The sequence below is a fragment of the Callospermophilus lateralis genome, unplaced genomic scaffold (assembly GCF_048772815.1).
Source record: "Callospermophilus lateralis isolate mCalLat2 unplaced genomic scaffold, mCalLat2.hap1 Scaffold_190, whole genome shotgun sequence".
Lineage (NCBI taxonomy): Eukaryota > Metazoa > Chordata > Mammalia > Rodentia > Sciuridae > Callospermophilus > Callospermophilus lateralis.
In genome coordinates, this window is record NW_027512918.1 from 1,230,699 (window position 1) to 1,374,877 (window position 144,179).

The following is a 144,179-nucleotide window of genomic DNA, read 5'->3' on the forward strand; positions in this document are numbered from 1 at the left end:
GTTCCCCCATCGAGGGTCACCTGGGCTTTCAGATGAGGGTTGCTCCCCTGCCATTGTCCACTCCATATTGAGGACCCAGCCCCTCCCCAGGTCTCTCTGCTGAATGCAGTAGATCAGAGAACACAGGGGTGGCCTCTACTGTCTGAAAGAGGGCTGTGGCAGACATTGCTGGCCTGTCACTCAGTCATCATTCCCCTTTCTTTCTTGCTGAAGGCATCCATCATGGTGATCTTTCCAAGTGCATCTTTCCGAGGTTCCCTTGCAGTTCCAGGTAGCCATGTGGCAGAGAGGTGGCCAATAAGATAGAAGAGGGCAGACTTCCTGGGAGACTTCCTGGGAAAGAAAAAGTTTTAATTCCCCTTCCTGATAAAAGGAAAGAGACCCGAGGAAGAGCCCCTCTTCCTTCTCTTAGGGACCAGACATGCTCTTTGGAGACATCTTTTGACCCAGAGATCAGGGGCTGAATGAGCACCCTGATACAGCCGAGCTCAAACCACCCTGCACCTGCCTCTTGCTCTGAGACACAGGAGCTCTCCTATGCCAGGGCCTCATTGCTTCTGGTGCGATCCAAGCTGCAGGTCCCGGGGAGCCTGGGAGAAGTGCAGGCTGCAGCCCCTCGCCCACACCTGTTCAACCACATGCTGCCCTAGGAGTGAAAAAGATCACCAAGTGACCATGTCCACTCGGAAGTGTGAGCAAAGACAAGACGACCACACAGACAGAAAGCGAGAGTGGGCAAAGAAGTGTGGCCTCCTTGAAAGAACTGACTTTCTGGAAATTTGTTTTTTTGAAGGCATGTTTGTGCTCTTGCGTCTTTGAGCCAGGAGCAAGGGGACCCTCTCACTCTTCAAAGGGAAGAGGGAGCTGGCCCCTCCCTCGAGCCCCCACAGCACCTAGCTGCCCAAGCAGATGTTGGGGTTCCTTGCAGAACCACAGTCCATGGGACACAGGGGACAAGGGCTTTTGCATTGATCTTCCTCCTCTTAGAAGTCTGGTCTCTAAGTTTAGGAAGATCAAAAACTTTCCCTGAAAAACAAAGCTCTGCCTGAAGCTTTCTCATTCAAAAAGCTTGTTTCCCTCCTCAGATAAGAGATAGGGGCTCCCGAGAGGAGACTGCTGTGGGTTTCAGCTTCCAGGCATTGTGAGGAGGCTGCTGAGAAGGGAGCTCCATCTTGAGCAAGGATATTTGATTCTGGAAGTGAAAGAAGAATGCAGATTCCAAGGAAACAGAATTTTCATGTTTTTGTTGGTTTGTTTGTTCCTGACAAAGCTGAAAGCTGGTGTGCCTGTCGGCTGCTAGGGGTCTGGGGAGGGGCATCTCAGAGTTGCAGGACATTGGAGAGGTTTCTCAGTGTTGTTGCAGCAAGGCACCCTGGATGCAGTCGCAGGTTTTCCTCCTCCATGCGCCTCATACAGAGGGAAGCGTGAGGCTCCGAGTGAGATTGAGGCTTCCCTGAGGCCCCACAGCTGGTAAGAGGTGGGGTCAGGGCTAGAACCCAGGTCCAGGCTTCTTTCTCCACTGTTAGCACTGGCCCCATGCCCGAGTTACAGGCATGAATACTTTGGGGTCACCTCCTACTCATCCTAATTTTAGCAGGAAGCCTGGGAACTAGAGAGGGGGAAATGGCAGTGTGCTCAAAATTTGCAAAGGTCCCAAGTTGGCCTCTGTTCCCAGTTTGTTGACCTCTCTGAGCCTCAGCTTCTCATCTGATTAAGATGTGGATAAGGAAAGGCAGGTGGTGTCTCCAAGGAGCAGCCTTGAGCGCTGATGCTCCTGCAGAGTGAAGGGAGGGTAGAGAGACATACAGGAGAATGCCAGGGGAAGGGAACTGGGGGCTCCCCATGGAGGAGGAGACTTGGGACGGTGGGAGGTGGCAGTGGACCCAGACCACAGGGGCAGGGAGGGGACGTGGAAAAGGAAATGCTGTGTGGAGTGAGACTTGAGAAAGAGCAGACCATTTTAAAGAAACCTTAATGTTGTGTGACACCTGTCCTCATAAGAAAGACAGTGTCTTCGTTCCTTTCCAAAGCTCATTGGAGCTGCCGTTCCCATTTGTTCGGGTGCATCATGGTGTGAGGCAGAGTTCAAGGTGTCCTCTTTTTCTTGGGAGATGTGCAAAAGAGGGACAATATCTTTTCCATGGGGCTGTGGCCCAGAGACAGAACTCCTGCTCCAGCCTGACCCACCCACACTACAGGAAACTGGTCTGCAGCCCAAAAGAGCCGCAGACACTTCTGGAATCTTCTGACTAATCACTGATTTCCTGACTCATCAGCCACTTTGTTACTGAATGATCTTGAGGAGACAGGAAGGCATAATGCTTTACCATATGGTCCCTTTTGCCCTTACTGCCTGGTGACTTTGGAAGGCTCAGTCCTTGAGCCTTAGTTTCATCATCTATAAAATGGGGATAATAACGCTGACCTCAGAGCCTTCTTTTAATATAAAGTGCAGTGCCTAACCCTGGTAAAATTTCAAAGCTGACGATTGTGATGGTGATGATAATAATGGTGGCAATGATAATGTTGATGATGGTGGTGAAGATAATAATGGTGATGCTAACAGTGGAGAGGATGGGGGTGGTGATGGTGGTGATGGTGATGACAATGATGAAAATAATGGTGGTGATGTTAACGGTGGTGATGGTGATGACAATGGTGATTGTGATGATGATGATGGTGATGGTGATGATAGTAGTGGTGATTATGATGGGTGTGATGATGATGGTAGTAGTGATAATGGTAATGGTGATGACGTTGATGGTATGATAATGGGCACGATGATGACAGTGATGGTGATAATGATTGGCATGATGATGATAATAGTGATGATGGTGATGGTGATTATGGTAATGGTGATGATGATGGTGATGATGATGGTGACAGTGATGATGGTGATGGTGATGATGATGGTGATGGTGATGGTGATGATGGTGTTGATGGTGATGATGATGGTATGATGCTCCTCTGATTGGATCTTTGCTCAGAGTCTCTCACTGACATCATTCCTTATCTTAGCTCTTTTCCCTCCTAACTCTCAGGCCTGAGTTCCTACTCCTACCAGAACTGGGACACTAACCATCTTCTATGGGAGGAGCAGATAGGACACAGGATAGGGGCCAGGATGCCCATTTGGCTCCTGCTGAAGTTGTCAAGCCCCAACCCCCATGCATAATTTCTCCAGAGTATGTATTTGCAGATTCATGCCACCAGAGGCGGGGTTCCAAAAGACAGAAGCTCAGTCCTGTGTCCTGTGTCCTGAGCTGGCAGAGGCAGGCACCATGTAGTCCTTGAGGCTCTTCCTAGCAGGCCCTCCCTGGAGGGTTTTGCCCGGAGCTACCCCCTCAGTTCCTGTTCACATCACAATTACCTCTGCTTGAGCCCCCCCCCCCAACATCTGGAAATGCCACCAACTTGAGTCCTTATTCATTTAAAGTGTAACTCTCCCTGGGATGGCCACACTTTCAATCGGGGCAGCCAGCCTTTCTATGAGTCCTTTGTGTCCCCTCTGTGTACTAGAGCATTAATAGCCAAAGTTTAGCAGGACCGAGGGCTTTGTGCGTGGGGCCTCTTGGCAAGCCAGTTAGCCCTATGGTCTCATACCACAGCCCCCTTCCTAACAGGGAAAGAGACAGCAGATGTCAGTGAAGTAGCTTGTAATAAATGCCAGAGCCAGCAGAGAGGTGGGGCAAGAGAATGCCAGGGGCTTCCTCCTGGCTCGGCTGCCTTATGCTTTTGCCCCAGGACAGCCTCAGCTGCTTCTTCTAATTTTAGGTGGCGAGAATTCCAGCTCGCTGCAGCCCGGCAGAATGTGAAGTCTGAGCATTTGGATCAAGAAGAACCTGAAATGGTCTCAACACACGGCCAACAGGACACACAGTTGCCCCACTTTGCACCAAGCTGGGTCTGAGCGAGAGGTGATACATGGCAGAAAACAGAGACACGGGAAGAAAGGGAGAAGGACAGTGGCCAGGCCTCCCCCTCCATGTGGGTGGGGGAGTGCAGGAAGAAGGGCCTCCTGCAGGACAGCAGAGATGTCCACACCTGCTTCTGTCCCCCCAGTAGTCCAGTTGGAGATCAGCCTCGCTGTTCAGTGTCGGCAGGATGCCACCCTGTGCTTGGGACCCTGAGGAGCTGAAAATGTCTCCCCCAGGCTCATGTCTACAGGAGCCTGTGACTGAGACTTTATGGAGAACTAGGGTCTTTGCAGATGTAATTGAGCTAAGATGAGGTTATGACCAGTGTGCTTAGGAGAAGAGGGGCCCTTGGATGTTCCTGAGTGGTTGACCATGGTCTCCAGCCCTTCAGAGCCCAAAGCCCCACCAGAAACCACCTTGCTTCACTATCTGTTGTGGCTCAAGTCTCCTGGGACATTCTGACCAGATTTAACCTTCCACACATTTAGAGATGACCATCCAGGGGTCAAGGGCAAAGGCCAGCCTGTCTCTGGTTAAGGTTGCTACTTTACCATATAGTAAGTACCTGAGTATATTCGTGTACACAAACCACAGTTCCACACACATACCCCCCACATCTGCACATGAGTTACATACATGTCAGCACACACACATATATGCATGTGAACACAGGGCAGAACATATACCCATCCCTGTCCCTATGAGCAGACATGGCTTCACATGTACATCAGTGTGTTGAATGTTCTGGGTTGTCCAAGGAGCCATAATGGAATGATCCCCTTCCCTTTCAGTCCCATCCCTTTCTCCTCTGCTGATTAGGGAATGGAGGACTGCGTCTCCCACTCCCCAGCCCTCCCTCAATGTCTGTGTCCCATCTTCAGGACACCCATTTGATCGAAAAACCTCATTAATTCATTCTCCTTGCTGAGATTACCAGTGGTCAAGTTGTACCCAAGGACGTGCCTGACCTCAAAGCCTGGTCTGTAACCCAGATATCCCGGCAAATTCAGGTTGGGTGGCTCCTGCCCTCACAGCCCTGTACATTGGAGAGGGCAGTGCTGGCTGCTCATTTTCTGGAACTGTGAAGGGCCTGTGATAATAGAGCATCAACTGCCCAGTTAAGGTCAAGGCCAGAAAGTGCCATCGTGAACCGTTTGGGAGCGTTCTTTCACTGACTGGCTGGAGCTGCTCGCTGGACACCTCCGCCTGCTTTTGTGATAACAGAAAAATTAAAATCATGTGCAGCTTTAGGGCATGTTTTGAATTTTCAAATCTTGACCCTTTAACCTAAGGTTGGAGCATCTGGACTGCTCCTGGGCTGGCTGGTGTTTGCGTGCACTTTGAGGTTCCTGGGGAAGTGGACACCAGAGCTGTTTTGAAGCAGCTCATGGAGTGGGGCTGGAGTGCCCTGGACCCCGTGGGCACCAGCATTCACCTGACCTCTCCTTGGGCCTGGTTGCTGGCAGTAGGAGGGCCACTGCCTTTGGAATGTTTGAGGCCCAGGATAAAATGAGAGGAACAAGAAGCAGGGTCCTCCAGCACTTGTCGGCCAGCCTGGGGACCAGTGAGAGGCTGATGGGCAGGTCTGGGATGCCCCACAGGTCCTCTTTGTGCACTTGGGCACAGTTTTCCCAAGAAAGCTGGCAAAGCCATTGGGTATTAGCTGCAGATCTTCCTTTCCAGTGGGTAGTGTTTCCCAGTGTGGGAAGGAGGCCCCAGGTGGTGGCCAAGTGTAAGTAGGGAACTCAGCTCCTCAGGGAAGAAGGGCCTCTCAGGAACACAGCCAAGGTGGCCCTGGGTGGCCCTGGGCAGAGCCTGGCATGGGCTGGAAGGCCGAGGGGGTTTATTGAGTCTGCTTCAGCAGGGCCTCTGCCAGGAGGAGACTATGACCTAGTGGTCAGGGCTGTGTGTCCCTAGACTTCTCGCTCCTTCCTGGTGATTATGGACGGGGTCTTTGGGGATGACAGGGCACTCAGGGGAAGGCCTGGTGAGGGCAGGGTGCTCACCTGGCCCTGGTGCACGCTGCCCTGCTTGTCCTGTAGGCTGTTACCAAAGCAGCTGATCTTGGACAATGGGTCACATGTGGGTGCCGTTTTACACTGAGTGCCCAAGAATCTGAAAGAAAGTGAGACAGCGGCTCCAGGTGGCAAATGAGGCTTCCTCCAGGGAGCCCTCCCATTCCTCCCCTCCTCGCCCTGCTGTTGGCTGGGACCTTAGTTTCCTGGTGACTAGATTCAGTCACTGTTTAGCAACCTCCCTTTTGTGAGAGGTCCCAGGGACTCTGATCCACAAAGCTGTGAATGGGCCCCACTAGGAAAGCCCCAATTCCCATCAGCCAGCAGTACACCAGCTCTCTCCCAGACCCGCCAGAACCCACCCTCCCTGACCCTGTTGGGGCTCTAGATACCAGCTCGTCAGATCCCCTCCCGCTAGCCCCTTGGACTTGCACTCTGAGTTCTGCCTGTCCTTGCTGTACCTGCTCCCCTGTCACCATGACAGCCCCTTCTCTGGTCTCCTGACAAAGAATCAAGGTGTCTTGTGGCCCTAAGTCTGCTGATCTTTGCAGGGTTCCCAGGCTCGGCCTCTGTCCAGCATAAGGACTACGCAGGAGGACTCAGTTTCAGGCAGGGTTACAGGCAGCTAGCTACCCAGGCTGCTCTGTGTCTGGATTCTGGCTGTGGGTATGTACAAGGCAGTGTTCCTCTGGTGAGCCAACTCCCAGAGGGTAACAGGAGCCCTGTTATCCACACTTGGAATATTCTACACTTTCTCCCTGGAAATAGTAAAATGCCCAAACAATGCTCAATGCCAGCTGCTGTGGTAATGTCCTTCCTGAGGAGGTTCTGTGCTGGAGTCTTATCAGCCTCGACCTTAGACGCTCAGCTTCTGGGAATAAAGGAACTCTCTTAGACATCACCAATGTGTCACTGGGCCTAAACCTGCCCACATAATAGTAACTTTATACTATGGGCAATGTGAACTACTGATGTCAATCACCTAATGTAACCTTTGGATATAAATAAAGCTGGCAGCTCCCATGAGCAGCCCCTTTTACTTTGTCCCTGCACCTTGCTGACTTCTCTGTCTCTTTTTGTTTTTCTTTACAGCTGGTGCCCGAACAAGGACCCTTCTGGGTGAACATGTTAACAGGGGAAGGGAGTAGCTTACCACCTGGAACAGGCTTTTGACGCACCTCTTTCATCGGCTGGTACTGATCCCTAATCAGTAAGCTATGGGAAATGCCCTGTCTGATGCTCAACATCGTCATCATCAGGCTGAACTTTATGATTTACTTCACAGGTGGACATACTGTAAGTAATGCTAACCTTGCTGCTTTGCTGGCAGGAATAGATTCTCTTTGCTCCTGGTACCCAGAAAGTGGTTTTTTATATTCCAAAGATTAGGAAGATACAGGGAAGGGGCTTCATGAGGAGCCATGGGCTCCTGTGCTTCTGCTGCAAACTTGGTTTCTCTGTCATGATGCCATTTCTAAACTTAAGCTTTGTAATTCTCAGCCCACACTCGCTTCCCCTCCCATGCTCAACACGCTGCCTGCTGCCACAATCCCAGAGCCTGGGTGTGGGGTCCCTTTAAATTATCTGCCACACTTAAATGCAACAAACATAGGAGTGAGGAGAATTTCATAATTTAGCAATCTGCCTATTAGGCTGAATCCCACTTGCCAATTAGAGCATGAACAATTAAAAAAGAAAAAGGAAAAAAAGACAATATAAACTACAACACCATGCTTTGAGAAAAAAATGGTTCCAGCAGTTTTCATTACTTCTTAGCCTCTCCCGGATCTCTGGTCTCCTAGCCTTATATTTAAAATGTGAATTACAGGCCTACAAAATATACCAGGCTTATAGAAAACCAGTTGAGACAAAAGAGGAAAAAAGTGTCCTTTTTAAATCCAAACTGCTTAACTGGCCATCTTAACTGTTTTCAGCCAGCTTTCTTAACCAGTTCCTCCCTAATGTTACAACACAGAAAGATAAAAGTTGAAAAATTCCAAATGTACAAGCTTTATTTTTATTTTTAATAATTTTATTAGTCGTTCATGGGCCTTTATTTTATTTACTTATTTATATGTGGTGCTGAGAATCGAACCCAGTGCCTCACACATGCTAGACAAGCGCTCTACCACTGAGCCACAACCCCAGCCCCATGGTTTATTTTCAAAAAACAATTTTTTTTTTGAGAATTTCAGACTTCCAACTGACTATTATCTGAGCTAAAGGTACACTCTAACCTGATGAAGAAGTTAATATTATGGCCATGTACATTGTTTAATATTCTTCATAAGTTAATGTATTTTTTTGATCAGTCTTATTTTATCTAACTATAAAAGTTTTTATATTCTGTCTTTGTCCAGAAGCCAATTTCTCCAGGGTTATCTCTCAAATACATTAAAAAATTTCTTTTACTAAATCCTTAGGAGGATATAGACATGGTGATGTTGGGGCTAAATCTGATAACTATTTTATCTGATAACCATCGAGGACAAATAGCTGGCTATCTGAAACCTCTGATTTCAGTGTCCATTGTGGCTGTTGAACTTTATACCTGACATTTCCACTTGTACAGGCCTGTCCTGTGTCTCTATATTAGGTACTTGGTATCAAAATTGGCATTTAGACAAATGAGTGCTCATAAATGAAAATTTAAACAAAAAACAAATCCAAATAATTTAATTCAAATCAAGTAATCAAATAAAAACAGATGATTTTAAAATTCTAACTCACAAATTTTTTTCTAGATGATCAGACAATTAATAAAGTGTTGATTTCTATAAATCTCTAAAATGTAATGTAGCATTCATTGCTTCTAGGATTTTTCTTTAACAGGAAACAGATGATTAATATTGTTAATAACATTTTTTCTGATATTATTTTTTACAGTTAAAATAAATAAATTAAATTTATCATAAATAGAATTAATCTTCATAAATATATTTTCTGAAATGGATAAATTAAGAAAGAAGTTTTAAATTGCTTTGTCTTGGTCTTCACTAAAGCAAGGTTACTAAGAGATAAAGTTCTAACAAGTGTAATTCTATATTACACTTGTTAGAACTTTATCTATCTGCAAAAGATTCAAAAGTTTCAACTATGTTCAATTAAAATACTGTAAAAAAAAACAAAGTATTTCATCTTAAAGGAGTAATTTATCTAAATTCAAAATTTTATAAAGGCTATTTTCAAATTATAAACTTAAAGGGAGAGAAAGATACATAAGATTGTTTATAATGGGGAATTAAATATAAGATGATTTATGATGGGAAATTAGATATAAGGCTTGTGGAGAAAATTAGACATAAGGTTCACAATGGAAATTGATATAAAGTTTTTATTAGGATATAAAGAAAAAAGAAAATGTTTCTAGATAAGAAAGTCTTTGTGTTGTAAAAGTTGAAACACAATAAGAGGGTCTGAAAAAGTGACAGGAGAGTCTTTGTAAGTGAAGGGTACATTTTAAAAAGTTTGTGTTTCCGATTAAATTGGTTATAATTAGCACAGTCCATTAAATTTATTTGAAATTTAAAATTCTGATATAAAGCAAAGTCTGAAACATTGGTCTACTCTTATCAGTAAAATTAACTTGTGTGATTTTAAAATTCTATAATTTTCTTTTATTTGTTAGGTTTGATTACTTGGGAAAGTTAACTCTTAAGGAAATTAAGATGTGTTTCTGTTCCAAAATCTTAAATGATTACTTTGTAACTGTTAAACAAACAACTGTTATTTAGGTTATAACAATATTGTTGACATCCAAAGCAACCTTTGTCTAGGTATATGTGTGCATCTGAGAACTACATCTAGTGTTGTGTCAAAGTTTAAAGACCTGCCTTATATCTGTTTGCCTTGACTAAGTCAATTTCTACACTATTCCCTAAATGTATAAGATATTTAAGGCTATTCGTTGATTTTTGTTAACCCATACAGATCTGTAATTATCATTACTATACACTCTGAATTCTAAAGTCTACAAGTTAAACTTAGTTAAATGGAAAGCTTAGGCGAACATTTTGCCAAATTGGTGCTCTCCAAACTAAAAATTATGTGTAATGAAAGTTTTATCAAAAAATAGGGCTTAAAGAAGTTATTGTTTGTCCAACTCAAACTATTATTTTAGAGTATTATGTTACATTCCTGATTCTAAATTTTTCTTCAAATTTAAACTTGATTAATATAAAAACATCAGTGTAATTATGAACATCAATATAAGTGTGATGCTGTTAACTTTTTCTTTATATTCTAAAAGTAGTCATAAAATCTTTTGAATATAAAGTTTAGGAGAAAGAATATCTTTTTTAATATTCATTTTTTTAATTGGACATGATATTTTTGTTTATTTATTTTTATATGGTGCTGAGAATCAAACCCAGGGCCTCGCACATGCTGGGTGAGTGCTCTAACACTAAGCCCCAACCCCAGCCCCAGGAGAAAGAATACCTTTACAAAGCCCGTGTTCTCCAAGTTAAACTCCTCTATAACAGTGGTCTATTATAAAAATAAAAAATTTAGTTAAAAATTTATTTGTGTGATTTTAGAATCCTATAATTAGATAAAAATAATCTGTGTTACTCTCTACAATGAGAGGTAAACCCAAATATACTTTAAATAGGCAATAAAGAAAGCCTGTTTTATTTATGGTTTTTATAATATGAGATGTAAAATTACTTTTCCTCTTTCCCACACAAGTGTTAGAAGCTCTCTTGTTTGATTTATATTTCAGATGTAATGTTAAGTTATGTTAACTGATTCACATAGACTCGAAAATGATATACAAAAACTTTATAAAACAATATTTAAGAAAGAGATTAAGATTATTTTAAAAAATAAAACACCTTACCTCTAGAGGCCACCTCACCTGAGTTACGATCATGCCTCTGATCACGTGAGAAAGATATGCAACTGCACTTACACCAGCAGGTCCTGTTTGGATTCTGGCTCCATGCATGAGACCTGTCAGTTATGGGTTGAATCAGGACCTTCACAACCTGATCCCCAAGTTTCACTTGACCTTGGATGAGGAGGATCCCTACCAAACAAAAAGACAATCACTCTCCTTGAAAGAGAAGGACCCCACAGAGGGCCCCAAGATACCTGACCTCCAGTGACTTGGGGAGATAGAAAATCGTTAACAGCCTCAACTCAACATTTGTTGGCTCAAAAGGTGTTAAAATGCACTCCAGAAAATCTGGTTACGGCTTTGTTTGCTAAACTTACACACAAAATTCTGTAAATGTTTTGATCCTGATGATGTTGTTTTGCTTTTGTACCCCAGCTATGGGAATCCAGAAAAAAAAAATCAGGCTCCTTGTTTATAATCGGATGTTTACCAATACTGGGATTTTTATGTTCTGCTTGTTACTGTTAATACCTACCCTATTTTAGGCCTCCACCAATATTAAAGAGAAAATAAGTGTTATTCATCCAAAAGGCCATACAAAACAAGACAGGGGAGCTGTCAGGATTGTAGCAGTGGATAGGTCCAGGGCAGCGTTCCTCTGGTGAGCAAATTCCCAGAGGGTAGCAGGAGCCCTGCTGTCCACATTGAAATATTCTATGGTTTCTCCCTGGAACTGTAAGATGACTCATGCATGCTCAATGCCAGCTGCTGCGGTAATGTCCTTCCTGAGGAGGCTCTGTGCTAGAGTCACGTCAGCCTCGTCCTCAGACACACGAGCAACCCCTTTTACTTTGTCCCTGCACCTGGCCTACTTCTCTGTGTCTTTTTGACTTTCTTTACACTCTGGGGAAGCCCCACATCCTGATCACTACTGTCATACAACAGACCCCCAGTCGAGAGGCGTAAAGCAATTTTTTATTCTCACAGAGTCTGTGGGCCAGGAACCTGAAGAAGCTGGGGATGGCTGGCTCCTCTTTTCTGGTGTTCAGGAAGACTGAGGCTGGCTGGAGTCTGGGACCTCTCAGGGTTCTCAGTGGGCACCTGAGGGCAACCTCTCTGTGGGCTGCCTTGGCTTCACAGCTGCTGGATGGTGTCCTGGCATGATGTCCCAAGAGAGCAGAGCTGCACGTCTTGACCTCACCTCAGCAGTCACTCAGGGCCAACACAGTAGCAGGATCAAGGGGAAGGGACAGAGATGCTACCATCAGGTGGAGCAGTGTCAGGACTAGGCTGTCAGAGGAGCTGTTGAGGCCATATGCACTGCTTTTTTTTTTGCTTTGTAGAAATATAATTTAATTGCAGACATTTAAACCCCATATTAAACATGCAGATTATATCTGGAAAACACAACCCACTGCCCCAGAGGCCACCAGACCATTCGCCCTGGCTATCTTTACAGAGGTACTGGAGAGATCAGGGACCAGCAGTCTGGATGGATTGGCCAGGTGTCTATGACAATCTCTGGGGTGGATCAAAGATCTCTGGTGACCACTTGGTTCATCACCCAGAAACCAGTTCACAACTGTGAATTAGTGGACTACGCAGCTGTTGCGGGAGCGATGGCAGGTGTCCGTCCAGCCCGCAGCCAGGAAGCTTGGCCGCTGCACCTGGAGCAGCACCCACCTGTCCCCAGAGGCCAGCTCAGTGCTGTACACATGGTCCTGGAGCAGGTGAGAGGCTGATCAAGGTTAACCCACCAGTCCTTCTTGGGCCCTGTGGAGCTGGGTGGACAAAGGAATGGAAATGTCTGGTACCTTCCGCCATCCCTGGGGCACTCTGAGGGGATGCTGGGAGCAGGTGGCAGATGTCACCATCAAGTGGGTGGAAACTAAAGCCATAAGATGCTGGATGAGGTTGTGGATGGGACTTGTTTGCATTCACCGGGGGATCACACTCCATGAGAGTCACATCAAGAGTGACAAGAGCCTGTTGGGAGTCAAGGAAGCAGGGGCTATGGGGAACCCCAAGATCATACAGAGCAACAGGCAAGAGCACAGAGGCCACCACCAACGGCTCAGAGAGAATCCCAATCTGCCAGTCACGAGCTGGGCAGGTGCTCGCAGTCCTGTGCCTTGTCCGCTCCTCTGCAGAGTGGGAGTGTCTGCAGGCGGAGGCCACAGGGAAGTAAATGAGTCAGTGGTCTGTGACTTGTCTAGAGTGGTGCCCGGCACGGCGGTGTCTGCTCTCCTCATTGTTCATGAGAGGCTGACTCCAGTCTCACCATGACCCAGGAGCCTGGTGCTTTTATCACGTCAGGTTAAGATCTAGTATCATCGGAAGGTGGAGCACAGGAAACCTCCAGAGGAGGGGCCCAGGGGCCTCAAGGGAGGTAAGGAGAGAGGGGAGATGTCTTTCCTGAGAAGGAAGCCACCTTCTCAGGGCCCAGAGGTGGCTGGAGCTTGGGCACACGGGGAGGCTCCTGTGGAGAAATCCACAGCTGGGTCCTGTTACGTGCCAGGCCCTCGGGGTCTGGGAACTCAACGAGGAGGTCTGCCCCTTCTCTGAGAGGCTCTATCAGTTAGGGCCCATTTGGCTTGGACACCCAGGAAACCAAAACAGCAGTGACTTAAGGAAGTTAGGGGGTTTTCTTGGCAAAACAGTAAATCTGCAGCCAGGCAGTGCAGGGCTGGTGCAGCCGCTCAGAAGCCACTGGGGACTTTATCTGATTTTACCTCCTGTCTTAAATTATGACTTTAGTCCCCATGGGAAACAATTTGGCTGCAGTACCTCCAGACATCACATTCATGTTCCAGGCAAGATGAAAGAGGAAGAGCAAAGGCCAAAACCAAAACAGAGCCAGGGTAGCTGGGTAGCTGCCCTTTAAAAAAGTTTTATCAGGGGGCTGGGGATATAGCTTAGTTGGTAGAGTGCTTTCCTTGCATGCATAAGGCCCTGGGCTCAATTGCCAGTACCACAAAAAAAAAGAAAAAGAAAAAGAAAGTTTTATCAAAGCTAGACTGGTGTGTACGGCTGGTTTAATGGAAAGAAGACCTGGGAAGGTGAGTAGTTACAATGGGACCCACTGCCACTTGAGTTCAGGTCAAGGGGGACAGATGGGGATGTAAGCAGATGATTCCAACAAGCTGTGCCAGGGACCATTGCAGAGGGATGCCCAGGACTCTGAGAAGCCATCAAGGGGCACCCACTGGGGAGGACCAGGGGGAGGAGGCAATGTCTGAGGTGAGGCTTAGGGACAGCGGGAGCTAGAAGAGGAGCAGAGCAGGGTGGAGGGAGTGGCTACCCCAGTGCAAGACTGGGCACTGGAAGATGGGATTGTTTCCCAGTTCTTCTCAGCCCCAGGGTTGGTGTGGGCCAGTGACTTTCTATGGCCAATGGGAAGTGATGGACAAGGCACAGGCACATCCGGTGTGCCCTCTGGCCCTCCTGTGATTCACCAGGGGAAGAGCCTGCCAGGACAGTGTCTCTACAGGGCAGGGCTCAGGGGCTGTATCCCAGGGCCCATCCATCCCTGAGATCCTGCTGTGGTTTTAAGCATTGGTGCATACCCCTGTCACTGGAATTCCACTGAGAAGCAATGCAAACAGGGCACGTTTGCCTAATGCATGATCTTGGAGCCTACCTTTTACTGCGACGTTAATGCCCTATGATAGGATCATGTCCGGAAGCTCCACGGGTTTGTTCAATTCAACACCTTCAGTTTGGGGAGAGTTTTAACATGTAGTAGATGGTCAATAGAGAGTTGTTGAGAGAACGAATGGGTGGGTGGTCTTCATGGTTGAGTGTGAGCTAGACAGGCCCTCAGAAGATCACACAGTATGAGGGGGGCGGGGGGGAGGGTGCAGGAACACCGTTCCTGCCTCTTCATTCCCTCGGTACAGATGAAGATGCCCGTCGCCTTGGATGTGTGGAACTCACCAATATTTTGGCATAGGCTTAGACTTCCAAGAGGATGTTTACAAATTAGAGTGTTTTTAGAATTTATGCATTTCAATCAAACTCACTCCACTATGTGGAATTGTTGTTGGATCTGCTCTCCTTCCCTATACACTAATTAGCAATCAAGCTGCCAATGTGTTCTGTGGATTCAGCGAAGGCTGACAAAGATGATCTTTGATTTACTTGAAAACAAAATTAATAAGTGTGTGCAATTCTTTCTAATAATCTCCATGGCTTAATGAGGCCTGGAAATTTGCCACAGAGCTAGGCTAGTGCTCCAGTCTTTCTGTCTTTCTTTCTTTCTTTTTGCTGTTTTTCAATGTCAGAGATTACACCTAGCTGAAAATATATATATATATTCAGGAGGTCATTCCCTGAGCCTCCCCACTGGCCCTCAGGTGTAAGGGAAAAGCACCAGATCTGGCTCCACCCTCTGTGGGAGGTGGGCTTTTGAGAACAGGACCCCACCCAGCCAGGCTTGAGGTTGCTAGCCCTTAAGCTCAGCACAGGGCTGTAGAGAGCAGGTGCTCAACTGTCTGGTGCTGAATGGAGACATCCGGGAATTGCATGGGAGCTGGAACCCTATCTGGCCTTTAATACAATTGGTCAAACTTACAGAAAATTTGGAATCCTCCAAGGTGGATATTGCCACATTTGATCTATCTCCCTCTGTATGTCTGTGAGCATATAGAGTGAATATATGTGTATAAATATATATTGCGATGTTACATATACATAATATGAATACATTTTTAGATATATAGATATATCCACATAAATCATTTGGACATAAGTTCAGACTATTATGACACTTCACCCCGAATCTAATCCTTCAGCACATATCTTCCAGGAACAAAGACATTTTCTTCATGTGACATAATAAAAATGACATACTTGGTCTCTGTCTCTTGATTTCTGGCACAGAATCCTAATCCCTTGGAATTTTTGGGGGATGGGTGTCTTTTGCTCTAATGAGAAGAGTCTTGGGCTCCTGGACAGCTACAGAATTGGGTCTGGTCTTTAGAAAGAGTGAGCCATGGTCAGAAGCTTAATGCTTCCTGTCTCATCCCCACACTCCTAAAGGGGGAGGGGGCTGGAGATTGAATAAGTCACAGTTGCAATGCCTACCAGCGGGATGCATAAAAATCCCACAATAATGAGATCCAGAGAGCTTCTGGGTTGGTTAAAACACCCCTGAGCTGAGAGGGTGGTGGTCCCCTACTTCAGTGGGACAGAAGCCCTGCATGGGGAACCCTTCCAGGCCTCCTCCAGTGTCCCTCTTCCTCTGGCTGTTCCTCTGTGTCCTTTATCATGTCACTTATAATAAACCAGTCAACACAAGTCTCCCTGGGTTCTGCCAGTCAGTCATTATGGCAAGTTGTTGATCTCAAGGAGGGGTTCCTAGGGGTCCTCCATTGGTGGCCACACCAGGGACCCACTAAGTAGTCGCTGGCCTCTGAAGTGGAGGCAGTCCTGCAGAGCAGACCCCTCACCCATCACCTCCAGTAGCTCCTGCATCACTGACCTGCAGGCAACTGGGAGACTGGAGAAGTCCCACCCGGGTGCTGTCCAAAGTGAGGGTGTGAGAGCCAGCAGGAAAAAGAGGGTTTTATTTGCTTCCTTTTCACTTAAATAGGCACAAGACTACTATTACACTTGAAAAGCGAACCATGTCAACTGTAAAATGTCCACCTCCCTGTCCCAAGACAATGTCATGCCTGTTTCTTAAAAATCAGGATTGGCTCCAGGTGCACTCATCACTGCCCAGGGTCCTGGATCAATCCCTTTGAATCTAGGATGGTCCCTCTGCTTTTCCAAGACTGTGACTCTCTGAAGCCTGCAGGGTGGTGGTCTTTTGGAATACCCCTCAGCTTGGATTCTTGTCTCCAGACCTTGCCTGATAGGCTTGTCACTGGCTTGTCCTTGCATCTCTCTCATGTGTGGTCCCCTATAGCATCTCTGAGCTGGGCTTTAGTCCTAGAGGTTTGATTTCACTTGGTAAAAGTGGTACGTCCCTGGCGAGGATGGGGCGTGGTACCCATGTCATTGATCTGTGCTATAGGTGGTGGTCCAATGGCTTGGGGGAGTCAACCATGAGATGTGTCCATGCTGAGCCCACCATCTCTTTGCAATGGGCCAGGTGTCTTGGGGTGAAACTTTGCCACCTGTGAGCATCTTGTTTCCCAGGAGCTTGTCACCCACTGATGATTCTGGCTTGATTCAATCATTACATCAGAGTTGAAAAATGGAGCTCTCCCTCCCTTCCTTCTGCATGGTCACTGGTGACATTCCAGGAGGAGGACCTCCCTGTCCCACCCCCTCTCTCACCTCTCCTACTCTCCTTTCCTTTGGAGAGTTTAATCCCAGTTCTCAGAAGTGCTGAGAGGTGTACTTCACGATAAAAGTATACATCATGAACTGCGGTATCCCCGTCTGCAAACTGGGAAGACTAACTGTAGATTCAAGTTGCAGCTGCTCTGGGGCGAGGAGCACTGGAACCCAACTCTTTGTGTTCCTTGAATGAAGGAATGAGCAGGTAAGTCCCTAACACAGAGGTCCAAGAGGGACAGCAAGAGCTTTTTAAGAAGAACAAAACTGCATTATATCCACAAAAGAAGTTTTACTCTTTTCAAATATTTAAAAATCCTGAAACTTCTATGTTCTCTCCTTATTCTCTTAGGCTCTGCTGGGCTCAGTGGCCACCCCTGTACTTAGGACACCTGGATCCACCTCCTGCTTCTTTAGAAACTACAACCCGTGCAGTTTCCCAAATGGCTACACCGTGGTCCTGAACCATTTTTGAGGCAGGGTACATTTGGCAGTGTCTGGAGGCATTTGTGTTTGTCACAACCATGGGGCATGGGCGCTACTGGTCTCTATGATCCGAGGGCAGGGATGCTGCTAAACATCCTACAACCCACTGGATTTCCCTACAGTAAGGAAATACCTGCCCCAAAAGGTCAGTAGTGCAACTTGTCAATTTCCTTGGAAAATCCAGAAACAGAATAAGAGATATTCTTAAAGGCAGAGGATTCAAGGGACTGTGCAGGGAAGGATGGAGAGAGGAAGAAAAGAGCAAAGGGGAGGGATCAGACATTACACACCACAGTTTTCAGGCCTCAGCCCCTCCCTCCCGTTCCTGGAAGGCCTCTAAGTCGGGAATGTGCTCTCCCGCCCATAGTTGGAAGCTGTCAGGGAAGTAAACTGCCACGTCTCTTGGGACTGTTTGCCTCCTGGATGTCTGTCTCTTCATTTCCCACACCACCCTGCAGGTCCCCTGAATTATTGGGCATCGGGGACATTTGCATTTGAGTCTCCTTTGTCCTGGCCTCAGTGTGCAGCCTGAACTCAGGAACTCTGAGAGTGCTCTTCACACATGATGGTTTGGGAGGTGGCTGCCACTTGTCCTATTTGCCACACAGAACGTTCCTTCAGCTTTTAGGTCGGCATCTGCCATCTGAGGCTAGTGGATTTTTTTTTCCTTCTTTGCAGTGGATGACTTACTAATGGTGGGGCTGTGGTGACTGTTAGCATCTTGGAGGGTGAGACCTTTTTCTCTATGTAAACAGAGTTGAGAACGGTCAGGCATGAGTAGCATGTAGTGATTTTGAACTTTAGGTTTTATTTTTAAAAATCTCAACTATCTCAGATAATTGAAATTTCAAGAAAATGAATGAAACTGAAATAATGGGCTACTTTCTTCACCTGGGGGGCATTCTCTCACCCCCCCTACAGAAACCTTCAGTCTTAAACATGTTATTTTTTTTTGTACTAAAATTTAGAGATTAACTCTATCCTTTTCCCAACTAACCAATCCATTTAGAAGTACTATTATAAAATAGTGGATTATCCATTGAAATTTTAGAAAATATTAAAAGGAGAATTACTGATAGTTCTATAACTAAAATAAGTCTCAAATGACACTTTATTTCACTTTCATCTTGCTTTTCGTCTCTGAATAGAATGTTTGGACATAACTGCAATCATACTGTCTTTTAAATTCAGAATCATGGTTTTTTAAAACATCAGATCATAGGAATTTTTCAAAGTTATAGCAACCCCTTGGTAAATTTTTTTTTAAATTTTTAATTTTATGTACTACAGGTGTTAATTTTTTTGTCTTCCTTTATCTGAGTACATCTTAATCTCATCTCCACTTTTAAAGATTATTTTTGTTAGATAAAGGATTCTTGACTCTGAGAACTTTAAAAATGATTTTCAACTGTCTCCTGGACTCCATGGTTTCTGGTGAGAAATCTGCCGTCATGCAAATTGTGGCTCCGGATGCCTAAAGCCTCCTCTTTCTCTGACAGTTGCAAGATTTCCCCTTCATCTTTGGCTTTCAGCAGTCTGATTATGATAACTTGGCATGGGCTTTCTCTGACTTTATTTTACTTAAGGTTTGCTGAGTTTCTCGAATTTATAAATTTATGTCTCTTGCTAAATTCAGGAGAAGTTTAAAGATCTTTATCTAATTGTCTTTTGCACCCACTCCTTGTGGGTCCTCAGTGGCATCAGGGTTAGACTCTTGCTGTGATTCCACGGGATTTTGAGTCTAATTTTTTTTGCTCTTTTTTCTATTATTGGATAATTTCGATTGACCTGTCTTAAAACTGACTCCTTCCTTTTTCACCTCCATTTTGTTATTGTCCCACTCTGAGGATTTCTTTGAAAACATTCTGCTATTATAATGTCCAGTTTTAAATTTTCTATGTATCATTTCTATTTCTTGGCTGAGAACTTTTAACTTTCTATTTGTTTCAAGAGTGTTGACCCTTACGTTTCCCCCCTCATACTGGGGATGGACCCCAGAGCCACACACATGCCAGGCAGGTGCTCTACCACAGAGCCTCATCCCCGGCCCCTTACTATGAAGTAGGACTGTCAAACCTACTTTAACAATTTGATAATTCAAACATCAATGTAATCTTGTGTTTGGCATGTATTGACTTATCTTCCCCCTCAAGTATTTTTTTTATGTAGTTTCTGTATGTTGAATAATTTTTGATCTTATCTTGGATGTTTTGAATATTAATGAGATTTTGGGTGCTGTTGAAGTCCTCCGGTGAGTGTTAATTTCTTTACTGTGTTTCATTTTAGCAGGCAATTTCCCCAATTAGTCCCCCATTTATCTTCCCCTGCTGTTGCAATGTTAACCTTGTTTACAAAACCTTCACAGTGGTATTTGGATATGTAGTGTGCAGACACCACCCAGGATCCAAGCTGGGACGGGGTCACCCTGAAGTCAAGTCCTGCAGCCTGGTGTGTGTTGCTTTGTGTTAGTTCCATACACACAGCACAGAGACCAGCCTTCAAGCACAAAAGTACTATGTCTCTTTCTCTAGCTTCCTGCTCTTCTAGATTCTTCTACTATTTCCAGTCCCTGGTTCTCTGGCTGGAAATCTATTGTTGTTGTTGTTATTATTATTATTATTATTATTATTATTATTATTATTATTATTATCATCTTCCTTATATTTTCACAAACTTCCTGTGATGGGGTCTTACCTGGAACAAGGCTTGGAAAAATAGGAGGGACCCAGATAAATAACAGGCATCCTTCCCATCTCACTCATTAGACCACGAGGACCATTTTTCAAAGTTCCCCTTGTAAGAGGAAAGGTCTTTCTCAGAATTTTAAGGCTCACCTTGCTGCCATGGGGCTGGTGATGAAGGACCACAGCTCTGTGGCAGAGGCTTGCCCAGGGCAGAGCTGGGAGAGCCAGAGCAGGAGAAAGAGAGCCTGGGCACCCCACGCTCTGCACTCAGGGGCTGCTTCTCTGCTTCTCTACCAGAAAGAGAGGGTTCTCCTGTAACTTGTTCTGGCCACATCTCTGCATAGCTCTGGGGTTTGGCTGTCCTGTCTCTAAGCCAGGAAATATAGGGGCAGGGGACCAGGGGACCAGGACTCCCACTGTCACATCTGTATCTCTCCATTTTGATTTCCCTCCCACTCCCTTTCTTATTAATTTCTCAGAAAACTCCCATAGCTATTTTATATCTTCTACCCTGAAATTTTAGTTGTAATCAGTGGGAGAGGCAGGAGGGAGTGTACCTCCTAGCCACAATCAGGGCCTGTCAAATTATTTTTCATTGCTGTGTAACATTTCAGCAAGCCAGTATTTTGTGATTCCTTGAAATTTTCTCCTATTGGATTTGAAGTCATTTCACCTTGTTTTCAGTATTATAAATAAGCAGGGAGTATCTGTTTCTGTTTGAAGACTAGTTGCCTTACTACAGGTATCCAGGAGTGGAATACTGAGTCAAACATTCCAGGGAACATCTTTAGACCCCTGTGCTACCTGCTTTCTGGGACATTCTGCACCATATTTTCCCATGAATTGGACTTTCTTGTCATTTAACACCTCAGGAAGCACCTGATTCTTCTACCACCTAGCTCATCTGCTGTGTGTTTCATAGTCTTATAAGGTCATCCCCTCCAGGAAGGGGATCTGTCTCTCTCCTCCTCCACTATATCCCAGTAGCCATATAGTGCTTGGCACACAGTAGAAGCTCATTAAATGTTTGTCAAACAAGAAATACAGCATAGTCTTTCAACCTATGTGTTCTTAGACTCCTGGTTTTAAATCCTGGCTCAGATCTCAAAAGAGTATTGAAGGATAATGCATGACAAGCTTGGGGCCTGGTGCAGTGGACATTCATAGACCCAATGCTTACGTGCTGCTTTCAAATTGCTCCTTCTGCACCAAGGACTAGTAATCCTTCAGGTTGTGAGAGCACATTTGGTTGTGAGGTAGGAAGGTGACATTAAAATTCAAGGCAATATGTCTACTATTATGCATAGAAAATAGCAGGAAAATTTCCTGGGGATTGCAAAGCCCATTATAACCTCTCCCCAGAGCCGCCGTGAAGTGAAGGCTTGGTCTGCAGCGCTTGCCAACACCCCCACGGCTCTGCGATATTTCCTTCTGAAAGAAAGTGCTGAAAAAAGTCCAGGCTGGGTGTAAGAAATGACTCTGTAATTTAATTATTTGTAATGACATTAAAAATGTTAGTCATTGTAACTTTCCTTCCTGTGCCTGAGCCCATGATAGCGGATCCTTAATTAGAGACGGGGATAAAAGATCTTTGCTCCGGGCCTCTGGAGGGGTGTTCTAGGGAAACTGGGACATTCTGAGTGCTTTGGCACCTGGAGATTGTATAGATCTGTCTCCAACCCCACCGCTCTCCCTCTGCCTAAAGGTCTCTCTCAACATCTGTGCCTCCACCAGGCTTGGCACCCCAATCCTTGTCTCTCTCCTGCCCCCCGCCTTTCCATCTGCTTCTCTCCCTGCCTGCCCACTCCACCCAGCAAGCAACTGGAATCGAGAGGAGAATCAAATGGCAGGAGGCAGCTTGAGCCCGAGAGCTGCACGGAACTCTGGAGATCAAACCAACAAGCATTAATTTGATGCCTGCTGTTTGCCAGATTCTGAGCTAGGGGAGGGAGTGATCCAAGGCTCCTGCCCTGGAGGAGCTCCTGAGATGGAGATCAGGTGCTCATGGAGAGCTGTGGCATAAGCAGACTCAGAAGAGAGCACTTGGCAGGGTCTAGAAGAGCGGCCAACACAGCGGGCAGGAGTGCCAGGGGGCCTCTAGACCCGGGTGGAGTCAGCCTGCTGCAGCTCTTTGGTGTGTCTGAATGAGGGCAAAGGGACCAGGACTTTGAACTTGATGGCTCTGGCTTCTCAACAGAGGCCCAGAGCAATCCACAGCCTTATCTCGTGAGTAGCTCATCAGTGCAGAGGGGCTTCTCTAACCTGCAACTCCCAGCCCCTGCTCCATAGCTCCCACTTCTAATCACACAAATAAAGACGTCCCACCCCGACCCTCTGGATACAATTCAAGTTTGACAGTGGCCAACAGAGCATACTCAGAGCTGGAATGACAGATAGCTGAGCTGTCTCCCTGCCTGTAGTTTGTTTTCCTACAAAAGAAAAAAAGCAGTTTTGAACTCCAATCCCAATAAGAGAACAAGTCTTGCACCCAGTGCCCTGGGGCCCACCAGTTTCCAGGGCTGATGGCTGGTCTCCCAGAGGCCACCGAAAAGGCTCTGGTGCAGGTGCTAGGTGTCAGTTCCAAGAGCAGAGAATTGTTCAAGGCCATCAGGGGCTTTTCTGGAGGCCCCCAAGAGTGTTGGTTGGGACCCCAGGGCTGGGGGTGCAGGCTGACTTCCTGAGTGACTTGGTTGGGGAACTGGAAGGTCCCTAGGAAACTTTCTGAATCCCCCATTATTTTCTCTGATTCCTTCCGAGTAATACTTGTAAATGTCACTATGGACAGATCCTAGGGATACAATGTGGGTAAATCAGACACAGTTCTTTCTCCCGGGAGCTGCAGTTGAAGTTACACAAGGCAACAGACTAATGAAAAAACTTACCAGTTGGTCAAGTGCTGGGAACAGCCAGAGCTGAGATGGAGACAATAGTGGAGAGCATGGTTAGGCTTTGAGAAAATGGAGTAAAGACAAAGAATTAATTACAAAGTCTCATGAATCAAGGAAATAAATGCTGAGGCCTGGAAAACATATTAGACCAAGATTAGAAAGATTCATGAACACCACACAAAAGAAGCATAACTATCAAGGTTTTAATAGAAACTTTAGTAAATATCAAATGCAATGTCTCTATCCTACTAGCTGGCTGAAAGCCACCCCTCCTTTCCTTCTCCATGGTCCCTGTGCTCACCCCAAGCCACTACCATCCCTCCCATGGATGGTGAGGTGGCCCGCAGACAGGTCTACCTGCACCCTCGATTCCCACTCGAATCCCAGACACTCTGCTCCTGCCCGCCTCCTCCTGGCCTCTCCTTTCTTCTCTCCCTTTTTTCTTCCTCTCCTTCCCCCCTCCTTCCCTTCTTCTGGTCCCTCTTCTAATCTTCTTTTGCTCTCCAGTATTTATCAAAAGCAGCTTGTTTCGTTGATGATTAGCTAATTTATTTATCCCAGCCTCCCCCACACTGGGATGTGAGCTCTGTGAGGCCAAAGACCACCACGGCATGAGGCCTCCTGTCCATCAGCGTGGTCCCTGGAAGGGTCCAGTACCTCTCTTGGCACCAAGCATGTGCTCACTATTTGACGCTGCACATAGGGACCTGGGGGAGGGTATCTGTGACTCTCTGATGGAAACAGTGGAAGAAACATTTTAAAATAATTGTTCATTGATGTCAGTGCTCACAGAGAGCCAGCCCCTGGGCAGGCCTGGGAGCCTGGTTGTGGGATGAAGCTACAGCCTCCAGGCAAACAGGCCTGCAAATGAGGATCACCTCTCCAGGAGGTCAAGGCTACAGGGGAGGGCTGGGGCAGAGAGGGGTGAGGGGAGAGGCCACCTGGTCCTGTCGGGGTAGGAGAGCTCTGCCTCACCAGGTGATGCCAAGAGGGACAGCGTGGGCCTTGGAGTGGGTGACTCCATCTCCCTCCCCTGCATGAGTGATGAAGCACACTGTGAGGACCCTCCCGGGTGATGCTGCTTGCTCTCACTATGGTCAGCCCCAAGTAAATGCATTTTCATGATCTTACAAAGCACAAAAGTTCGAGAAAAAAAGCACAATCTGACTTGAATAATGGTCTCTCTTCCAATTACTGAAAGCTGTGTGGTTTGAAAAGAAAAGAGTTTTCCATTAGGAGGTCTTTAAAAATAGCCATTGTGATTAGAAGCACCTTCTCCATTTCAGCATGAGTGTTAATTACCTTTGCAAATCACTCTGGCCACAGAAGCAGGTGTCCCCACCTGGGCAGCAGCCTCTGGCAAACATTCCAGGCTGAAGGGAGCCCTTCTGGAGTCAGATTACCTAGAAAATATACTCAAACACCTTGCCCAGGTTCCTACAGGTGCCTCTCAGCATGAACCTGCAGGGCAGAGACTCACGAATCCCAGTGGTGACTCCAGACTGATCATAGGCATTTCCCTGGAGAACGAGAGCTGGGCCTCGCCAGGGAGGCAGCCTTATGGGAGGGAGTCAGGGTGTCCTCTCTGCACCATCCTGGGCTGCCTTCCCTGCTTCTTGGTCTCAGTGGTTTGGGACCCTGCTTCTCTTCTAGAAAATTCATGAGAGTGGCTTGACTCCTAACCATGGGAGATGCTTCCTGTAGAGACTCCTTATCTTTGGAAGCCTCCCCATATTTCTTTGGAGCCAAGTTAGGGTATTCAGGGTTGCGTGGGCAAGATGTGGTACTTATTTATGGTCCCTTTGTTGGTTCTGTGTCCCACAGTGGGGGATGTGCATTTTGAGGTTTATGATGTGGTACAGCTTCTGGATTGAGTTTAAGCTCTGCTCTGTCGTGTCCAGGAGCTCAGGAGGAGCTGCTGGGGCTGACACCACATGTGGTTGGGGTGTTGGGGACGTGCTTTGGCATAGATCCCATAGCTGTCTAAAGGAAGAAAGGCTCCCTACCCGCTGCGTGGGAGGTGCCTGGGTGGATGGGCAGGGGCATGGCTAACTTACCACCAGCCCTGACATAGGTGCAGCGTTTCCAGTTGGGGCAGCCGAGCAGGCCTGAGGGTCCCATTTTACACACCAGGAGACTGAGGCTCCATACACTTAGAGAGGGAGATCAGCACGTGGTCTGCTGGTGTTGGCTGAGGAAGATTTCTGGAGTGAAATGTGCCAGGTTGGGGGTCAGGAAGGGGAGATGGAGGAGAAGTTGTCAAAGGTTGGCTGGAGTTGGTAAGGCCTCTGCTGGCAGTGAGAAGTCAGGGAGCAAGGGTGTGGGGAGCCATGAGGTGGTGTGACCTCACTCCAGTGTTCATGGCTGGTGAGTGACAAGTGGAGAGAGCAGGAAGGCAGGCCTGGCCAGGGCAACCCAGCAGAGACTCGGGGACAGAGCATGAACACTATCCTCAAGGTGGCAGAGAGGCCCTGTAGAGGGAGTCTCCAGATAGAATTTTCTGGAAAGGGCTCCCCAAGGAAATGCACTTTAAATTAAGACATGAAATATGAAAATCATCTTATTCATGTAACTAATAACTGGAGAGCTTGTTGTGTTTGGAAAAGAAAACAGTGTTTACTGATGTTAATGATTAGGCTGTTCTCATCTTGCTTCCTAAGCTCATCTACTGTTTTGTCCAAAGCTGATTCACTGAGGTGGGGTTTCCATCATGCTGAGACCTTGCAAAGGCCGATAGGAGAGGTGATATCCTCAGAGCCTCCCCAGTAAATCCCAACTTCTGTCACTCAATAGCTGTGCCTGGCAGTTAGCTTAATTTGGCTCTCTTGGCTGTTCAAAAAATTAATTGGTCTGGCACCAGCTTTTGCTTCTTGGAGAATGAGACCTAAAGTTTCAAGTGGCTGTGCCACCTGAGGACACTGCACACTATGAAGTCCTCAGGTCCTAGGTCTCAGGGCTCCCCACTGTGGGACAAGGAAGGGCCACAGCCCAGTCTCACGGGAATACCAGGATCTGTCCCAGCCCCAGAGCAGACTCCACTGATGCCAGGAGGGACCTGAGGCTGGGTGGGGAGACCAGGGCAGCAGGGCAGGTGGCCTTGGTCCCTGCTGAGATAAAGGCTGGGGAGGAGGCACTCAGAGGGAGTGCAGTCCAGGCAGACCTGGAAAGTCAACTTCTATGTGAACCTTTGTAGAGTATCCACTGCATGCCAAACCTGGAGGGGGGGCGGGGGGGCGTCCCTGGGCAGGATGCAGAGGAGAATCCAATTTTGGACCTCACTCTCAAAATCGTTTTCCCAGACATTCAACCACACTTACTGAGCACCTTCTGAATGTGGTAGAGATGCCTGCTCCCTTGGATGCAGCCATCCATTAGCAGGAACTACTTCAGAGTCCTCTGCCTCCACATGAGATCCTTGCACAGGGAGGGAGCTGGGGAGCTCAGGCTCAGAGAGACAGGAGCTTGCCAGCTGCCAGCCCTGGCAGCGCTCCACGTGAGAGCAGGAGTCCACTGAGAGAGGAGGGTCCCAGAACACTCCAGGTAGTGACAGGCAGAGAATATAAGGGAATGGTGCAGAGGGTGTCTTCCTCAGGAGGCAGTGACAGCTTGCACCTCATGCTGATGGGACAAACAGGACCGACGGCAGGGGTAAACAGCAGCTGCAAACCCTTGCTGAGTGCTCACCATGCTCTGTGGGCCAAATGCACCCTTGTTGGAATCCTCACCCCCAGGCCAATGGTGTCAGGAAGTGGGGCCTTTGAGGGATGATTAGATCAAGAGGAAGGCGCCCTTGTGAGTGGGATTCATATCTTTATGAACAGGTGGAGGGAGCTCTTTTGCCTTTTCCACCATATGAGCATACAATGAGAAAGCACCATCTATGAAACGGGCCCTCACCACACGCTGAATCTGCTGATGCCTCCATCATGGACTTCCTGGCCCCCAGAACTGTAAGAATTAAACTGCGGCTGTTTATAAGCCACAGAATCTAAGGTATTTTGTTTGGTGGACCAAACAGAATAAGACAGTATATGGCAAGTTTTATGCTACCTGTTATGCACATTATCTCATTAAAATCTCACCATCATTCTCTATGAGGTTGTCATGGGGTCATGTCACCTGGCAGTCATACCTGCTTCAGGTTGTGCAGCTGGCAGGGTGGAGTCAGGATGGGAGGCCTCATGCCCACACTGAGCTGATGGCCTGTCACCTGCCTGTACATGTCCTCAAATAGGCCACTGCTGGTTCAGTTACCTCCATGCAGAATTTGTTTCTTTATTAAATTATAACATTTAAACACACTCCATAACATTTAACACCCTCATGCACCTTTGTGATAGAACACTCAAACAATAAGGACAAAAATGCTTTCTATCTTATCCACTGGGGTTTGAAAAGCTTAGTGTTATGGCTTGGATATGAGGTATCCCCCAAAGCTCACATGGAAATCAGGAATGTTCAGAGGTGACATGATTAGATTATGAGAGTTGTGACCTAATCAGTGGATTGATCCATTTGCTGCATTAATAAGTCTGGATGGATTTCTGGGTGGTAGCCACAGACAGGTGGGGCAGGGCTGGAGGAAGCAGGTCCCTAGGGGAGAACCACGGGGGTTACGTTTAGGACCTGGCTCCACGGGCACTCTCTCTCTGCTTCCTCTGTGACACTCCTCCACCACGATGTCCTGCTTCACGTCAGGCCCAGAGTGATGTAGTCTGCTGACCAGAGATTGATCCCCAAATAGTTTTCCTCCTCTTAGCTGTTCTGGTCAGGTGTTTTGGTCACAGCAATGAGAAGCTGACAAACACACTTAGATTTGAAAAAGTGGTAAGAATTTTACCCAGACTGTGGCAAAGGTTGCCAGTGTAAGTTGCATACCCAGAGCATCAGGTCTTGGACTTGGAACATTAATCTTCTTAGAAATGGAGTCTTAGTGACAGAGTTTATCAACCCATGTGACAACTTACCTTCGTTTGCATCTGGAGGGATTAAAGAGCTTGGGTGGAAGGAAAACAATGTCCGTGCTGCTCCAAGCTCCCACCTTTGATGCCTGGTTCCCTCAAAGCAGGCTAGAGCTCAGCGAGTGATCTACAACATGGGGGCAAGACCTCGGTGAAATCCAGGTTCAAAGAAATGATGTTAAGACTTTTAAAAAAATGTTTTTCCTGACTGTGCCCCTGAGGATAGAAGTAATTGGGTGTAATGAACTATTGTGTCTCTCCTTTTGGTAATAGTAGCTCCGCTATTGGGAAATCTAATTTTCTTACTGAATGGGGCATTTATGTAACATAGTCCTTGGATGGTAGGGGGTCATTTTACACCTGCTTCTAATCCGTACATTTGCTTGCTTATCTGTCATGTATCTCATTCCCTTGAGGCCATCAGAAAGTGTGGAAGAATAAAAGGTTAATCCACTTTTCCCAATAATTAATTTGGGCTGACTCTGGAAGTTATTGCCATAAAAATGATTGGCTTATTCAATTCAGTGGAAAAGAAAAAAAAAAACAGTTATGTTGATTGACCTAAGTTTTATGTTATCGAATGACAACATGTAGAAATTATTTAGTGATGTGTGTCCTGAGTTAATGTAATATTCAAATAAATCCCTATCAGCACAAACATTTAATGGAAAAAATTTTTCTCAGGTATATTTTTTCATTTTCATTGAGCTCATGATCTCTGACATTTTCTTTTATTCAAGGATAGTCATTTTTTGGGGGGGAGGGGCGGGTACAGGGATTGAACTCAACCACTGAGCCACATCCCCACTCCTATTTTGTACTTTATTTAGAGACAGGGTCTCACTGAATTGCTTAACACCTTGACATTGCTGAGGCTGTCTTTGACCTTGCAATCTTCCTGCCTCAGCCTCCAGAGCAGCTGGGATTTCAGGCATGTGCCACCACATCCAGCAAGGATAAGGGGACACAATTTTGCAGTCCCCCTGCAGATACTGTGGAAGTTCACGTCCCTTATATAAAAGGGTATCATATTTGCATAGGACTCATGCACAACCTCCTGAATACTAGGTTATTTATACCTAATACATCATAAATGCTCTGCAAACAGTTGTGATACCATATTGTTTAGAGAATGCTGCAAACAAAAAGCATGTACATGTTCAATATAGATGCAATTGTTTTTCTTTCCAAATATTTTTTGATCTGAGGTTGGTTGAATCTGTGGATATGGAGCCTGCAGATGCAGAAGGGCAGTGGTCAGCATTCAGTGGTGACAAATGTGAATGTTGGGATTCATCAAGGGACACACATGTGCTTTCCAGATGGGACACTTTTTTTTTTTTTAAGTCGTAGATGGACACAGTACTTTACTTTATTTATTTATTTTTATGTGGTGCTGAGGATTGAACCCGGTGCCTCATACATGTGAGGCAAGTGCTCCACCACTGAGCCCCAGCCCAGCCCTGGATGGGACACTCTTGCAGCCTCACCAGCAGTGCTCCTCCTGTCCCACATCATCTCTAGCACTTGATGCCATCCAGTTTGTGATGCTTGCCCAGCTGGTAGCTGTCAGATGACATTTCTTCATTCAAATATGCCTTTCTCTGGCTCCTAAGTGCGTCTCATTTTCAGGGATCAAACTTCAGTTTTCTCTTCTGCCTGGGCCTTTGCCCATTTTTCTACTGGGATTCCCCTTTCTCTTCCTTATGGATCACAGACATTCACTTTTTATAGAGATTTTATTTAAGAAGTTCGTCTCCATCTGTAGGATGCAAAAACATTTTCCTTTTTATCTTATGTTTCCCATTTTCATGTTTAATTCTTCAGACCATCTGGAGTCCCCTTTCTGTGTGGTGTGAGGTAAGGATCCAGTTTCACTTCTCTATGTGGAGTTGGGTTTTCTCCTGGCCACAGAGTAAAGAATCACCTTGACCTGTCATGTTCTCACATAATGAATGTATCATCCCCAAATACGCCACAGAAGTCGGCATGTGGTTCTCTCTTCACATACATTAGACCGTGGCCTATTTTTGAGCAAAAACCTTCCTTTCATCTTCTCTTCCTGCCTTCCTTTCTCTTCTCCTCCTCATTTCCTCTCCCCCTCTTTCTTTCTCCTTCTTTATATTTTTGAATATGGCTTTGTGATGTGGCTTAACTTCTAGGTGGGTAAATCAACACTATTTAAGCTGTTTGAGGACACTTTCCTTCCTTATGCATTTTAGAGTTCCTTAAAAAACTGGAATTTTGACTGCATATACTTTATTTATTCTTATGATTAATTTATTCACAGATCAATTTGTTGGGGAGGAACTGAATCTGTATCTTGCCAAGTTGTCCTACATGAGAGCAAGGGTATCTTGCTTTTTTGTTCAATAAATTTTCTATGACTTTGACTAAAGTTTCAAAATTGCCTTGTTATAGGATTCTTGCTTTCTTCTGTATTCTTGGCTAATAAATTCCAAATAATTCATAGGTTAGCTGATGTTATAAATGATTCTATGTTGTATTACATTTTCTGGTTGGTTATTACTAGTATAGAGTAATGGAATTGATTTTTTAATGTTCATATTTGATCAAACAATCTTGTAAAACTAAGTCTTATTTTGTCTGATATTTCTGTTGGTTTTTCCTGACTGTTTAACCTGTAAAATAAATATATTTTTATTTTCTTCTGAAATTTACATTTTTTTGGTATCTTTTTCTTTCCCTATGAGCTTTGGCCATAATGTACAGGATCAAGAAATGATATCCCAGCCTTAAATCAGGTCTTCCAGAGAGTTTATCTAAACTTGTTCAACTAATTATTATGTTTGCTATAAATTTTTATTTTATAACCTTATCAAGAGTTTCCTTTCATTTATAGTTTGCTAAAAGTTTCTTTTCAAGAGAGATGTTGGAGTTTATAAAAAATGCTTTCTTTTGATCTATTGATATGATGAATTACATGGATGTTCTATGGTTGAACCATCCTTGTATTTCTAAAATAAAGCCTATATGATTATATCTTAATTTTAAAAAAATTAGTTGTTAGTTAATATTTGACTTAGACATTTTTGCATCTATGTGTAAAACAAAATAAACCTATTTGATTATTTTTTGACATTTTCATTCTCTGGTTTTAGTATTAAGGTCACATTAGCCTAATAAAATGATAAGATAATAGGTTTCACTCTTCCATTCTGGGGAAAAAAAACATATCTTTTTTAAGCTTGGCAAATTCACCTGAAAAACTACTTAGAATTTTTTTTTTTTTTTTTTTTTTTTTTTTTTTTTTTTTTTTTTTTTTTGCAGAGTTGACTGACTCCCATTTCAATTCCTTTAATATTATTCTGTTTGGGTTCTCTCTTCTCATGTCAAACCTAGCATTTTTTTCTGGGAATTTATTAGACTTTCAAATTTGTTAGGTTCACAATGCTTTGAATCTTTTTAGTTTCCCTCTGTCTGGCTCAGTGGGTGGTTGGTGTGGAGAGAGCAGAGAGGCCCCACTGCAGAGTCTCCACGAGGACCCCTGTTGGGGTTTTGTTTACCATGGACTATAGGCCTGGCTGTTCTTGGCTCTCCAGATGGGTATACCAGTAGCACTCGCTGATGCGGTTCAGAGCCGTGACCCTGGCACAGGGGATAAAGGGTAAGGTGCTTGAGCTTCAGGCCTTCCTGACCCTTTCTTCTGGTTCTGGGCTGGAACATAGTTGTTCCATGCATGTGGAGATGATGGGCTGGAGAGAGGGTGGTATCTTCCTAAGGCTTGTGTCTTGGCTTCTCACCTGGAGTTCCTCTTCATGAAAATGGAGACTCCAAAAGGGTTATTGCTTCTTTTCTCTTGGGCTTTGTGCATTCAGTGACAACAGAAACAGCCACAGAATTTTTAACTTGGAGGGACTTAAACCTTAAGAAATCTTATTGAAAGGAGGAGCTAGAGAAATGCTGGGGTCTAAAGCCACCCCAACTGGTGACCACTGTGGAGGGCTCATGCTCCACCTGCACTCAGCTGCTCTGCCTGAATGCATCTCGGGCCATGTGTGGGCAGGCACTCCCTTGGCCTGAGGCTGCAGCATACATGGTGGAACAGAGGTTCTGGACCCAAACAGTTGGAGGTTCATTCAACTCTGTGACTTGTTATTTAGGTGTCCTTCAACAAGTGACTTAACTATTCTAGTTTCTTCAGCTGCAAGACAGAGGAGACTTATTTCTCCTCTCTTAGTGCTTTGGGAGGAGTATATCAACCAGCAGAGACCAGCAGGAAAGAGTGGCACACACAGATGACCGAAGCTCAGAGGTGTGGGCAGGGATGAGGGGACACGTGAAGGATACTGAGAAACCAGAACCTAGTTGTTGCAGGCTCAGGCCTGCAGGAAGTCATTACCACCCACAAGCTTCCAAAACTGGGGCTGAGAAAGAGGACTCCAGGATAGTGAATAAATGCAGCCACCAGCAGGTCCCCAGGGGCAGGGATGGGAAAGGGTTGGGGTCAAGGGGAAGAAGTACTCAAACCTCCTCTCCTTTCTCTCATCTTCCTACCTCCTGGTGGCACCTCCCATTGGCCAATGCCAATCAGAAACCAGAGGACACTGGACCTCAGGCCTCAAGGGGGTGCCTCCAGTATACAGGAGCACAAGAGGGTGGCAGACCCAGGGGTGCACACAGGAAAGCCAACACAGAGGTGAAACATCATTGCTGCTGTAAATAACCCTGCACACAGTAGGTGAACAAGAAATTCTGGATTTCCTAGGATGCCCAGCAGGCTCTGGCTCTTCTGAGTTGAGCATCTCCCCACATGTTTGTTGGGGTGGTTTCTTAACTTTCATAACAGTGTCTTCTTGTTTACAAATGGACTAGCTCATGCCCAAGCAAGTCTCCCCAGAGGTCAAAGTGAAAATGAAATCACAGAGTAGAGGCAATGGTGGGGAGAGGAGCTGAGGTGCAAGTGGGACCCATGAACTAAGAATAAGGCTTGTCAAAGATGCCAACTCCACAGGGCATGGGAGTAAGAACAAACACACCCAAGATTAAATATGAAGTGGGTAATTATGTAGCAATGAGATTGAGGTTATTACAAAGGACGCTGCCATTTAAATCACCATATCTCAACATAGTAATGAATGGGAAAACCCTCCAGCTTCATAATTATAATCATAGTTGCCATAACAACTTGATATCTCTCTCTAAGCATCCATCTCCAGACCGTATTTTTAGAAATGGCTGTGCCTGAGTATGTATTTTTCTTTATATAGAAGCTAATTTTTCAAATTACTGATCTTTCAAAAAATTCCATTTTCGTTCTCTCTCTGAAAGTGTAAAGCTTCGGGGATAATTAGGGAAATGAGCAGGTGCAAAAGTCCGTTATGAAAAATGCTAGGAAAGTATTGATGTCTTGGCAATATTTGTTTCAACAGAATGTTCCTTGGACCTGCACAGGCTCTTGTTCCTTGTCAAGCAGCTTAACATAAATCTCCTTTGTGGGGCTCATAAATATTTGAACAATTATTAGCTGTTTAAGGTGTTTGAGGATTGTTTGACAAGCACAGATTTATGTTGTATTACAGAAACTGGCTTAACAGCATCCTGAGTCTGAGGGATTGGATTATAAATGCCTTCTATTTTTTTGCCAGAGTTTGAGGTTCTATTTCTATATCTTTTTTTCTTTGGGAGGAAACTCGAGAAAAGAACACGGAAAAAAAATAAGATATTTCCTCCATCCTCTCGAAGTGGAGAAATTCTATTTGGTTGATCTTAAATAGATAATGTCAGGTTTTCTCTTTGTTATAGTCTTAGTGACTGCCACATTTATCTTTTATAAAACTTACTCTGTTAGGTGCATTAATTCTTTAAGGTAAAGAAATGATGCACATAACTTCATCACCTTGAGAAAATTACATTAATCCTCAGTTAATTTGCTGCTATAGTAGAATGAATCTTACAGTGTTAAATCATACATTTAAGAATCAAACTTTTTATTTCAACAACTCTCAATTAAAATTTCTCTTAAATTTTTCAAGTGTTTCCCTGTATGATTAACCAGAAAGGGACAAATGTGCTCTCTTCCTGGTTCCTCAGAGGCATCTTATAAATATTGCATGTTGCAGTGTGGCACAATTTGGTGACATCTCTGAGCCTGGTACCTCCTCTTTCACTAAATTCTCCCAGGTGCTTGTCCTTTAAGTTCAGAAATTGATTTTAAGGAGGTAGCTGTCACCTTGCAATGAGTCATCTTCAGGCAGGGCTCTCCATTCCCCTGACTCTGAATTGCATTTAATTGACTGGTGTCTTCAGAAAGAACTGAGATTGGCAGCGGAGGCAAAATCTCCTAGCTAGCAAACCAGGAACCTTAAATTTAATTGCGAATCCTGTTCAGTAGATGTTGATTTAATAGCTGAGGATAGCTCTTCCATCCAGGCTTCTGGGATTCCATATAGTAAACATCTCAAGCCACAGGGCAGCTCTGTGCTAGTTGACTTTGCCTTAGGCCAGGATTATACAACCTTGGCCTCCTGGACATTTAGGCCAGGCTGTTTAGCACGGTGGCAGTTTTCCTGTGCACTGTAGGATATGACTGTGGAATGTCCAACAAGCATCCCCGGCTTCTACCCAGTGGAGGCAGGGACACCCCCACTCCCAGTAGGGACAGTCAAAAATGATTCCAGACATTTCCAAACACCCCAGAGGGGCAGAATTGGACTCCTGTGAAGGACTTTAATGTTATGGGTCTCCTTTTTCTTCAAGTTCTGTATAATTCTGTTCTGGGTGTTTGAAGTTGTAGAAAATATGACAGAAGTTAACTGAAATTAGTTGCAGAATTCCCTGGAATTTTGTGAAACTTGAGAAAATTCATAAACCATCCACATTTCCACATTTTGCCAGGGCTAACTGAATTACACTGCTTTAAATATTTTGATAAGTAATGTTTATGGAGTACAAACTCTGAGCTCACCCTATGTGCCAGACCCAGTTGTAAACACAACCAACATCCTCAGGGAAAAATGATCATTGCTTCCATACTGACAGAGGGAGAAACCAAGGCTCAAGTTGGGGCCCACTGCATTTCAGTGGCCAAGTTAGGATTCCTGGCCGGCCAGGTAGGGGGACCTCAGAACCAGAGCTCTGTGTGATGGCTAATTTGAAGATGGCAGTATGAGTAGACTAATTCATCTGCCAACCAGAGGACAGGGCTTCACACATTGTTCATTTTTATGTCCCTGTTCCCTGGACCAATAATTGACATATGGCAGAGGCATAGTAAAGGTTTGCTTTGCTAAATGAATGGGACCATTCTAAACTGCAGTCTCGCCTGTGGTTGATGAGGAAAGGGGAGTCACAACAAACAGTAAGTGCATGTTAGGGCTTCATGAGAGGAGCTGAGTTGTGATATTGTAGGTCATTAATGTGTTGCAAATCTCTGTCATTAGCAGGGTAATTACCTTCCAGTGCAGAAAGGAAGCAGGGGCATAATTACAGCCCTCCGGCTGGATTCTGGGCCTCCTTGCTGGATGGCGGGCTGGGAGCTGAGATGCTGTGCTGAGTAGAGGCCCCACCACTTCCTAAGAATTAGCATGTCATCAGTACACGGGAGCATTTGTGACACACACGTGATAAGAGCAGACTTTCTCTGACGGTTCTCAAAGGCAGAACCTGCAGCCCCTCGGGGTCCTCACAGACGTCTCCAAGGCCATCTGGTTATGGAGAGTGTGGGTTTCTGTTGACAAGCAGCTTCTGACGCTGGCCCTCATGTGAGGCGTCAGTGCTGTGTTTGTACTCCAGCATTTGCCCTCAGAGTTCACGGAGGTGGGTGTCAGGGTGGCCTGGGACTGCGCAGGCCACAGGGTGGTCCTGATACAAAGCCTCTGTTGGTTCGCAGGAACCCTTTGGCCATGATGTCACTGTACGGTGAACTGCACCTTCCTGATGCCCATTAAAAGTCAGGCCCTGTGCAGAATTGGAGTCGAGGCAGGGAGCGTGAGCTGACCTGCCATTCTCTGTCCAGACATCTCATTCATTAGGTCCTTGAGAAACAGCCATGGAGAAGCAGAGTCAATGCAGAATGGTCTGGTAAACCCAGATGCTTCTTTTGGCTTCAATGTCCTTATTTATTTATTTATTTTGGTCAAGGTCTCATGTCTTCAAATGGTAACACTGCTGGCAAATTTTCAGAACAGAAACTTCACCTGCCTTGGAAATTCAGAGCCAAAGATTTTTTGGTAATAATAGTAACAGATACTGAGCACATCGAATAAGTCAGACACTACCAGACAGATTTTTTACTCGGTAAACAACCTCAGCACCCAGCTCAGCACCCAGTTCAAGTACCCCCTCACCTTGGGGCTTTCTGTGTGGTCTCCCGAGATTTGTTGTGCTACCCTTAAGCTTCATGGGAGTTTGTCCATATTCCTGGAATAGCACTTGTCCTGCTGGGTTCTGATTTATGTTTTCATAATGTCTTCCTTCCTGCCTGGATGGTGAAATTTTGAGATGGAATGATTCACCTTTGATTCCCCAGCACCTGGTGTGTGTGGGCTGGGGTGTGGGAGACATTTTTTGTGTGTTGGATGAATGAGTAAAAGGAGAACTCATTAAATTTCATCTTTCACACTGGGCAAGAAGAGGACATACCACATTGAGATAGTTCCAACTTGTTAGTACAGAGCAACTCCCTTTTGTGACTTAGAAAGAGGATTTGAGGGCACAATCGCTGTTTTCCTTTATCCCCTTGATAATTTTCTCCTATCTCACCTTCCTCCTCTCAGCCTCAGGAAAATGTTTGTCTTACTGTTCTTCAGTTAAGGTCTTTCTGAAACACACCCTTCTTTTCTTTCCAGGCAGGCATTAATGAAAATGATTTTTACGACGGTGCATGGTGCGCAGGTAGGAATGACCTTCATCAGTGGATTGAAGTGGACGCCAGGCACCTGACCAGGTTCACGGGGGGTCATCACGCAGGGACGGAACTCACTCTGGCTGTAAGTGGCCTGCATCTGTGCTTTTGGGGCTCTGTGTCCTCAGTCTAGTGTTGGAGGGTTTCGACAGATGGGAGGCTGGAGCAAGATATCTGGCAACGGGTAATGCAAAAATAGAAAATCGAAATGTGGACTGGATCAAAGGTTCATCTCCTAGAAAGACACCTTCCTACGTACAGCAGGGAGCAGGATCCACTTGGAAGGTAGGATAAAGTAGGCAAAAGTACAATCCAAACAAAGCTGTAGGCAAGTGGCTGCCATCTTGGATCCATGGCACAATCCAGACAGGTGCACAAGCACAGGCCTTGGTGGGAACTCTGGACAAGCAGTGAGCTTGTCCTGGGCTGGAGGGTATGAACCATTCACACTCTGAGAAGAAGGGCCAGAAGCCTTGACAGCTTCCTAAGTGAAGGAATACTCGAGAAGTTGTACCAGTGACCTGGTCTGAGGTCTGGTCTGAGATGCAAGGCCATTTCTCAGAATTGAGTGTGGGGTCGAGCTGGGGCAATATGAGTGTGACTTGATGGTACTTCCTAGAGGAACAGCCCCTGAGAGCCCCATCCCATGGCATGTGCCTCCAGGGGAGCTGTGTTCAGCTTAGAGAGGGGGGGAATGCTGACACACACTGCATGTGGATGGACCTGGGGCTCTTGTGCTAGGTCCAATCAGTGAGTCACCAAGAGCAACAGCTATGCGTTCCTCTTCCACAAGGACCCAGCGTAGTGGGATGCGTGGAGTCAGAAGTGGACTATGGCTTCCAGGGGCTGGCAGTGGGGTTGGAAGCTGAGTGTACAGTGTTTCATGTGGGGAGGGTGAAATGGCAACGGTTGCAAATCACTGGGACCATACTTAGTGCCACAGTCTCCACACTTGAAAGGGGTTAAGATGATCCATTTTGTGTCATGTATATTTTATGACAACAAACAACAGACACATATGAAACCATCCACCTTCCCCTCGGCCCAGCCCTGGGCTAATTGTGGAGGTGGAAGTGCAGCTGACACTTCAGGAGACCTCCTGTGTCACCACCCTGTGAACAGGGCATACAGGGACCTGGGCATGCTGGCCTGGGAAGGACTTCCACACTTGCTGAATTTGAATGAGCATGCTTCTGGTTCCTCTAACCTTGGGCCCGTGCTGAACGCCAAGGACACAGATACCCACATGGTGACACTGTGACTGGTCGTGACCCTCTACCAAGGCCCCCCTGGCTGAAGTGTCCTCCCCCTCACACATACCTGCAGCCCTCTCCAGTTCCATTTCTTGGCATCCTTCAATATTTATGAATTACCTGTTGGCAACCAGGTGAGATCAGTGTGTAACTTGCCAGTGAGATTAATTTCTGGAGAGGTCGACGTTAATAATAACCCAGGATAAAAGAGCTGAACCTGGTCTCTGTACTCACATTTAACCACCTGTCATTGTCCCTGCAAAGGGGACATTGTATCACACAGTGACAATTGTCAGGCCATGACTCATCACCTGTTTTCCTCTCAATTTCTTTTTATTATTCAGAGGATGTTGTAGCATCTCGCAGCATTTTGAAACATTATCCTGGATCCCACTGTCATTATGCAGACAGATTTTTTTTACATATGGCCTTCATATTGCGTATCCAGTGGTGTTATTTTTAACTTAATATCTCGGTAACGTGTTTCATGCTGTGACTGTGGCTTCATAATGATCATTGTTAATGGCCTATAATTTACTCAGCCATGCCTTTTCTGCTGTCACATAGCACATTGCACTTTTCTTCATTTAAATTATTTCCTTCAAATGAATTTCCAGAGCGGGAATCATTCGTGCCCTTGGACAGCATTTGGTGACATATCTGTGTTGCCTTGCGGACGCGTCTCCTTTACTCAGCTTTGCAGTGGCTCTTTGAGCGTGTGCCTGGGTGCCGGCTTTTGTTCTGCAGCTTGCCTTCTGCTCTCCTCAGTGGCTTACTGCCATGATAATTGTCTTTACTGTTTAGATTCTGAAAGATGGGAGTCTTCAAAGGGGGAGGGGGCACGGAAGTTGGATTGCTCAGGGAAAATGAAGATTCAGATGCAAAGAGTGGTTTGAGATTCTCCAAAGGGATGAGGCAGAGATTTTTACCTTCATGCATAGATATTAACTGTCTGGCCTCTGTCATTGGAGATCCATGCAGTCCGTTCATTGGATTAGGAAATAAGAGTAAGGTAGGAATGTTGCTCATGTTCCATTTCAATTGGAGGCACCAGAGGGCCTGGGGAGAGCAAGGCAGGCGGTGAGGGAGCATTATCTCTCTTGTTTGGCCAGGACAGAAACATTTAATGGGGAAGGCAAGGCATAGAATTCATAGAATTTCTTTTCAGAGTTAGATTTTTAAAAGTGTCTAAATGTATTTCAAGTTGAATTATTATTCAGGGATGATGGAAAGAAGAAACCTGATGTGTCCCAGTGTGTCTTACCTCATGGAATGGCTGCCTCCACCCAGGACTGCCGCAGTGGACACGGGTACATTGTGGTACTCAGCTCTTTTCTCCTGGAAGCATGAATAATGTCAGAGGCAACAGGACTACCCAGCGGGACCAGAAAGCACGTCAATAAAAGACATTGTTAAATACTGACAGTGAGAAGAGAGCTGTTGTTCCTCTAACCCCCACGTCCTGTCCCCACTCTGCCCTTGGCAGATAGCATCAGTTTTAATGCTCCTGTCCATTGGTTTCTGTTTCTCTCTCCACTGGGCAGTGAGACCCTTGACGATACTGGCAGGACTTGATGTTCTGCATCCTTGGGACCCTGTCTGGTCCCAGGCATCTAGTAGGTGCTCTATAAATAACTCTGATGAACAAATACCAGCATGAAGCAAGTTCACGAAGGTTCACTCACACTGAATAGTAACGAGATGACCCATGACTATACATGACTGGCAGCTGGCGTCAGATGTAAGGGGAAGAAGGAAGGGACTCGGAAAGAGAGGCTGAGAGATGACAGAGACATAGAGATGGCTGCCTTGCAGAACTGACGGATTTGAAATCATGTCATGGCTCTTGCTGGTAATGAGATTTTCCTTCTCTGAGCCTCAGTTTTCAATTCCCTAAAAAGGGATAATTATTCTTTATCTAATCAAGATGTGATGAGGGTTAGGTGGAATTAATAATGTGTGAAAATTACCCAGCACATAGCAGTCAGTAAATGGTAGGTTCTTCCCTCAGCCCCTCTTTGGGTTTATGTACAACAGTGGATTTCTAGCTTTATTTTTAGCCACTGAGCTTTTTCTCAAATAAGATCTTTCTTGAAAATATTTAGAAAATACAGACAGGTGAGGCGACTCTGTGTGGATCTCTGGGTGGTAGGGATGCTGCCTGCCTGGCCCTCATCTCTCCTTGCACGGGACACCCCTGAAAGACAGATCCATGCCAGTGTCTCTGTGTGAAAGCATACTGGACAGCCAAGGTGACTCCATGCAGGTGATAATCCTGGACCACCATCAGATGCCCATTGCCACATCCCTGTTCTGCAGGTCATGGACAGGTGTGGGATTCAAGCCAAGACAAACTGTGCCAGAACTGGGATTAGAGTTTTATTTTTCTAAGTAAGCATGCAGAACAGATCCATTCTCGAAGAGTGCTGCATTTTGATTGGTAACATTCATAGACATGGAAGAGAAAGAGGGTGCTGGTCCTTTGGAGTTTGCTAGATGGATGTTTCTTCCCGACATCCTCTTTATGTGTTTATTAATTTTAATCTATGTGATGTCTACTGAATGCTCCGTTCTAAGCATTGGGACTAATATACATAGCATGAGCAAAAAAGGGGTCTTGTTTGCAGTGAGCTTTCAGTCCAGCCCCTTGTTGGTGCCACTGACTTGAGACAGACAGGAGCTTCCATCAGACAGAGATGCAGTGAGGTCTTGAGTCTTGGCCACCATAGTCCTACTGCCAGTTCATGGCCAAGTTGACAAGCCTACAATTCCAGTTTTAATATTTTTCAGATAATTAATTCTATTTGAAAGCAATGAAATGCAATTGTTTTAATGACATTGAATGCTTTATATTTTTTTACCAATATAAATTGTCCTTCCTACTGCATTGCACTTGAGTGAAATGTTAGTATACTAATAAAACCAATCTTTTATTTCCCAATGACAGAAAGTTTATTAGATGTATGAGAGTTACAATTATAACCAGTGAGATGAGTGAAAAGTTAATTAATCTTCTTGAGGTGAATAGATGCTTCTAAGAACTTAGAATAAATACAGGCAACTTAAAATAGCCAAATGCTTTACATTTTAACTGTTTAATAGGTAGGACAGTCTCGCCTCCCAGCAAGCCAGCATTGGGTTTGTAAGGTGGGGGCTGAGCAAGGCTGGCTAATTGCTGAATTTGTAAAGTAGTTGGGCTGGTTAGGGAGGACGAGCACAGCCCCTGCCAGGAGCCAGGCTTGGTGCCCAAGGAGGCAGGCTTGACAGAGCCCCAGGAAGCTGGTGCCATTGAAAGTGGAGACTCTGAGAAGACCAAGGTACCCAAGTCAGAAGAAGAAGGTCAGGAAAGGCAAGTTGCCCTTTTCTGGTCAGACAGCCATCCACGCCCTGGAGGGGACGATCAGGTTGACGGGAGACATGGGCCTTGACACAAGGGGGGTCTGTGATGGCACGGGTGCAGGAGGGGCACAGGGACACCCACAGTGGAGAGCTTGGCCTGGAAAGGAAGAGAGGCCTGGTCCCCGAGGCAGTCCAGGCAGGGAAGCCGGTGCTGAGGGGCTCAGGGCCTGCTCCTGGAGGGCTGTAGAGTCTTAGAGAAGGCAGCGGCAGGTCCTCTCAGAGAGTAGCAGGTTTAGGGAGTGGAAATGCAGAGAGTGTAAGACCCGTGTTGAGAAAAAGCACAGGGAATTTCTTCAGTTGCAGAGAGGGCTCAGTGTGTGCCTATAGAGGGTACACAATTGTCCTTGTCCCACTGGGTTGTCTGTTATGCCCTCAGGGGTGGTAGAGTCGGGCAGTTGCAGTGGAGGAAGGCAGGGAGGAGGCACTGTGTGCTTCTAGAACATGACTTGTATTAGGGGACGCTGGGGTGCAGGAGCTAAAGCCAGGAGTCAGTTGGTGGAATCTCTGGGAGAGAGAGGGCATAAAATATGATAGAGACTTGGTCTCGGAGGGCAGAGGCCAATCTGAGGACTTCATGAGGCAGTGAAGGTGATGATTGGAGTCAGGGTGCCGGGGGCTTATGGAGCGAGCCAAAGGGCAGAGAGGACAGACATCTGGGACCCCGAGGCTCAGGGTTGCTGCTCTGTGCTTGCCCTGTGGGGGGGTCTGCAGGGCAGGCTGGACAAGGCTCAGCAGAGGGGGCTGCTCAGGACAGTAGGGCTGTAGCAGAAGGAAGAGAGAGGGTGACAAGAGGCTGTGGCAGATGAGCAGCTGGAGGACGTTGGCCCAGAGCTGGGGACAAGCAGGGGTCTCGCCAAACTCCTTCTTTGACTGGGGGTCCCACTTCCCCACCCAGCAGTGCTCAGCTGTATCTGTTTTCTGCTCCCTGAGGACCCCTCCAGCCTTTGCTGCTGGGTCATCCTCCAGGGTGGGTCTGGGTCCCAGCACTGCAGCAGCCAAGGTGCGGAGGGAAGAGGCGCCAGGGCCAGGCGGGAGCTCAGGAAGCAGAGCTCAGCGGAGGCTTCTCACTCACATGGTACCTTCCTGGAGAGTGGGTGTGTTTGTAGAACTGTCACGCTGCGTCTCCTCCCTTCACAGGGAAATGAAAATTTTGGCACCTGTGGGGGGCTGGGAAGAGAGAAATTTCCAAACTCCTTTCTAACCTCTTTGAGAACTGTCACTCTGAACAGCAGAGCTTGTCAGGGAACGGATTTTAGCAAAAACATCTTCAAGTTCAATTATGAGTTAAGGCACTAAGTCATTTCCTCTATCTTATGTGAAATTTCAACGATGCAGAGATAGCTACTTGAAATCAAATAGTGCTCTCAAGATGGCGTCCAAGGCTCCTGGGTGGTTTTCTGGGTGTTGACTGAGGAGTGAGCTCTCGGGGGATTCCACGTGTGAAGTGGAAACAATTGCAGAGCTTGTTCTGGGTGGCAAGCTTCACCCTGCTTTATTCAGGGGCTTTACGCCCCAGCCTGGCTCCCTGGAAATGCCTCTGGATGGTTTCTGGGCACCCCCTGCCTTTTGGTCCCCTGGGAGACCTTCTAGAGGCATCCTGGGTGTCCGCTGCTTTTTCTCTCTCTGTTTCCTGGTGGGGAAGGCCTCCTGCAGCCGCCCCTGGTCAGCTTGCCCCTTGCCCACAGGCCCTGTGTGGCCTCATTCCCTTTGCTCACTGTGTGTGGAGCCAGAACCCTCTTTTCCTTCCCCAGCTGCACCAGGCATGCTCTTGCAGGGGTCTTTGCATGGCCTTGCCCTCTGCCTGAAGACTCGACTCTCTCTGCACCAGGGGCTGTCCTTGGGCCACCTTCTGAAACCCACTCCCTGTTGCTCTGAGTCCTCCCGCTCGGTTTGGCCCTGATTGGCATCTGTGTTGGCTACTCCTGAGGAGCAGGCAGCCAGTTGCCGCTGCATCTCCAGTGCTAGGTCAGCGTCCTTCCAGGGCAGGTCTGCGTAACCAGCCCCTGCTCACCCACCTCCTCCAGAGGTCAGCCACCCAGAGCTGCCCGCAGGGGAAGGAAGCAGCCATTCCCCAGGGCAGCTCTGGTCCTCGGCTGACCAGGGCTCCACTGGAGTTGGAGCCCAGACTGAGACCAGGATTCCAGACCTGCCTAGCTGCATGTCCTGGGACAGGTTTCTGGCCTTTCTGTGCCTCAGTTTCCTCATTGGTAACATGGGGTAGTAATAATGCCGTTGGCTTAGTGTCGTGGGGACTGGGCAAGCACATTCATGTCAAGCAGCTGAGTTCGTCCTTCCTTGGCACACGGCAGGTGCCCTGCTGTTGCTGTGATTGTCTTAAGACTCCCTCCCCCTGGAGGACAGTCCTGTTCACACACTGGTGCCTGCCCTCCTTCTTTCTCCTCCCCAGCCAATCTGAAGTGTGCTCTGCCTCTTGGAGTGCTCAGACCACATTCTCTGTTCTCAGTGTCTTTAACCAGAAGGCTGCTGTCACCAGCCCCAAGTAGGTCATCTCACCCCCCTGAGCCGAGAGAGGTGTTGCCTTGCTCTGCACTCTCAGCTTGGGCTGCAGGTGGGAGGCCCGAGACCACGAGCTGTTGCTGCTCCTTACCCAGCAGCCTCAGCCTGGAGCCCCTCCCCAGCATCCCGAGCGGGTACCACCAGTGTGGCCAACGCCTCTCCTCAGACACACCTAGGAAAGACCAGAACTGTATCATGTGACCGCCAAGAACTTGAGTCTGATTGTGTGAGAATTTCCTGCCACACATCGGCATTTCTTTGAAACACAATGGTGGATAGGAAGTTTCTTTAAATAAAGGTACACTGGCTCTAGATCAGGGCTGCTGGGCACCTCACCTTGCCACCTGCAATGACCCCAGTGACCTGACAGGTAGGGCCCTTTTTTGTCCCCATTTTATGGACTATGAAGAAACTGAGTGGTAGAAAGCCTAAGTAGTGTGTTCTAATCTGGTCTGTCACAGTAAAGATGCTTGTCCTCTGCTCCTCCTCCTGCCCACTCCTGGCTAGTGCTCAGGGTCTGCCCTCCTGCCACAGGCTGGGTGAATGTGGAGGCCGCACCTGGACCGTGTGGACTTCATCTGAGGGCATCCAAGGCTGGGGCCTTGGAGCAGCAGTTGTGATACCTGGGACCATGAGACCTTCAGGAGCCCGTGAAGTTTTTAATTTCTTTTAAAATCAGAAGAAAAAATTAACTCTTAGGTTGAAGCAATCTCTTTACTCTATGACGTTGATCTGTTTGTCTTTGTGCTGGTGCAGTTGTAGACTATGACATTGACAGAGGAAGGGGAGAGCAGTCAGCAGGATGAGACCCTCCTCCACCGTGTCAGTGACCTGATTCCTGGAACCTATGAACACACAAGTTTTCACAGTCAAGGGGCATGAAGTCGGCCTGGGAATGAGGCTGCTGAGTGGCTGACCTGAACATGGGAGATGATCCTGGACCGTACAGATGGGGCCCATGGAATCACCAGGGGCTTAAATGCAGAGGGAGGCAGCAGGGAAAGCCAGAGAGATGGTGGCTTGAGAAGACCTTCCCTCCTGCTGGCTTGGAAGGGACAATGACCAAAGAATGGAGTGACAAGGACAAACAGATTCTCCCTGGGGCTCCCAGAAGGAATACAGCTCTGCCAACGCCTTGATTTTAGGGCTTCTGACCCCAGAATTGTGAGAGAATAAGTTTGTGCTATTTAAACTATGAACAGTGCCTACAAATGCAGAGTGCTTCCTCGGCCCCACGGACGGTGCAAATCCAGCTCCGCTGAGTCCTGGGCAATCTGAACAGGCCACGCCCCTTGGCACTCTCTGGCCGGGGTCAGTGCTTGCCAGGCAGGGAGCAGGATGGGGCCAGCCCTCTGGAGGCTCCATCCTGTGGCATTCAGAGGGGTCTCACTTTTTTGTTCCTTTCCTCCTGGCCCCTCATGTGACTGTTCCAGGTCTAGGTGGGGGTCACATACCTTTTTTTACTATTAGTTCTCTACAGTGGGTTTTAACACTGATTTATTGCAACCTGGCTCTGAAAGTGGCATTTCCCCTCCCGTTTCCCCGGTAGATGTTTTTACTTGAGGTAATGGAAAATAGATAGTATTTCTAACCTTATAACATTCCCTCCTGCTGTCTCGAAGAGCCATGGTAACTAGCCAAAGTGAGAAATCCAATAAATCAGTGGGCTGATGTTTCACACAGTGTCCAACGTCTGGCTGTTCTGAGGATGTGGCAGCACCATTCAGCTGTTGAGAGTGGTTCCAGCAGATAAGGGCTGGGGAGTAAGAGTGGGGGGGAGACAGACAGATGGACAGACAGGCAGAATGAGGACACTGTGTTCTTGCTGCTGTGCATGCCTCTGCTTATTGTAGACAAGAGATAGGACTTCGCTTTTTACACGTTGTCTCCAGAAGCTGCTGAAGGCGGTCTCGGCCTCTTGGGATCAGTATTCCTGCCCAAAGTTATAGCTTGGCCTCCAGCAAGACTCGAGCCTGCCAGGCTGCTGGAACGCTGCCTCATGAGGTGATGGACGGGGAGCTGCCAGCTTCCTCATGGGTCAAGCAGAGAGTTGGCCTACAAAGGCCTGAGCCCTGGGACTCTCCCTCTTCTAACTGAAGAGGAACTTGGCGCTGCTGGCCCTGCTTCTGTATGGAAGTGGGTGACACATGGTACTGGTCACCATCAGGGGCCAAGGGCCAGTGGTGATCCTGCAGCAGGCCTCGTACCCCTTATTCAAAATGCTTGGAACCAGAAGTATTTTGGATTTGGGCTTTTTATTATTATTTTTGAATATTTGACATACATTATGTGCATTGGTAAGGGGACCCAAGTCTAAACACAGAATTCATTTATTCCCTCTGCACCTTCAGCACACAGCCTGAAGGCAGTTTCCTCTGTTTTTAGATGCTTGTGTTGTGACTGTGACCCATCACATCAGGTGAGGTGGGAGGTTTTCCACTGGGTTGTCACATTGGTGCTCAGAGTTTCAGATTTTGGGTTTCCAGATCAGGTCTCCTCCACCTGTGCATGACTGGTTTTGCCCATTTGCTGTGTCAGTGATGAGCCAGTGACGCTGGCTGGAGTTGATGGTGTTTTGGATTTTTGCTGGCATTATTTCTCTCTCTCTCTTTCCTCTATGGAGTATATGCACACTGTGTATCTGGATAGAGCCAAAGTGTGAGAGGCCTACAGGACATCTAACCAGTGGCTTCCCAGTTTCATGAAGTCCATTCCAAGTCGTCAAGACACAGGTCATCAAGGTCTAGAAGAGGAAAACTTTTCCTTCTTAATCCTACACCACAAAACTCTGGTCTTAGATTTCTGGTACATGTTCAGCTGTCACCTTGGAAATTTTTAAATTATTATCTTCTAATTTTGATTGGAGGGAAAAAAGAGACACAACTAGGAGAAGGCCTGCTTCCTCTAGGTGCCTGTTCTGTATTGGCCGGGCTCCTCTCTGGTCCTGGAAAAACGCATCAGTTGAATGCCTTCGTCCTTGCTCCCTGTCATGCAGGACAGAAGATGCTGGAAGATGGCATGTTTCATCACGAAACGGTCTTGGTGTAAACAGCTAGTCTGTCCTGAGCTACCATCATGGCAAGTACTGGTAATCGTTCCTCCCAATGCCTTTGGAAGTTAGGTTTATCAGCTTGGTGCAAAGAGCTGCACCTGCCAGAGTGGCCTGGTCAGTATGGGTCAGAGGGCATCCTGGAGCCCCATGCTGCTGCCTCATAGGAGGCCCTCCACCACACCAGCCTCTGCATCAGGTGTGCCTGCTCCCTCTCCAGCAGGGCTGAAGGGCAGACAGCTCTCATGGTGTGCATTTTGCTCACTTGATTCCCTCTTCCATGCCTGGTAGGAAGCTTCCTATTTCTACAAAGATCTCTTTCAAGTGCAGAATTTTCGTATTATGCTAGCTGTCCATCCAGGTTAAAGGAGCAATCAAGTACAAGGTTTTCCCAGCATTTTTGAAAGTAAACTCTTGGCTAAGTTTCACGGAAGACTTTGTTTTTATTCTTTTAAAATAACCTTCAGTTCTCCAGTTTTTCTTTAAAGTCCATCTAAAAAATAACATTTGTGCCACCAGCTAAGTAGTCCATTGGCAGCACTTCAGAACACAGGGCGCCCAACAGGGGCGAAAGGCCACGTGCTTCCCAATTGTTCTCATAAAATTCCACTGACCTTCTCTCGAGTTCACACCATAGTAAAATGTGAACTCTTAAAAGGAAGAAAGAAATTCTGCTTTTTCGTCTTGCTTTGAATCTGTAACATATAAATTGCCCTCAATTCTAGCATGTGTTGGAAGAAAAAGACCTTGAATGAGTGAAGACTTAAAAAAGTGTCAGAGAAATGAAGAGGAAATGAGAAAAATGTGGGTTTATTCTTTAATTAAAAATTATTTTGCTGTTTAAAAAGTCAAATAGCACTAATGACAATTACAAATAGCAGTCCCATCTCCTAGTCTCTGGGACAGCTAGTTCTTGTGTTTTATTTTTCTTAATCCCCAGGTTTCTAAATAAAATGTTCTCAGTGTTCTTTCTTAATCTTTTAAATTAGTTATCTGCTGACATTCAGCTATGAAAAGCAAGAATGGAACTCTCTTATTGACCTGTGTTCAGCATATTCTACCCCCCCTCTCTCTCATTTCATTCTTCCTAAGGAGCTATATTAAAACTTTTGTGGGGCTGGGGATGTTGTTCAAGTGGTAGTGCGCTTGCCTGGCATGCACAGGGTGCTGGGTTCAATCCTCAGCACCACATAAAAATAAAATAAAGATGTTGTGTCCACTGAAAACTAAAAAATAAATATTAAAAAAATTCTCTCTCTCTCTCTCTCTCTCTCTCTCTCTCTCTCAAAAAAAAAAACTTTTGTGAAATCAGCACTTAATTCTTATATCATGGTCATATTGAGTTATTATTTACAGCCAGGTCATCTGCTGTACTATAATGCATACCATACAGTCACCTATTTAAAGGCATGATTTAGTGTTTTGATATATTCACAAGATGGTGCAATCATCACGTGGTCAATTTTAGAACATTTTCATTATGCCAGAAAGAAACCATGTTACCTCTCAAAGTCTTGAATTTTCTGTTGCTTCTTTACCTTCAATGTTAATGATATATATGTCTGAGGACATCATTCTTACTAAGAATCTTTGAATAATTCTTCCTCTATGAAGTTCTTAGGGTTATTTTTATATCTCTTGTGCTAAAACCCACACAATATTGTACTTTGTTATAGCTGAAACTTGATATGACCTTGAAATACAGGAACTCATACTTTTTAGCTCTAAGGTATTCTATTTATATTATGTTATTGTTCTTACTATTAATCTCTGCTCCATTTTCTTCTGCTTTTTTTAGAATTATTATTTACCTATTAAATCTCAGCTTTTTTTCTTACTGGATTAAAATGAATCTGATCCTTACCTAGTTATTCCTGTTTGCTCTTCATGTCTCAGCTCAAAGACAGCCTCCCCAGGAATGCCCTCCCCAACCAGCCCTGGACAAAGTCAACCCCTGCCCCATTTAAAAGCCTTGTATATTCCTCCTTTGAACAATATCACAATGGCAGTTCAATTATTAATTGCATTATTAATTATGCAATCTCTGCCTTCTTCTCTAGACTGTAAACTACCTGTGCCCAGGGTCACTGAGCAGTGGCTGGCCTACTCCCTGTCCCTGCTGTTGACAAGTATTGGTCATGAGTTGTTTTATTCGGGGTTTTCACCACTGTGACTAAAAGATGCAACCACTACAATTGTAGAGGAGGAAAAGTTTTTTGGAGGGCTCATGGTCTCAGAGGTCTCAGTCCATGGACAGAAGGCTTTATTCCTCAGGGCTCAAGGTGAGGCTGAACATCATGGTGGAAGAGTGTGGCAGAGGGGTTGACCAGAAGGAGAAAAAGAGACTCCATTTGCCAGATACAAAGTCATGCCTCCTGACACCACACCTGCCACACTCCACCTGCCTTCAGCCACCATTCAATTAATCCCATTAGGTGATTAATTCACTGATTGAATTAAGGCTCTCATAACTCAATCATTTCTCCTCCAAAACTTCTTGCATTGTCTCACCCATGTGCTTTTGGGGGACACCGCACATCCAAACCATAACATGAGTCTACATTGTGGCTTATAGGGTAATATGAGCCAGGTCTGGGCTGCACCCCAGGCTGTCTGTAAAGACAAGTTTTGGTAAGAGAGAAATAGGGTTGCCTGGTGCAGGGGTGTCTAAAACATTTGAAAATATTTTGGAAGAACCAGTTTCTGTTCACTGAACAGCTGTTCATTGCACGTTTCTGACAGGTAACTGAGCCACATTCTGAAAAACTGCTCTTGCTACCGCATACCTGCTTCTGAGTCCTTCGTGTTCTTTCAGGCAAATCAACAGGCATGTTGAAGAAGCCTGTATTATTGGATATCCACTCTGGTCTCTAAAGTGTCATAACCCCTGACAATGCTGTGCCTTAGTTTCCACACTGATTAATTGCGGGTGACATCACTCTTCCCTCAGTATAGTTTTGAACAACCTCAGTGGAGAATACCCATCTTGCTATTTGAATGGTTCAGAATGGGGCTTCTCCACCCCAGCACTGTTGCAGTCTGGGGAGGATAAGTCTTTGCTATGGGAATCGTTCCTGTGTATTTTCGGATGTTTAGCAGCACCCTTGGCCTCTACCCAGGAGATGTTCCTCACCCTGCAGTAGCAGCCTACCCCAGCCCCACAGTCATAAAAACCAGAAATGGCCCCAGACACTGCAGATGCCCCTGGGGGCAGAAATACCCTCTTGGAGAGCCCTCACTATACTTGCAGAGCCGTGGGCTACACCTGCTGGGGACCCAGAGGAGTGCAGGGAGCCTGGGCTGGCACGGGAGGGGTTTCCGGAATCTGCAGTGGCTGACACTATGTCTCCTGCTAGTTGGGCTGACTCTGGGTGAGGAGTGGACCGCCTCTTCCAGGAACACAGCTTTGACCCTGTAGAAGGAGCCAGATATATTGAGAAATACCAGGGAGTTTTAATTACAGTAAGTGGGTTGAGAAGTCGATCATGAGTTGTCAGGTGGGATGGAATTTTCTTTGTTTCCTTGGACTCTGGCTCTTCAGGAGAGAGCCTCGTGGTGGTTGGGGAGGGGGGAGTGATGCAGTTTTCTTTGGCTGTGGTTTTTTGGCTAATACTGAAGATTACCATTTATTGACTGTAATTTGGGAAACAGCGTGTTGTCCTGTTGTGACTTGGTTAGCAGCACAGGCCTGGACTCTCAGGCCTGCGCCAAGAGAGAAGGGGTTCTGGAGGGTGTACGGGGGAAGCCAGAATCAGAGTGAGGGTCCCAAGGTGGAAGATGTCCTTCCACAAAACTCACCCATGCCAGTCCCCAGAATCTGTGATATGTGACCTTACATGGCAAGAGGGACTTGGCCAGTGTAATTAAGCAATGGACCCTGAGTAAAGAGAGGGACTGTGTTTACCCCATCTGAACCTATCTGCTGTGGATGGTCCTTCAAGGTGACTGGCTCCTTCTTAGCTGAAGCAGGGTCGTGCTGTGGAAGCACCCGGTAAACTGAAATGCCACTTGAATTATTAGGAAGTAGTTATACTCACTATCTTAAGAAAGAAAAAAAATGTATATAAGATAAGACAAAGACAGAGACTAGGTCTCACCCACAGCCCCAGGGCTGAGGCGAGGGTCCTCGGATCTCACTGAGCTGCACGGCCACCGTGGTTGGGGTGGGGAGCTCACATTTATCTACATGCTGTACCCAGTTTTGCTGAAAGACAGGGGCATGTTGGGAGGGACTTGGGGGTTCTTTTGGCTCTTCTCCGATGTCCCCATTACCGTGATAGCAATCTCTGTTTCCTAATGTCCACAAGGGGGAAAGTGACCGCTGCTGTCCAGCTGGGCATTTGGTCATCTGTTCCTCAGTGGGCTTTGATTCTTGGTGGGGGACAAGGAGCTGCCCAGCCACACAGCGCCCTTGCTTCACTATTGCTTACCTGCTTCCAGTTGTACCTCCTGGACCAGAGCCTCTCCCTATGGTGAGTTCCTTACTGAGGCCACAGGAAGTAGCCGGCCTGCTCTGTATCCCAGCTTTTGGTGTGTTGTCATAAAATGCAGCTGGTAATGGCTTGGCTGCTTTGCCTCTGTACAGCCAGAACTTCCAGTCTCCTGACCTGGGCTCCTAAGCCGTCTCACTCAGGCTTAGCAGAGTCACATATGAGGACCCCTGAACCTTTGGTTACAGTTTAGGAGCAGGAGGCCCTCCTTGTCTGAAAGTCACAGGGCCCATCTTGAAACACTCTGGGGTATCAGCAGGCCTCAGGCAGCTCCTTGGGTGTAACTGGGTTCCAGCATCCAGAGTTGGCTGAATATCTCCTTCTGTAGAGTGTCCTCTGCCTCTCTGACCACAGAATGAGCAATAGAACTGCCCTTAGCACCCGAGGGCTGTGGCTTCTGACTCTAGCCACCTCTTGCATTCAGATCCAGAATCCCATGGAAGAATGTCTTGGCTCTGTTTGGGTCAGGTGTTCCATTAGGCCAGTCGAATGTGACTGTCCTGGTTTCTGTCAGGTGACCACCTTCAGGCTATTCAGCCTGGCAAGGTGCAGGGTCATGCTCCATGAAACAGCTGCTTCAAATGTGACCATGCATAAGGGTCAAAGTGGAAATGTAACTCAAAACAACAGGGCTGAACGTCCCCACAGTGTCCCATACAGATACAATCAAAGCAGTTCTATAGGTTACTACCATTTTTCGGCACACCTTCAGACATCTGAGGTTCTCTGGTTACTGAAGACAGTGATGTTACTGAACCATCCTTAGGAAAATTCATCAAGATCTAGACTCCATGTTTGTCTGGTGCTTTCTGTGTTCCACATTTGGGAACTGTTTTGTGATGGTGCATCAGCCCTAGACTGTGTTTGTAGAAAGGGAGGTTATTTGCAAATGACTGAGAAGTACTGGTGATAGGTACTTTTGAGAAGAACAGCTACTGTTCATCACATGTGGCTTACAATAGCTTGCTCACACACCCCTGAAGCACTGGATAGGTCTGGGTACTGAAACCTTGTACCCAGAACCAAGGAACGAGAGAAGTTTGATGAAGACCAGAGGAGAGACTGGAGCATTTATGTATAGGAATAAAAGCCACATGGCACTTTCCTCCTACCAAGCCGGTTAGCAACCATGTGCCTAATGAGGAACTTTGCTTGTTTCTCTAGGATGAAATCAGACCAAGTAGGCAGAGGGATTTTGAAGACTAACGTGCCATTTGAATTATTACTAGGAAATCTTAATAGAATTGTTCTTTCAAGGACAGAAAAATTGCATATAAGAAGTTATATAAGATTTATCTTTTTTTTCTTCAAGTCTGCCTTTAAGAGATGAGTCGCATCTTCACATACATCCTTTTTGCAAGAGAACTGTGGTACTGTCCTGTATGTCAGCCTATTATACAACATTCAAATAAATATTTTCTCTTTCTCCTTCTGTAACATTTGATGGGTACAAAAGATGAGTGTAATCTATTTGTAAGGCTTTAAGCATCACAATAAAACCAACACCATGAGCCCACCATGCCACTGAGCCTGACCCCGCCAGGGCTGCGAAGGCAGTGCAAGGGCAGGGGATGTCTCTCTTCCTGGGCTGGTAGGAAGCTCTCTCCTGATGCTGGCCAGTGGCAGTGAGCTATGGCCCTGCCCATGTGGCCTCTTGTGGGCCGAGTCACCAAGCCGTGATGCACAGTAGGTCAGAACCTGTGTTTGTGGGAATGTGACTGCATCCTGAGTGGAGGAGCATCTGTTTGCATCTTTGATAAAGAAAATTAAAAATATGTATGCAATAGTTTCAAAATCTGAAGTTCTTTGGGATCTAAATGAGCTGTTTTGTTTCTCCCAGGGGATGTTTTCTCGTAGGTTCAATGATGTTTTAAGATTGCCAGCCAGTGAAACCTCAGAGAACCTCCTGGGTGCTCCTCGGGAACCGAGTAGGTGCTCCTGTTGTAACGCCATTTTTGTCCCTTTGAGAGTCCTGGGAAAAGTCCAGCTTTCCTGGCTTAATGTCTGGATGCCCTCCCCTGCCCCGTCGCCGGCACCTCCCCCGCAGCCCAGGTGTCTCCTTGGCACACTGCTTGCTGTTCTTTTCCTCCCCTCATAACCGGGCCCCTACACAGGGCCCTGCAAGCAGACACCCCTTCTTTGCCCTCTGAGGGTTGATTCAGGGTAACCAGGGCGCGGCTGAGCCACAGTGGAGGCTCCGTGACCCTTTGCTGTGGCGTTTTATTTGTATGGACACCAGGTCTTCATCACGCAGTCCTGTCTCCCCAAGTTCCGCTTCTTCTTTGTGGCCCACTCCTCTGTTTCCCTGGTTTTAAGGGAGGATGGATTAGGGGGTGTGATAATGGCATAGGAGGGTGTTTTGTTGTGTTTTCACATTTCTAAGCTGAGGGAGCTGCTGCAGCCCAGAGGAGCGTCATGGGGGCCCTGTCTGCTCTCCAGAAGCCTCTGATGCAGGGCTTCTTTGCTTGGACCCTGGGGCTTTGAGTCAAAGCCTTCAGTGCTGAGGAAATAATATCAAGGTGGCTTTGTGATGTGAAATAATCTCTCTGAGGGAAGTGGAAGAAAAGCCACAAAAGTGCTATGAATTTCAAGCCTTATCTAAGGATTAGGAGACCAAAGAGCAGGGCCATTGTGGCTACAGTCTACACGGCTAGCTCTCCACACAATGAGTGAGCCCTGACAAAGGAATCCAATATGCAGCCTTGGAGTGGACAAGGGTGAGGTGTGCCAGCCAGCCTGCCCCGCCTCCCGGCCTCTGCTGCAGGTGCCTCGCTCCCTCCGCCACACACTGGAGCTGGAAATGTCGGGGGTGCTGTAGCTGTAGGGCTAGGAGCAGGACTTAGCCATCCCGTGGCTTTAGCCTCTTCCTGTGGAAGGCACAGTCAGTCTCAGCGTCACAATGATGGGCAGGTGGCTCTTCTCTCACCCTGTATTATCAACCTATTAATTTTAATTAAAACAACTCCTCCTTAATTTCTTTATGGCTCTGACAGCTCATTTCCATCACAAGAGCAAGAAGGTTAAGCCTGAAGAGCCGCTCCCCAGAGTACCTGGAGAAGCCTCCGCTTGTGCTTCCGTCCAGCCTGACATCCTGGGGCCAGCCTGGGATTTGACATATGCCCAGGAGGAGGGAATCCTTATTAACAGCCCCTCTAGGAAGGGCACATGCTGTGCATCTGGCACTGAGCTCAGCCCCTACTGCTTTGGTCCATCTCATTGACTGAACAAGAAGGTAGAGTTGGTGTCTTTTATTTTTTTTTACAGCAGAGCTGTAAGAAGTCACAGGGAAGGAAGTGGAAGAACTAGAATTTAACTTTTGGCTTCTTGACCTCAGAACCAGCAGTCTTAACCTTCCACTATAACATCTCTTAATTTAAAAATGAACACACATTCTCATGGTAGCTATTATTTTCAGAAGAAGAGGTGGCTTTTTAAGTTCATGTAGTTACAAAGAATAAAAGTGGATTAGAGCTAATAAAATGGTTAGAATTCATTTCTCTGCTCATATTATTATTGTACATTTACTAAATGCCAAGTGGTTTTAAACGTGGGCATGTGTGGTCTTGTTCAATGGTGAAATGTTGAAATCTTTCCTTCAGTCCCAGTGAGGAGACAAAAATGTCCGTTATTACCACGGCTTTCAGCATTCAACTGGAAGTCTTAGCAAGTACTAAAGCAAGAAAAAGAAATTGAAAACCTAATGATTGGAAATAAACAGAACTGCCATTGCTTTTGGATGACATAATCATATCCATAAAATAGCTAAAGAGATCTACAAACTATTAGAATTAACTAATGAATTAGCAAAATAGCTGGATACAAAAAGCATTTATATATCCTTAAAATAAACAAGTTGAAAATAAAGTTTAAAGTGATATCATCTTTAAAATCATTGAAAAATCAACTACTTAAGAATAAATATAGCAAATCTGGCAATCAATGTAAGTAAATAGGTGGGTATATCATGTTTATGGATTGGAAGAGTTAATATTGTAAAGATGCAAAAGTATAAAACTCATTTCTATACTCAATGTCATGTTATTCCAGTTAAAATCCCAGAAGACTCTGTTTTGGCAATTAACATACTGATCCTAAAATTTATATGGGAGGGCCAAGGATAGATAAATTAGAAAAGCAAAATCAAAGTGGGGAAACACAATGCAAGATATTAAAATATGTCATAAATCTGTAGAAATTAAGGCAGGTTTAGGATAAGGTATGGAATAGACCAAGGGAACAGAATAGAGGGTCTAGAAACACACCTCCACATGAATAGTAATACGACTTATAACAAAAGTGCCACAGAGGAGCAGCAGTAAGATCATCATGTAAATTTCCTGAGTTAATTGGAAGCCCATATGGAAAACAATGTATCTTTAAAAGATTTGTTAAAATTTGTTTTAATTAGTTATACATGACAACAGAATGCATTACGTACTTTGATATACATAGATATATGGGATATAATTTCTCATTTTTCTGAGTACACATGTTGTAGAATCACGATGGTCATGTGGTCATATAGGTACATAAAGTAATAATGTCTGTTTCAGCCTACTATCCTTCCTCTCCCCACATCCCCTCCCCTCTCTTTATTTCTCTCTATGTAAATAAAGTAACTTTATACTTCTCTAGTGCCCCTCCCTCATTGTGAATTAGCATCTGCATATTAGAGAAAACATTTAGCCTTTGTTTTTTGAGATTGACTTATTTTACTTAGCATGATATTCTCCACCTCCATCCATTTACTAGCAAATGCTGTGATTTCATTTTTCTTTAAAGCTGAGTAATATTCCATTGTATATATATATATATATATATATATATATATATATATATATCATATCATATCATATTTTCTTTACCCATTCATCTATTGAGGGACCCCTAGGTTGGTTCCAAAGTTTATCTATTGTGAATTGAGCTGCTATAAACATTGATGTGGCTGCATCATTGTAGTATGCTTATTTTAAGTCATTTGGGTATAAATAGAGGAGTGGGATAACTTGGTCAAGTGGTGATTCCATTCCAAGTTTTCTGAGGAATCTCCATACTGTTTTCCATAGTGGTAGCACCAATTTGCAGCCCCACCAGATATGTATGAGTGTACCTTTTCCCCCACATCCTTGCCAACATTTATTGTTGCTTGTGTTCTTGATAACTGCCATTCTGACTGGAGTGAGATGAAATCTTAGTGCAATTTTTATTTGCATTTCTCTAATTACTAGAGATGTTGAACATTTTTTCATATATTTTATTTATCAATTGTATTTCTTCTTCTGTGAAGTGTCTGTTCAATTGCTTAGCCTATTTATTGATTGAGTTATTTATGTTTTTTTGGTGTCAAATTTTTTGAGTTCTTTATATATTATACAGATTAATGCTTCATCAGAGGTGCATGTGGTAAAGATTTTCTCCCAATCTTAAGCTCTCTCCTCACATTATTGTTTGTTTCCTCTGCTGAGAAGAAGCTTTTAAATTTAATTTAAATTTCTTGATTTTACTTCTTGTGCCTTAGGGGTCTTGTTAAGGAAGTCAGATATTTGGCCAACATGGTGAAGATTTGGACATTCTTCATAGAAATAGAAAAAGCAATCATGAAATTTATTTGGAAAAATAAGAAACCTAGAATAGCCAAAACAATCCTGAGCAAGAAAAGTGAAACAGGAGGCATCACAATACCAGACATTAAACTACACTACAGAGCTATAGTAATAAAAACGGCACCAAAATAGACTTGTAGACCAATGGTACAGAACAGAAGACACAGAGACAAACCCACACAGATACAGTTATCTTATACTAGACAAAGGTGCCCAAAACATTCACTGGAGAAAAGATAGACTATTCAAAAAATGGTGCTGGCAAAACTGGAAATCCATATGTAGCAAGTTGAAATTAAACCTCTATCTCTCACCCTGCACAAAAATCAACTCAGAGTGGATCAAAGACTTAGGCACTAGAATAGAGACCCTGCACCTAATGTATCTTAACCCCTACTTCACACCATACGATAATCAATTTCAGATGGGTTGCAGAAGTAAATGTGAAAGATAAAGCAATGAAGCTTTCAAGAGAAAACAAAAATTTATTGAAAAGGGCACAAATACTAAACAATGATAAAGAAAAATAGTTAATTGATTGGTATTAAGAAAATCTTTTTGTCAAAAGGTACAAAGAAAGTGAATGAAATGACGGAATCATAGATAATACTTTCAGACCATATATTCAATCAAAAATCTCATCTCTAGAATGCAGAAAGAACTCTTGAAAACCTGTATTAAAAAAGTGGCTAACTTAACTGGAGAAGGGGGGGAATGTAAGAACCTCATAGATGTTACTCAAATGTCAATAGACCTGTGAAACCTATGGCTTCGTTAGTTGCCAAGTAGTTCACTTAACACTCACCCGAATGGCAAAGATGAAGGGGAAAGACATGCCACATGTTGGCGAGAACCCGGAGCAGTGGGGGCTCTCTGGGGCCTGAGTGCAAATAGTTCCAATTAACTTGGAAAATGGCTGCAGCTGAACATACATATATAAATAGACATCTATGACTCAGTGACCCAGAAATTCTTCTCCCAATTATACACCAAACAGGATTTTGTATAAATTTGCCAAGAGACACATACAAAAATATTTACAGGAGCACTGCTTTTAATAGTTCAGACCCCAAATGACTCAGATCCTCACTGGCAGTAAAATGGGCAGATAAGGCGGAGTATCTGCTCAGAGAGGAATACTGAAAAGCACAGAGAGTGGAAGGAAAATCTCATGGCTGTAGTTGATAATAGGAACCGCGGGAGACAGCGGGCTGAGGCGTGGCCCAGGGCAGAGCTCTCACCCAGCGTGTGCGAGGCAGAGGCCCCGGGTTGCATCTACAGCATTGCATCATGATGACAGTAAGACAAAGTCTGAGACAAAATGAGCAAAGGCCTCACGAGAACTTGGGGCCAGAAGACCCCTCTGTGGGCGTGTTCACCTCAGCTGGGTTCAAAGGTCGGGGAAGGAGAGGCAGCTTTACAGTGCAAACAGGGAACTACATCTCCAAATAGCAAGCATCCTATGATGAGGCAAATTTAGGAGGCAGAGGAGAATTTCTAGTTGGCCTTCAGGTACTTTTGACCGGGCTGCTTGGTGGACTTCAGGGCTGGGGGTCAGCTCCCTACTGCATGACAGAGAAGTCCTGCTCCCACCACATGGCCTCCAGAGCCCACCTGGCCTGGCCCTGCACCTTTGGCCCTCACTGGGTGCTCCAGGCTTCCTGTGTGGCCTCCAGAGCACCCGGTCTCTCCTTTCTCCATCTGTGAGTTGTTTGGACTCCTGTAGGGGATAAAAGACACTATCAGACGATTTCAAAAAAGGAGTTTAAAATCCCAAACCCAAACTAAGAATGAAAAGGACATACAATGAAAACTTGGCTAGATAGGAGGGCCAGGACAGGCTTTTTGATACAGTTTGATTTCTGAATAATTTAGAGGCAAACAGAAGAAGCAGTTGAGACGGATGGAACTGTATGTTAAAGACCCTGAGGCAGCAGAGTGTGTTTCCATATGGGGAATTGAAGGAGAGAACACAGAAAACAAGAGGTAAGTTAGGGTCTTGCACAGCATGGTGAGGATTTTGGTCTTCATACTAAGATGAGGATACACCTGCTGTTGGAAGGCTAGATGCTTAAAGTTAAGAGGTATTTCAAGCAGGAGGTGACATGATATTGCACTAGCAAAGTGAGCCTCTGACTCTGGGATTTACTGGGGAGCAGTTTAGATTCCAGGAGACCATGTAGAGGCAACTGTAATAGTCCTGGCCCCAGAGAATGGGCTGGGTTGGTCACAAGGGAGTTAGGACAGAGTTGTGAGCCTTCTGCAAAGATGTGGGTGGTCGAATAGCCTAAACATGGTGACTGGAATGTAGGGGAGGGGCGGGGTGTGAGAGCCAAGGATGGTTCCTGGACCCTGACGCCTGGGGGGATGGTGGTACTTTCCCGGAGGCCACCATGTTGGGGTGCACAGTGGCAGAAAGCTCAGAGATGTCACTTAGACATCAAGTAGAGGGTAAAGTGGGCAGGAGACCCGGCTGCTCTGCAGTTCAGACAGAGTTCCAAGGCATCACTGAGTCATTATTCAAACAAACACAATTTTTATCTATATGTTTTTTAAGTTTGAGAAATTATTTCATTCTCTCTTTTTTTTCTCTCTCTTTCCTTCTTCAGAGGATTTATTTCCATTTTTCTTTCTACCTCCCTTTTGTGGAGTGTGTGTTTCTTTTGCCCGAGGGGTCACCTAAATGTGCCACCTCTCCCTCAATAGCTGCAGACCCCAACTCTGACCTCTGCCTCCAGAGCCCAGTGGGAACGTGTCAGCTGACACAAAGCGGCACCTCCTGTGAGTCATTTGGGAATCGAGATGGGGTAAAGGGGTTGCTGTTTGGGGGGACGGTCGTTGTCCAGCAGAGGACACCTGAGCCGAGGGAGGTGCTTCTCAAGGGCCTGTTTGCTACGTCCACTGCAGTGGTGGGCTCCGGCCTGGGGCTCGCAGGGGGAATCGTGTTGCTTGGGAGATTCTGGCTTCTTGCAGGGATCTGGAGCAGTTGGTGGGGAGCAGGGAAGAGGGGAGAAGGTGACAGGCACGGGTTTGTTTCCAAGCCTGTGTGAAAGCCCCCGAGAAGAACTTTCATGCCACGTCTGTCAGATGAACCAGAATGAATAAAACCAGCTGCTGTGTCTGAAGACTCACTGGCCACTCCTGACTCGACAAGAAGCTCAGAACCTTCTTGGGAAAGCTCTGGACCCTGAGACCAAGTGGACTTCACAGCACGGGAAGGATCCCAAGCAGTTCAGCGGGCAGAGTTTGTGAGAAAACCAGGGAAGGTGCTTAGGGCCAGTATTTAAGAAATGAGGAAGGGTGAAGGCAGAGGGAAAATTTCTACCCTGCCTAAGAATTAATATTATGAAAAATGAGGCAGAGGGAAGAAGTGTTCTCACCACATTCAAGTTCTTGCTCTGAGTTTGCTGAGTCTCTCCCCTTGAGCTTTTCTCCGGGAAGTCAGATTACAGCTGCTTTGTCCCCAGTGACATTGGGGCAGTAGGATGTACTGACAGAGGTTTGGCTTTGAGTCTGCACACTACTGGCAGGGACCATCTGTGTGACCAGGACAGCCAGGGAGAGACTCAGCGTCCCTCAGAGACCCAAGCTGTTTGGTTTTTGGTTGCAGGATCTGGTTTGCAATTGCAGGATCTGGTTTGTTACATTCCCAAGTCAGTTTCCCGAATGAAATGTTTAAGCAGTTTCTGGCCTGTCCTGAGACTATTTCCCCAAACTCTTCCTGTGGGCTATGTCACTGTTGACTACAAACAAATGCCCTGTTATGTGTGGTTACTGCTGAGCGCTGCCTGGGGCTGGGCATGGTCCCACATGTTAGAGGGTATCAAACTGTTCTTTGCTTCCCAAATCCTTTAAGGTAGGTGCTTCCATGATTCCCAGCCTAAGGACGAGTAACCAGCAGCATAGATGGGTCAATTACCTGGCCAAGGTTGCATAGCCAGTGGCTTGGAACCAGGGTTTGGCCCAGTGCTGGGAAGAGCATGTCTGCTTCCTGGACCTGACTCCTTTCTCCCTCCCCCTCAGCACTGCACACACGTTAGGTATTCCTCAACAGCCTCTTGCTGAACGAGTGTACTGTCGACTCTCACACCCCCAATAATTGAACCCCACAAGAGCCTCTGCTGTCTTATTTCTCCACCCACCTGGAGGAGGTAAACATTGTACAGATCCAGTGATGCTTTGTTTTCTCCTAGGAGTGACTGGGTGACGTCCTATAAGGTCATGGTGAGCAATGACAGCCACACGTGGGTCACTGTCAAGAACGGATCTGGAGACATGGTGAGTCTCTTCTTGGTTCTGGCTGTGTGGGACCCTGCAGAGAGACGTGATATGCCTAGTCACCTGGGACTTACCATTTCTGGGTCCACTCCAGCCAACCCTGAGAGTGTGATGGACAGTGACCCCTTTCCATGGCCCAAAGTTCAGCACCAGGTGGTCACCTTTGGGGACGATGTGGACTCCTGCCTTTCCTCCTGTCGCAGGGTCTGAACCCAGCCTCTTACCCACACCCAGGCCAGCCCTGGAGAGAGACAGCATCCAGGGCCCCTCACAGCTGTTCAGTTATGAGTTTCCTAACTTTTTCTAATGCCCTTGGATCTTTAGCTCTGTGATGTGGTGCAGCTTCACACTGCAGTCACACTGAGATACTCAAGGGCACATTCCCAGCACCATGTCCCCTGTCTCACACCCATCTCGCACACCGCCTGCAGATTCCTTATCACCCACATCCCTGTGTCCTGGTAGAAGGGTGCCAGCTGCTCTTCTACCTGGGAACCCATTGCTGTGTCTTTCTCTAGAATATTCCAAGATAGGTATGTCTTTCCCCCCATGTCAGGTCAAATGCAACTGCTTCCCCACAGCTTTGCTTGGTCTTCTTCTGCTGAAATACAAAAGCTCTGTGGTGTTCCTTTGCCCTGACCTTGATAGTTATCTTACAGTCAATAGGTTCTCCCCAGGCCCCAATCGATGGGGGCTTCCTGGGACCTGACTCCTTTCTCCCTCTCCTCAGTGCTCAACACACATTAGGTATTCCTCAACAGCCTCTTGTTGAGCCAGTGGACTGCCAATCTCACACCCCCAATAATCAAACCCTACAAGAGCCTCCTTTCCCCCTTGAACATAAATAGATATTTGAAGGAAACAGTGAAAAAGAGATCCCTGTGCTCAACGAGCTGCCTGTTCCCATGGTGGCCCGCTACATCCGCATCAACCCGCAGTCCTGGTTTGACAACGGCAGCATCTGTCTGAGGATGGAGATCCTAGGCTGCCCACTGCCAGGTGAGTCCACCCACCTGCACTTCCTGCAGGGCAGGATGCTGACACAAAACAGGTGCCAGCCGGGGTGAGTAAAATTAAACTGCACAAATGTTTTCTAGTGTTAAAAAGAAGAGATGTGTCTATTTAGAATATTTTGAAAATACAAGTGAACCCAAAAGAAAACAAGTACCCCCATTATCCTGCTAAGAAGCATCATGAACATTGGGGGTATCGAGGTCTCTTGCCAAGGGAGGTTTTTCCCATTGTGCATATTTCAAGGTTGACAATTACCCAACCCCACCACTCAAGGGTGAGCAGAGACACTATAAAGGGGTTTTGGAGCATTGGGGTACAACTCAGCCATCGAGCTCTTGTGAGCATGTGCAAGGCCCTGGGTTCCATTCCTAGCACTACAAAAAAAAAATTTTGGAGGCCACATTTATTTGTCTCTTCAGATCCCACTCTTCTAGGTAGAGGAGGTAGGCCAGCAGCAGCAGAAGTTCACTTTAAACTTGACCCTTGATGTGGTCTTGTTTAGAGAGCTTCATGGGATGCCTGTGTCTTGGGTCACTTATTCTTATTGGTTGTGTTTTCTTGGCCCTATCTCTACATGATGGTTTTAGTGTGTGACCCTAGGGTAACAGGGAGAATGGTGGGGACTCCTGAGCCAGCTGGGTCCCTGCTCTGTCTTGCTCTGGACAGGCTGGCCTGAGCTGGCTCTCATAGATGGTTGGCTTGTGTGCTCAGGGACCTGTGGTAGCAGCCTCTTCCTCCTGCCCAGACATCTCCAGGGAAGGCAGCAGGCAGGAACTTTCTCATTCCTGGGCACCCTGAGTCAGGAGGACCAGGAGCGAGCCATGACTCATCTCTCCCAGGCTGCTCCTCCAGGGAGCCTCCCTGCACTTGATCTTGCAGGTGTGAGCTGACCCCAGCTCCCTCTGGACCCCCAGTTCTTCCTAGTGCTCTGGGGGCCTGGCACCTCCAGCTCTGAGGCTGTGTCTATCACTACCCCACCCCTATCATGAACTCACTTTTACTGGGTTGTCAAGTGTGTTTATGTCATTGTGCTCTTTTCCTCTCAATCCCATAGTTTCTATGAACTCGCTTTGGCAACCATGGATTTTTTGAGACCAAGTTGAATCTAGGTACCTACTTAATTTCCCTCATGTCAGATATTTTGTTTTATAATTGTTCACACCTACTTTTTTTATGTCATTAAAACTGGCAGAGACCCACTGTCTTACTGATGCTTTCTCTCCTAATCCATGGAGAGATCCTGTGTTTTTAATCTGCCTTGGAGAGTTGGAAGTTGAGTTGTTTCCAGCGTCCTGATTCTGTGAACACCCGCAGTGGGCATCCCTGTTCCTCCATCACCATTTCACATCACTATTCCACGTGTGCATGTCCACGGTTAATTCCCAGGATTGCCTTGGGGAGTGTGGGGTTGCTGGGACAAAGGAAGCGCCCATTGTCAAGGATGGCTTGGGGAGAGGCTGCCTGGTTTGAGATTGAAGTCTCCTTTTGTGGCCTGTTGTGTTGGAACTGGGCACTGCTGTCCAGGTCCAGCCTGTTGCCATTCGGTGCCTGCCGGGCTCAGTGTGTCCTAAGGCCCTGAAGTCAGTAGGTATCTGCAGAGGGGGAGTCATGGACTCTGGCCCTCTTTACATGAACCTGGGACTCTTGTTCAGCAACCGCCAGTCTGTTTGCTTTAAAGAGAAGGGTCATGGTTCTTCTCTGCAGGCAGGAATTTATCTGTTGTTAGCAAAGGGCAGAGGGCAGCCTGTGCAAGTCTCATGAAATAAATATTTCTCTGTGAAGTTATTCTTGGGGTGTGTTTGAAGATAGGTCCTGGGAGCTGTTGAATCACTCGCAGAGACAGTTGCATTGTGAAATCTGGGTGGCTGTCAAGTATGGCCTCAGCAGTATTCTGCTGTCCCCCCCTAAATATTTAGGACCATTTTTCTTCTAGAAGTTACTTAGCACTCTGTCCAGAGGTGCACTAGTGTTCACACATGCCGCCTGGTGGTAGTCAGGTCCGAGGACCAGGGTGGCACAGAGGTCCAAGTTGAGCCTCTCATCATCGCTGTGCGGAAAAGATACCTTCATGAAAGTTAATGAGATTGAAGCCAGAGTTGTGCAGACAATGCAGCTCCCCAAACCCAAGGTGACCTTGAGGTCTAAATGCAGCCACCAGTTCCATGCTTCCTGGAATTCTTTTTATGAAAAATGTACTTACCTCCATTCTGCATCTCTGCATTCCAACCATGCCCTCCCTTCTCCTTTTCCTGTGAGGCCTCTGGTGGAGGCGGACTTGGAGGGTGCGGGTTGCTTTTTAAGACTTGGTGAATATTTCCAGAAATCTTTGAGCTGGAAAGTGCATTACCATAGACCATGGACTATTAATAGGATTTTTAAAGCTCAGAAGTAAAAGAAAATGGGGCGCTGTAGTTGCATGGGTTTAGAGTTTCAGGTCTGCAAGATGAAAAATGTTCTGTAGCTGGATAGTGCTGCGCATATTGAGTGAAGCATGTGGCATATAGCAGTGTTCCGTAACAATGGCACCAAGCGAGGGAAGGCCTTTTGCTCCAAGACGGAAGCCATGTCTCCATTAAGCACCGGGTGTCAGCCGGACACAGGCCAGATCCAACTGAAGATGAGATCACAAGATTGCTCTCATTTACTGTGGTCATTGAGGTAGTGAACAATGGGCCAAAGAATTAACAGTTAATTATTTAATAGGAAAACATGTGCATCTGCTGTGAGAGTTGAGCCTTTAAGCTGCATGAGTATACTGCCTTGTAAAGGGAGATCTGCTTGCTAGAGTTGATTGCTAGACGGGGTGACCACCCATCCCAATTGTCTTGGACACAGGAAGTTTTCAATTTATCAACCAGGACAGCCCCAAGCAAACCAGCACATGGTGGCCTCTCTCTGGTTAGACCACATCTCAGTCAGCAGAATCAGGGGAACAGAGCATTTGGGGAGTTTGGTAAGGGGAGTCTGTTGGGAAGACAGCTTTAGGTACCAAGGTCTGGAGTTTGTCCCTGTAACTAGGGTGTCTCTGAGGAATCAGCTGTTTTTCAGCATATAGGATGTGCCCCGAAGGAGACAGGAGCCAAAGCTCCATCTGAGACAGTCGGGCTTGTAGACTGAGGCAGCTGGGGCTTCAGATGGGAGCACGCTGTTCCAACTAGCTTAAGAGAAAAAAGTGGGCTGATGTCAAATCTTAGGAGCGGGTCTGAATTTGGCTTCAGGTTAGGGTAGGTCTACTGTCTCAGGGCCTTCTAGGTCAGGGCTCACTTGGTCTCTTGCAGACAGGCAGGTGGCCACTGATGACCAAAGTCATCCTCTCTTCAGAGAGATTCCAGAAGGAGAGACTCCTCAGATCTGGGCTAAGAGTCTTCTGGTGGCCCCGTGTGGATCCTGGGATCACTGGGCCCAGTGACTGTGGCCAGAACAAGTGTGTTAACTGGCTGGCCTGAGTCACATGGCAGCGCAGCTCCCTCAGAACTCACAGGGAAAGGAATTCTTTTGCCCACAGAGGGAATTTGGGGATGGACACATGGGATGCCAATTGCTCTGTGTGCACTCATTACTTCAGACTGTGGCTCCTAGTAGAGCCTCAATTAAAACCTTGGCCAGTCAGAATAAATGGACAGGAAAGAAGAATTTTTTTCAGGATAGGGAGACTGAAAGTTGTGCAAACTCGCTGTGGCTTTGAGACAGTTCTGGAACTTGTACCTGAACCTTTCAGCAAACTGATTAGTCTTAAGGAAGGAAGAATATCCCAGACACAAAGTTCTTTTGTCCTGGAGGCTCTCAGTTTTTCTTCACTGCTTTTCACAACCTTGAAGGCAGAACTTGTGTTGGAAAACAAAGGGGGCTTTCAAGTCCTTTGGAAAGAGGCCCCAGAGACTGGGGCAGGGTGTGGAATAGCTCTCAGCACACAGCTCTGGTTAGGTTCACTGTAGATGACTGGGTAGGTTTGGTGGAAATTAATGCAAAAAATACATGCTTCTCATTTGCTTTGAAATCTACAGGTTTGGAATTCAAAGGGAAGGCAGCTTGCCAGAGGTGTTGTCAGCCCACTCCCCAAAGGAAAGTGTTGGAGAAATGAGTGGGCCTCTGGCTGAGCCTCTCTGTTCTTGCTGGCCAGCATGCCCGCCTGCCTCCGGAGACATTTCCTTTTCTCCTTGGTTACTCGTATCTGATTGTATCACTGGAAAACCTTTTGTGAAGATTTAAAATTCTATTTTCAGTGTTTGTGTTCATCTGTGATTCTTACCTTGTGGCAGGTGACCTCAGTTCTGAAGGGTGAAGCCATCTTCAAGGGCGCAGGGCTGGCTCAGCTGACCGGCTGGGTGGAACATCACTGATGCCTTCTCCCTGCTGCCACACACTGGGCGGCTGTCAGCCTTCCGGCCTGCAGGGTCAGCTGGCGTTCTGTTAAAGTGTGGTTCTACCCTGCTGAGTCAGAAGGTTCTGTCAGGTTGGTTCTGACAAAGAGCCAGTGCTGCACATTCGGATCAGAGATAGGGCCCAGCCTGCCACCCTAGGGAGCAAGTGCCCGTCCTTCTGCCACCTACCTTGGCTCTGCTTCCAGAATGACCTTGGAGCCTCCTGCATCAAGCCAAGGCCGCTGTGGCTCTCCAGCTGCTCACATGCTCCTAGGGTTGTGGGTCGGCCTTCCAAAGCTCCCATGTTCTTCCTGTCGGGAGCTGGTGCTGTTGGAGATGCTACCAGGCTGGCCGGGGCCTGCCACCCTCCTTTCCTGTCATCATCAGATGAGGAGAAGGACCTCAGCACCAACGGATGTCCCTTCCTGCTGTCCTCCTTGTTCTTCCTCCTCAGTGTCCCCTTCTTTCTGTGTGTTCTTTGGTTTTTATAATTATATGCAGAATACAAGCTTAAGAAATTAAAGGGTAAAAATCAACTTATGCTTCTGGAAGGGAATCAAGCGAAGAGCATGCATGTCCTCCCCAGAGCCCAAGCCCTAGTCCTCAGGGTCACCGCGGTTAATATGGTCTGATTACACCTACCAAGGAACTTATGCTCCCATGAAGGGAACTCACTGACTTCAGCATTATGGTCACTCTGTGTCTTGTGAGTGCAAGTCCAGGGAGGGCCGAGCTGCAGGGCTGGCTATTCAGCAGCTCCTGATGTAGTTGGGCTTCTCTGTCTTTTGCTCCTGGTAGTCCATGTCCCTGAGGTCCTCCTGGGGCTAGTTCCTCTTGTAGTCAGATGCCCACTGTGGCAAGCAGGCGATGTGCTTCTGCACACTTTTCCCGTTCTCCTCTGTGCCCAAGTGCTGGAGCAGTTAGAGTGGCCGGGGGGCTGGGGGCGGGCATGCTTTGATGGCCTGGAGCTGGGGCCCTGAGTTTTCTAGAGGTGGGAAGAGGGGACTTCCAAATGTGGGGCCTCTGTTAGGAAGAACAAAAGGAATGTGTCCCCAGTAAGAGCCCAGCAGTGTCCACACACTTCCTAAAGTCCCTGCATATGCGCACAGCTTTGATATTGCATCTATTTCTTTAGAGAGGCTGTTTGCTAGGCACATAGGATGTTTCCTCTACCACTACCAGTAGATCGGTGAGGCCAGAACCACTCTATTCCCTGTTTATGGGTGAAAAACGAAGGCAAAGACTGACTAGTGACTTGCTCAAGATCACACAGCACATAAATGGAAAAGATCTGGACCCAGGCACCCTGGCTCTGCACCCTTAGCCACTGGGTGATTCCAAACCCTGTCTTGCTCCCTGTGTCTCGGTTCTCTGCCTCTGAGCCAATGTTAGGAGCTCGAGGTTGGACTGGGCTGGGAAGGCTTTGCCATCCCCCCGGTGCTTTCATGAGTCAAGCCCTAACAGGGTTACCACAAGTAACAGAATGGTGTGAATGAATTCAAGGTCATCTCTCTGTCCCCAGATCCTAATAACTATTACCACCGACGAAATGAAATGACCACCACGGATGACCTGGATTTTAAGCACCACAACTATAAGGAAATGTGCCAGGTAAGACCCAGGACACGGGGAGTGGGGCCGTGGCTCCGTGGTAGAGCTCTCCTCTAGCGTGCATGAGGCCCTGGGTTCAACACCAGCACCTCACAAAATAAACACAGAACAAAACAAGAAACTGAGCTTGTAGCCTCAGGCCAGGAGTTTGTGCAGGGCAAATGCCCTAAGCAATTCGTATGTAGGGTTCATGTTCAAGGGACAGGAACCTGAATTGTCCCTTTGGCTGTGGAAGACACACTGAATGCTCGCACCTTCAAGACTGAGGGGTCTTTCTGGGATTCAGTGATCAGGAAGGTTCTCCCACTGCACAGGGTTGAAATGGGCCTGAAATCCAGACTCTCTTCTCATTTAATACTCCAGTTCCTAAGAACCACTGTGTGTGTGAGCCAGGTCAGGGACGGAGGAAGTCAGTCATGTGCAGAGTCGAAGAAGAGGAAGCACATGGGGACCCTGCTGTTGGCAGGACTCTGCTGGAGCCCACATCACTGCGTTCAGTCCTCTAACACCCCAGGAGGGTAGCACTGTGGTCATCCTTTCTTACAGATGAGGAAACCAAGTCACCAAGTCACTGCACAGCATTTCCCTGTGTTACACAGATTCTCAGTCTCCATCTTGGTTGCCTGTTATAGTCACACTGGGGGAATTTGTAAAAATACGCTTTCCTGAACTCGCTTCAGAACAAGTAAAGCAGAACCCTTAGGAGAAGGACCTGGGGACTCAAGATTTTAAAAGCTGACCTTGGGCTTCTGCTGCATAGCCAGGTCTCAGAGCTTCTGCTTGACACCTTTATAGTGGGGGGTGCAGTTGGCAGGAAAAGACCATCAGAGGAGATTCCCCAGGTTTGATCAGCGAGGCCCGGAGTCTGAGCAGTGGCAGCCTGTGCCTGCTGGCTGAGGAAGGGGGGAGGGCCACCACTAATCAGAACAGGTAAGGGGCAGCCCCTGGGTGGAGCGCATTGCCTCTGACATCCTGTTCCATGTCTGCCCCCCACATGTGCTGGAAATGCACAGGGGTTGTGGGCAGACAAGAAGTCCCTAGAAATCAAAGCATCAGTCTGAAGAGTCAGAACGAGCAGGACTGTACGTGAGAATGTATTTTCAGAGAAGGATTCACTCAGGCAAATTACTGAGGCTCAAAGGAGGGCTGGAGGAGCAGAGGGAAGGAGCAGACGCCAAGACAAATGTGGAGGACGTGTCTGAGTTTGGGGCCTGTAGGCTGAGCCCAGTCCATGAAGGGAACACGCCCAGCAGCCCAGTGTCATTTAATTGACAGGCAGCTTCTAGACACCTGTCAGCACTGACCGGGAAAGTGGCAGTGTTGAGCCTCTTGCTCTTCAGAAACCCAGATGATGTCCTTGGACTTGAGGTCCATGACTCATGCCTGCGGCTATGCATTCTTGGGGTGTCTGTGGCTCTGCCCCCAGTTCCATCACAGGGGCACCATGGATTGACTCAGAACTGCTTTCTGGACATCTCAGGACATCCCACTGAGTCCAAAAGAGAGAAAATATCAATTTAGTTGGTGCAGTGAACGTCAAGAGCCATAAATCTGAGCCATAAATCTGCATTTAAAGGCAGCAGGCTGCACCAAAGTGTGTGGGTGCTGGTGTCGGTCAGTAGCCATTGCACATGGACAACGGGGCTCCTCTCTCAAGGAGAGCTGGTGGAGCAGCCTTCATCACGCAAGGTCACTGTCACTTGGGGGGCGGGTGTCAAAGCCACTACAAGGACATAGAATCATCAGTCAGCTGCCTCAGGGACACTGACTGAGTCCTCAAGGGTCCGCCTGCCTGGCAGTGCTCAACTGGAGACTGTCCAGGGAGCGTTTCTCCATTGTATGGCAAGTTCCCGAGTGTGACTTGCCACTTGGATTCCCTCGTGGCATTGGCTGGTTACTGTAGACGTCTCTCTACCTTGGGGACAATGGTTAGTTTACCCTACTATTGACAGAGACATTTCTGATGAGTAAAAAAAAAAAATAAAAAGAGAAACAGCAATGAAAAGCAAGAAGAGAAAGTGAAAATCTTACACCTTATGGGAGGGAGAGGCCAGGTGTGTGGCCTCCCGGGCTCAGGAACTCTCCTGAGCACCAACTTGAGAGGCTCTGCCCAGACCCAGGGAGGTGCAGGGGTTGGGGGGGGAGCCGAGAAGCAGGGGAGAAGGTGGGGGCCGAGTGGGAGAGCCGGGCCAGGAGAAGCAGAAGGCCTTCAGAGCGGGTCACAACTTATGATCACTTGACTGCTGTTCCTTCACAGACACCTTGTCCGTCTCCCTCATTGGAGCTGGTGAGGGCTTTGGCAGGCGGGAACAGAGGAGGGCATGCCCAGCAGCAAGGGCAGCAAGAACCGCGGCGTGGAGGTGGGGCGTTCAGGGAGTGTCTGCCACAGTGGGCAGTGGGCTGGGAATGAGCCTGGTCCTGAGGTTCCTCGCTGAGCAAGGCTGGGCCTCTTATCTGTGTGGAGAGAAGGTGAATAAGAGCCATTGGGTCCCCAGGACAGGGGCCTCCTGGGCCTGGACAAAGATGGAGGGAGGCATCTCTGAGGCCCTCTGGCTAGTCTGAGGCCACCTGGTAAAGTGAGTTGGGGAGAGAGAGGACTCTGGCCTTGTCCTGCAGGGGAGTGGGTGCTTTCCCAGGAAGGAGAGAGTGATTTTGAGGACTAGGTTTAACTTGACTCTTTTGGGAGGTACAGTGTTGCCGGGGCCCCATGCTCAGGAAGCCCTGGTTGCTTGGCTGATCTGTGGAGAGTGAGGTTCAGGCAGATGAAGGTAAAGGGACAGGACATGAGCCTCTCCATGCTGAGCCTGGCCCTGGGGGAGGTCGTGGTGGGGGGAGTCAGGGTAGGGCAGCGACCTGGGGGTCCAGACACACCAAAGTCCTGAGCCACGAGGTCCCTCCCAGCAATCCTCTCCTTCTTCCCATCCTGTGGAATTCCTTTCCCATTGACTGGGCGCAGTCTGTTTCCCAGGTGAATGAAGAAAGACCATGGAAGAGAACTTTTTCTCCTCTGCCTCCTTTTATTTATTCTTTAAACATTTTCATTCACTGGACAAACACTGTTGTATCAGTATGTGACCCCAAACCTACAGATAGATCCTTCTCAAACTTTCTTACCTGCCTCAGTCTTACATTTTCTCACATGTCTCAGTCTGTTCATACTTATGGTAACAAAATACCAGAGAACGAATAATTCACAAACAACAGAAGTGTATTTCTCGTTTTCTGGAGTTCAAGGTCAAGGCATCAGCACATCTGGTGTCTGGTAAGTCCTACTGTCCACTTCCAAGATGGCACCTTGTTGCTCTCCTGTGGTGGGAGGTAGAAGAGGGAAGGGCCTCGCTAGTTCCCTACAGACCTTTTAAAAGGATATTAATTTCATTCATTAGGACACCCCCTAAAGACCCATCTCTGTAGACCATCTCATTGGATCTTAGGTTTCCGCATATCACCCCTTAGCGACTCAGGGCAGGAAACGTGGTGTGTCTCCGAGTTTCAGCCTGGCTGTCTTTAGAATGGGGGCAGTCTCTCTGCCTTGTCTACGTCACCTGGAGGTCTTAGTGGTGAGATGACACATTTTTGCTGTCTCCTTTATGTTGGCAGGGATGTGGGTGCTCTTTCTTGTAGCCATTTTGTTGCCACCTGTGTGTGTCCCCTGTGATGTTCATGCCCCTCCCCTGTGGCAGGTGTCTGCCTCAGCTGTCTTGCAAACATGGGTCTTTAGCAATTGGGTTTTTCTCAACTGAATATTGCGAGTGAGTCACTGCAGAGTGAAGCACACTTTCCCCCAGAATCAACGAGAGAATCAGACCCTGAATTCCTAACCAGAGGAGCGCCTGTCACCTCTCGAAGGTGTGCCGGAAGCCAAGATAGTGAGGATAAATCCTTCAGGCCCTCAGGAATGCTCCTTAACCTGCTCTGCCCGGTGATGGCAGAATACCGTGTTATGCAGGTGACAACGACCACAGCATGACACCTGTCTGTATCATGGGCTCTGTGTAATATCAGTTTTCCAGTTTGAATAGATTTTCATCCACTATAAAAGTTGCAGCAGCCTATTTACAATTTACAAGGACCTTCAGTGTATCATTCTGCTGACCAGGAACCTTTGAAAGATCGTTCCAGTGCCTGCAGGCCCCTGCTGTCCTTCGGGGACTGTGCCTTTCCCTTGCTGAGCAGTCCAGCTCATTTTTTCAGAAAGGTGGAGCCCTTCCTAATGGGTGCTATCTGCCAACCATCCTGGCTGAACTCTTCCTGACATTAACAGAGGGTGGTGCAGCTGTCCCATGATGAGTGAAGCCTCCACCAGGAGCACGGGACCTGGTAAGGGGCAGGCTTCTCAATAAACATGCAGTGAATGGACCGTGACCCTTGAATCAGGGCGGCTTGCACTTGGAGTGGCTAAACGAGTTGAACCAAGCTGGCAAGTCCAAGCCGCCCCAAAGCAGACTGACAGGGCCTCGTTGAGTGGTCCAGGCAAGGCAGCCTCCAGGGAGGTGTCTCTGGTCCTCCCCCACAAGGGCAGCTCCCTCCGCGTGGCTGTGAAGCCTGGTGACTCCTTCAGCACTTGTGTCGCTCTCGCAGACCACAGCTGTCAGTCTGACCAGCCGACTCCAACGGCAAGATCCAGAAAGCAGCACAGAGGGATTTCACTTTGTGCTGACGCCTGCTTTGCGCCCTTCCCCTGTGACACCAGTTACGTGCCGCACGTGCGGTCCTCACTCAGCACTCACAGGAGTGGTGCTCTCAGCCCCTCTGTGTCGGCACAGCAGCTCAGGAGCACAGAGCGGGAGTGTCCCTCATCCTAGCACCATGTGCATAGGTCATGAGAAATTGGATTCAAGAGACACTCAGATGGACCACCCATGTCCAAGAATATTTATTAAGAAAGCAGGAAATCAGAGTGAAAAATAATGACCACAGTCAAGGAGGTGATGACAAATGTGATGAACAGCCAGGGAGGTGACAGCCACAACCAGGGAGATTACAGCCACAACCAGGGAGGTTGACAGCCACAACTAAGGAGGTGACAACCACAAAAATTAAGGAGGTGACAGCCCCAACCTGGGAGGTGTCAGCCACAACTAAGGAGGTGACAGCCACAACCAGGGAGGTGACAGCCACAACTAAGGAGGTGACAGCCACAACCTGGGAGGTGACAGCCACAACCAGGGAGGTGACAGCCAAAGTCGAGGAGGTGACAGCCCTATTGGAGGGAGGTGACGGCCACAGCCAGGGAGACCTCTTTGCTCACAGGACCGACATGACAAAAGCACCATGAACAAGCTGCTGGCCACAGCTGTTGCTTGGGTTCTGGAGGCTGTGGCTCTGGAGGAAGCCAGTGGCAGAGCTGTGTCTGGAGGCTTCTCCCTCCAGCTCACAGGCACGCTGTCCCCGCATGCCTATGTGCAGGAGGAGCAAGTGAGCTCCCCCAGTTACGCAGTCACCACTCCTGTTCCCCAGGCCTCTGCCCTGGGACCTAGTCGCCCCGCCAGCTTCACTTCTGGACACTGTGGCTTTGGTGACTAGGTCTCAGTGTATGCTTTTGGGGGACACAAACATTCAGACCGCGGCAGGAGGTGGTACCACAGCCAGGGGCGCTCAGTGTCCAGAGCCGCATTGGGCAATGGCCAGGAGCGCCTCCTTAGAGATGACCCCAGGGCAGGCTGGCACAAAAGGTGGGTGCTGAGAGCCTTGGGGAGATGGTTGTGGGGAGGAGCGTCCACGTGGAGCAGCCAGGCTGTGGGAGAAGGGCCCTGTGGGGAACAGGAAGCGGCTTACCTCCTGAGATGTCTGCCCCATCGTTACTTGAAATGGTTCATTGACTTTGTCTTTCAGTTGATGAAGGTCGTGAACGAAATGTGCCCCAATATCACCAGGATCTACAACATTGTCAAAAGCCACCAGGGCCTGAAGCTGTACGCCGTGGAGATCTCCGACCACCCCGGCGAGCATGAAGTCGGTGAGGGGCCCCTGGGGTGACGGTGATTCGCCTTATCCATGGTGCCTCCTCAGGCATCATGTTCTATCCCCGAGAACATTCAGGAAGCAGGGCCTGCACTGGCCATCGTCAGCCGTCTCATAGGGTGGACTCTGCAGGGCACACAGATTGGAGACCTGAGAGCCTCTGGCCCCTGTGACACATGCCGCAGATTATTTAAGCTGGACACACCTTCCTTCTCTCCATAGAGCCCGCACCTGATCCTGTGTCCCCTCCAAGGCCATTCACAACAGCCGAGGAAGAAAGTGGCTAGACTCCTCTCCCAGGAGGAAATGCTGCTCATTGATGGCTTAAGCTACAGTGCTTCACTCTTTTTTGTTTGTTTGTTTTTGGAGAAGGGGACTGGGGATTGAACTCAGGGGTACTTGACCACTGAGCTATATCCCCAGCTCTATTTTTATATATTATTTAGAGACAGGGTCTCACTGAGTTGCTTAGCGCCTTGCTTTTGCTGAGGCTGGTTTTGAACTCTCGATCCTCCTACCTCACCTCCCAAGCTGCTGGGATTACAGGTGTGCGCCACCATGCCAGGCTGGCTCCCTCTTTTTTATTTTTATTTTTTCATGTCAGTCCTATCTTTACCCATTCCTGCATTCAACCACTTCCCATTCACCTGCTCCCCATCCTGAGCCCCTGAAGGTAGGGTGGGCTTCTCTGGATTCCTTTTTAGTAAATCTGCCAGCTGCTTAGAAATCCACTGCCATTTAGGTTCAGAGATTGTCAGATTCACTCAGCCCTCGCATTCGACTGAATCCCTGGAGTTTCTTTTGAAGGGCAGATGTCAGCTCTGCTGGTCAGTCACATTGTCCTCAGCAGCGGTGAGGACAATAAGGGGCAGAGAATTGTCAGCTCTGCCCAGCACAGATGGCCCCATGTCTGATCTGTTCATCTGCTATCACAAAATTCCAGAGACTGGATCACATACGAGCAACAGAAATCTGTTTATCGCAGTTCTGGAAGCTGGACGTCCAAGAACAGGGGCCGGCACGTTCAGTGTCTGCTGAGGCCCGTTTCTCTCAAGGCTCCCTCTTGCTGTCTCCTCTCCGGGCGGAAGCCTGAAGGGGAAAGGGACCTTGCTGGTTCCATTAGGCCATTTTAAAGGGTACTAGCTACTAATCAGCTGCAACCCTACTTCTTGATATGATCACATGGGTCTTAGTTCCAACACGTGAATTTTGGAGAGACACACATTAAACCATAGCACCCCTCATATTTCAGAAGCTGAGCTTTGAAAGAGAAAATGCTCAGCCCCTTTCCCAACTGTACTGCTGTTAACCTGCCCTGCAGGACTCTTTTCTGCTTGTGTCCTTTCATCTTTGTGTCTTTGTAAGACATGGAAAAGGAGAGAGAATATGGTTGCTGTGACTTGTAACCCTTAAACCTCGTAAGAATGAGCAGGACTGCTCGTGGCTTGTGCCACCCAGGATTTTTCTGTCTTTGCCTACATACCTGACTATTTTGGAATTTAAAAATTATCCCAGTATAATTTGGGAGGTTTATTGGAAAGAACAGGTTGGGCTACGTAGCTAAGTTTCTATCGTTCAGAGGCGGGACAGGCGCCCTTGGCCGTGTGCACGCCCGCCCAGCCTGTGCCTCTCTCTGTGAAGGTGAGCCCGAGTTCCACTACATTGCGGGTGCCCACGGCAACGAGGTGCTGGGCCGTGAGCTGCTGCTGCTGCTACTGCAGTTCCTGTGCCAGGAGTACCTGGGCCAGAATGTGCGCATAGTCCGCCTGGTGGAGGAGACCCGGATCCACATCGTTCCCTCCCTCAACCCCGACAGCTACGAGAAGGCCTATGAAGGGGTAAAGTGAGGCTTTACCAGGGTGTGCTCGGCCAACAGGCCATGGGAGGTCCTCAGGAGGCTTCTTCTTGGTGCTTCCCTGTTGTGGCCAGGAAGCCACGAGGTTTATGGGAGATGCGAACCATGGCGACCCTGAAAGAGGGACATGCCCACTAAATGGACAGAGAGAACATGAATAATAACATATATAGGATGAAATGATGGAAGACTTACGCCCTGTGTTGACTGCACCCTGAAACCAGGTGCCAGCCATGCGCAGCACCTTTACCCTCTCCACAGCCCTGTAAGGAGAGCTGCTTTTATTATTTTGAGATGTTATTTATGATTCCTGTCCAAACTCTGATGCAGAATTTTCGTAGGTCATCGGTAGATATAAAACAAGCCTATGTATGTAAATATGTGCTGACGGTACTTAGAACTATGTTGTGTTGTGGGTTCACGATGATTTACCATAGTATCTGAGGATAAAGTGGAACCCTGTATAAACAGTGGCATCTATCAAATGCAAGCTTTAGGTTACAGACCTTTGGTTCTGTTCACTGGGGATCTGCAGGTCAGAACCTGGGCAGGTGGCAGAAAAAGCACTCTAGGCTGTGCCAGCCTCGTGTTGCCCTGCAGGGTGGAGTCCTAGGTTCGTGGTCACTCAGAGGTCCCACCGAGCTGTGCAGGAGAGAGGTGGGAGGAGGGGTCTCATCCCTTTGAGCAGTGCCAGGTGGCAGGGTGGTTCTCTGGGTGCCCTCTGGAGTGACCTTGCTGTATTACCCTTCGTCACCCATCAAATTCCAGCAGCAGGTTTTCAGTACTCTCCTGGATGCCATCTTTAGGTCAGAGTGTGTCAGAGGCTCTGAGACACACGGGTGGAGGTGGACATGTGCATCTCCTAGGGCAGGGGTTGGTTTTCCTACATCTGCGGGTTCCTTACATTCTGAATCTTCTCTCAGGGCTCAGAGCTGGGAGGCTGGTCCCTGGGACGCTGTACCCACGATGGGATTGACATCAACAACAACTTTCCTGATTTGATCATGCTGCTCTGGGAGGCAGAGGATTGGCAGAATGTCCCCAGGAAAGTTCCCAATCACCACATTGCCATCCCTGAGTGGTTTCTGTCTGAAAATGCCACCGTGAGTAAAAGTATCCCGATCTGCTGAGCAGCGGGCAGCCAGAGGACACCTGCTATGACCGAGGCCTGGCACTTAGGAGCAGGGCAAAGCCATGTGCTTTTGCTTTCTCCAGAAGCAGGGAAGTGGGCAGGGAAGGAGCCCCCTCCGAATGGGTACTTGGAGGTTCTTCCTAGAAAATATTGAATTACATTTCTTGACAACTGCACAGTGTTGCAAAGACCAAAGCACACATGTCTGAATTGTACCTGTTGGTTGCTGTCATCCTTGTCCTCCCTGTCAGTCTTCCATGACATTACCCACAGCCCTCACTGACTGCTTGACGCATCTGATTTTATTTGAATAAGTCCCTGTGGGTTTATTGCATGTGTCACATCTTTGGAAACAAAAAATGAAATTGGGTAGGAAATGTTTTCACCAAATGCCTTTGTTCCTGTTTCACAAATATGTTCTCATGAAAGCATCGTGCGTTGTTGGGGTGCCCTCGCTGTCAGCGGTAACTCCCTTCCTTTCCCTTATTCTTTGATCTCATATGTCCTTCACCCGGTCTGCTTTGATTGGAACCTAGGTTAGTGTTAGTTCGACCTTTTAGTTGAACCCCAGGAACCCAGATGAATATCTGTCTTTCTGCCTCCACCATGGAGACGTGTGACTTTCACCCTCAAGGTCATAATCCAGGGTGGCAGCCGGTGCTCAGGCTGTCATGACTGTGAAGGAAGAGGAGAGAAAGTTTTTTCCTGTGTGTTTTTTTTTTAAGGTCCCCTTCTCAGGCAGCTCGGTGTCCAGTAGGAGGCCTTCCTAGAATCCCTGCAGACTTGGGCTGAAATCTCACTGGGCAGTTTCTCTGCACAGGGCATCCACTGCTTTGGGAAGCTGTAGTTTAGGTAGCACGCTCGGGCTAATCCAGAGGGATGCTGCCTCGAGCCCCTGCCCATGCAGCACAGCATGCTGGGCCTCTTACTGGTGGAGGGTCAGCATGTGGTCTCCTTCAGTGGCCCACAGCCCAGGGCCGAGCAGGTCCCCAGAAGTTGACTGATGGGAACAGACCATGGTGGTACCCTGTGGTTGGTGAGGATGCCCACAAGATGATGCAGGGATGGTATTGACCTCATTGGCTATGAGCTCCAGGTCTTCTCAATCTTTCTCCTGGTTTTGAGTTCAACCCAGTTGGTCCATAACATCCCAATGATACCTGGCAAACTTAAGAATTCAAGTGATGCTATATTTTGGGAGCACTTGGATCAAAATTGGAATTGGTTGCCAGCTCTGGTCCCCCCGAGGCTGTGGAGACACCCCATTACTCCAGCACAGCCAGGCTCAGCTCCTCAGAGTTCAGACTTTGCTTTAAGCCTGGAATTCAGTTTTCTAAGCTTCTCATTCTCTAGAAGTACAGGAGAATTACACAGCATCACCAATCCCTCTCTCAATTACGGACAGTTTAGAGGTGAGAAATCAGTAAAAGTAAGATTTAATTAACAAGATCAATAGGCTTGACATAAGGAACCCATAAGAATTCTACAACCAACAATTACAGAATATTCTCATTAATCCTGGAACATTTTCAAAAATTGAGGGTGAATGGAGCTATGATGGAATTTCAGAGAATAGAACTCAGGCAAACACGATCTCATCACCTTCTGTCTGAACTGGAAGATGATGATAAGACGAATGAAAAAATTAGTATGTATTTAGAAAAAGTTTTAAAATCTTCTAACTAATAGGCCAGAGGAAAACAATTATACTGGCAACTCAAAAAATATTAAGCAAATGGTAACAAAACATTATTATCAGAATTTATGGAGTACAGCCCAAAATAGTGCTTTAGAGAAACGTGTATCTTTAAGTAAATTTATTGCAAAAGAAGAAAGGCCAAAAATTAATTAATTTGAGAAGTTATCAAAAAGATAACAAGAAACTCAAGTTAATGAAATGATTAAAAAAACCCCACAAATACGAAGTAATTTGTCTGCAGAAAGGAGCATTTGATAAAGCTTGAAAATAATTCACAGTAAAATCTTCAGTAAACCTCTGGATATACATGATTAGCTTTCCGGGTGAGAAAGCCTATTTTAGGCAAGATGCACACAGGCTTAATCATAAAAGATTAATAAATTCAACTACCTCAAAATAAGAAAATCTACTCAACAAAAGATTTAATAAACTATAATGATAAGCTGCAAACTGGAAGATGTTATTTGCAAATTATGTAGCTGAAAAGAAGTAGAATTTCCAAAATATGTATAAAGAGTTTCAAGAAAAATGTATGCAACCCCGCAGAAAAGACACAGAAGGCAGTTCACAGAGGAGGAGATGTAGGGCTGGTCTCACCGGAGATGTGGACGTGTGGAAGTGTGTGGAAGAGAGAACCTTGCACATCCACCAAGCAGCAAAAATAAGAGGCCCAGCAACACCCAGATGTCAGACAGGATGGGCCCAGTGGGTGTCATACCTTTGTGGTGAGAGTCGCGACTTTGGGGACCAGCTTGATTACCTTGCAAAACTGGGACATTTCCACATCCTGTGATGTTACCTGTAATTCCAATGCTGTGATACAGGGAAGAGAACTTTCAGGTGGGTGTCAGGTGACAGCACCAGAAAGGTCAAAGCACACTGTCCATTACAGCCAAAGATTGGAGGTTACTTCATGCCGTCCTCTTAAGCATGAATAAATTGAGATCTTAGTGCTGAAGTGACAAAGACTGAACCATGGCTTGAGTCGACGTCGGGGCTGAGCGTTAGAAACATCAGTTGAGTGGAGAAGATGTACAAGTCAGCCATCAGCGTGGTCACTCCCTCCTCTTTAGATCAAGAGCAAATGAAACTAAATCGCATATTTTGGACATTTGCATATGGGATGAAACAGAGAAAATGAGGTTCATCTCAGGAGGCTGTTCCCTCTGAGTGGGATCCATGGGTGGGGTGGGTGGAATCCGCAGGAGCTATGAGCAGTCAAACAGGCACCATCCCAGTAAGTTGGGAAGCCCCTCAAGGGCTGGGGCCGACTTTGTCACTTGGCTTGACTTGTCAATACCTTCACTGCCGCAGTACGGCTGCAGCAAAATAACCGGGGGTGGGGGTGGGGGTGGTGACGAACAACTTGTGTACGTTGATACAGCAGGAATGGGAGCTGTTAATTGTAGGACAACAGAGGTTTTTATACATTCCACACAGCTTATCTTAATTAGCATAAACTAGATACAGCAGTCAACCAATCAGGAATCTCCACACTTAATTGTTCACTGGCGTTACTTCACAAACCACTCCCTCTGGCATTTTGCCAGGCGCCATCCAGACTTGTTTACAGACTCTAACACTTCACCCCCATTCTTTTCCTCCCCACTGACTGAAGCGGTTCCCAGAGACTGTGTCAATCACCCATCAATTTTTCAACAGCTATCTGTAAAAAATGGGGACTCTTTTTCAAAGCTGTATTTACCATTACTATATAAAGTAAATGATAATGAGACAGTAATGTACCATAGTCTATTACTGTTATTACTGCAAATAAATAATGTCTTAATATTATAAAATGTCTGGTCAGTGTTCACACTCCCCCTGTTACACTGGTCAGTGAGTTCCCTTCCTCCCCATTTTCCACTCTTCCTCCGTCCTCTCTGAGCCCCTCTCATTCCACCTAACCCCTCAGCTTGCTCAAGTCAAGATGCACATAAAGCCGTGGGTTTCAAGGGTTTGAAGTCTTTTGAGTCTCTTCGAAGCTGAGGGTTTTCCCTGGGATCCCGTGGTCTGTAACGCTGGACTGTGAGCCACTGGGTTCTCTGGCGTGTTCTGCTGTCTGGTGCAGCCAGTTGTGTCCCGTGATGTCACGCATGCATCCCTGGTACCTCCAGGCAGCTGGCATGGGACTGAGCCTGGACAGAGTAGGTTGGCGGGCCTCAGTGGGGCCAGGCCACCGGGGCTGTTGCGGTAACTGGTTTTTTGTGGGTGCACATTGGCCTTTTGTCTGTGCTGCTTCCTTGATGCAGGGCACAGTTGAATAATTGTGACAGAAACTGCAAGGCCCACAGTTGGGTGGGGGCTCGGCCACACTCGGGGTGCTGGTCTCTCGTGCCATTGGTAGCCGTGGATGATGTGTTGCCTGTGAACTGATTCAGTGGTGTTGGAGTGAATCATCACTCTGCCAGTGACCCTGGAGGCTGGGGCAGGAGGATCACAAGTTCAAGGCCAGCCTCAGCCACTTAGCAAGATTCTGTCTCAAAAGAAAGAATAAAAAAGGCTGGGAATGTAGCTGCAGTACTGTGGATTGAACCCAGCCAGGGCTTCTCACAATGGTGTTCACTGGAATATTCCCACCATGGAAATCAGACACTTCCCTGGCTTTTTTTTTTTTTTTTAAATCCACTATTTTCACAAGTCCAGGTTCCCCAGGACAGATTTTGAAATTCTAGCAATTCTAAGGTTATTCTAGGAAATTGCTGCTGTTTTGAACAGGCAGCTGTTCTGGGAGCCGGGGTGAAACAGTCTCTGTCTCATGGTACCCATCCATTTTCCATGCTCACAGGTGGCCACGGAGACCAGAGCGGTCATTGCCTGGATGGAAAAGATGCCCTTCGTGCTGGGTGGCAACCTGCAGGGGGGCGAGCTGGTGGTGGCCTACCCCTACGACATGGTGCGCTCCGCGTGGAAGACCCAGGAGCACACGCCCACGCCCGACGACCACGTGTTCCGCTGGCTGGCCTACTCCTTCGCCTCCACCCACCGCCTCATGACGGACACCAGGAGGAGGGTGTGCCACACAGAGGACTTCCAGAAGGAGGAGGGCACCGTCGACGGGGCTTCCTGGCACACGGTTGCCGGAAGTAAGTCTCATGGTCCTGGAGGGCATCACGAGGCCACGTACTCACAGACAGCTGGCCCCACAGGAAGGGCACAGGCGACCCTCAGTGGCATGACTAATGATCAATGCATAGACCCTCCTTTACTCCTGCCTGGGTCTGGGAGGTGGTTACTCTCCTTTTATAAGTGAGATAACTGGCCCGTGGAGACTGGTGGGGGTCTGCCAAGCAAGAAAGGGGTAAGTTGGGGTCTGCCTGACCTTGTTCTTGGCCACTGAGCTATGCAGACGTTATAGGATCACAGATGGGTGAAAGTGAACTTAGTGGTGTTGGACCCCAAAGAAAGCCCCGTGAGGAAGCAGAGCATGCTGGCACAGAGCTGGGCTTTTCACTCGGAGCTGTTCTGGTTTGGGGTTTGCTGTGCTGGAGCCCGTGAAGGGGATATGCACTGATCTCATGCTCAGGTGTGAAGTTAGTGGGCTGCAGGTGTGTCCAGAGACCCCTGCATGGTAGAGACCATATCTGCTGTCCACTGCAGGCCAGCAGACCTGGCCTCCAGACTCCACACTGCACGTGGTCTAAGCAGCTATGTGCAGAGTGGGGACCATGAGGTGTTCCTTCTAGAATCCAATAGGCCTGGTGATGCCTCCACCAGAAACCTCCACCTTGCTTCCTGACTCTGGCTGTTCTCATCCCAAGGCTCCTAATCCAAGAGGGATAAGGATGGCATATTCCCTAAAGTCCCCAGCGCTGGATTATAAGACCCCAGCATAATTCTTGTTGCTTATTTTCTTGATTTTGTGAAGGTTGATTAATCCAATGATGGATTTGAATAACACTCTACATCAGAAAGACCTGGATTCAAATTCACCTCTATCACTGAGAGGCTGTGTGACCCTGAGCAATTTAGTTTACCCCCCTGAACCCCTATATGTTTCCATTAGTAAAGTTGGCATGATGGTGGCCATGGTGGTGGTGATGGTGATGTCTCCTGAGAGGTGTCTTGAGAAGGTGGAGGGGTGGGCTGCTCAATGTCTGCTTCTCAGAGACCCTCAGGGCAAGTTCCCATCCCTGCCCTTTCCTGCTTTCAGGGCAGACTCACTGTGAATCTCTTTTTTGATTATCTTCTTATTCTCTGTAGACTGTACCAATGAGCTTTCATATGACTTTACTTTGCTTTAAATTTCGCCTTCACATAATTTTCATGTATATTTCCACCCTTGGGAAAGACAAAAAGTACAACTATGTGTTCCCATGGCCATTTTAAAACACAGAGAGCCTCCCTCCCCGAATCTTTCTCTATTAAACACCAAGTGGAGGTGTTCCCTCTTGTCTGCACCATGATTTTTGCCTCATATGAAATGTTTAAGAGCTGCAAATCCCCGTCTATCAGGAAGAGTCCCTAGGGGCAAATCACACTTCATATGCTCAGTTTTAGCCCCAGGACCTACCTAGGGAAACCTTCAAGTGCAGCAGTTCAGGAGCTGCTGTGAGGACGCCGGGTGTGGTCGCAGTGGGATTGGGGTTGGGTCACCAGTAGCGTCACGCAGAGTCAGCTGTGCCTGACCCTTTCTTGCTTGACAGACCCCTATCAGTCTCCAAGGCTCAGTTATCTCACTTATAAAAGGAGAGCAACCACCCCCCCAACACCCAGGCGGGAGTAAAGGAGGGTCTATGCAGCGATCAGGGGTGTGTTTTTCTTTCTCAATTATATTTCCCATTATTCCAGGGACCTGGTGGTGGAGCCCTAGCTGGCTCAGACCTTTTTAATGGTCCTCCCTCGAAAAGAGTGATAGTTTGCAGGTGTGTCCTTTGTAGGTTAATGAAATGTGATTTCTCACTCTCACTTTTTGTCCAGTTCTTTCTGGTTAATGGGGGAGAGACAGCTGAGAGCCAGGCTCAGTCAACTTCACAAAGCCACCATGGGCACTGTGCGCATCGAACACCACGGAGACAGACGTTGGTTTCCCTGTCCCAGGCCTCTGGTCCTGTGCCTTGTCCTCCAAGGAGGCAGGTGCACAGAGCTCTGAGGAGCATGTGGCCCTGTGTCCCCCATGAAGCTGGTCTAGTCTGAAAACACCAGGGGATGTCCCCTGCCCTGGCCAGGACTGGAGGCCTGACAAGCGCTGCCCAGTGCTGCAGCACCTCGTCCCCTGTGCTCGGGTGGAGGAAGCTGGCTGTGGGAGCTGTCCTCACGGGGCCTGGCCCTGGGTGGCGTCAGCAGCAAAGCCGGCCTGGCCCGAACTTCCTCCAGTTCTGCTTTCTCATCCTGCCGCTCAGGCTTCCCGACCTTTAGAGACATTTGCAAAATGTCTCTTTATCACCTCATCAGTACTGCAAGGCCCAAGAGGGTGGCCACAGACACTCTGTGTGCCATGAGATGTCCAGCCCCCGGTGGAGAGCCATGCTAACCCAAGTGGACACTGCCCCGGCCCCGAGGCCCTCTGCAGGACTTGCCTGAGTGACTTGACTGGGCACGGGGCCAGCTTTCTGCAGCTAGGCCAGGCCCTGGCAGAGGACTCACATTCCCTGACACAGCCACGCCATCTACTGCTCCTGTCCTTCCTTCTTTTATCACAATTAGTGACCAAAGCCCATTGCTGCTGGCTTCTGAGTGATTGGAACCCAGAATCTGGTAGAGAGTGGCTTTTGCAAAAATATTAGGTGAGGCGGTGGCTTCACCTGTGGCCCCCCTACTTGGGAATGTCACCTTATTGAGACATGGTCTTTGAAGTTGATTACACTAAAGGCCTCAAGATGCAGTCATCCTGGGTCACCCAGGTGGGCTCTAAAACCCTGAAAAGTGTCCTTATAAGGGACAGAGGAGACCATGTAGAGACAAGGCAGAGAGAGGGGAACACCTGGGCCACCAAGAGCAGAGAGGCAGGAAGGGAGCCCCCAGAGGCTTTGGGGGAGTGCAAGCACCTTGATCTCACACGTCCAGCCTCTAGAACCACAGGGAGTGAGCTCCAGTCCATTTTAAGCCAGAAGCGGCCCTTAGCAGCTGCAGGCTGGGAACCTTGCACAGAGCCTGTGTGCCTGCCTGGGCGGCCGCTGGCACCCTGCTTAGTCGTGCTTGGCCATGTTGGATGTGGGGGTTGTCTGCTTGGGGCTTTCGAGGTGGGCATGATTGCCCCGCAGTCCACAAGAAGTGACTCGTGGTCTGGAGATGAGAGCAAGGGCTGTCACCAGGCAGACCTGGGCCCACAGTCTAGATCTGATTCTGATCATTCAGGGTCTCAATTTTCTTATGTGTAAAAATGTGCCCTCTGCGTACCTCTGGTGGTTGGGTGGGGGAGATACAGTGACTCCTCCAGGGGATTCAGGGGACCTAGGACAGGCCCTGGATGACAGAAGGCACTCAGTAAAACATGGGATAGAATTACGCCAATTTTATGAGTAGGAAATGGCTGAAGCTGAGGTCCATGTGGCTGTGGAGATAGATTTAATTCAACACTTAAAAGCCCCACAGTGTTAATGACTGATAGTGGGTTAAACCACCTTAATAAAATAAATACATAAAAGCACCTACACCCACCCTTCCTCTCTCAGTGACGTCTGGGGCAGTGTCCTCCCCTGGGCCCTTCCCCCACTCCCTGCCCACTCTCTCCAGACCTCACTTCTGCAGTCCTTCAGGTGCTGGTCAGTGGTAGGTGCCTGTCTGGGTTTAGTGACATCCTCCGAGTGTTCAGGAACACCCCTGCTGGCTCCCCTGCCTCCAGGAGCATAGTTCAGCGAGAATGTCCCTTGGCTTGGCATGTCTGAATGACTTCAGTTACCTACACACGAACTGCTTCGAGCTGTCCATCTATGTGGGCTGCGATAAGTACCCGCATGAGAGCCAGCTGCCCGAGGAGTGGGAGAACAACCGGGAATCGCTGATCGTGTTCACGGAGCAGGTATGGCGGGGTGCGCGGCTCGGGTGGGGCAGCCGAGGAAGGGGCTGTCCTATATCTGAGGGCATGGGCTGAGTTAGTGCTCCAGGCCCGGCCGTCACCGTGGCCAGCCACAGTGCTGATTGGATCCTTGGCCTGTCTGCACTTGGCCAGAGCCCCAGTGAGATGCGGGGGAAATGCTCCAGACCAGTGGGGCTCCTCCACACGCTGGTGGCACAGCCAGTGCAGGGCTCTCGGACGCTGTGTGGGGAGTGGGTGACATTATCTGAGCAGGTGTGCCCGCAGCCCATTTCTGAGTTTGCTTTCACCAGGAGAAAATACCACTGACTGGTGCCTCCAGTGGCAGTCCTGGGGCTGGAAGCCCAAGAGCAAGGTCAGCAGGTGGTTTCCTCTGATGCTGCTCTCTGTGGCCTGCAGATGGCGACCCTCTTGCTGCCTCAGGAGGTCACTCCTCTGATCATGCACATCTGTGCATGTCCAGATCACCAGTCCTGCTGAATTAGGGCCCATGGCTTCATCTGACAGCCTCAGTTGGAGGCATTAAGCTTCACATGATAAACATTGGGGGATCCAGTGCGGCCCATGAAACCCCCAGGCCTTCAGAGTCACCGTTGCAGGGTGTGGCGTGAGATGACTGAAGCACTTATACCAAGGTCCTGCTAACTGATGAGGCCCTGAGTCTTCACTGGACCCCTGGAACACCTTCCCTGCTGCATGTTCTCAAGACACACCCACGATGGAGCATTAATGAGTCAGCCAGGTCTAATGCTAAAGCTAGCTGCATCATAAAGAGGCCCAGAGTTCCTGGAGATCAGGAGCAGACTTCCTGGAGATCAGGGGGATATGCCTGCATGCACAGTGAGCCCAGGACTCCGCCAGCATAAAAATTAGATTCTGCTTAACCCCCAATCCTGGGCTGCACACAAGGTGCCCTCCTGTGGGTTATTGTGTATGAGTCAGAAGCTGCAGGCAGCCCACCTGTGGCTTGGGTGCCAGCTTCCTGGTGCCTGTGGCTGCACCTCTGCACCTGGAAATGACCTCTCAGTCTGCCCCACAAGGGTCCCAGGAGCTTCATCACAGCCCCAGTGAGCTTCCCTGGCATGAAAGATGCAAGCCAGTCTGCTCTCTTGAGAAGCCATGAAAACATATCTGTCGACCCGGGAATTTGTGAGGGATGGCGCCTTCCCCTTTGCATTTGAGACTTGACTGCAGCAACTTGTCATTCTGAAGCAATGATCTGACCTGTGGATACGAAGCCCAGGCCCAGTTATATGCATAAAGAATGTCTTTGGAAATGCGGGCATGTCACCTTGGATCACCACGTCATCCTACGCCGGGGGCTCGAGGCAGGAGGTTCAGAATTGACATGTCTCTTGATACAGCTGATGAGCAGAAGGTGCCCAGGCACAGCAGGCCTTTCTAGAAAAGCCTCAGTTCTTTTCTTTCCTCTCTGACTCTTCAGTCATTACATCCATAGAGCCCAGGGAAATCCAAATAAATGTGCCTTATCAACATTAAGTTTTAATTTTGGGTGGGTGTATTGGATCCTGATGTTTTTTAAGTCTGTGGAATATTTTAATTTTAAAGGGAAACTTTCTGGTGGATGGACCCCTAAATGGAATTCAGGAAAATGCACTGGGTCTGTGCAGAGCCAGGGTCCTTGGGCTGGCCTGGTGTGGGGAGCGTGCTTGCTTGGCAGGGACGGGGCTGGCTGGAGTTTGGGCCACTTCCTTGTGTTGAGTGTGCAGAGCTCACTGTGTCTCCCCATGTCCCGAGCAGGTTCATCGCGGCATCAAAGGCCTGGTGAGAGATTCGCATGGAAAGGGGATTCCAAATGCCATCATCTCCGTAGAAGGTGTTAACCATGACATCCGAACAGGTAATGGGGAATGTCTATAAACTGTCTCTCCATAAGAAATACCTGTGTTCTTGAGGTGCTTTACTTCAGTTCCAATCATGACCCGAGTGCCAGAAACTCCTTGCTCAGAGCTAAAGTAGAGTCTCCTCCTTTCACTCTCCCGAGTAACCCAGGGGAGCCAGGTTTTCAGCCTGTGCTTCTGGCTTCCTGGGATGGGCTTGGAGCAGCCCTTTGGCTACTGGCTGCAGTGGAAGTTTCCAAGAGGTGGAGGAAGCAGCAGCTCCTTCTCCCCTGGGTCATTGCCTATGCAGCAGCTAGGCACCCAGGTCAGCAGGATAAGCCCTGACCGGTAGGGCAGGCAGGCACCCCTAAAGGGAGACGCTGTTGACTTGGGTGTTCCTGCTCACAGAGGACCTGGTGGGGCTGGGGTGGAGCCATCAGAAAGGACACATGCAGGGAGCAGCTGGGGCGGGGCAAGAACCTGGCCTTGACTGCGGATCAGAGAGGATGCAGTTTTTCTGTTGAACCACGGAAATGACCAAACATGCTTTAGGAAGACTCCAGTCTCCCGGATGTAAAGCAGAGGATCACAATGAGCCCACATGCTGTTTTGGCATCTCCTGCCTGCCACCCTCCAGAGCTTTGCGTGGATTGACTCCTATCTTTACAATGCTGTTGCTAGGCGAGGAAACAAGGCACGTGTAGAAGTGCAGCAGGGAGACCCAGCTCCCATCTGCTGCAGGACAAAGGGGCTGGGCTGTTAACTCTTGAGGGACCACACATTGACCTCCATTTGAGTGGAGTGTGGAGAAATCAGAATCTTGGATACTCTAAGGGCTAGAAGATGATATCTAAAAGGCAGTGCTGAAATCTTGTGCAAACTCTTTTGCAATACCCAGTCTTACAAACTTGGTTTCCAGTTGTAAAATACCAAAGAAAACTCACACCTTTTTCTTTTTTCTTTTTTTGATTCTTGGGATTGAACCCGTCTAGCAGGGGTGCTTAAACACGAGCCATATCCCCCGTCCTTTTTATTTTTTATTTTGAGACAGGGTCCTGCTAAGTTACCTAGGGTTTCGCTAAGTTGCTGAGGCTGGCTTTGAAACTTGCCATCCTCCTGCTTCAGCCTCTTGAGCCACTGGGATTACAGGTATGTGCCGCTGCTCCCGAATAACTTCACACTTTCAAATGCATTCATGGCGTGACCACACAGCCTCAGGAGAGCAAAGGATTGACTCTCCCCAAGTCCCCTGGGTCACTCAGCTGCAGAAGTGGCATGATGCTGTCTCATGTGACCTGTTCCCCCTCCCTGAGAACATCCACACATGTTCTTTCTTTTCTTTTCTTGTGTTATCCCTGTGAGGGAGAAAGCCCATTCTTTCCCCTATTCAGGTGACAAGCAGAAGCTCCAAGAGGCTGGATGGCCCCATGGAGTTTCCAGAGATGAGCTGGGTTTGCATTCCAGTCCCTACTCCAGGTTGGGCTGGAGTGTCATCTGTAGGTGTTCTGTAGTATCCACTCCGGGACACTGCCGGTGCTGGTGACTTGAAAGTGATGTGGAAAGAAGGTGCTCCCACAGTCAGGGTTTCAAGCCCTCAGGTCCCAGCACTGTCATCACCTGGGACACCTCAGTTTAAAACTGAAGATGCCAAGTCCCAGGAATCCCCAGTCCCTGGCAAACAGGGGTGATCGCTCCTTCCACCTGGCTACTCGCAGTTCCTTTGGACTGAGCCCATGTCAGAGTTGTCACCGTAGCCCCTCCTTCTGCCTGGACCCCTAGAGAGTCCTTGGCTCCACCCTCAGCCCTGCCCAGGCTGCTCAGATGTCACCACTCAAGGCAGCCAGTGTGACCACCGACCTAACACTATGCACCAGCCCGCCCGCCCTGATGGACCCTCTTAGCACCCAGCTTTGTCCGGGGAACATCTGTCATCTCCCATACGATCCAGCCGTCCAGTACTTACTGTGCTCATCATTGCTTCTGCCCCACCCCCATACAAGGGTGAATCCCTGACTATTGCTGGGCTTGTCACGGGCACACTGTCTGGCCACACATGAGCAGCCGGTGCTCAGTAAGTGAATATTCCCTGAATGAATGAACGCACGGTGGACAGACCTCACGCATTTCCAGGGTTTCCCAGCGAGCGAAGCTGGGAGGGAGCCCAGGTCTGAGGCTCCACAGTCAGAGCCCCTTCCTGGAACCCATGGGGCTGTCCTCACTTCTCACAGCTGTCATCAGATCCTGCCCTCCAGCTGTGGTCCATTCAACTGCGAGGAGACACAGACCCTGGGACATAGGAGGAGGACATGTGGGGTCCACCCTGGCCCTTGGGTTCAGTGCCACTGATTTAGATGGATGAATTATGTCTGAAATGATATAATTCATTGGGCCGTAAATTGCATTCTTCCCATTTAGTTCCGACTTATTCACTCTGTATTTTTGGAACCTTTTTACCATTTACGATCCCGGATCCGATAGCGGCTGACCCCAAGGATTCACGCCTCATTGTGTGACTTTACACATGGCAGCCCCTCAGAGGCTCTGCCTTCAGTTGTTCATCTGTTAATTCAACAAATGTGAACTGAGGACCGTAAGGTGCTAGAGACAGGTCGCTGGCGGTCACTATGAATAAGGGAGGCCATTGGGTCTGGACCTGCATAGGATTGGTATCTTAAATATCCCTTAAGCCATCCTTTAAAACAGCGATTCATAAAGGCATCTGGATCATTCCTTGGACTATTTAGTGCCTGGGAGGCAATGTGAGAAGACCATATTTTCAACTGAGTGGGAGGGAGGGAAGCCCTGGGCCACAGAAGCCTGGCTGAGGTCTGCATTTGAAGCCCCTGTATTCAGGGAGGCAGTTTGGATGAGCTAATGGGATGTGCTCTTATTCCCCCCGTAAGCTATTTCCCAGTGTGTTCTGACAGGCGTGTTCCATACTTTACACATGGCTGTTTATTTTATTGGTCTCAGTGTCTTTGGGAGCTCAACAAAAGCTCGGAATTTGCCTTGATTCAGAGACTTGTTCAACCAGTTTTATTGACAAGTTTTGTTTCAGGAGGATTTTGCATAAAATAAACAGACGAATTCCACAGGGAGCCAAGCGCTCAAGGATGCTTTGGAGATGCGCATGGACGCATTGCTAAACACCTGACTTGGAATTCCACTGTGGACTGTCCTTGTTTGGTTGATACCAACCTGAACTGTTAGTGGATGGACCTTCATGGGCCTGGGCTGCCCCTGCTGTCCACAAATGCCCAGTGGTGCCATTCCTTATCCCCTCTCCACTGTGGCTGCTTGGGGTGTTCACCCCTGACCCAGCGGTTCGCTCAGCGGGACAGGAACCCGCCACTGTGCCCTACGTTTCATCCAGTATATGTTCATTTCTGGTTGTCAGGGGTAGGAGCAGAGATAACAGAGCCTTGGGGATAAGGTGGGGAACCCCTTGACCAGGAGCTCCTAGGGATAGTGCACCTGCCCGGCCCAGGTGAGAATCAAGCAGGTCAGGATTCAGAAGTGGACACTGTCAGAGTACAGAGCCACACTTCCTGTTCACATCTTCCTGATAATCCAGTTCATTCTTCCAACACGTCTTACTGAGCACCTACTAGGTGCCAGACTGGAAATGCTGCAAGAGAAAAGAAGGGGACTCCTCTCCCCAGCAATGTGCCTTCTCATGGAGGCCTGCAAGTGAGGGTAAGGGAAAGACTTCAAGTTCAGTGCAGACCATAATCAGGGCCAGGAAAGAGGGGAATGTGAAGAGTCGGGAACAGCACTGCAGCTAGAGGGAAGGGTAGTTACTGAGTCAAGAGTCCAGGAACAAAGAGAAGTTGTGTGGCTGGAGTGGCCACTGTGGGCAGTGGCTGGCGATGAGGTGGCCAGGGCCCCAGGCCTGAGTGGCATTTTGCTGAGTGCTTAGCTCTCACGTGAGTAGGGACTCCTCAGCTGACAGGGCCACTGTCTCCTAGTCCCTGGCCACTTGTGTGATCTTCACGTTGCACAGACATAGCTTCTGCCTGAAGTCATCAGGCCTCCAGCCTGGCAGGAACACAGGCCCTGGCACCTCAGAGGCTGTGAGACAGAAGAGGAGACACTGGAGAACATGGCATGTGGAAAGACAGGGCTTGCTCTGACTCCTTGGACCCTCCAGGCCACTCGTGATGGAGGCTGCCGGGTTATTCCCTTTCCCACACGTGCAATGTGATGCCCTGAGAGTTGAGCACCATTGTGTGAGGTCACACAGCTAGTAACTAGCAGGTCTGTCCTGGGACACCCAGAGCTCCGAGAGCGAAGGCTGGATTTGACCGAGTACTAAGCTGACGAGTCCCTTGTACACTTACAACACTCGCAGCATCAGGTTTGAATTCACATTATGGTCTCAGTCATCAGGACACTGCGTGTCATGCAGTGAGCTCTTCGGAGCACAAGTTGTTATGAAAAGGGAATTACAGGTGTGTTTGCCACAGGTGCACATGGTCTGCTACATGGGGACTACATGAGAGAGGCCAGGTGCCCCCTACACACACACAGAGGGAGGTGGCTCCCTGTTTTTCCCTGTTCTTCCTTTTGTGAAAGTGCAGGGTTTTCTACAACACAAAATGCCTTCCTGGCTTTTCAGCAGGTGAGAGATTCCTGGGGCTCTACTGGCGCTGAGCTCAGACAGGTCCCCTTCGAGACACCTCTGGCTCCCACTGCTCCCTGGGCTGACTGAGCGAGCCCCTCCTTCACGAGACCTCCCCCTTCCTCTCCTTCACCAGTGCTGTCCTTGAGAGTGATGATGGCCTCCTGCTCCTGTCTTGGCCCATTGCTAGGCTGGGAAGTCCTTCCAAGTGTGTGTCCAGCACTCTGCCAAGTGGTCCTCATTGAATGGGATGGAGAGACATGAGGGAACAGGGGGCCAGACGCCATCTTAGCACAGCGGGTGGATATGGGGAGTCTGCAGTACAGCGGGTGCTCACAGGGATCAGTCAAGGCCTGAGCTGGCCCCTGCCAAAGGCTGTCCTGAGGCACAGGAAGCCAGGGATGGACCCTGATAAATTAGTACCTGCTGGGTGAATGGCCTAACTGGGGTCAGGTTTCCACCTTGGGTCCAGCCACAGCTTGTGAGCTCAGGGCATCTCTGCCTCATGGCAGCTGTGTGTGAGGGCCATGTCTCCCTCAGCCCCAGCCATGAACGGTGGCTGTGGAGTGGCCGCAGGTACCAGGCCCTCCGAGGTAGTCTGTTCCGCTTTTCAGAAGTGAAGAACCCCAGCCCTTTTAGAAATTGTTTTCCTGTATTTGTAGCCATGCCAAGGGCATCAGGAGGCCTGATGGCATTTTGTGGTGAGGGCACACTGTGAGTTCAAGTTCATAATGAATGGTTTGCACTGCCACAGAGAGAGGAGTGGTCACAATCATTAGGGGTATCTTGCATCCCAAGCCCCTTCCCATTATGGCAGCTTCCAGTAGAGGGAGAGATCTTGGCCTCCAGAAGGCACTAGGGCTTGCTCTGCAGGCTGGGTTCCGGCAGGGCTCAGAGGCTGTCCACAGGGGGCAGTCTTGGAACAGGCCACTGCTATTTGTGTTAGAAAAGAACTGCTCTGAGCCTCCACCCTGGTTTATCTTCACAGCCAGCGATGGGGATTACTGGCGCCTCCTGAACCCTGGCGAATATGTGGTCACGGCCAAGGCCGAGGGCTTCACCACCTCCACCAAGAACTGTATGGTTGGCTACGACATGGGGGCCACACGGTGCGACTTCATGCTCAGCAAGACCAACCTGGCCAGGATCAGGAAGATCATGAAGTTTGGGAAGCAGTCTGTCAGCCTGCCTGCCCAGCGCCCAAGGCTGAGGGGCAGAAAGAGACAGCAGCACGGGTGACCCTCCTGGACTGCTGAGATTCATCCCAGACTCTTGCAAAGGAAACCCACCCTAGTAGTAGCTTGTAGAGGACTTGCTCAAGCTGTTTTCTCTGTAATTAAAGAAGCGTCTGGGGGGGTGTGCATTGGAGGTTGATCTCATGCTGGAGGCTTAGGATATTTTCTTTCCTTTGTTCCCATTTTTCCAAATACCTTGGACAGAGCAGCAAAGAAGGGCTGGAGGGGGCAGAATTTGCCAAGTGAACCCCGGGAGCGGAGGGAGCCACTCTGGGTTCAGGGCCTCGCGGCTGCACGTGGAGAACCAGGGCTTCCCTGCTTGTGTGTCAGCAGGAGTTTCCTCTGCATTTGCGATTGGCACAGCTGATGTTGCAGCCCTCCTGGAGCCTGCCGTCCCCAGTGCTACCATTCGAGATGCTCCTGGGTGCCCTTAGAGAACCCGCCCTCTCTGGCTGGCCCCAGGACATTTCAAACTGCTACAGATAAATGCTGCACTCTGACGACAATAGGGACATTACCAAGTGAACATCAGTGGGCCTCAGGGTCAGCCCAGTATCCCTTGTCAGCAAAGATTGTGTCCTCAAAAGGGGACAGAAGTGCTTGCTGGGAGCCAGGCAGCACTGGGCTTATCGCGTGCAATCTGGGCCCCCAAAGCCCCCAACTCCCTGCTGGCCCAGCAGGCATGGGGGTCAGTGTCTGGGGCAGAGGGGAACCAGAGGTGCCAGCCTTGCAGAGGTGCCACAGGAGTTAGTCTGGGTCTCCTCTGTGGCCTGCTGGGACTTGCAAACAGCCAGGAGAAGGTCGGCCTCCCAGCCTCTCTCTGGTCCCGCTCTCGGGTGGGAGTCACTTTTGATGTGTGGAATGCAGGTCTTCCTCCTAAGACTGAAGTCCCTGAGAAACCCTGAGGCTTACCCATGGAGCCTCAGAGAGGGAGGGGTCATTGGGTTATCAGCAAGCAAACAGCTATGTGTAACTTTTTATTCATGTTGCTGCCTCATTGATCTGGGAAGAATGGGAAAAAATAAAGAAAACAAATGGTAAGAGTCTCTCCGTGTGCCTTTTCTGGGTGGTCTTGTGGCCACTCATATGCTACTGCCGTTGCCTGTCTCTGAGGTCAGTCACCCTAGAAGAGGTGTTTCCTGGACCCCTGTAAAACTTAGCAATGGCACTGATAGCTCTATGTTCCCCACTGGCTTCCCAGGACAGACAAGTGGTGGAGACACACAAGTGCCTCCTACAGATGCCAGTGAGTGTCTGTGCAGTAAAGTCCTCATGCAGCTTTGTGATGATCTGCACCAGGACTTGGCTGATTTCTGATAAGGATGACATCATCAGGATGGGAGGCTGTGCAAGCCGTGTGCTCTCTGTGTAACTGCTCGGCTCTGAATGTGCACATACATCAATGAGTGGACATGGCTGTGGTCCTGTGCACCTTATTTACTACAACAGGTGGCAGCTGGATCTGGCCCAAGGCTGGGGCATCATCGACTCCTGTTATAAACCCGTGTTGTCCAATAGAACTTCCTGAGATGGTGGACGTGTTCTGTGCTATCTAATGTGGTAGCTGCTAGCCCCGTGGGGATGCCGAGCTCCTGAACGTTGGCTGGTGAGACCGAGGACCAGGATTTTCTCGTGTTATGTAATTCTAATTAATCTAAATTCAACTTTGAGTAGCCATTGTGGTTGGAGGCTATGTGTTGGACCACACAGCTCTCAGCCAAGCCCATGCTAAGAAAATCCCACCCCTCAGCATTAGAGCTGTAGGTGCAGCTATAAAACATTTAAAATTGAAACCCTTACTCCCAGCCCCCCCCCCCAACGCCCTCTCCCAGGTCTTCAGCTCCACATCTGCTCAAGAAATAGTGAATTTGTGGGGTCTCTGCCACGCCTGACCTGGAAGCCGAGCCCTGGCACTTGGTGCCACAGAGCCTCAGGCTCATAGGCAGCGTTTAGCCCTGAAGTGTGCAAGGCCACTGCACGGTATCCAGCCTTTACGCAGGCCTCCATCCTCCCTGCAGTCCTTCTCCGTCAGGTGCCACACACTCTAAGCAGAGCTCTGGCCTCCAGGGCTGGCAGTGCCCTCCGGTGGGTGTGTGGTCTCAGGAAGTCACTGCTGCAAAGCGAAGTCCCAGGTTTGATGAACTCCGAAGGTCAGGCTGGCTGGATGTTCCCTGGTTTTTGGCAGAAAGCCAGAGCCCGGGTTCCAGAGCTCTGCTCTCAGGAGTTGGGAGTGGCCTCTCTCCTGGGCCCTCTCCATGCACAGCAGCTCCTCGCAGGGCCTTCAACCCAGGCCACCTCCCCGGGCCCAGGCCCTGGGCCTTGACCCCTACCTGCTGTTCTCAGGTGGAGTTGTGCTCCCAGGCCTCGCCTCCGGCTCTCCCAGGCAGCCCTCCTTCCTCTCAGGACCTCCATGACCTGGGACAGTCTGCCCTCAGCACCTCTCAGAGGAGTTGTCCTCCTACAGGCCTCGCTGCCCTGGGTCTGGAAGCCAGGCAGGGCCAGGAAGGTCCCCTGGGGTGTAGGCTGTCCCTGGGAGTCAGCAACCCTCTGCCCCATTGCCTGGAGTCCTTCAGAAGAGCCTTCAGGATACAAAGCATTTTAAAGCTCAGGCCTTGGGGCCAGGTCTGGGTTCCCAAGGGCAGGAGCAGGATGCCCTTGGTATCTGTCCCCCAGGGCCATGCTTTGCTCACAGCAGGTGTGAGAGAGTGTGCGGGGGGGGGGGGGGGGGGGGGGACAGTCTATGCCACCCGGAGCTTTGGTTTTTAAGATTCCCTTACAAGTTGAGAAAATGTGACTTTAGAAATTGAAAGTCGGTCATTTGAATTTATCAAATGTGTTTTTACCTCTTGAGTTTTCACTTGTATAAGCCAATCTTGGACTTCACTGAGTAGAAACACTATTCACTCAGAAGATGAGAGGTCTGTTTTGTTTCAGATGTCCTTCTATAGGATAAGATCAGCTTAGAGAGAATCTACAGAGAATCTACTATTGTTTGTCATCTGTATTCTCCACTCAAGTCCCAGGTGGCTGCACTGCCATTTGACTGCCACCTCTGCTTGACGCTGAGACTGTTTGTATGGGACTGGGGATTGAGCCCAGGGATTCTTAACCACTGAGCCACATCCCCAGCCCTTTTTACTTTTTGCTTTGAGACAGTTGCTAAGGCTGGCTTTAAACTTGCAATCCTCCTGCCTCGGCCTCCCAGGTCTCTGGGATTGTAGATTGCACCCCTGCCTGGCCCTACTGAAGGGTTTTGAGGGGCTGTGTGGAGCAGAAGCTCAAATAAGAACTATTCAGTGATCACAGCTCATTTTCTGAGTTTGGGGCACAGTCTTTCACAGGACTCAGTCCCTGCACAAAGGGATGTTACAGAGAACTGTAGAACTGCAACACGTGGTTACCCTGTGCAATCAGCATGGGTGTGAGTGGCATTGGATTCCAGTGGTATTCTGCATGGCAAGGCCAGAAAGGTCTCCCAGAGTTGCAGGTTCAGGATAAGCTCTGGGTGGCACCACCCTGCCAGAGAAGCTTGGGTTTCCATACCGTTTTGGGTTGGTGTCCCCATACCCAGTGGGCAGCCACAGAAGTAGGGTGGCCGCTACCCACAAAGCCACAGCCCAGTGGTTCCAGCCAGCTGCTCCTGAGACCTATGGTTCCTGGGCTGACCTGTTCTGAGGCTGTGGCGGCTGGTCCTCCTGATTGTGGATCCCCCTCACTTAAATACATCCCCAAGTGTCCAGGGCACAGAAAGTCCCCAGAAAATGAGGAAAATAAAAATCCAAGAACTGAAACACATGGGTGAAAGAATCTGTGGGTTGCTTCTGGTGTGTGCAGAGGAGAGCAGAGTGCCTTCCTTGGAGCTGAGGGCCACTTCTGAGACCAGTGTCTGCAAGTATGGAGCCAGGCCTCCTCTTGCAGACTGACTCATCAGCATAGTTACTTGGAACTTGCTGTTAAGGAGGGTTCTGAGGCAGAGTTCCGGCTCCGTGGGAAAGACTGTTGTGATTGATTAGCCACGCTCTCTGGGTTTGGAAAGGGGTGAGAGCGGGAAGGCAGTCTTTAGGTCCAGCCCCCTTCTGCCCCCCCCCCAAGACAGGAAAACTGAGCCCCTGGGTGGGCCATGGATCCCCCAAAGGCATGTTCCACTAAGGGCAGGAAAGCTGCCAGCCTGGGAAGCTGTCTTTAGGTCCTGACAACCATGGGGTTTGACATCTTGGCCTGCAGGGTCTGACTTTCTCAGGAGCAGCTCATGCCTCCAGGCAGTGACAGAGCATCCCATGCCACAGTCCCCTTCTGGAAATGACAGGAATGAAGAAGGAGCCCTCGTTGGCTCAGCATGTGCAGGAAACCAGCAAGGAGCAGGTTACACATGCAGCAAAGCCCTGAAGAAGCTGATCGGGCCTGATTCCTGTGTCACAGCTCCCGGTCGGGGTGGGACCACCTGACAGCTATCTCCCAACTGCCTGTCACACTTGGTTTTCCATTGCTGAAGCTCCTGGAGGTGCAGCTTCCACATCCCTCACTGCCCTGTCCATTCCCGTGTGTGGGAGGTCAGCAGCACCCCGGCAGCATTGTGTGCACAACCTGGCTCTGGAGGGGATGGTGGCCCTGCTCGATGCTCACTGGTGCCAGGTCATGCCACACTGTGCCTCATGCACTTGCCCTGATCTGTAGGAGGGCCTCTCCCTGGAGCTGCCCACCACCACCCACTCTGGAGCAGCCTGAGCAGGGAGCATCTGACATGTGAGCCCATCCTGGGAGTCCACCACCTACCAGCTGGACTTGCCTCCAGCTCCTTCCGAGTAGCCTTCAGCAAAGCCAGGTGTTTGAGAGTCCCATCCTTGGGGCTCGGGGGTCTGGGTTTGAGTCCCAGCCCTGCTTTGCTCCCTGCACAGCTGTGGGTGAGTTATGAGCCTCAGTTTCTCTTGTGTAAAATGGGCAGAGTAACTTACCTCACATGTAAGCCTGGGGAGGAGACAGAGGCCTTGAGGAGAGGCAGCCCCAGGTCTTCAGAGAAAGGAAGAAGCCCACCAGTCCCTGCACCACTCGGGGGTCAGTGGGATTGAGAGCAAAGGGCTGGAGCTTTGGGGAAGGTGGGTCTGCTGGAACCCCAGACCGCCTCTCCATCTGAGCAACTTTGAGCAAGTGACATCATCCTCTCAGGGCTGATTCCCCATCTCCAAAGTGCACACGTCACTCCTGACTTTTGGGGTGGTTGTGCGGGTTTGGTCCATGGTAATCTATTTAAAACTCTGAAGTGACCTAGAAGCGAAAATGGGCTGTAGTTAAGAGAAGAGCGCGGCTGCTTTAGCAGGGACAGGCAGCTTCTTCTCGTGTTTACCATGGGGGCTCCAGGGAGTCCAGCAGATCTACCCCTGGGTGCGCGCCCCAAGAACTGGAAACCGTGAGCACAAAACCCAGGCATGAATGTTCATAGCAGCGACTTGCTCTGGATAGCCAGCGACCCATGGTCTGGGTGATGGGTCAACAAGAGGTGGTCATCCTGTAGTGGAACGTAACTTGTCGATGAAAAGGAGAGAGTGCTGTCAGCTTCACCAGCCAGGAGAAGCTGGAAACCATCAAGCCAAGCAAGAGGACTTAATCACAAAAGGCCACATGTATGATTTCATTTCTGTGAAATTCAGAGTGGCCAAATCCACAGGGACACCGTAGACCAGCAGTTGTCTAGGGAAACAGGAAGATTGGGGAAGGTGCAGGCCACATAAGTCAGGGGGTTTCCTTTGGGGTAAATATTCAAAGTTGATTGTGGTGAAAAACCCCAGAGTTGAATGCTTTTAATGTATAAATTCATACACTTTAAACTTATAAACTCACAATAAAGCTATTTAAAAAATAGGGTCATACTGAATCGTTTTCAAATACAGCATTCCAGGCAAGATCTTTGGTTGTGTGAGCAATTTTTCTGATTATATCCTAGTGAAGAGGAGGACAGATTTCTATTGAATAAATGCAAATAGCCACATAAATCCATCCTGAGGAAGGAGACTCAGGAGAGGTTCTGAAGTCAGGATTAAAAGCCAAGTCGAATACAACCCACTGTCCTTGTTTAGCACCTTCACACTCTGGAATAAGCTGACCCTGTGCTTGAGGACAGGTCATGGGGTTCTTTGAGGCCAGGACTAATTTAATAATAATACTAAGATGCTGTCAACATGCAGAGCATTCATGGTTGTTTTCTTCAATACATCCATAAAAAACTTTTAAAAACTGAATTCTCAATTTCAGTTTCCCACCACATCCTCAGCCCTTTTTTGTATTTTATTTAGAGACAGGGTCTCACTGGGTTAGTACCTTGTCATTGCTGAGGCTGATTTTGAACGCTCAGTCCTCCGGTCTCAGCCTCCCCAGCTGCTGGGATAACAGGCCTGCACCACCACACAGGGACTAAGTCAAATATTGATAATGTTGATTAAGTTCTGCTTTGTACTAACTACTTCATCATTTTTTTTCATTAATGATAACGATGAGCATTTGCTTCATTTCTTATTTGTCAGCTTTTTGTCACTTTCACTAAAATACCCCAAAAGATCAACTTAGAGGATAAAATATTTATTTTGATCTCATGGTTTCAGAGGTTTAGTCCATAGTCACTCAACCCCATAGCTCTGGGCCCCAGGTGAGGAAAAATATTATGGTGGAAGGGCATGGCAGAGGAAAGCAGTTCAGTTTGTGAGCCTGGAAGATTGTGGAAATCATGAGATTTTGGGGGACACCTCATATTCTAATCATAACACATGCAATTATCAATATGTTCTAAAGTATCTTTCTATAAATGATCACTTTGATGCTTTTTTTGTTGGATGGTGAATTTTGGGTTGGTTCCATTGCAAGAATATTTGGAGTTTTCCTTTGAATTGTGCATCATTGTGCAGATTAGTGCACCAAGATTTATCCTAGTATCTCTGATGCAAGTACAGTGGACTAACTATAGAGATGCATGCTTGCATACACCTTCTCCATTCATTGCAATACATTGTGGTAGACTCAGAAAGAAGTCTACTGGGAGACTTGTAGTGGGAGCAATTTTTTCCCTTGCATTTGTACTGTACCCAATGCAGATGGGAGTTTGATTAATCGTTTGGGTGATGGTCAGAGCATTGATGATGCTGACAACAATGAAGAATAATTAGGTTTCCCTTCAAACACAGAGAAAAGACTGATTTGTGCCACATGATGAGTTTTGGCCACCTAGGGTCTTGAACGTTTGAGTTTCCTGAGCCACTGCTGATTTTAGAAGTCCCTCCTGCTGAAGGAATATCTTTACTTCCCAGGATGCAATCACAGGCAGGCCCTGACACAGCTAGAAAATCTGCTGACTGTAATCAGTGAGTCAACCAGCAGTTCCTAAAACAAGCTGACTGTTGATGTGCTCTCCTGCTCAAGTCAGACTCAATGTTGAAGAATAAGGAGTTCATTTAGTAATAGCGGAGCTGACTTTCCCCCCAGATCCAGAGGCGAAATTAAAGCAATGCAACATTTTTGCCAGTTACATTCTGTTTGGAAAAGATAAATCATCCTCATGTTTGTACTCAAAGGCATCTAGTTAGAGGCACGATGATTTGCAGACTAATTTTGTCTGCAGGAATCACCTTTAACAGCAGATCAATATCAGTATATGTGTTTGCTCTGGTGAGGAAGAAAAAAAGCATACACTTTGCTGGTCAGGCAGGAGAAAGCTTGAGTTGCTACTTCTCAAATATATTATTGCAATGTTTTTGCCTAAGTCAAAAGGTCATATACCATAACATTTAAAATGCTAACAAAATCTTCATTAATGGTTTGAGTAAGCCCCAGTCATAACCTAACACAGTTGCTTACTCTTCCTTTAATCAGTTTCAAATGGGTTGAGATTGCAGTTTAAAGTGCATCTATTTCCTGGATTTCTTTCCCTTTATCTTTCTGGTTCTGGATGAAGGAGTCTGGAAGTAGGCAAGAAGGACTGAAGGAAGCCCCCCAAAAGCAGAGCCAGTGTCAAGGGCATGAAATGAACTTCTGAGTCCTGGATTACTCACTGATTTATTTAGCTTTGGTGGCTAGAGAAGGATGCATGAAAAATTTTCTGTACACAAGAATCATCTTCAATAGCAGCATTTTCAGTGCAAGCTAAGGATAGAACTGATTGGTGGAAAATTTCATTGAACTTTAGATAAAAATGAAAGTGAGCAAGATTATTTCTATTCATTTTTATTATGAGAGTGAATATCATTGACCAATTAAAATATTGAATGCTTTTTTTTTTTTAGTTTGGGGCCAGCATTACACATAATAAGATAACAAGTTCAAAGAAATTTATGCCCAAAGAATTCTTTAGTTGTCTTACTATTTTGCTTCCTCTGTTTCAGAGTGCTAGGCTCAATAAGGACAGAGCCATATTTTGTATTGTTTCTCTTTCATGATTTTTCTCATTTGCTAACCATTTGTGTAGATCTGCAAATTATGTAAACTAGTCTGTCTTTTTATTATACATGCAAAAACCACTGCTGCATGATTGTTAATTATTTTAATTGACCATTCCTGCTTTCTTCACTATGCTATTATCATGGGAGTGGATTAGTTATCTAGTGAGTTGGTTATCTTAGGAGTGGGTCAGTTATTATTGACAATGACTTTGTTATAAAGGTAAGCTCTCTTTCTCCCACATGCTTACTAGTTTTCTGTCATGGGATAAGGTAGCAAAAAGACCCTCACCTCGTGATGGCACTTTGATATTGGACTTCCCTGCCTCTAGACTATAAGAAATAAGTATATTTTAAAAATAAATTATCCAGTTTCTTTTTTGTTTGTTTGTTTGTTTGTTATAACAGCACACACATGCGGACTCTCTGAAAGCCACTAAGCACTGTAAACTGACTATACCCCATTTCTAACTAGCTTCAAACCTGTGTTGTTAACTTCAGCCCGAGGGTGTCCTCTGAAGAGTGTGAAGAAGGACAGCATTTTCTAAGCCATCATAAAATGTTACAGCCATTCCAAAGGTAGCCAAGTGACAAGCCCTTAAAAGGGTTGAGAATGCACATTGGCTCTGAAAAATGACTGAAAATGGAACCAACAACAAAACAAGACCTGTTCCTAGGAGTCTTGTGGCTTTTTTCTGTCATGCCCTTATAGCTGTACTTATTTCTAGGATCTAAAACTTGGAAGCTTGTGTTCATGTTGTCCAATTTGATATCTCCCAGAAAAAGATGGAGTGTGAGGCAAGGAACTGGCATTTTTTTTTCCAAAGATGAAGTTTGCTCAGTATGACAGCCCTTTCCCAGATCCATTTTAAAATTCTAAAGAGGATTTACCTATGTCTAGAACTACCTAGAAACTTCCTATAAGAGCTGATCAGTTGGCATTTGCCATGATGCTGAAGCAAAGTTATCAATCCTCTTTTGACATTTTCTTTGAGGTCAGTTGACCCAAGTGGTTGAAAGAATGAAGCTCTGCAGGGTCACTTAGATTCCAGGATGGCACTTGAACTGCAAGGGACATTCAGAGAAGGTCTACCATTTTCTTGATGAAGTTCTGGAGGTGTCAGCCGAGGCAACGTTGGATTCTCCGAGCATTTCTCTCTTTCATTAGCAGAAGGTAATTGGAATTGACGGAAGAGCCACAAGTGATTGCTTTCCTGGCCTCTTGGCCACCCTGACTCCTTCCATCATCAAATTAATTGTAGCTCACGAGGCAATTGTTTAAATGGCAGGGAACATTTAGAACCTGAACAGAATGCCTGGGAGAAAGGTTGCAATGTGGAGAGGAGAATTAAAGAATTCACTAACTGGATCTCTTCAGGTCAGAACCATTACATGACTCTTAAGAGACAAAGTACTGCAGGAGCTGGCCCAAGGAGCTGAATGAATGCCAGGGAGGAGGTCAGAAGAAGGCAGAGCCTTCAAGGGCAGTTGCAGTACCAGAAGAGGTCATAACTACAGCAGCTCTAAAGATAAAAATGCAATGTTGAAGCAGATGTGTAAATTACTTCATGTTGTAAATTGGTGGTGGTTGTCATTCTTAATATTATTTGGCTTTGATGTTGTTTGGGAGAGTGTGGAGCTGGGACTTATAGAGTCTTAGAGCAATGTTTTTAAAAATATTCTTCAAGGAACATTAATTCAGTTGGAAGTTAATAGGCATTAAGAGAAAAAGAAATGAGATATGTTGGTCAAATAATTCTGGGAATTTTGACTGTCAAATAACCATGTGTTTCTCAAACCTTCAATATATATTTATGTGATTGAAATCCATGAGGTTTGTGTATCAGATGCAGGCTTTCCCCAAATTATCAGAGCATGAAACTAATCACAGCAGACCATCTCTACACAGTTAGTCTTCAGGAGAACAAATTTGAGGGGATGTTGGTCTAATGCATGTAATACTATCTTGAAAATCAAGCTGGAGAGAAGTACTCAATTCTGATTTCTGGATATTTTAGCCAGTAAGAAAAGGGTAAAGAAGGTCAGAAAAAATGGATATTTACCAACTTCACAATTTTTCCCAATCCTGGATCCAGCACCAGTATTTAAAATAAAATACTAAAGTTATAAGAAAAAAAATCCTGAGGAATATAGTATATAAAAACAGTGGTCAGTTAATCTCTGGATAAAAAGAGAGATTCAAATTTAAGTCCAGCATTTAGAAATTCTGGAACAATTAGATTGGGTTCTCTTGTTTCAAGATTATTTCTTAATGGGTTTGTGGGATATGTTTTGTGGCATTCATGAGGACTGGATGCCATTGTGGTTGAGGGGAGGCGATCAGTAATGTCATCTAGGCTTTCTAAGTTGTTATGGTTTGGATATGAGGTGTCCCCCAAAAGCTCAAGTGTGAGATAATGCAAGAAGGTTTGGAGGGGAAAGGATTGGGTTATGAAAGCCTTAACTTAATCAGTGAATTGATTCCTAATGGGATTAACTGAATGGGAAATGGAGGCAGGTGGGGTGTGCTGGAGGAAGTGGTTTGTTGAGGGCGTGGCTATGGAATATATATTTTGTATCTGGAGAGTGTAGTCTCTTTCTCTCTGCTTCATGATCATCACATGAACTGCTCTCCTTTGCCATACTCCTCCACCATGCTGTTCTGCCTCACCTGGAGCCCCGAGAGATGGAGCTGGCCTTCTATGACTAAGATCTCTGAAACTGTGAGCCCGCAAATAAACCTTTGCTTCTCTACAGTTGTTCTGGTTGGATGTTTCAGTCAGACTAGCAAAAAAGCTGACTAAAATATAAGTCTTAAGGGGCTCCTCATTAAGCTGAATATGTTCCTGGTCCAATAGTTGCTGGGGGTGGAAGCTGAGGGAGTTCTGTGTGGTAAACTTGTTTTGAACAGTCTCTTTGAATTAGGAGACGATTCTTGGCTGGAATTGTGGAAAAGACAGGAGAATTTATGGTCAGCTGTTTTCGCATGTTGAGTTTTGGTGCTGACCAAAAGGTGCTTGCTTACTGGTTTGTGAGCTCTAAATTTCTCTAGATCTTGGTATTCTGATTGGAACTTGTACCAAATTTGTGTAGAAAGAATATATGGTACAGTGGAAAAAAACAAAACAGACTTTAAAAAGCCAGAGCCAACCTCTTTTCTATGTCACTAATTAGGACTTTGGAATACTACTCAATTTGTTTGTAGATTAGTTTTCTTGTCTCTAACGCAGGTATAATGATATGACCTGCTCTACTCTTCTCTCGTAGATAATCACTTTGTTTCTTAATTCAGCAAATATTTTTGAACACCTTATTTTGTCCTAGACACTCTTCTAGGCATGGGAGTTGGAGTACACCAACTGAATAAGATAGAGTTTAATGCTCTTGTGGGGAAGGTAGAGAGCACCTAAATAAATCTATAAGATAGTGAAGAGTTGTTATAAGAATATATAACAGTATTAGGTGAGAGAAAGGCACCCCAGAGGATATGAAGTTTTAAAGTAGGAGGCTGAGCTAATAAATACCTTTTAAAAATATTTTTTCCATAATTTTCCATGGGAATTTATTTATAAGCTAATAAAAACTATAACTTATAGGTTTGTAGATTTTTGTTCCTGTCCTATATGATTACTTTTGTAAAAACGTTAGCACATTATAGTTATACATAAAATGGGATTTATTTCAACTTAATCATATGGGCATGGAATATAATTTGCTCCATTTCAGTCCCCAGTACTTCCTCTTTCCCTCCCCTCATCTCTCCCCTTGTTCCCCTTCCTCTACATTACTGAAGTTTCTTCTATTTTTTTTAATTGATGATTTATAGATATGCATAAATGTGAGATTCACTATTGTATACTCATGTATGTGCATACATCATTTGGTCAATTTCATTCCATAGTCCCTACCTTTTCTAATATCCCCTCCTCTGCTTTTATCGCCTTCCTCTATGCTGCTGATCTCCCCTCTATTTTCATGCCCCCCCTTCCTCCTTATTTGCTCTAGCTTTTGCATAGGAGAGAAAACATTTGACTCTTGACTCTCTGAGTTTGGCTTATTTCACTTATGATTTTCTCCATTTCCATCCACTTATTAGCAAATATCATAATTTCATTCTTTATGGCTGAGTAAAACTCTATAGTGTATATATGCCACATTTTATTGATTCATTCATCTGTTGACAGGCACCTAGGCTGGCTGCATAACTTGACTATTATTATTCAAGTTCTAGAACTTAATTGTGCTGTTATAAACATTTATGTGGCTGTATCACTATAGTTTGATGATTTTAGTTCTTTTGGATAAACACCAAGGAGTGGAATATCTGGGCAATGTAGTGAGTCTATTCTTATCTTTTGGAGGAATGTCCATACCACTTTCCAAAGAGGTTGTACTAATTTGCAGTCCCATCAACAGTGTATGAGTATACCTTTTCTCCTATATCCTTGCCACATTTATTACTATTTATATTATTGATGATTTCTATTCTAATTAGAGTGAGAAGAAATCTCCATGTGGTTTTGATTTGCATTTCCCTAATTGCTAAGGATATTGAACACTTTTTCATATTTTTGTTGTCCATTTATATTTCTTCTTTTGCCCATTTATTAATTAGGTTATTGGTGTAAGTTTTTTTTAGTTCTATGTTTATTAATCTCCTATCATAGAATCACTTGCAAAGATTTTCTCCTATAGTCATTCTTTTCACATTCTTGTTTCCTTTATTGTGCAGAAGTATTTTAATTTGATGCCATTACTATTTATTCTTGAGCTATAGGAGTCTCAGTAAGGAAATTGTAACTCTGGCTAGAGTTTCAAGGACTGTGTTGAGCAGCAGTGGTGAGAGTGGACATCCTTGTCTTATTCCTAATTTTAGAGAAAATGCTTTCAGTTTTTCTCTGTTCAGTATGATGCTGGCTTTGTGTTGCAACATACAGCCTTTGTGATGTTGAAGTAAGTTCTTTCTCCAGTGTTTTTCACATAAATGGGTGCTGGATTTTGTCAAAGGCCTTTTTTTTAATCTATTGAGATAATCATATGATTTTTTGTCCTTAATTTTATTTATATGGTGACTTATATTTATTGATTTGCACATGTTGAATCACCCTTGTGTCCCTGGAATGGAACCTACTTAATCATGATATATTATTTCTGAATGTGTGTTTTATTTATTTATTTATTTATTTATTGTTTTTTAATTTGTTCTAATTAGTTATACATGTATTTTGAATGTGGGTTTTCAGTATTTTATTAAGGATTTTTGTGACTATGATCATTAGGGATACTGGTCTGTAGTTTTCCTTCCTTGATGTTTCTTTGTCTGGTTTTGCTATCAGGGTGATACTGGCTTTATAGAATGAATTTGGGAGTGTTCCATCCCTTTCTATTTCATGGAATAATTTGAGGAAGACTGGCATTAGTTCTTCTTTAAAAGTTTGGTGGAACTCAGCTTAGAATTCTCTTTGTTGGAAAGTTTTTAAATTACTGCTTCATTCTCATTGCTTGATATTGGTCTATTCAGGTTTTGCAAATCCTCATGATTCAACTTGGGTAGAGCCACATGGATCTAGAAATTTGTCAACATACTCTAGGCTTTCCTGTTTATTAGAGTATAAATTTTCAAAAGTTATTGATGATCCTTCATATTTCACATATCTGTGGGTATTATTTCTCTTTTCATTTATAATTTTGTTGATTTGGGTCTTTTTTTGGTTAGTTTGTTAGGGGTTTATCAATCTTGTTTATCTTTTCAAGAATTCTTTGTTGCACTGATCATTTGTATTTTTTTTAAATTCTCAATTTCATTAATTTTTCTCTGATCTTAATTATTTCCTATATTCTACTGATTTTGTTCTTCCATTTCCATGGCCTAGAGATGTAACATTCGATTATTCATTTAGGAACTTTTTTTTCTTTTTTTAAATTTGTTTTAATTAGTTACACATGACAGTACAATGATCTTGACATTTGAATCAGATGAGATATAATTTATCATTTTCTGAGTGTACAGGTTGCAGAATCACATTGGTCATGCAGTCATGTATATACCCACGGCAATAATAATGTCTATTTTATTCTGCTGTCCTTCCATTCCCCTCTTCCCCTCCGCTCCCCTCCCATCACTTCTCTCTACCCAATCTAATGTGACACACTTCTTTTTTTTCCCCCTCACATTGTCATACCTGAATTCTGTATAACGAAGGGGGTCTCCTTCCCTCTTCCATGCAATTCCCACTCTCCTTCCCTTTCCCTCCCACCTTTCTTCCCTATCTAAAGGTAATCTTTTTCTCATGTTCTTCCTCCCTACCCCATTTTGAGTCACCTCCCTTATATCAGAGAAGACATTTGACATTTTATTTTGGGGAGGGAAGGAATTGGCTAACTTCACTTAGCATAATCAGCTCTAATGCCATCCGTTTCCCTGCAAATGCCATTATCTTGTTATTTTTTAGTGCTAGTAATATTCCATTGTGTATAAATGTCACATTTTTTTTTTATCCATTGAAGGGCATCTAGGTTGGCTCCACAGTCTAGCTGTTGTGAATTGTGCTGCTATAAACATTGATGTGGCTGTGCCTGTAGTATGCCATTTTTAGGTCTTTTGAGTAGAGTCCGAGAAGAGGAATAGCTGGGTCAAATGGTGGTTTCATTCCCAGTTTTCCAAGAAATCTCCATACTGCTTTCCAAATTGGCTGCACTAATTTGCAGTCCCACCAGCAATGTATGAGTGTACCTCACTCCCCCCCCACCCCCACCCCCGCATCCTCGCCAGCTCTTGTTGTTGTTTGACTTCATAATGGCTACCTTTCTTACTGGAGTGAGATGGTATCTTAGAGTAGTTTTAATTTGCATTTTTCTGATTGCTAGCAATGGTGAGCATTTTTTCATACATCTAATAGAAGAAAAAGTAGGCCCTAATCTCCATCACGTGGGCTTAGGTCCCAAGTTCCTTAATAAGACGCCAATAGCACAAGAATTAAAACCAAGAATCAACAAATGGGATGAATTCAAACTAAAGAGTTTTTCTCAGCAAGAGAAATAATATGTGAAGTGAATAGGGAGCCTACATCCTGGGAACAAATTTTTACCCCTCACACATCAGATAGAGCTCTAATCTCTATTTTTTTTAACATAGGAACTAAATACTATAAACTTTCCTTTTATAACTTCCTTGATACTGTCCCAGAGATTTTGAAAAGTTGTATTTCTGTTTTCATTAGTTTCTACGAATTCTCCCCCAATTTCTTTCACAATCCATTCCTCATTTATAAGTGTATTGTTTAATCTCTAGGTGTTAAATGTTTTCAGTTTTTATTTTATTATTGATTTCTTATTTTATTCCATTATAATCTGATAGGATGCAAAGAACTTCTCTATTTTTTTTTTGTATTGCCAAGACTTTCTTAGTTTCATAATATGATTATTTTGGAGAAGTTTCCATGTGCTACTGAGAAGAAAGAAAATTAAGTTATTAGTGAATAACATTCTATAAATATATTTTAAGTCCCTTTAATTAATAGTAATTTTTTAGAATTGAAGAGTCTTTACTTTATATCTATATGACCTATCTCTTGGTGAGAGAGGTGTGTTGGAATTAGCTAGTATTATTGTATTGGGTTTTATTTGATTTTTTTTAATATTGAGCAGGGTTTGTTGTATGTATATAAGTGAACTGACACTTGAGGCATATATATTAACAAGCATTATATCTTATTGTTGGGTGATTCCTTTAACCTGTATGATGTGAACTTCTTTGTCTCTTCTGATGAATTTTGGCTTGAAATCGGTCAGATATGAGAGTAGCCTCTCCTGCTTGCCCTGTTTCCACTCTGACATTTGCATAATTTATTCTTTCTCATCCTTTTACCTTCAGCCTGTGGATATCTCTTCTTGGAGGGTGAGCCTTTGGTAAACAACATATGGGTGAGTCTTGTTTTTTTAATCTATTCTGGCAATCTATGTCTTTTGATTGGAGAGTATAGACTCTTCACATTCATTGTTATTATAGCGATGATATTTATTTCATGCCATTTTGATTTATTTCTAATGTTTAATTCAGATTTGGTTCTTCATTAATTGACTATTATTCTAGTGAAAATCATCCATTACTGGCTCTGATATTTATTTTTTATTTCTTTTCTGTGAAATATCTCATTGAATATGTTTTAAAGTGCTTGGTTAGTGACTATACATTCTTTTATTTTCTGATTTGCTTATCAAGGAATGTTTTTATTTTTGTTGAAGGTAGCATTTATGGATATAGTAATCTTGATTGGCATCCATTATTTTTCAGGACTTGGTATATATTGCCCCAAACACTCCTAACTTTTAGGGTCTAGACTGAAAAATCAGTAGAAATTATAATTAACTTACCTATACATGTGACCTGCCATTTTTGACTTGTAGTTTTTATTTTATCTAATTTTCTAATTGATTTTATTTTTTAAAAATGACAGTGGAATGCATTACAATTCTTATTACCCATATAGAGCACAAATTTTCATATCTCTCTATATAAAGTATGTTCACACCAATTCATGTCTTTATATATGTACTTTGGATAGTGATGTACAACACATTCCACCATCAATTGTCTTATAGCTTTTAAAACTCTATCCTTAAGAATAAATCAATAAATCAAAATTCTATTCTTATTCTGTGTATTAGGCATTTTAATTATAATTTGCCATGGAGAGAATCTTTTTTTGATCTTACCTTTTGTTCTTCTGAATAGCTCTTATATTTGTATTTCCATCCCATTCTTAATATTTAGAAAATTTTCTGATATGATTTTATTGAAAATGTTTTTTACCCTTTAGTTTCTTAACGTTGGAGGTTTGTGGGCTATTTGGGATGTTTTTTCCCTTGCTTTTTCCTATTGTTTATATATCTGCCTGTCTGCTGGAATGATTATCACTTCTACTTTTTGCAAGGGACTATTTATTAGCCTCTCTTCAGTGCCCTAGGCTGGGAAAATATCCAAGTACTGATATTCCCCCTCAGCCTGTATCCTCTGCTGTGCCCATTACCAGTGCCACTGTGAGAAAAGATACTAAATCCTATTAACTGCAATCACTTCAGAGCAAAGCCATGTACTAATAAACTTTAAGAAAAAAGAACTTACTGAAAGTGTCCTCCCCAGTTCCTCTAATATAGTTATAAAATTGTAGTATTATTTTGGAATAGGTTGGGAAATTAGTTATTAAAGTAATAAAAATACTATCACACTATAATAAGTTATTAAAGATAATAGGTATTAAAGATAATAAAACTACTATCACACTATAATAGGGTTGAAAAGGGAAAAAAGGAAAGAGAAAAGCTAGAAAAGAATAATGCCAATCAAGAAAGATAAAAAATGGTGGTGGTGGGGGGCGGCAGGGATTGAAGTAGGAGAAGGTAATGCAAGAGGAAAAGGAAAGACTAAGAGGAGCAAGTGTCAGTGGAATTAAGAAAACAAAGATAGAATGAGTCCAGTTAATGCTTTAAAACATTAGAAGAAATGCAATCAAATGAGTTGAAGGCTGCAAAAACAAATAATATGGGAACATCCATTGATTCAATAGAAAAATATCAATAATATCAAAATTGGATTTAGAGCGATTTATGATAACCCATCCTGAAGTGGAGTTGTTTTTTATTGAATTTCCTTATTAGGATTTCATCAGGATTTGGGACTTTTGGAAGATGCCTACCATTCCTTGGCTTTACCTCTAAATTTCCTTGGGTGAAGAAATATTGATCACACTAGCTCACCTCTGTTGCAATTCTAGGAGGCCCTCTGACCTTGTGTGTTGCCAGGTAATTACCAGCTTTCTGTTGGGTCAGAGGAGATTATTCCTAATCATTTCTGAGTTAGCAGCCAGGTTATTCCCTATTAGGGAGTGCAGTCTTGTGAAGAAACGCTCAGTGTATCCAGTGATGTCAATTCCAGTGTAGGCTTCCCTATGTACTTTTCTGGAGTGTGTGGAGTGTTTGGTCTAAGGTTGAGGTATTGCAGTCTAGTTGATGTGGCACTGGGTAGCCTTGAAGGGCTGCTGCATCCTCTGGGGTACATAGATCACAGGTCAGTGGGCTGTATCTGGGCACATGGGGTGATGGTTGGTGTCTGAGGTATGCTCCTCTGTAAGCCCCTTTGTGGGATGTACTTCTATTGTGAATGCATGAGGTTCTCTGTTGGCTGTTTGGGGTTATCCTCAGGAATTGACTTCTATGGGTCCATGCATCTGAATAGGAATTGAGTTAACTGGCAACTCCAGGTCTCACAGCTGTGGACCCTCTCATAGGTGCTGGGGGCGGGGGAAGGAGCTGCTTTCCAGGTAGCCAGTCAGTACTTGTTTATCAGCCCAGTGGCCCAAGTCTCTGTGCTTGAGGGTACTGAATATGCTGGCTGTTTCTATTAGGTACAGTGGTGCAGGGCTCAGGGCTGTTGTTAACTGCTGTGGGATCCTGAGCACCTGCTCCCCTCCACTGTGGCTTCTATGTAGGGTCACCGTCTAAATGATTGGTGGTTGTCTGCAACTGTGGGACCTGTTGGTGCAGGCTTCCTATGGGCAGAATGTGGCACAGAAGCCTCTACTCTGGATGCTGCAGATCACACACTCTGATCAGGGTTGGGTGTCACTTGGCCCATTTCCCCCTGAACTCCTGTGGTCTGCTGGTTGAACTTAGTGCTCCCTGGAGTAATTTGGTCAGTTCCATCACACTCCCCTTGTCTTTGGTGAGGCAGAGTGGGTTTTGGTAGTCTTTAGCCAACAGTGATCCCTCTATAATTCCTTCTAGACACATTACTGAGACAACCCATTTTAGGGGCATTCCTTATGATTTTTATTTATTACTATCTGTTGGAGGGGAGAAGATGTATTGATTTAATATTTACTAGGGAGCCTAGCTAACTGTAGACTACAAAATGGCTGCCCTGCCTGGCAGAGCATTCAGCCTACAGTTTGGGCTAAGCTTTGTGATCTTTACGGTCTTTGCTGGCCCTGGTGCTGTGCTAACTCATTCTGCTTTTGTTTCAACCAGTGTTAAGCAAATAACCTTATGGGCTTTTCATCTACCTCTCACTCTCTGTTACACCCCTCAGGCTCCGAAGCCTACCTGGTCAGGATTCAAGGTCAAGGAATTCTGTCCTTATTTTTTACTCTGGTAAACAAATTCCAGGTCTCTAAGTCTCAAGCTATTCCATATTGAATTTTAGAGTGTTTACTCTGTCACCCACCTGCCTGGTCAGTTGTTTTTTCACTGCTTCATGCTATGGAGTGGCACTGTCTAAATGCTTGGTGGTTGTCAGCAGTTGAGGGCTGCTGCCTAGCTCTGACCCACCATCTTCCTGTCTTGCCAGTGAATATCTTGGAGGAGAAGAAATATCAGGTGCCAAAGTGGGAGGTATAAATGTATTTGGCAGGACAAGAGACATTCCTGCCATCAACAACAACACAACAGAATGCACCCTGTCTCAACAGCTAAATCAATGAAAGCTTATATTCCACTTATAGTAGAGTCTGTAAGCATCAGTAGATATGGGAGTTTTTTCCTACCTCATCATTCAGGATCCAGGCTGGAGGGGGATAGTGCTACAATGGCTCCCAAAGTTGCCATGGGGATCATCATCAGTCCAGTTTGAAGAAAGCACGGAGTGATTGTAAATATTGCTGGAGTGATTTTTGGAGACAGGGAAATATAAGCAAAATAAACCATTAATGTGTTCCTCAATCTTATTTTACTTTTAGAGTCTGATTCTTTGCAGTTGCTTCTTGGGTCTCTCATCAATGTCTGCCTTTTTCCATCTCTGCCCCTGGGTGTCCTCCTGAGCTATTCATAAAGAAAGTTCCTCATTGTGTCTCTTGGAGTTTCCTCAGGGCTACTTATTTCTTTTCCACATGTTTTGATGCAAGCATTTTTTGAATCGTACCAGAAAATGACCACCAGGAATCAGACCTCTTCTACAAGTGCTCTTTAAATGTTTCATGGACTAAAAACCTTGAAGTTTGAAGATGTCCAGACAAGCCCCAGGAGTAACTGTCACTTTTATGCATTTGAAGGCAACAGAATCTGCCATGAAAACCACCTGAACAATAACAATGACTGTGAGATGTGGTTGAGTGCTAGATGAATTCCTATTTAGGAGGGGTCCAAACATGAAAAAACTCACGTGTTACAATTGTCTGAATAATGATTAAATTTAAAGGATGAATAGGTTCCTTCAGGCTATTAAAACATCAGATACCAACTTACTGGTGTATTTCTAAAAGAAGCCACAGAATGGGGTTCAAAGTAAAAGCATCTACAGGTCAGTAATAGTGTTGCTCCTAGGACCTAAGAGACTATACCCACTGTGCCATTCACCCACAGGTTCAGTGAGGCAAAGGGAACTCTGAGTTTCATCCTCTCCTACTGAAGTCTTCTATCTAGTAGGACTTAAGCTGGGTTACTCAGGGGGCTGAACATCATTCTGACCCATCAGCCTATGGCATGGAAATTCTCCTGCTTCTGTGGGTTTCTGGTGGCCTGAGTGAACCAAGGCCACCATTGCAGTCCATGACATTTTAGCCTTATTCTAAGTTGGGAAGTGTTCCCACTCTGCAGGACAGGAGTGAGCTTGTTCCTCCTTCAGCCTTACATGTCACATGAGGACTGTGCTCTGCTCTGGACCTCAGCACTATTGGCTAGATCTTACCATGTTACCTAACTCTTCCCAGTTCTCTCCTGGAGAACAAACTCCTTCTCTATTTGCTCCTTAGCAGATGGCTAATTGGCCACTTTTGTCCTCGTGTTCCATTACATGTACTTTGCCCACATGTTAAACACCAGTTATAGACACCTCTGTACTGCCTGGTTCTCTGGAGATTGTATGGGAGTTCTTGTTTTCCACAGGTATTAATTGGTTTTCTTCAGCCTCATCTCACTATGATGCCCTGCCCTTCAGGACAGGTGAAGGCCTGCGAAAGCTGCAATGGGAACCCATCACTCAAGTCAAGATTTATTAGGGATACACATGGATGGAGCATAGAGACTTTCACAAATCTGGTGCCTTAAGGAGTTCTGTCTCTAGAGAAGAGCCACCTGAGGTTTTCAGAGAGTTCCAAAGTCAGGTTAAAACGAGAGAATGTCAAGACAATGATGTTTTAAAGATTAACTTACATATTGAGTCGCCAGTGACTATTTAACTTCGTGTTCCTTGAGGAATTTATAACCATCACAAGTGGATTGTTAAACTGTGCTCCCTAAAGCCCATGGCTGGGAACTGTTAAGACTAAATTATTAACAAGAAGCCATATTTATAGAATGGATGAGATTCTAAAATCAGGTTTTCTGGAGTGTTTAATTAAAATGGCCTATTTAATTTTTTCCCCATTTTTGCTTTGTTCCTTATATTATCATCTTAAATTAAAAATCTTAGCACTATGGTTTTATTTTATTAGACTTATATTTGTTTGACTTCATATCATTCATCAATTGCAGGAATAATTATGACCATTTGATCATCATTGCCATAGTTATATAGGACTTCTGCCATGTTTCAAAATATTCTACCTCCATATCTTTACATCTTATTGTGTATGTGACAGTCCTTTTCTTTGATTTTTTTCCACATTTTGTATCCATGTATTACAGTTGTACATAATGGATTATTGTTAAACATTCATACATGTACACAATATTACAATATAATTTGGCCAATATTACTCTCCAGTACTTCCCCTCTCCCTCCCTGTCTCTCACCTCTTGGTCCCTTTCCTCTACTTCCTTAGATATTTTATAAAGGTGTTTTAGGATAGTTTTGGGGGAAATTTCACTTAACTGCTACCAAATACCCAACTAAATTATCAGGAATTAGACAGCATAAAATTATAGCTCATTCTCTGAGAAGTCACACAGACCCAGGTTTGGAAGTTAGTGCAAGTGACAGAATCTAGGCTCAGTTTCCAGCAGAGCCAGAATGCCTTTGGAGTGGGGAAAAGAAATAGCTTTTTAAATATCAATTTGTATTATTCCTTTCTTTACGTCAGTGGGCTCTGGTATAAGACTTGACAAATCCAGAGCATGTAAGGAAGTCTTTTAAGTTAATTTAAAGAGTTTATTTTTCTCTTTCTTTTTTGGAGTAGTGACATTGTCTTGCTTCTTCTTCATTTTCCTCCTTCTCATTTTCTATTTGATTTTGTTTCACTTTTCTTCTGGTTCTGAGGTAACCAGAATCCCTTCCAGTAGCTTTACCACATGGGCCTTTGAAGGACGATCGAGATTTCAACTATGGCAGTGACTATGATAGACTTCTTGGTTTGAACTGGCCCAAATCCAAATTGGAAGATACATAAGAAAATCAATAGTCAGCTTATTGTGTCACAAGTACCAGAAGGCAGTATGCAGAGGCCAGCTCAGCATTGCTGTTGCTCCTTTAATGATAGCTACTTGTTCTTCCTCAATCTCAGTCATTGTCTGCAGTCTATGTACTTTCCTGGAGAGTGTACTCAGTCTTTTTTTTTCATCATATAGTTTTTAATGAAGAAACTTGTTTAAAACTGTAAAGGAAAAAACAGGGATGGGACGGTAAAATCTTTGCAGCAAAGTGGTTAAACAAATTGAAAATATTAATGCACAAACATTAAAATATTAAAGCATATATGTTGCATATAAAATACAGTACAGAACCAGGAGTTGCACTATACTGATTAGTGCTTAACAGAAGAAATGAATTAAATTTGTTCTTCCCAGAAGTATATACACAGTTCATTTCCACAGCATTTTTCTATATAGCTAGCAAGTTATTTTCTTCAGTCATTCACACCTCGCTCAAACCTGAATTAAAAATTCAGTACTTACAAATATGAAAATTCATTCAAAAAGAGAACCATTATTTCCATTTCATCCATAAAAAGGAATTTTGAAAGTTAACAGTCTATTCTAGGAAACCAAGTTTAGCTGTAAACTTCAGGGATGAAGATCACCAGGTGTAGCAGCATTCAAATATATAAACAGTAAAAATAAGACTTAAAACTGCTGCTACAGTGTCATGTTTTGGATTTAGTTCATCCAATTGATTTTTAGTACAAAACTAGAAATAACCTCTTCTTCATAACATCTACAGTTAACAATATAATTTTCTTCTTTTCAATGTGAAATAATACTTCAAGATGATCTATGTACACAATGTTGTCAGTTCAAGCTGTCATATAAATATAAATGCTTTCTTTTTTTAAAAAAAAGTATTTTACAGACAAGATAGTGTTATATACATTGTTCAGTTTCAAAGGGAGCAAAAGAAGAATGCTAACACAAGCTTAAGTTTGATATGTAAAACAAATGAGATATAAATGACATTTAAAACCTGCATAGAAAATGAGTTTCAAATGGTAGTGTGATTTTAATTTCTATCACCTCTAGTACTTCGAGCCATTAATTAAAAAAAAAAAAAAAAAAGGCACACGTCTCAACTTTATTACTGTAAGGGAATGTTCTTAAAGAATTCCTCATTTGGTTAGTTTTGATGTTTAAAAAAAATGACCCCATGGTATTTTAAAATGGTATGTTGGAACACATATCCTACTACTTTGTAAATTAAACAGCAGTAATACAATGTTCTGCAAAATAAATAAAATTTATATCTACAAGATATTTCATTCACAATGATGTTGGATTAAATACTTTCCTGGGATACATTAGCATACATTTTAACAAAATAATTTTGTTTTCAGCCAGTTTAAATAAAAAAAAATATAGCTGAGAAAGATCAGTGTTATATGAATTGTAAGTACTGAGGAGTAAGCTAAAACATTAGTAATGCAGCTGAACATATTTCGGTGTAGCAGAACAATAAATGGAGATTTCAAGAGGAAACTGTTTTACACCAACTATGCATTTACACTTTTTGCCTTGTAAAACGTTTGTTTTTGCAATATTATTTTTTGAAGGAGGAAACTCTGAAAGAAAACAACTTGCTGGTTGAATACCACAAAAAAACAAAACAACCAAAACCCTTAAATTTTCTGTTTACTCAGTCTCTTTTTATATAAAAATAAGGGTTAAGTTCCCATCAGAACATTAGATAATTACATCTGTACTTTAAAAAAATGTTGGTCACACAAGGCTATTAGAATATCTTAAAGGTTTTTAGATTACCAGAATGTACAGATATAACTCAATATAAATTGTAGCCAAAGATAAACAAGGATGAAAATATCAATCATTCACATGGAATAAAAATGTTATTAACTAATGAGTTAAATATTTAAAATATATGGAATGTGACAGTAGATAAATGTGTATCTACTTCAGAATTAGGAAGGGCAAGAAAGGTTTAATATGTAATAATTCATACCTTACATTTAGTTAAATATAAACATTTTGTTATTTATACATAAAACTGCTTTCAGAAAAACAACTAATAAATGATTTAGTTGCACTTATTTTACTTCTTATAATTCCCAAGTGTTAACTTTTCTTAGATTGAAATCAACTGTCCCCTAGTGCATTTTTATTTTTAGTTCATGAATTCAAACCTTTAAATTCCCATCACCTAATGCATAAATATACAAAAATGCCAAAAATTAATCCCTTTTTGATGGATCATATTTATGCTGACTTTTTATAGTCAATAGCCAAAAATGATTTCCTTCTGCAAATACTCTACAACCTGTAATGAAACATGCCATGCACTCAAGGAAAAAAATGCATGGCTAGCATCTGTGAAATGCCAAGAACTGATGAGTTCTGCTTCTTTCACGTGTGGCCCCAGTGATACCAGACAAGATTCCATATTGCTTGCCAAAAGCTTCCACAAAACCAAGTTAGCTAATTCCTGGAAACAAAGATTTTAAGCTCCTTTTGGCACTGGATCATTTCATCCAGCAGCTTTATGTTTCCCACCACAGCACCCACACGCCTCACCACAGCGATGGCACATTCTCAAAGGGACGTAGCAGCACATACATGGTACAATGAAAGACAAAGCTACCAGGGCTAACCATCGTAAGCAGAACTTGTCATCACTAGTGTCACATGAACAGGGATCAGAAAAATCTCCCTCTGAGTCTGACATACAATGATACAACATGCTCTGTGCACAGAGCATACAACTAACTTGATATATGCATCTTTTAATAGGATCTGGAGCATCCTGACATTTTCCCCTGACATTTTCTTCATGATTAAACCTTTCCTGGCAGTATACGCAGCGAGAACGTTCACCATCCTCTTTTCTTCATTTTGACTTCTTAATTTTTAATGAGGAAGAAGGCTGTGTCTTAAATACCACAGAGTCTTTGAGTGAACTTAACTTAGTCTCATCCCCACAAGAGTAGAGATAGTCTGACTTTTTACTGTCTGGTTTAGGAAAGTGAATATTGGAGTCAGTATCATCTCTCTCCAAGTCATTTTTCCACATGTCAGGATGTCTGTAGTCTGCATACCGATGTATTAAGATATCTCGAGGGTTTATTCTGACAATCTCATCCTCATCTTGAAAGCTGACATGTCTGATTGATTTCAAAGGGACCCTGTTTTGGGTCTTTAAGCTTCCACATTCCTTGGGTATTTGCCGCTGTACATATTCCACACTTCTGCTCTGAATGTCTAGGCCTGGCTGTCCAAATGTTATTTGTAAGTCATCAGCTCCTTCAGCTTCATTTTTCAATGCTGGGCATCCTTGAGAAATATCCTCGATGGCTCTTCGAATGCCTCTATCAAAAGCCCTAGCAACAGCAGGACTTTGAAAGGTAAGGCCAAATTTCTTGTCATCAATCTTCCAGTGGTGAAATGTTGGAGTGACCTTATTATAAATAAGGTCTTTTTTAAGCATACATTCCAAAACCACCATTTTGTCCCTGAGTCGCTCTCCACGGATAAAAAAGTCAGCCACAGCCATTCTCTTCTTGATGAGGGACTTTGAAGACAGTGACGCTGCTTAGTCCACTCCCTCCAAGGGGTAACCATCCACCACTTGAGTCATCTCGGGTCATCACCATAGCTCGCACTGGTGCATAACTATTATCGTTGTCAGAAGTCGCCGTCTCCTCGCTCATCTTTCCCTCACCGTGATCCGATCCAGAGATGGAGCAGCAACAGCAGGCGGGGTAGTAGCAGCAGCACCGAGGGGCAGCAGACAGCGGCGGCGGGGGGGGGGGGGGCGGGGGCAGCGGCTCAGGGGCCTCACCATGGTGGATGCCTCACCCAGAACGGTGCCCCCCCAGCCGGGAACCCCGGCCACCCCCGCAGGGGGGTGGCAGCAGGAATCTTTGCCGTGGCGACCCCAGCCTCTTCCCTCACCTCAGCGCCCGGCCAGGGAGATCCTGAGAGGCCGGGTGGAAAAGGGAAAATGGAAGAGGGGCTGCAAAGGCTGGCTGGAGAGCTGCTCCTCCAGCCACTGGGGTGGAGCGCCGCGGGGTCGGTCCGGCCAGGAAGAAGCGGGCGGGCGGAGAAGCCGGGAGCAGAGGCGGCGCTTCCCTCAGGGATGTGGCGAGGAGGAAGCAGAGCTCCGCTCGGTGGGGGCCGGCGGGGGTTGCCAAGCCCAGGCTCCGGGGGGCGGCGGCGCGGTCCTGCCGGAGCCCACCCCACCATCTCCCGCCCCGCCGCCGGCTGCCCGCTCAGCCACCGGCGGCGCTGGGGTCGGCCCTCAGGCACCAGCGGAACCGGACAAGGGGGCCCGCGGCAGCGGATTCCTCCAGACACGCTCCAGCCCGGACTCCTCCTGAAGGGGGAGGCAAGGGCGGCGAGGAGCGTGAGAGGCGAGGGGCAGACGAGCTGGTTGCTCACACCCCAGCCGGAGAAGAGCGGGCCAGCTCGTAGATACAGGGTCCCGAGAAGCCGCGGCAGAGGAGAGCGGCCGCAGGTCCCCACCAACCGCTCCGCGGGCCAGCTCCTCTCGCCCGCCAGAGGGGAGCTACCAGGGGAGCTGCGAGGGGGGCCTCGGAAGCGCTCACGCCGCCCGCTCCTTCCGCGGCAGCCGCTGCCCGAACCCTGGATTTTTCTTCTTTTCTTATAAATACATTTAATGCTACAAATTTCCCCTCAGCCCTGTTTTCACTGCATTCTACAAATTATGATGAGCTGCTTTTATTTTTATTTTGTCCAAACATCTTGATTTCTCTTGCAACTTCCTCTTTAAGCCATTATTTTTTAGAAATATGCTATCATTCCTTACTTTGTACGTTTTAAAAAAAAATTTTTAAGAACTAAAATAATTTATAAAATGTCAGAAAGAATATTGGCCAGACATTTTATATATAAGGAATACATTTTGTCTTTCAAATTTTACTACAGAACTCATTGCTTGCTTTAAACAAAAGGAAATGAGACATGTTAGCATGAGGTTAAAAAATAAAAACTTGGTAAATTATCATACAATAAAATTGCTTTTTTTTATTTTTGGTATTCCAGTCTATAAATTATAACACAAGTATAGATTCTTGAGCCGGTACCAATAAGGAAGCAAACCAGTTCCACGACATCAACAACAATTATCCCTTTTGCCTTTAAAATCATATACTCCCTTCAAAGCTAACATCTGGCAAAGACTAGTATGTTCTCTATAACCAGTTTCATCTTTTCATATTAATTTATGCTAAGTAAACAGAATCACATTGATCACTGAATCTTTAAAAGTGGCTTCCTTGATTCTGTATAATGCATTCAACATTCAACTAATTTGCTACATACATGAATATTTTGTCTTTTAAGTTACTAATGTTATTTCATTGTGTTAATGCATTATATTGTATTCACCTGTCAACAGCTGTTTCCAGTTTTTTTTTTCAATTATGAATACAACATTTAAAATACTTGTTGCCAGGTTTTTGTGTAACCATATATTTTGATTTCTCTGTCATAAATATCAAGCAGTGAATTGTTGATTGACTCTATAAGAAACTGTCAAATTATTTTCCAAAGTGGTTTTATCATTTTGCATTCCCATCATCACCGTATGACAGTTCCATTGATCCATATCTCATGAGCTCAGTACTGTACAATTTTTTGTTTTTAATTTTAGCTGTTACAATGTGTATGTTTCATTATCATTTTAATTTGCAAATTCCCAGAGGTTAATGAAGTTGAATATTTTCTTCAGATGTTTACTCAAGATCCTTAAATCCTCTTTGGTGAACTATCTGTTCAAGCTTGCCTATTTTTCAATTGAGCTATTACTTTTCTCCTTTTCTCCCTATTGCTTTTTGAGTTACATATATATTTTTCAAATTATTTATTTACGTTTATGTGGTGCTAAAGACCGAACCCAGTGCCTCACACATGATAGGCAAGTGCTCTGCCACTAAGCTACAGCCCCAGCCCTAGTTACTTATGTATTCTTGAGACAAGTTCTTTGGTGATTTCCAAATATTATATTGATTTCATAGTTAGCTCCATGACATACCTTTTCATTCTCTTAACTTTGGATTTTATACTACAAAATTTTTAGTTTTAATGAATTCTGGTTTATTAACTTTTTCTTTAATGAATCATGCTGTTTTATGTCATGGACTCTACCTAACCCCAGATCAGGAAGGTTGTCTATGTTTTATATTGAAGGTTCAATAGTTTATTTCTTTACCTTTCCACATAAATTCTGATGTCTAATTCCCTGTGTCTACAAAATATACTGCTAGAGTTGCAAATGAAATTCTTCAAAAATCTGTAAATCAAATTGGGAAATACTGACAGTTTAAATTTTTTTTTAATCTTCCAATCCCTAGACACAGTGTGCTTCTACATTTATTTAGGTCTTTCTTAATTTGCTTCATCATTGTTCAGTATGTTATATGTATAACGTATATTATTCCCTTGGATCTACTGTGAACTGGGTTTGTTACTTTTTTTAATTGTACATTGCTAGTAAGCTATCTCACAATTCAGAGCAATTTGGTTCCAGAACAACCCACAGATAACAAATCCATAGTTGCCCTAGTCCCTCATACAAAATGGCATAGTGTTTATATATAACCGATATACAACCTCCCATATACTTTAAAAAAATAAAATAAAATAAAGAGAGAGGGAGAGAGGGAGAGAGAGAGAGAGAATTTTAATATTTATTTTTTAGTTATCGGCGGGCACAACATCTTTGCTTTGTATGTGATGCTGAGGATCGAACCCGGGCCGCATGCATGCCAGGCGAGCGCGCTACCGCTTGAGCCACATCCCCAGCCCCCATATACTTTAAATCATCACTGAATTACTCATAATACCACCTTGTTAAACTTCAGGTTTTTTGAGGGATTCTCTACATTGCCTCTTATCTGTATGCCTTTATGTCCTTCTGTTACCATATTAACACTGATCAGGATGTCTAGAAAAATATTTAATAAAATCCTTGTCTTATTCTCATTCATGGAGGAAAATAATCTTCATGCTTTCATCGTTAACTATGGCATTAACTATAGATTTTGTGGGTAATGGTATATTATTCTGTTTTTGAATAGTAGGATCCACTTTCCTTTTTTTTTTTTTAATTTACACAACTATACTTATGAGGTATTCTAGTCCACAATTTTTTTTCCTTCTTTCCTCCTTCTTCCTTTGTTGTTTACTGTCTTTGTCTGGTTTTGGTATCAGTTAATTCTGCTTCATATAAAGTTGGGAAGTGTTTCCACTTCTCATGTTCTGGAAAACATCGTCAGTGAAACAATATTATTTTTTCATTAAATATTTCATAGGCTTGACCATTTTAACTATTCAGGGTTTGAATATTTTTGGAAGGTTTTAACTATTAATTCAACTATTTTTTTCTTTAAATCAGGGATTGAACCCAGGGGTACTTAACCTCTGAGCCACATCTTCAATCCTTTTTATTTTGAGACAGGACCTCTCTAAGTTTCTTGGGGTCCCATTATGTTGTTGAGGCTGGCCTCAAACTTGAGATCCTCCTGCCTCAGCCTCCTGGGTGGCTGGGATTACAAGTATGCACCACCAAGGCCAGCTGAATTCAACTTCTTTAATAAGGAATTAATTAAGCTTATTTGTTTCATCTTAGGTAAAGTTTGGAAGTTTGCTGGAAGGAACTGGTCCGTTTCACCTAAAATGTTAAATTTATGTCCAGAGAGGCTTTCTACATTTCCTCATTGTCCTCTGGATTCCAGTAGACTAACTACATTCCTTCTTTCACTGATAACACTGGTTCTTCCTGTCTTATCTTTTCTATCATAATGTTAAAGATAATCAATTTCTACTGATCTATGAAAAAGAAACCCAGCTTTTTTTATTTTTTCACTACACATAAGTTTATTGTGAAAGTAAAACATGTAACACACAATATGGCTAATGGTGGCATAAGCAAGCTGGTAGCTTAAGGCAAGTTTTGATGGAGATGAATTTAGAAAAGCTGATACAATGATGTAATTTTGCTTAAATATGGATTATGAAAACATATCAAATTGCATCAATAACTTAAAAAAAGTAGTTTTCAAGGCCTGAACTACTGGAGAAAAAGGTCTTATAATCTTAATGCCAGCATTAAGACAGACAGAAGCAACACAGTACTAAACGACACGGGGAAATCCAGTATTTACAGAAGAATGGCAACAGGAACATTTATTTATTAACATTTGATCTTATACTGGTGGACTAAAAGCCCTTAGCTGGAAGCAATAGAGAAAAATGTACCACATCATGTTATTAAAAAAATACGAAGTGCAGAAGTCAAAAACCAAGGAGCTCTGTGATAAAGTAACCTTAAAACACCACTGTAAGGATCACTTAAAAGGCGATTCCCTCAGGGGAAATTAGGGCACTGAGTGTGTAAACATGTGAGCTGCACAACACCAAATACCAACCAAATTCATTCATAGTACTTAGTTACACAAGATCAGCATGGTTTTTTATGATGTATTATTGTTTATAACAATTTAAACACACTCCTTACCATGCATGACTTCATATATAACAAATATTTTTTATTCTGATACAGGATATCTGTTTATGAATTAAAAGACCTATATACATCGAAAACCACACCTCCTTCATCAATCAAGTATATTTATATGCTTTTTAAATGCAATGACCTTATTCAGATTTCATTTTCTGAATTGTGTGTCAGTTTTTCTACTCTTCAAAATAATGCCATTTTGTTATGATAAAATACATTTTTGCAAAAATTCAGAAATGTATTAACATTTAATGAACATGACCATGAAAAGTATTCGTAAGTTTGTGCCAAATGACTCAGCACTTTCTTCCAGTCTTGTATTTAAAAAAAAAAAGTTGCACCCAATTTGACAGTAAGCCTATTTAAAAAATATTCTTAACTATTCATCTCAAAAGGTGCTAATAATAGTCCTTTTGCAAAATACCATATATAATTGTGAATGTTTTCCCCCAGAATAAAGAAAATGTATCCTCTGCACAGATGAACATTTTCTAAGACTAATCTTTCATTACCCAGTATTGTTTTTACAAAAGCATGCACTATAAAACACATAAAAGCAGCTATCTTAAACATGATTTTAATACAATATTACCTTTGTAGCTGATTCATCACTGTCTCCAGTTTAATATGTTGTTACATACATAAAGAAGCTCCAGTATCCCTTTTGATTGATTAAAAAAAAATCCCTGAATAAAACAGAAGCCAGCCTGTGACTTCTTTAGGCATTTCAGTAGAATGTTATCATCTATGGAGAATATCTCCACCCAAACTCATGATTACAAAGCAGAATCTAAAACACACCTGGGGCAGATTACAGAGTTAATAAAATTTAAATTTTTTATGTTTAAAAAGGAAAGAAAGGGTGCTCATTATTAGCATTTAAAAGGATACTGCAACTTTAACAACTGTAAACTTTGTGGCAGAAGGCTGTGGCAGACAGTTCTATGCTACTAGGTTTTTAGCTTGTAAATAATGCAAACGTATCAACAGTTTTTAAATGCAATAGACAATAAAAACAAAAGGAAATGAAGAAAAAAAAACAAGACTGCCTATTTAAAAAGAAACTGTAACCAACACATCTAAAAGTATATAAAAAAAAAGCAACTGATCAAAGAAAGCCCTTTGGATTAAAAACTTAAATTTGTTTTAAAATGACATGAACTTTAAATTAGAATGGAGGAAAAAAAGAGCTTTACAAATTGATAGTTTCAACTGAAATAATGCCAACAAGGTAAGCTTGCATAGAAAAAAATTTCAAATTATTACTGGCTATATGCTTTAAAAATTAGAAATGTAGGTATTTATAATCATAGTGCAAAACCATGGCAGTTTGTGATGTTTTTTACTGCCTTAGGTTTGAGAAATAGACCGTAGTACCTCCAGTTATCACAGTTTCTGGTCTTATAATGAATTATTTCTGCCAACTAGAAGCAATGTGTATGTAAAGATGGGCAGCACATTTGCTGTGCTACTATTAACGAAGTTTGAGATCATCACCACCACCTAAATTGGAACCAGGACTAGGGTCTTGTTGTCTTCTTGCCTCCATTTCCTCCCAATGTGACCTGTCTCTATCTTCAAATTCACGTGTCCTTCTCCGAGCCTCTTCAAAGGCCTGTTGTGCTAATGCATCCTCCTGCTGGGCTCGCTCCTCATCAAACTCCAGGCACCCCATACCATCCAGTCTCTGAAGATCAATCCAGCCTTTCCAGATAACACAGACTCCATTCAGAATCATGGGAGCCTTCAAATACACCTTGCCTGCTTCTCTTTCTAAGTCGACATACTCCCGGCTAGGTGTTTGTCGCTGTTCTCCCTGCCAGCTGGCCGGAAAAAACTGGAGAGACAGATTGGTTCCTGTGGCCACAAAAGCGATCTCCGAGCGCCCGTGGCGGCAGGCATTCTGGAAGCGCGCCTGGCGCTCCTCGTGGGGCCGGTCCCTGAAGCCGGTGTACTTAATCTCACACTCGTGGCTCAGCTTTCTGAAGAATTCTTCATTCTTGAACTTGCTTCTCTGGTCAGGCACGATGCGCGGCATCTTCCCGCCCCGTGCCGGCCTGCCGAGCTACGGGGAAGCATGGGTACCCGCTGCCCGGCTCCGCGCTGACCGAATGACCGCCCACACGCGGCGCCCTGACTCCCGCTCCCCTTTGTTTCAGGCGGCCGCCCGTGTGGGCTCCCGCTCCGGGGAGTCTGAAGTGCCACCGCCCGCTGTAGCCCAACCAACGCCACCGTCGCCTCAGCCGTTGCCTGCCACCCCCGGCCGCCCGAAACCCAGCTTTTAATTTCGCTGACTTTGGTTGTTACTCTTTTCTTTTGAATTTGTTAATTTCTCATTTTGGTTTCATTTTTATCTTCTAGTGTTGAGACGGAACCATGGATTATTGATCTGAGGTCTTTTTGTTTTTCTAGAACTGCTTTTGTTTTTCTAAGAACTGCTTAGGCTGAATAAATTGACATTATATTTTCATTTACTGTCAGTTGAAAATGATTTTTAATTTTCCATGACCCCTTCCTCTTTTACCCAACTAAAACATTACTTAGACATCCCCTATCAATTATTTAAATACTCGGAAATTTTCCTGTTCCTTATTTCTTGTAGATTTCCATTATAATCTGAGAAAAATATTTTGTATGCATTCAGTTGTCTTAAATTTGTTAAGATTTGTATTAAGAGTAATATGTGGTGTATTTTGGTGACTATTCCAGGTATACTTGTAAAAAAATGAATATTCTGTTCTTGTTGGATAAAATATCCTACAAATGTCAATTACATCTAGCTGGTTGGTTGGCAGTGTCATCCAAATATTCTATATTCTTGGTAATTTCTGTCTACTAGTTCTATCTATTCCTAAGGGAAGAATATTAAAATCTTCAAATATAAACACTGCATTCTCTATTTCTCTCTAAGGATCTGTAAAGTTTTGCTTCGTGTACTTTTGATTTTATTGTTATGTAATAACACACTTATGATTGGTAAACTAATCCTTTTATCAATCCTTTTATACTCTGAATGCTGGGTATTTTAAGTTTATTTTGTCATTAATATAGCAAATATTTTTCCTTTCATTACTGTTTGCAGGTTATATCTATTTTCATCTTTTCCTTTTCAATTTACTTACACTACTGCATTTGATGTGAGACAACATAAAGTGGGGTCATTTTTTATTGTACTCTGACAAAGTCTTAATTACTGTGTTTATAGCATTTAAAATTTTTATGTGATTATTGATGTGTAAGAATTACATCTATGATTCTATTACTTGTTTCATGCTTGTTTCCAGTTTCCCCTTTCCTTCCCTTTTTTAGGTTACTGGAGCACTTTTTTAACATTCCATCTTAATTTATCCATTGTGATTCTAACATCTATTTTATAAGTACAAGCTCTAGGCATTATAAAACATGTTTAACTTTTCAGAATCCACGTAAAATCAGCATATTACTATTTCAAATCGATTGTAGATTTTATATATATTACTACCTCCATTAAAAAACCACATCAGTTCATGTCATAATTTTTGCTTTCAACTATAAAATTGCTGAATAAATTGACATTATATTTTCAATAGCCCATTTATTTTTTTAGGACTGACATGGAGAGAACAGTTTCTATGATAGCTAGCATTCCATTTATCATCTTTCATTCCTAATACCCATATTCCATTCTGGCACCATTTCCCTCTGTCTTAAGAACCGCCTTTGGAATTCTTTCAGTTCAGGCCTGCTGGAAACAAATGCTGTCAGGTTTTCCTTCCCCTGGAAATACCCTTATGTCACCTTTGTTTGTAAAGGGTATTTTTGCTGTTTATAAACAATGCTTATCTTTCAGTATTTTATGAAATATTTTGCCTTTTTCTTCTCATTTACATAATTTCTGATGAGGAATTCAGTTATCAAAAATAACATATGGTTTTTCTCTGCTTGCTTTTGACCATTTTTCTTTCTTTTTACTTTCCTGATTGATTATGACATTTCTGTGGATCGGCTTCTTTGGGTTTATTCCATGTTAGATTTTTTGAATTTGTGTTTAGGCTTTCACAAAATCTGTGAGGTTTTCAAGTCACTTATTTCTGTATTTCCCTAGCACCGATTCTTTCTCAAAATGCCTAATGTTTTTTTTTTTTTTTCCACACTTCACTGAGATTCTATTCAATCTTAAAACTGTCGTTCAGATAATTTTTTTTCTACTTTATCTTCAAATACATTGATATTTTCCCTGTGTCATCACAATCTACTAGTCAGCCATCCAGTGGAGTTTTTTCCACCTACTGTATTTTTTAGTTCTAACATTTACATGTCTTCTTTTTATCTTCTGTCTGCCAAGACTTTTCTCTTCATTTCTAGAGCATTCACAATTACCACTTTCCAATCTCAAGGGGCACCCTTTCTCATTTCTCCTACCAGAATGCTAGAGTTTTCAGCATCCTGCTTAATCACACACTTCTGATACTGTATCTGCTTTGAGACCAAGCTGTAGAAAGTCAGAGAAAAGAAGGTGGAAGCAATAGGATTTGTCAATTGGACAGTAACTTTCCTATCCCTCAGAGTGGCAGCTGCAGGCTTCCACTACAGCTTCTGATGACATTACCACAGAGTTACAGAGAGAAAGGAGAAGGGGAAAAGGGGAAAGGATTTTGATCCTGAGTCACAGCTATCAGGCTTCTTTTGCAGATTATCTCCATCTTTACCCCTCTCTCTTTCTCTCTCTCTCTCTCTCTCTCTCTCTCTCTCTCTCTCTCCACTATCTAGGTTTCAGACTGTTGAATTCAGGTCCTAGGGTCACTGGAAGAAAAAAACTGTAAAGTAACAGCCATTTTGATGATACTCTGAATTCTATTCTTCTTTTTCAATCCACCTGGTATTATTTATTCTGCAGAGTCCTCAAATAGCTCTTCCATCCATTTTAGCCTGGTTTTATAGATGCATTTTCAGAGGAAGAGACTAGGTGTATGTGTTTTTTAATACATTATACACAGATATGGAACTAGCTTCTAACTTCTCAGTCAACTCTCACTAACTACTCAAAATTCTTATCAAAAGATATTAATAATCTCAAATAAGAAAAGTCTAATGAGTTCTTCCATTCACCAAGAGTCCTAGTTTGCACAAAAACTAAGTCATGGAAAGACAGCCATCACACTGCCAGAAAAATCAAATCATGTTTTAAGTAAAGAGTTTTTATGATTTCAGGTTGCAACAGCAAGGTTCTCAAAATTGTATAGTGCACTATCAGAAAAAATTATGCTTCCTCACTCCTTAGACTCTATGAAAATTGCAATGACATAATGATGGCACAGCAATGGGAATCTATGTGGATGATCCTTTTATAGGTAACTAGGTAAGAATTCTTATTCAACACAATACTAAAATGATTTTCAGTTGTGGACCCAAATTAAAATCATTAAGAACATCTTTTGTTTCCAAAGAGTGATCCCTAATCTCTTTCAAACTCTAGCTCCCGGGCTGGGGATGTGGCTCAAGCGGTAGCACGCTCACCTGGCATGCATGCGGCCCGGGTTCCATCCTCAGCACCACATACAAACAAAGATGTTGTGTCCGCCGAAAACTAAAAAATAAATATTAAAATTCTCTCTCTCTCTCCCTCTCTCACTAAAAAAAAAAAAAAAAAAATCTCTAGCTCCTATCTGGGAAATAATAAGTTTTCAAAATTTAGATTAAACAAACAAACAAAAAAGCAGAAAGAGTATGGCAACAAATCTTGGAATAAGAAAACTTGATTTTGGGCAAACCTTTAAATTTTGGGTCAGTTTTTAAGGAAATTTAGGAAAACTTACAGAAGCATTTGTCTCTACAAACTAAAAACATTACTAATGTGGTTTAATCAATACTTTTTCTACATTCTGATTACTAAAAGACAGTTTGCAATACATTGTACAACTGGTCAAAGACACATGTTTCCCTAAGTTAAAAAAAAAAGTACTATACTGTAGTTGTTTATTGGAGATTTAATCTTGTAGTTCCAACAAAAAAGCAATAAATACTCAAAAATGAGTAACTGGTTTTCATTTCTTTTGTTGTTGTTGTTGTTGTTGTTGTACTGGGCATGGGACCCAGGGAATCATGCATGCTAGGCAAGCGCCAACTACTGAGTTACATCCTAAGCCCTGATTGTCATTTCTTCAAAAAATTTTAAATGCTTTGCCATAAAAAAGTATTAACTCTAAAAACCTTTTAAGTCTTTAGACCATCTTCATTCAGGCAGTGGGCATATCTGTACAACCACACAATGAAAAAAACAACCCGCATTTTCTGTAGTGAATACTGATGAGATCTTATTTCCTCCAAATTTTTATTTAATAAGTCCATACTTGTTAACCAGTTAAATGTCTGAATTGAATAAATCAATTAAGACATTATAACATAATATAATAATAAAACATCACAAGTTCAAACCTTTCTTCTATGCCTGTAGATTTGGTTAACCATTTTTTCTTGTTAAATGTGGGACTCTGGCATTGGATGGAAAATGAGGGTTGGTGACAGGAAAAAATGCGAATGAAATCAGCAAAGAATGTAAACATACAACAGTGCAAATCCTTCACCATCAGTGGAAAACAACACAGTAAGTGAAGTAGTAAGTCAGGAAAATCATCTTTCAATCTAAAACATAGTCCTATATAAGGGAATTGTGAAATTAAAGCAAACATCTGAGAATAAGTTAAAAAACTGAAGGGCTGGGGATGTGGCTCAAGCGGTAGAGCGCTCGCCCGGCATAAGCGTGGCCCGGGTTCGATCCTCAGCACCACATACAAACAAAGATGTTGTGTCCGCCGAAAACTAAAAAAAAAAAAAAAAGTTAACAAACTGAAGAGCTTTATTAAAAGGAAATTTTGAGTTAGATGTTATGGTCAAAATTATTAAGAAGTTTTTAAAAGTTAAGCAACATGTCAGAACCAAACCATAAGAACAAAACATTAGCCATTAAAACACATATTATCCTCTGTTCCAAGTTCTGCAGGAAAGAACCTAGAGGCCAACAGACATGCAGAGTAGTGTTAACAGCAAATCTGTTCAAGTTAGAAACTTATTGTCACTCCTTATCTAAATAAGTGTTTCTGGTACTAAAGGCAACACCAAGCTATGAAATGCAATCCTAGTTTACCATTCACACCTATTTTTTAACTGCTTACTAGTTTTTTTAACTGCTCACTAGAAGGGCAAAGAAAAATACAAACGACTGTGTTCCTCTTCATGTTCCTATGAAATAAACATGCCAAGAAGGAAAGCCATCTTAAAATAGAACTTTTTTGGAACAAAGATTCAGTATAAATTTGTGCTATAACTACAAATCTGTAAGCTTGTAAATTGTCCCCCAAAAGGGAGTTAAACCATGTAATTTTTGTACATATTATTAAGATAACAGCTTAAAGTAACATCATGTAATTTTATTTACTAATATTGTTCCAAATACATTTTGTTTAATTCATTTTGTTCCATCATTCCAGACGTGGAACACCTATAAAAACATAAATATAGTACACAATATATAATATATAATAATAGATTATAATATTAATTATGGTAATATATATAAGCTCCAGATTAAAATTTCCAACCTACTTTAATGTACCTGGTAATTTTACTGAAGTACTTGCAGAATTGAAAACTTGAGACTCATTGGGTTAAAGGTTAATTAGAAAAGCTTTGCACACAGAAGTTAAAAATGAGAGTTATAGTATTTACATATAGACCTCCCAAAAAAAGAAAATAAAAGCTATTTTTAAAAATAAACAGTAGCAGGGCTGGGACTGTGGCTCCATGGCAGAGCAATTGCCTTGCACATATGAGGCATTGGGTTCAATCCACAGCACCACATAAAAATAAATAAATAAAATTAAGGTATTATGTCCATGTACAACTTAAAAAACATATTTAAAAACAGTACCATGGCAATACCAAAATTACAGCAGTTGTTCCCAATTGAATACACTGTAGGACACACTTCATATCCCAAGAAAAAGAGACTTTTTTTAAAGCTAACTTATTGCTCTCATTTTAGGCTTTACTCTTTTACATTAACATATAAAATTATTTATTAATAGTTTTAAGATCATCTCTAAAGTAAAAAAAAAAGACACTGAAATAACAAGAGGTCAAGAAAAACTAGATTTGGGAAAAAAGCCCATGATATTTCAAGGCCAAATTCAGCTAGGTCTAATATCTTCTATACAGTATCCTCATTTCCTAGCATTAGACCCAAGTATATCTGTTTCCTGTTTCCCATAAAGGCTAAATCAAGTTCACTTGTAAGTTCAGCAAGTACATATACTTGGGAGACTATAAGCAGCAGAATTCACTAAGTCACGATCAGCCCCCTCTCTCCAGGAGCCAGCAAACTGATTCTGGCAACGATAAGACTGGGATTGCGAACAAGCTCTTCGGTTTTCTTGGTTTTTGTTTTTGTTTTTAAACACTTACTTTTTAGTTGTAGTTGGACACAATAGCTGTATTTTATTTATTTTTATTTTATGAGGATTGAACCCAGCACTTTGCACATGCTAGGCAAGCACTCTATCACTGAGCCACAGCCCAAACTCCCTAGTTTTTAAAAACACACAGCCTAGCTTAGTGCCTTTGAGTCCTATCAAGAAGTGTTAAAAGATTTAGATGGATAGTCAGACAGATGTGCATGCACACATACACACAGAGTGAAATACAAATAAGATATAAACAAATAATCTTCCAAAGCAGAGGTTAGTAAACTAAAGTCATGGGTCATACCCAACCAGCTGCTTTTTTTTTTTTTTTGGAGGGGGGGGGCATAAGCTGATAATGTTTTTCACATTTTAAGTGGTTATAAAACCCTATATTATATCTTCATTTTGACTCTTGGACTGCAAAGGCTCAAATATTTTACTGTCTGGCCTTTTCAGACAATTTGTTGAATTCTTCTCAAAAGCAAAAACTATGTTCCTACAAATTGTAACATCTGAATGTGATCATATAAACAATCAATTTTTTTATGTTAAAATCTAATGCTATTACAGCAACAGGATGATCCCAATTTAAACACTGGTATAAACATGCATGTGTAATATGTAGAATATACAGAGAAAAAAAAGAGAAGGAAATCAACACCAAAATGTTCCTAAGTACTTATACCTCTTAGCAAATGCTATTATCACTTTTTATTTTTTCTGTACTTTCCAAATCTTAAAGTGAGCAACCACTGTTAAAATCAGTAAACAAACTATAGGGTACTTATATAGATCAAAAATACCAATGTCTTGAATTTAGTTCCATGGTTACTTTACATAGCTTCAGTTACATTTTGTATTCACCATTATCTCAAAATGAAATTGTTTTGTACATCATTTGCCATTCATAAAAAAGAGAAGGCCCTCTATTTTGAAAACCTTTACTCAGAGTTGTTGATCTAACTTTTCAGGGTTACCTCCTTGAAATTAACATTTTAGACATATCTTAAGATACTTAATACAATTTGAAGTTCATTTCCAATAATGTTTACTATATTCACATTAGCTTCAATGTTTCTTTCAAAATACGCTATGAACAAAATAATAAATACATTCTATGTATATTTCATGTACTCTTTATAACTACTATACCAATTAACATTTAAAGTTATATTGAACAAAAAATTTCTTGTTGTCACTAAACAACTCAAACAAAAACATCTTTACAGATAGAAAAGATTACTATTTTAGCCCAGCATAACTGGGTTGAGCCTGTAGTCCAGTTCCTGCTACACAGGAGGACAAGGCAGGAAGATCACTTGAGCTCAACTGTTTGAGGCCAGCCTGGACAACATAGCAAGACACATCTCAAAAATAATAATAACTGGGGCTGGGGAAGTGGCTCAAGTGGTAGCAGGCTCACCTGGCATGCGTGCGGCCCGGGTTCGATCCTCAGTACCACATACAAACAAAGATGTTGTGTCTACTGAGAACTAAAAAATAAATATTAAAAAATGCTCTCTCTCTCTCTCTTTAAAAATAATAACTTATTTTTTAAAATGCATTCCAATAAACTAAAGTACAATTAAACAATTTTGATTGTTCTCATGAATAGTAATTTTTCTTATTTAATAATCTTTAACTATAAAATTTAGCTATTATTTTGAGAACATTAACTTTCAAAGTATAAGACAACATACTAATATAAATGATATATAAAATACTATATGACAAATTGAACTCTAACTTGACAAATGAAAGGTGTATTATAAACATTAGAAAGCATTTTTAAAGTCCCATCTTTACTGTATCTGAACAAAAAAAAGAGTCTTTGCTTTATGGTTTATTTCCTTAGTTTATCTTGAAATGGCATAAAAGTTTTACTTCTAAATGATATTAAAATCTTAATTTAATTCTCCCAAATCACTAATTTAAATTTGAACGCCACATCAGACTACAAATGACAGTTTTTCTTTCCAAGTGCCACTCAAGTTTCTGTCTCCTTTATAGTATAATATTAACCTGTAAACAATTAAAACTCATTAAACATAAAAATAATTTTGAAGTAAAAATTACTGATCATGGCATGTATCAAAACTACTGCAAAGTAATAACTTAGCAACTTAACACTGACTAGTCTTAAATTTTTTATAAAATAGCAGATATAAGGATGTTTCCTTCCCTTCCTCTTCCAGGTACTGATAGAAACTGAATCATTTATTCAGAAAACACAAGTCACACTCCTCAGAACTTGTAACATTTAAAGACAAAAACTTAATCTCACTTTATACTGAATTACTACTACACTTTTGCAAGCAGACATATTCACAATTCAGTATTGACCTTACTGGCAAAAACTTAGTCAAATATCCTCAATATATCCAGGGATGAGTTACTTATTTAACAGAAAAGATATCTGGACTTTTTATTACATCCAAAATAAGTCTACCCTGACAAGTATTACATATAAACAAGTTTTGTCAGTTATGCTTAATTATCCTATTTTATAGTTTAACAATATATTTTACAGTTCCACTAACAGATAATTTGGGCACTAATTCTAGGCTAAGGTTTCCTTTAAAATAAGACCACCACCACCACTAGATATGCATTTAGTAAATCACATTTTAAAAGACCTTTTGTATAAGAACACATAATGTGACTTAGTTCTATAGCTAATAGCCTTTCTTAAAACTTTATAAAAAAACTAATTTACTCTAAAAGATATGCAAGAACTCAAAAGATTATAAAACTGGTGGATTTCTATTTCTGGTTTCTGCCATAATGAATAGTAGGGGTTTAAGCCGAGCTGCTTTTTTGACTTAAAAGATTTTCATACAGTCAGCAACTTACAACAGGACATACTGCAATACCAAAATGGAAACTACTTAATCAACATTTCCTTGTGGAAACACAGATCATATATAACAGTCTATAGGAGTAAAGTTTTATTTTTAAAAGCTGCTTTTTTTTTAAGCAACACAAGCTTTTTTATTTTTTTCCTGGTCTGTCAACACACTCAGTTCATTTTAGTTAATATTGATAATTTATCAAAAGAAAACAGAAATGTAAGCAGCAATATAAAGTCTATTTATTTATAGTGCTGAACAAAACCATATTTTCATCTTTGGAATACAGACAGCTGGTTTTACAATCCTGCAGAATAAATATGATCTTATTTTCATGTTATATATTTTTTAACCTGTTTCTAAAAAGGATTGAAGATATTTAGAAAATCCAACAAGATGTGAATTATCTAATAATACACAAATCTCCCATATTATAAATTTGAAGTTATAGCCATCTATACCATTAATAAAGAAAAGACAGAAAACCAAAAACTATTGGGCAGGATTTAAAAATCTTCCTCTTCCCTTTCTGTCCACTCCCCAAAACACAGTTTAAATTAATAAAATAAAAACCTCATAATTGAAATTCCGTCAGTCTCACAGCTGTTCCTGTTGGCTTTACCACATATAATTTCCAAATTCTAGCATGGAATAAAAACTGCAGGAAATGTTTTTTTCCATCATTGAGCTCTTCATTTAAATAGAAAAAAAAAACAATTACTCAGAATTAAACAGGTTATTATAACATAACAGAATAAGTGTTAGTGTCCTAAAGGGAATCTTTAAAAATATATTTCATCAAGTATGCATCATGTGGTAAATAAAGATTTATGTAAAAGCTGCTTTAGCTTCACTAAATGTCTTCTGTTTTATAATCTTATATTGCATGGCTCAAGTTTATTAGTACATGGTTATGGGACAAGAACTGTGGTTCAGGCATACTTATTAAGCTTTTTGGTCTGAAAGAAAATTTGATAATTTTCTTTGTATTCACCATTTTGAACTCACTTGCTACCATCTATATATGTGGATAAATGAACCAAGTAAAATAAACCATGATACATATATGAAGACTGGTAACCTGGGAAATTAATATTAATACAGCTCATGACTCACACTTTTAAATAATCCTTCCAATATTCCTCATTCAATTGCCTCATTCTTTGTGCTTCCTCTTCACAATGTCTAAGCTCACTTCTTGAGTTTTCCTCTTGCAGGAATCAGCATTAACTGATCTAACAAAGTACGTACACTTGCTGTTGTCAGCAAAGAACAGAAGGCTGGAGAAAAAGCATTGTAAAAGCAATGGAAGGGAATGAAAACATTTCTTGTGCATTTGGTGGTAAAACCTCACTTGAATTGAAATAAGGGTGATCATAATCCTACTTTAATGTTTATATGGATCTGGAACATTAAATTAAATTGTAAAAATATTTAATATTTAAAAAGAAATACATACATGCATTCCAACCCATGAACTCATTTCATTTGATCCAGGGCTGACCTTTAGTTGCTATAATTGAGTAAAAATAATGGTAATTTCTATTGACATGTATTGGCACTTAAATAGTTAATACTAGAGTCCAAGTATTCTTCATAGTATCTTAGCACAATCTTACAAAAGTTCTGAATAAACAAAAGTGCAACCCTCTTGAGGATCCTGTGTGACTTTTCATAATGTTTGGGGTGTTAATCCCCTGTGCCCAGGCCTTTTTCCAATTTGAATCATTAGATTCTGCTTACCTAAATCCTACTATCTATTCAATTGGTTCAGTTATTCTTTATTTCTTTGTCTTAAAGCTCAAGGCTTGTACTAGTTATTAAAGAGGCAAATTGAAATAGCTTTTGGGTACCTACATACTGCACTAAACACTTCCAATTCCTTAAGATTAATAAAGCAGTATTTCAAATCATTCTGTTGTGACTGTTTCAATTTTTTTACCATTGTTTTGTGTGGCATATGGAATATTCTGCTTACTGGTGATTTTACATAGTCCTGGAATGTCTAGGTTTTATTTCTGTCAAGAAAATCTGTTAGTGATCAGCTTAAGTGCTAACACAGCTGTGAAACTAAAATCAAGGTTTTATTTCACACATTAGTAACCAAACCTGACCTACTAGCACAAGGAGGAAACAGTGTTAATGACCCAGTTCACCACTTCTCTCCCTACAATCCATTTACTCCAGACTATCTCACTATCTCTCTCCCACTCACAAATAAAACATGCACAAAGTTTTCCTAAATTTGTATATAGATATATATACATCTGTCTGTATAGATGCATAATGTAAAACTGTGTTCATATACATATACATTACTTCACCAGAAACATGTATTTCATAAAAATCAAAACAGAGCAGTGTATCTTCTTTTCTTCACAAGAGTAGCCTGTACAGACACTCAAGAGTAAAACAGAAAGAGGTCCATAACTCCTTAACTAAAATTCAAAAAGTTCTTAAAAAACAAAGTTTTAAATAAGTTATTTGGTGGTAAAACCTCACTTGAATGGAAGTAAGAGTGATCATACTCCCATTTTATTCTGCTCTGTGTATATTTTGGTGTTTCAATTCAGAAATATTGATGTATTTGGTTATAGGATCCTGCTATAGAGTTATCTAGGGAATGTTACATAATATGTAGTACATAATATTAATTCAGGTTTTTAAAATTAAAAGAAAATTGTGAATTCTAAAACAAATACATTATCAAGGTTTTGAATCAAGGAACTATGGAGTAATATATTCATTGTTTTCATTTTCTTAATGTATATGTAATTTCTTGCCCTCTACAACTTTCCTTCATTGTAACCTTCTATCAGTTCTAATCTCAAAGACAAAGTAGTCAGAATAAGATCCATATGTCTTAATTCCTCTCTTTAATCTTTATTAATCTCTTTTGCCAAGAAAGACTTAACCTGGATGATATTCTTTATTTCTTTATTTGACTATAAGAGAGACAACAGGACATGGCTAAAGCATAGCAAGATTCACAGAAAAGATTCAAGCCAGGAATCTTTAATCTTAAGAATTCCTTGTATTATAAAGACTACTACTATTTTCTAATAACAACATTTATATAACAATGTTTTATTTATTCCAAGCTACCATATAGTCATGTGACTTTTCTACACCCTACCATTTGCAGAATTGTTGCACTTTTTAATCCCACACTAACACATACCACATACAACTATTTCAACAGCTACCTCAAAAGTAATTCACATACATATCTACTTTTCAATTAGCATTTATTTTTTAAATTCGATGAGCAACTATTTTCACTGAAGATATAAAATTTGTTTTGAATTAAACCAATTTAAATCATCACTAGTCAAGAAGATTCCATTTAATCTATCTTCTACAGAGAATACAATCTTCTTTAAAACATTATAAAGCATGCTCTATACAATCACCTGCAGATATAGCTCTTTTCTTTAAAAAAATATATAACTTTAGGGGCTGGGGATGTGGCTCAAGTGGTTGCGCACTCACCTGTTATGTGTGACACACTGGGTTCAATTCCCAGCACCACATAAAAATAAAAATAAAGATATTGTGTCCACCTAAAACCCAAAAAAAGCTAACAGAAAAAATCACTAACAGATTTTGACAGAAATGAAATATCTATCTCTCTCTCTCTCCATATATATTAAAACTTTAAATCAGTACTATAGTTAATACTTACTGAAGTTAATTTTGCAAATTTGTCTGACAACTGAATAACCTAGCTATTGAATTTACAATGGTAAATGAAACAGATAATTATTAAGTCATTGCATGGTGAATCAGCTCCAATCCAATAAGCTAATTAGATTTTTTTTAAAGGAGAGAGAGAGGGGGGGGCGGGAGAGAGAGAATATCTTTTTTTTGTAGATGGACACAACACAATGCCTTTATTATTTTTTTTTATGTGGTGCTGAGAATGGAACCGGGTCCCGCCCATGCTAGGCGAGTGCTCTACTGCTGAGCCACAATCCCAGCCCCAGGCTAATTGGATTTTATGAAAAACTTCAGTATTACATGTAATACCATCAAAACCAAGAGAATTTTGAATTTATTACTTTTAAAAAGTAAACTAAGCACGGTGGTAGATGCCTGTAATTCCATCTGCTCAGAAGGTTGACACAGGAGGATAGCAAGTTTTTTTCTTTTTTAAATTTTTTTTATAGTTGTTGATAGACCTTTATTTATACATGGTGCTGAGAATCAAACCCAGTGATTCACACATGCCAGGCAAGTGCGGTACCACTGAGCCCCAGCCCCAGCCCAGGAGGATACCAAGTCTAAGTCGAACTTAGCAATTCAGTGAGGCCCTAAACAACTTAGTGAGACCTTGTCTCGAAACTTTAAAAAAAAAAAAAAAGGCTGGGATGTGGCTCAAGGATTAAGCACCCCTGGGTTCATCCCCAGTATCCCCCCCCCAAAAAAAGAGCACATGGATTCTAAAACTTGTATTTAACATTATTAAACTATATTAATTAGATATAAAATAGGATTGTCTAAAATTAATTTAATTATATCAACTGAATAAACCTGAAACTCAGCGTATTCATTTGTTGCCTTTTTTAAGACCTTGTTAGATATCTTGCTCACCAATATACCACCAAAGTCCACCCCAGTACCTGGAGTTTAGCAGATATTCAATAAATACTTATTAAATGAATTCATTAATAAATCACATCTAAATTTAGAATCAGTAAAAATATATAAAGTGCTATGATTTGAATGTTTTTCCCCCCTCCAAAACTCATCTTGAAACTTAATTCCCAATACAACAGTGTTAGGAGGTGAGGCCTACCTTCATGAATGAATTGAAGTTGCTATGAAAAGGGCTTAGAGTGGATAGGTTCACTCTTATTCTTATGTCACATGAGGTTATAACCATTCCTCCTTGTCTCAGCAAGGCACCATCTTGGAACCAGCAAACAACAGTTGGGAGAATAAATTTCTGTTCTTTATAATTTTCAAGACTCAGGTAATTCTGTTATAGCAGCATAAAATGGACTACTGAAACATAATTTTTCTGTTAAGTCTCTCTTATTTCAAGCTTATTATTTCAATGAACTGTTTTAACAAGCAACTTTAATAAATTCATGTTCTAAGTCACCATCGGTGCTGAATTTATTACTGAAAATACAGAAAGTTAAGGACTTATAGCCTAAGATCTAATCTTTGAAAATGAAAGACCTAATTTTCCACAAATGTGAAAAAAAAACTCTACTCCTTAGTATGGGAATTTAAGTAACTTATTTATCTACAATCTATCTACTATGTGCTTAGCATTATGCCAGATATTCCAAATAAATATATAAACAATATAAACATAAATGTAAGAGGAAAGCCAGATGAGTAAATAATCAAACATGACTGGCAGAGTTAACAAATCTTACAGAAAATAACTGAAAGTGGTTCACAGATGAGGTGGCAACTTATCTGACTGCCACAGTAATGAGCACAATATGTGAAAACTGAGGGAATGCTCAATCCAAGGTATCAAAAAAAGATATTAAGAACAGCATACCAGCATAAAAAAGTGTCTCATTCTATCCTGTGCTGCTCTAACAGAATACTGTACACTAGGTCACTTCTAAAACTATTATTAACTCACAGTTCTGGAGGCTGGGAAGTATGAGGTCAAGATGACACAGGTTTCGTGACTAGTGAAGCCATTCAATTCTTCCAAGATAGCATTTTACAGACTGTTGTCTGGATCCCCATGTACCAGAAAACAGAAGGCAATGGGCCAAAGGAGGCCAAACTTACCCATTTATAATGACATTAATCCCTTCTGTGGCTTAATTATCTCTTAAAAGTCTCATATTAATCTTGTTAAAATGGAAATTAAATTTCAACATGAATTTTGAAGGGGACAAACATTAAACAATACCACAAAGGTACAAAAGTAAAGAATACACACACACACACACACACACACACACACACAGAAAAGTAAAGAATACACACACAAACACAGTGTTTTGGTTTTGCTGATGCTGGGGATTGAACCCATGGCTTTCACAATGCTATGGAAGCACCCTGCCAGTAAGATACATCCCCAGGAAAAAAAGAAATAAAAACCTGTATTTTAAAAGTAAACCATTTCAGTTTAATTAAAATTAAAACATTTTTGAGATGGATCTCATTTTCATAAAGCATTCTTTTCTTACAACACCCTTCAACAAAATAATCTAAATCAAATGACATTTTCTTAGGAATCTAAAATTATAGGATAAAATTTATAAATAGTCCTAGAAAAATAACAACCTGTTGTTATCTTTAATAAGTAGAACAAATCTTATATCATTTCCTTTTACGTCTAAAATCACATTAGTGATGGCTTCAAATCCTTACTTTTCATTTTCAGCACTTTTATGACCTTCACATCAGTCACTCTAAACTCCTGGATTTTAATTTTTTCATAGCTATTAATCTTATGTATCCAAAGTGAAACATAATTTCCTTTAGGACAAAAATCATACCTTAAAGAGTGTCTGAGGGTTCCCCTACATAGATCTAGAAATACAGTAGTCAACTGAATACTTACTATCTACTGAGATGAAGGCACTTACTTTTTTATAACACAGAGTACTTTAAAATATGTCAAAGAGGTAGACAGCCTTGTAGCTTTTCTTTATAGCTGATCACACTTGATAAGAAAACTAAGAAATAGGTAGGAATTTTTCTCTTAAATAATTTTAGTTTGCACCTTGCCATCATACCCCGAATTGAGTTTGACTACAACCTCTGAGCTTCGGAGAAAGTTCTATCAGTCATACAGTTATTTATCTTTCTGTGACTGGTTTATTTCACTTAATGAACTACACAGAAATTACTGTCACAGAAACTACAAGCTGTCTGTTGATTAGATTTTTTTTAATCTTGGTGTTGTTAAGAGAATTTTATACTAATCCCTTCATTTCACTGATAGGCTCCAACCCAACCCCCCCCACACACACACTTTTATTGTAGTTGTAGATGGACCGCATGCCTTTATTTTATTTGTTTATTGTTTATCTTTATGTGGTACTGAGGATTGAACCCAGTGCCTCACGCATGCTAGGAAAGCCTCTACTACTGAGCTATAGCCCCAACCCCAACCCAAGCCCTTCTTTAAAAGAAAAAAGGTGGGGGGGAAAATCTAGATTTGTTTTCTGAGCAGTGTTTTTTCAACATAACAGCATTGCCTATAGCTAGCTGTCATTGAGGTGTGGTCTGCTTTGTCCTTTACTTTTGGAAAATTCTTTATAAAGAAAGAGGGCCTACCATTGTCTGGGTTAAAAAAAATACTTTGAAGAAGGATTTTGTAATTACCTAATAATAGAAACACGAGGTTCTAAAGATAAAGCTATGTTTGTGTCCCCACAAGTTTATAATCAATTTACACCATGATCTGTAAAAAGTATATCTTTCAGATAAATAAAACGGACCTGCATCTATTCAATTATCATTTTTTTCCTCTTCACTTCTTGACAAAGTATTATTGTATAATTAATATCTCAGAAGAAGAAAAGCTTTTGTTTTGAGGTGTTATCTCAGGAGTACTACAAGTTTCAATTTTCTTTTAGACACTCTTGATGTACAATACCTGCCTCTGCCTCTACGTATCATGAACCAGCATTTATCTTCACCAAACTTGTCATCCTCTGATATCTTTACATTGTTACTTTTAAGACCTCAGTAAGTCCCAAGTGTTGTCTTAAATGGTGACCAAAATCAAAGGCACAGAAAACTCAATTTGATCCTGAAAATTCAAACTGGGAAATTTTCCTAATGGGGCCAAAAA

The 144,179-nt window shown here is 44.4% G+C and overlaps 1 protein-coding gene and 2 pseudogenes across 4 annotated transcripts; 1 reads left to right on the plus strand and 2 right to left on the minus strand.

The window, feature by feature from the left end:
* The first annotated feature begins 2,574 nt into the window (after window positions 1-2,574).
* Window positions 2,575-93,844, plus strand: LOC143640349 (inactive carboxypeptidase-like protein X2; annotated as a pseudogene).
* Window positions 93,845-119,038: 25,194 nt separating this feature from the next.
* On the minus strand, window positions 119,039-120,277 carry LOC143410314 (sprouty-related, EVH1 domain-containing protein 1 pseudogene; annotated as a pseudogene).
* A 6,139-nt stretch (window positions 120,278-126,416) lies between these two features.
* On the minus strand, window positions 126,417-127,147 carry LOC143640348 (core-binding factor subunit beta-like). 4 transcript variants are annotated; one of them, XM_077108194.1, is made up of 2 exons: window positions 126,983-127,147; window positions 126,417-126,865 (listed from the first exon to the last, which is right to left on the minus strand). In XM_077108194.1, exons 1-2 carry the CDS (start codon window positions 127,145-127,147, stop codon window positions 126,584-126,586), a joined length of 447 nt encoding a protein of 148 aa, XP_076964309.1. In that variant the 3' UTR covers window positions 126,417-126,583. The 4 variants fall into 4 exon arrangements, with proteins under 4 accessions (XP_076964309.1, XP_076964310.1, XP_076964308.1 ...); XM_077108195.1 differs by having other exon boundaries at window positions 126,417-126,748; window positions 126,866-127,147; XM_077108193.1 differs by having other exon boundaries at window positions 126,417-126,652; window positions 126,740-127,147.
* Between the last annotated feature and the right edge of the window lie 17,032 nt (window positions 127,148-144,179).

Excerpts from the sequence above, each read along its gene's own strand:
- LOC143640348 (XM_077108192.1), bottom strand. The coding sequence starts at position 127,147 with ATGCCGCGCATCGTGCCTGACCAGAGAAGCAAGTTCAAGAATGAAGAA.